The sequence below is a fragment of the Pantherophis guttatus genome, chromosome 4, assembly GCF_059756535.1.
Source record: "Pantherophis guttatus breed Tessera chromosome 4, ASM5975653v1, whole genome shotgun sequence".
In the NCBI taxonomy this organism is placed as follows: Eukaryota; Metazoa; Chordata; class Lepidosauria; order Squamata; family Colubridae; genus Pantherophis; species Pantherophis guttatus.
In genome coordinates, this window is record NC_142066.1 from 12,685,258 (window position 1) to 12,829,436 (window position 144,179).

At 42.6% G+C, this 144,179-nt stretch overlaps 3 protein-coding genes, 2 long non-coding RNA genes and 1 gene segment (V, D, J or C); 1 reads left to right on the plus strand and 5 right to left on the minus strand.

Annotated features, from left to right (window-relative positions):
- Window positions 1-32: 32 nt before the first annotated feature.
- On the minus strand, window positions 33-1,189 carry LOC117658782 (olfactory receptor 6J1-like). The gene has a single exon (XM_034406885.3). It carries the CDS (start codon window positions 1,178-1,180, stop codon window positions 188-190), a length of 993 nt encoding a protein of 330 aa, XP_034262776.2. The 5' UTR covers window positions 1,181-1,189; the 3' UTR covers window positions 33-187.
- A 14,126-nt stretch (window positions 1,190-15,315) lies between these two features.
- On the minus strand, window positions 15,316-18,295 carry LOC148113746 (uncharacterized). The gene is made up of 2 exons (XR_015733660.1): window positions 18,063-18,295; window positions 15,316-15,746 (listed from the first exon to the last, which is right to left on the minus strand). It is a non-coding gene; the product is annotated as an uncharacterized LOC148113746 (long non-coding RNA).
- A 2,398-nt stretch (window positions 18,296-20,693) lies between these two features.
- LOC117658777 (uncharacterized) lies at window positions 20,694-25,587 on the minus strand. Its single transcript, XR_004589338.3, has 2 exons — window positions 25,203-25,587; window positions 20,694-21,011 (listed from the first exon to the last, which is right to left on the minus strand). It is a non-coding gene; the product is annotated as an uncharacterized LOC117658777 (long non-coding RNA).
- Window positions 25,588-33,165: 7,578 nt separating this feature from the next.
- Window positions 33,166-69,376, minus strand: ABHD4 (abhydrolase domain containing 4, N-acyl phospholipase B). Its single transcript, XM_087891747.1, has 7 exons — window positions 69,043-69,376; window positions 51,770-51,858; window positions 48,488-48,863; window positions 42,176-42,330; window positions 39,047-39,158; window positions 37,999-38,185; window positions 33,166-36,023 (listed from the first exon to the last, which is right to left on the minus strand). The coding sequence occupies exons 1-7, from the start codon at window positions 69,063-69,065 to the stop codon at window positions 35,934-35,936; spliced, it is 1,032 nt and encodes a 343-aa protein (XP_087747873.1). The 5' UTR covers window positions 69,066-69,376; the 3' UTR covers window positions 33,166-35,933.
- Window positions 69,377-71,381: 2,005 nt separating this feature from the next.
- DAD1 (defender against cell death 1) lies at window positions 71,382-76,894 on the plus strand. Its single transcript, XM_034406880.3, has 3 exons — window positions 71,382-71,835; window positions 74,296-74,434; window positions 76,746-76,894. The coding sequence occupies exons 1-2, from the start codon at window positions 71,592-71,594 to the stop codon at window positions 74,424-74,426; spliced, it is 375 nt and encodes a 124-aa protein (XP_034262771.1). The 5' UTR covers window positions 71,382-71,591; the 3' UTR covers window positions 74,427-74,434; window positions 76,746-76,894.
- Window positions 76,895-87,557: 10,663 nt separating this feature from the next.
- LOC117658786 (T-cell receptor alpha chain constant-like) lies at window positions 87,558-115,347 on the minus strand. The segment is given in 5 exon segments: window positions 87,558-87,840; window positions 90,081-90,188; window positions 91,005-91,055; window positions 94,298-94,576; window positions 115,251-115,347. Coding segments are annotated over 4 exon segments (444 nt in total).
- Window positions 115,348-144,179: the final 28,832 nt, after the last annotated feature.

Here is a 144,179-nt window from a genome sequence, read left to right on the forward strand (position 1 = left end):
GGGGTGCCTATTAAATAAACGGAAAATCATCATTTTAACCTTGTTTGAATATTTTAATGTCATTTGCATTAAGTTGAATATAATATAGAGGGGTTGTTTAATCTTCCCAGGCTTGTTTCTAGGAATGTTCTGGAACATGGCTTCCATATTCAGTCTGAGGGGAAAAAAAGAGTGGGATGTCACTGTTTTAAATTCTGGCTTTCCCTATAAACCTGACCACAATTATGAAGAATTTCTCCGCCTTCTGAACCGTGAAGGTTTGAGCCCGATCAATGAGCTTTAGCAGGATTGTCTTCACCAGATTGTTCCTCAGAGTGTACACAAAAGGACTCAGGAATGGGTTAATTATGCTGCTGAGGAACGCCGGGATTTTGCGAGACCCCAAAGTCGACGGCTTAGATGGGATCACGTACAGTAAGATGGAGACACTTGAAGCCATCAAGAACAAAGTGAGATGAGACACACACGTGTTGAAGGCCTTCTTCCTCCCAGAGCCAGTGGGTATAACCAAAATAGCAGAGACAATGTAAATATAAGAGACCAGTGTCAGGTTCAAAGAACAAAGAATGACGATGGAGGATAACAGAAACAGGACGATTTGTATCGAGCTGGTATCTGTACAAGATAACTTCAGTAGAGGCTCACTGTCACAGAAGAAGTGATCGATGACATTGGAGCGGCAATAGGAGAACCTGGTGATCATGATGGTCGGATAGAGGACAAAGGCAAACCCAACCAACCAACAAGCCATCACCATTTGAACGCAAAAACGATCGTTCATGACCACCGGGTAATGTAATGGGTTACAGATGGCCACAAAGCGGTCATAGGACATACACGTCAAGAGGAAGTATTCCACTGTTGCCAGGAAGAAGTAGAAATAGGATTGGGCCATGCAGCTAGCAAAGGAGATGGTCTTGATTCCAGAGAGGAGATTCCTCAACAAACTGGGAGCGGTTACAGTTGAAAAAAACAGGTCTAGGACAGAGAGGTTGGCAAGGAAGAAATACATTGGCGTATGGAGACAACGGTCGGTAATGGTAATGAACAGAATAGCCGAGTTACCAAATATCGTTGACGTATACACCACTATCAGCATTGTGGCCAAGAATATCTCTGCTTTTCGCCCAATCAGAAAGCCCAAGAGGATGAATTCTTCATAACTGGTGTGGTTTCCCATTTCTAATCTCACAAAGAAAAAAACAAACAAACAAAAAACACTGTCACAACAAAGACTGTTCTTTCTGTGCCACCTCAGAAAGCTCAAACTGTCCAAGGAGCTGCTGATCCAGTTCTACAGAAGAATGATTGAGTCTGTCAGTTGCACCTCTATAATTGTCTGGTTTGGTTCTGCAACCCAGCAAGACAGACACAGACTTCAGAGGATTATTAGAACTGCAGAAAAAAAACAATGGCTACCAACCTGCCTTCCGTTGAGGACCTGTATACTGCACGAGTCAAAAAGAGGGGTGTGAAAATATTTACAGACCCCCTCACATCCTGGACATAAACTGTTTCAGCTCCTACCCTCAAAACGACGCTATAGAGCACTGCACACCAGAACAACTAGACACAAGAACAGTTTTTTTCCCAAACATCATCACTCTGCTAAACAAATAATTCCCTCAACAGTGTCAAACTATTTACTAAGTCTGTGCTACTATTAATCTTCTCATCGTTCCCACCACCCATCTCCTTCCACTTATGACTGTAACCTTGTTGCTGGTATCCCTAAGATTTATATTGACTGTTTCCTAATATGATCTGATTGCTTATTTGTTCCCTATGACTATCATTAAGTGTTGTACCTTATGATTCTTGACAAATGTATCTTTTCTTTTATGTACACTGAGAGTATATGCACCAAGATAAATTCCTTGTGTGTCCAATCACACTTGGCCAATGAAGAATTCTGTTCTGTTCTGTTCTGTTCTGTTCTGTTCTGTTCTATTCTATTCTATTCTATTCTATTCTATTCTATTCTATTCATATAAGAAGGGGGAAAGAAAATCAAGTCAATCCCATACACTAAGCAACTTGGACCAGTATTAGTTATAGTACAAGTAACACTGCAATGATTAACATGAACACAGGTCTTGTGATGAGAGAGTGTGATTAAAGAAGTAAATAAAAGAATATTTATAGACATGGGGCCTCTCTCACCCAACTTCTCCATACCAAGAAGATATGGTGGATGTGTGAAAGAAGAGGAAGCAATGTTGATATGCATGCACAAATTCTGAAGTGATACTACAGTAGTGGCCAAAATTGTGGAAACCTTTTGGGGAAAGTGTATTTTCTAAAACTAGCTAATAACAGCACTATTTTTTTTGGAGTAGTACCATAAAATTATATATCAATGGAAAGATAATTTAATCAAGAATATAATGCAATAACTTTTATGAAGGATTTGCTATTAGAATAGCAGTTACAGTATAAAGAAGAAAAGTGAAACACGTAGAAAAAACAAGATATACAAAAATGATCACCATATAGTAAAAAATAAATGAGATATACAAAAATTATCACCACAGAGAAAACGAAATATAGAAAAATTATCACCACGTCAGTTAATACTTAGTTGGGTAACCTTTAGCATGAATTATGGCCTTACGGCGTCTTCCCATGGAGTGAACTTTTAGTTGAGCAGCTGTTATAATGTGAAACCAAGATTGCTTCTATTAACTGGGTTTGTTTGTTTGTTTATTTATTTATTTATTTATTTATTTATTTATTTATTTATTTATTTATTTATTTAAATTTTTATACCGCCCTTCTCCTGCTGGACTCAGGGCGGTGAACAGCCAAGAATAAAAAACATCCGATACAAAATTTAAAATTATTAAAAGAATTAAACAAATTTTGGCCCAGATTTAAAACCTCCCAAGTAAAAAGGTTAAGGTCTGTGCTATTCCCAGGCCATTCCAGCAGTGGAATATGATTATCTTGAAACTCCAAAAATAAGGTTGCCAGGTGTCCACTATTTGAGCGGACAGTCCGCTTTTTTCACATTATGTTCACAATTTTTTTTCACAAAATAGTGGACATTTTTTTATTCAAAAGCTTTATGATGAAATTAAAATGTAATTTAATATTTTACATATTATTATAATATATTTGATGTTTTGAATTTTAAGTAGAGTTTTGAAGTGATTATTTTAATACATGTTAAAATGTTTGTAAGAAAATATATAATTTAATTGTAAACTTTTTTTTATTTTTTTACTACTTAACCCCCCCCTCCCCCTGTTTGTCCGCTATTTTTTGGAAGCAGATCTGGCAACCCTATCCAAAAATAAAAGTGGTGTTAAACCTCAAAAATACACTTCTCCCAAAAGGTTTCCATAATTTTGGCCACTACTGTAGACATAGGGCCTCCCTCAACCAAATTCTCCATACCAAGAAGATATGGTGGATGTGTTAAAGAAGAGGAAGGAATGTTGATATCCATACACGCACAAATTCTGAAGACATACTAGATGATATGCTACCTCACACATTCTTCATTCGTTCCATTTCTGAGGGCAAAGACAGCCCTGCCACAATTCTTTGAGGCTTACCAACCTTTAAACAGCTTACAATTCAGACTTTAGATCTTCATGGTGACCTGCTGTATTGTAGAGTCTGTTTGGAAGAAGAAATGGATGCCAAGCAAAATATGGGACACCAACATCATTTGAAGCAATAATAATAATAATAATAATAATAATAATAATAATAACAACAACAACAACAACAACAACAACAATAACAACAACAACAACAGAAAGCTTCATTTTGGCAGCTCAAGAACAAGTCCTAGCCACAAACTGCATGAAGGCAAAAATTTAACATGTTACCACCAACAGCAAATGCCGCCTCTGCAATGAGAAAGATGAGACAGTCGACCACCTGATCAGTGGGTGCAGCAAAATTTCACAAACTGACTACCTACAACGCCATGACCGTGTTGCTAAGATCATTCACTGGAAATTGTGCCAGAAGTTTGGATTTGAGTACAGCAAAAACCACTGGGAACATCAGGTTGAGAAAGTTTTAGAAAATGAGAAACTCAAGATCTTGTGGGACTTTAGGATTCAGACTGACAGGCACTTGGTCCACAACACACCTGACATAACAATAGTTGAAAAGAAAAAAGTATGGTTCATTGACATTGCAATACCTGGTGATGCACGAATTGAAGATAAGCAGCAAGAAAAACTCACAAAGTATCGGGACTTGCAAATTGAAGTTGAGCGACTGTGGAAAAAGAAATCGTGTGTTGTCCCGATTGTAATTGGAGCCCTTGGAGCAATACCCAAAGGGCTACCCCGCTATTTAGAAATTCTAAATTTACCAGACTTGAACATTTTGACTCTACAAAAAACCACCTTACTCGGAACAGCTTACATCCTCCAACGATACCTTAACAGTTCCTAGGTCCTTGGTTAGGACTCGAGCTGCTGAGCTATTAACCAGCCTCAAAGGCTGTGAATCTCACTAAAGATTAACAAATCATCATCATCATCATCATCATCATCATCATCATCCAAGCACATTCACTTTGTCAGCTTCTGACAATCTTCTGTGGTGACAAGCTCTTCTTTGTCCTCTTCATATCATCACTTGGTGTTAACTTTTCTTTATTCCTTCATATATATATTCAAAGGTCACCTCACTGAGTTCAAAAAGATTTCATTCCCCAGGATATGGGAAGTATAAACGATTGGCTTCAAGATTACCTTCTCAAAACATCAGGCAATGGTACTACAGCCCAAATAGTCGAAATGATGTCATCGAAAGCCAGTTCTCTGTGATACATTAATGACACTAGATGTGTTTGGTAGCATAAATACATGCATTGTAGTTTCTGCTTGAAACTACAATGGCTAATTTGCCTGGCTAATCAGTTTTTTTTAAGACTGTGTTTTTAAGAAGCACAGTCTTAATGCATGGTCGGTCCCCATTGAGATAAATAGGGTTGTATGTGTGAAAAAATATCTGAAATAGAGAAAAATAGAGATAAAGAGAAGTGTGAGAGGAGTGTCAAGCTATTAAAATAGTGATAGATGATAGATAGATAGATAGATAGATAGATAGATAGATAGATAGATAGATAGGATAGGTAGATAGATATGATAGATAGATAGATAGAGATAGATAGATATGATAAATAGATAGATAGATAGATAGATAGATAGATAGATAGATAGATAGAGATAGAGAGATATGATTGAGAGAGAGAGAGAGAGATGATAGATAGATATGATAGAGATAGATAGATAGATAGATAGATAGATAGATAGATAGATAGATAGATAGATAGATAGATGGATGGATGGATGGATAGATATGATAGATAGATAGATAGATAGATAGATAGATAGATAGATAGATAGATAGATAGATAGATAGATAGATAGATAGATGATACCTTGGTGGTGCAGGGGACTAAAGTGCTGTTAAAGTAGCACCTAGCTGCCTGCAATTACTGTGAGTTCAAATCTCACCAGGCTCAAGGTTGACTCAGCCTTCCATCCTTCCGAGGTAGGTAAAATGAGGACTCAGATTGTGGGGGCAATAAGCTGACTTTGTATAAAAAGGACACCGTTTGGGGGAGGGGGGCGAAAGCCCTACTAAGCAGGAATATACAAAAGTATGAAGGCTATTGCTTAACTCATTGTAAGCCGCCCTGAGTCTCTGCAGAAGGGCAGCATATAAATTGAACCAATAAAGAAAGAAAGAAAGAAATGATAGATAGATAGATAGATAGATAGATAGATAGATAGATAGATAGATAGATAGATGATAACTTATGGACAGATGGACAGATGAATAGATAGATATGATTCCTATTTAAAATATGAAAGACTCTTTAACAATTTTTCAGCCAGCATTTTAAAAAATTGCCTATATTAACCATACAAGAAAGAAACCTTCCAGTGTCTCTCTGTCCAATTATTACTATGAAAAGTATGTTCTTTTTCAAAATCCATTGGGTCTACTTCCATGAGAGAATATAACTCATCACCCTAGGGATCCAATTAGAAACAATAGTACCTAGAACCCAAGATGTTACTGTATTATGCTTTCCTGAAATGAAACTGTTGTACTTACTCCTTCCTCAAAGTCCCAAGAATAAATCTACTGGTTCTTAAAAGGTTTTGGTTGGATATATGTCTTCCATGAAAAGTTTCCAAATTACTGTACCTTGCTCAATAGTAGTAACTGTGAGAGCGATCTTAGAGTCCTAGTGAACAACCATTTAAATATGAGCCAGCAGTGTGCAGCAGGTGCCAAAAATCAACGGGTGGAAACTAATCAAGGAGAGAAGCAACTTAGAACTAAGGAGAAATATCCTGACAGTTAGAACAATTGATCAATGGAACAACTTGCCTCCAGAAGTTGTGAATGCTCCAACACTGTAAGTTTTTAAGAAGATGCTGGATAACCATTTGTCTGAAGTGGTGTAGGGTCATCACACCAGGTTTGAAAACCAGAGACTGTAAGTTTAACTCTTGTCTTGGTCATGAAAGTTGACTATGACTTTGGACCCGGTCAATACAATGTCCATACCCAGTAATTTTCAGGCCAAGGAACCAAGAAGGACACAAGGAGTTGCTTCAGAGTAGTTTCTTTATTGTTGCTCACCTGTAGACAGGAATCTTGCCAGAATAAAGTGCAAGTCTGCATAACTATTAGATATACCTTGTGAAAGGTTTAGGTGGATCGGCCTGTTCTGTCCCCAACCCCACGCACACACACCAACAGATGTTCAGGAGTTAAAGACCAAACCAGCCGGCAAAATCCTTTTCCTTATGATAACGGAACTTGGCAACAACCTAGTGGCTGCCTGCCAAGAGTTTATTATTTACAAAGAGGAGAGATAACTTCTCCCCACTTCTGATACATCAAAGGAAAGCAGCTCAATAATTACAATCAAGTCCAGAGATAATCCCGTCTTAAAGCAAAAGTCCGGCAATGCAGAATGGCATGGAAGCTTTCAGCTTTGTTCGTCACAAGGTTTGACTGGCCACCACGCTCCCTTTTATATCCTGTGGGATGTGGTCCAGTGACTCAGCCTAATCTCGGGCACGCCCTTTCTTCTGTTGCACGCGCTTATCTCTGCGACGCTGGCGTGGGTCCAGCCAAGACTCATTACCCTCATCACTGTCCATCTGTGGCTGGTGGACGTGCTTGGCCCTGGCCCTATCTCTTGCCCTTTGGCGGACACCGAAGGCATTGCCAGAGAGGAGGGTCCTAGAGAGGGAGGCCTTGCCAACTCCTCCCCTTCCCTCTCGGAGTCCTCTCCGGACGATGACACAGGCTCTGGTAACGGAGCCACAACACCGCCTTTGCTCTCTTCCTCCATACCAAATTTCCCAAGCTGAGTTTTTTCTTTGCTCCTAAGGAAAGACTTCCTGTGGCTCTGGACTACATTCCACCCCACTAATCATGCATGCCCCATGCTAGAGCTCCCATAACTATCACCCCCAGCCCAGGGGCGGTATTCACTTACCTTTGCTACCGGTTCGCAAATGTGAGCCTGCCTACACAGAGCCTTCCACACACATGCAGAGCATAAAAAATGAGACGTTATGACATCCGGGGTGGGTGGGTGGAACCTCCTGCAGCCGCCACTACAAGTTTGCACGAACTGGATAGAACCAGCTGAATATCACTACTGCCCCAGCCCCAATGCCTAGGGAAGAGTGAGATCTTCATGTCCTTCCAAAAAGCCAACAGAGCTACGGCTGGATGTATCTCAGGAAGGTGGCTGTTTCAAACTACAGATGCCATGACTGAGAAGGCCAGTGGTGGGTTCCTCCCGGTTTGGTCCGGTTCGGCCGAGCCGGTAGCGGTGACAATATGACATCACCGAACCGGTTCTCCCCCCCCTCCGCCCTCCTACCCACCCACCCACCCACGTTATTCTTACCTTTTATTTGGCCCCACCCCCAATCTATTGCTGCCTCCTGAGCCCCAGCTGATGACTAGAGGGAAAAAAACTGTTTAAACTCTTGCCGCGGGGCTTCAAAGGGCCGTCCTACAGCTGCTCAGTGTTAAAAGCAAACAAATGAGTTGGGTCGTAAGTGCGAGGATTGGTTGTAAGTGGACCTTCCAGAAATGACTCTGACCAGCTAGCCACGCCCACCTAGTCACATGACCTCCAAGCCACACCCACAAAATAAGCCACGCCCACAGAACCAGTAGTAAAAAAATTTAGAACCCACCCCTGGAGAAGGCATTGCTTCATGAAACGCATTGCTTCACCAAGGGTACCCAGAGCATGCTCTATCAGCCAGACCTGGTGAGATGGGCAGAAACCACCAGGGAGAGACAATCTCACAAATAAAGTGGTCCATGTATTAGGATAAAGGTTATGAAGATGATGTACACACACCTATGCAAACAGACAATAACTTTGCATCTATCTATCTATCTATCTATCTATCTATCTATCTATCTATCTATCATCTACCATCTATGTAATCTACTATAGCGATAGTACTTAGACTTATATACCGCTTCACAATGCTTTACAGCCCTCTCTAAGCAGTTTAAAGAGTCAGCCCTATTGCCCCCAACAATTTGGGTCCTCATTTTACCCACCTCAGAAGGATGGAAGGCTGAGTCAACCTTGAGCCTGGTGGGATTTGAACTGTCAAATTGCAGGCAGCCAACTGTCAGCAGAAGTAGCCTGCAGTACTGCACTCTAACCACTGCGCCACTGAGGCTCATTATCTGTCTGTCTGTCTGTCTGTCTATTTGTCTGTCTGTCTACCTATTATCTCTCTCTCTCTCTCTCTCTCTCTCTCTCTTGTCTGTCTATCTCTATTGTCTGTGTCTGTCTATTATCTCTATCTCTATCTATCTATCTATCTATCTATCTATCTATCTATCAGCTGTCTGTCTATCTTTATTGTCTGTCTGTCTACCTATTATGTCTATCTATCTATCTATCTATCTATCTATCTATCTATCTCTATCTATCTATCTATCTATCTATCTATCTATCTATCTATCTATCTATTGTCTATCTCTATTGTCTGCCTGCCTGTCTGTCTGTCTGTCTGTCTATTATCTCTATCTATCTATCTATCTATCTATCTATCTATCTATCTATCTATCTATCTAATTTTTATTCTCCTGCAGTGCAACAACTCTCTGTCAAACTTTCTATAAGGAAAAAAAAACACACCTGCTAAAATACAGGTAGTTTTCAATTCATGACCACAATTGGGCCCAGAATTTTGGTCATAAATTGGGGTGGTCATTAAGTGAGTCACTCCATGACCTGACTTGATTTTACAATTGTTTTCACAGCAGTCATAAAGTGAGTCACTCTGTTGTTAAACAAACCTCAGGGCTGTTCAGTGAACCTAGCATACCCAATGAATGTTTTTTTTGCCATTTTCAACAAGAAAATGGCAAAAAACCATTGCTACTGGTTGTATCAGTGGTGGGATTCAGCTGGTTCAGGCCGGTTAGGGTGAATTGGTTGTTAAATTTCGGGCTGCCCCTGCCCCTCCCCTCCTCGCCCCTTCCAGTAGTCCCCATGCACCCCATTTTTGCTCCCAGGAGGCTGCAGAGAGGCCTACTAAGCCCAAAACAGCATGCAGGGGGGAGGGGATGGCGCGGCCCCCTGCAGCCTGTTTTTGCTCCCAGGAGGCTTCAGAGAGGCCTACTAGGCCCAAAATGGGGCACAGAGGGGTGCAGACACCCCCCTCCATGGCCTGTTTTTGCTCCCAGGGGGGTGCAGGTGGCCGAGTCCTGCCTGTCACACCCCCTGGCCACACCCACCATGGCCACGCCCAGCCAGCTGGTCATTAGGACAGAGAACCAATTATCAAATTATTTGAATCCCACGACTGGTGTTGTATATGTAAGCTGATTACCAAGAGCACAACATGGGTTTATGTGACTGTGGGAGTTACATGTGTGCTTGCTATATGACCTTCTACGACAGTCACAAATTGTTTACTGCAGGGGTGGGTTCGACTTATCTTTACTACCGGTTCGCAATGGGATCGTTCGCACATGTGCCTTCTTCTGTGCATGCGCAGATCACTGATGACGACTACCGGTTCTTGCGAACCGGTCCGAACCGGGGGCAACCCACCACTGGTTTACTGGCTGTAAAGCATCTTTTTCTCAGGCTCTTGTAACTTCAAATGGTCTTTAAGAGACCAATCATTAAGTGAGGACTACCTGTAGTACTTAGCCTTGTCTATGCAGTACAATAGAAGAAGTGTGTGCAGAAACGTATATGGGGATTTTTACGTCCCTTCCTCCTTTTTAAAGATGAAATTCCAAAATAATGTGGACATAGGAAGGAAGGAACTGAAGATTAGAAAAAATGTGAAGCAAAATGAATCTTGAGCAATGCGTATTTTCTCCAAATACATTACATCAAATCCAACTAGATTTCTTTTCAGAAAGTAATTAATAATGCAGGGAATACGTATCCCCAGCTTCCTTCTTCCCGCAAGAAAACAATCAAGTTGTCCAATTAACTTTTGCAGAAAACTTTATTTATTTATATATTTAATAATGGTATTAAACTACCATTGCAGAGATCTCTGCCTTTATATGCCCTAAATCAATTTAGCCCTTGCACGATGTCAACAGATAGCTGACGAAAGCTTAGTAAAATAAAATTTTAATTCTTTTAAAATTTTAAAATCTTAAGTTCCGGAGTTCGCAGTATGTCTGTTTCTTTTTTTACTAATATACTTGGAACTCGTATTGTTAGAATAGATTCCCACGTGAGGGTTCAATTCCTTTATGAGAAATGTTTATTCATTTTTGATTATTTCTTCTTAATCAAGTTGGAGGAATGGCGAGGGCTGATGTTCTAACCTAGGCCTCCTGAGTCAGTAAAACACACGAGTAGTCCCAAAAATCTGTTTAATTTTAACAGCTGTGAATTCTGTTCATTCATAGATGAGTCCCAAATAGTTGTAAAGAGTCCTTCGGGATAAGGCTGATAATCACCCACCTTTATCTCCCTTGACACGCTGCCAAAGACCTAACTGGCAAAGCTGTACAGAGTCCAGAATCAAACAGAGCTTCAAACATTAAACTGCACAGAATTAACAATGTTGCTTCCTGCAAAGGCCCATGTGCCTTTGCTCCTCTTTTAAGTCTTATGGGAGGGGCCAATCATCTCCAAGCCCTACTCCCGAGTCGCCCCTTTTATTTTAACTGTTCTTGCCTTCTGGCAGCTCTGCGCATGCGCGCACTGGGAACAGGCTCCCCCTGTTCCTCTGCCTTGCTAAGGTCCAACTCTGGAGGCTCTGGAAGCAGCATGTATGTCCCAGATGGCCCTTTCTCTGCCTCAGATGCAGAGCCCTCATCCGAGCCTTCCCCAGACTCCAGGACTGGGCCATGTTCCTCACCAGCCTCCTCACTGTCCGACTCTGCTGCCAGCTCCGCAGGCTGCTGGCGGACCACAACAGCTGGTTGGGAGGGCAGATAAATGCTTTTAACAGTTTTATCATCATCGTTATTATTTTTCTTGTTAATGTTGTGCCTTTACATGATAGCTTAATTCCACTGTTGGAGGTGCCGCCTCAAAAAAACTCCCTGGTTCACTGCAATTAGCAATTTATTTGCTGAATTAAAAGCTGACCTTTCTCCCCCCCCCCGCCCTCTCCCAGCTGTCCTGGCTATTTTTTTTTCAAACAAAATGTAAATAAAAAATACAAATAAAAATGCATGTCTCAAGATCAAACCAACTGTTGCTTGGGTTATATATATAGCCGTAAGAAGGAAGAGAGGAAGGGAGAGATGGAAGGAGGGACGGATGGAGGAGGAAGGAAGGAAGGAGGGAGGGAGGGAAGGAAGGAAGGAAGGAAGGAAGGAAGGAAGGAAGGAAGGAAGGAAATGGGAGGAGTGGGAGGGGAGGAAGGAAGGAGGAGGAGGGAGGGAGAGAGGGAAGGAAGGAAGGAAGGAAGGAAGGAAGGAAGGAAGGAGATGGGAATGAGAAGACGGAAAGGGGGATGAGGGATAGAGGAAGTAAAGAAGGAAGGAAGGAAATGGGAGGGGAGGGAGGGGAGGGAGGAAGGAGGGTGGGAGGGAGGGAAAAAGGAAGGGAAGGAGGAGGTGGGAGGGAGGGAGAGAGGAAAGGAGGGAAGGAAGGAGATGGGAATGAGAAGACGGAAGGGAGGGATGAGGGATGAGGAAGGAAATGGGAGGGGAAGGAGGGAGGGAGGAAGGGGAGGGATGGAGGGAAGAAGTAAGTGAGGGAAGAAAGAAATGGGAGGGAGGGAGGAGGTGGGAGGGAGGAAGGGAGGGAGAGCGGTAAGGAAGAGAGGGAGGGAGAGAGGGAGGGAGGAAGAAAGGGAGGGAGGGAGGGAGGGAAGAAGGAAGGAGATGGGAATGAGAAGACGGGAGGGGTGATGGAGGAATGGAGGAAGGAAATGGGAGGGAGGGAGGAAGGGGAGGGATGGAGGGAAGGAGGAAGGAAGGGAAGGATGGAGGGAGGAAATGGGAGGGAGGGAGGAGGTGGGAGGGAGGAAGAAAAGAGGGGAGGGAGGAGGAAAGGGTGGGAGGGAAGAGGGAGAGAGGGAGAGAGGGTGGGAAGAAGGAAGGGAGGAAGGAGATGGAAATGAGAAGGAAGGGAGGCAAGGGAGAAAGAGATATAAGAGCTGCTTTTTTGGGATTCACTGTGCTTTACACCTAATAGGAAAAATACGTTTTCAAGGATGGTTCCAAAAAATCTAGATCAGGGGTGTCAAACTCGATTTCATTGAGGGCCACATCAGGGTGGTGTTTGACTTTGGGAGGGTGGGGAAATGGCCAGTGGGTGTGGCCGATCAACGTCAATTTTCAGGGGGCGCCTGTGGTGGCCCCAGCACTCTGCAAGCGAAAACGGGCTCCCAAACTCCATTTTTGGCTGCGACAGCCTCCTGCAACTCTCTGCCACTGAAAACAGAGCTCAAAAGGGCCTCCTGCAGCCTTCCCAAGCCCTCCATTTTCACTGGCAGAGGCCCTGCAAGCCAGTCCTTTGCTGTTTCCAGGGCGGCCCTGTGGGCCAGATCTAAGCACCCTGCAGGCAGGATCTGGGCCCCGGGCCTTGAGTTTGACACCCCTGGTCTAGATGGTGGCCACAGTGGCCCATTTTAAGCTCCGCCTCTTTTGATGTGCATTTGATTGCACCAGGCTTAGGGCCTGGTTATTTACGGGACCGCCTGCTGCCGCAAACGGCCTCCCACCGGCCGGTACGCTCTCACAGAGAGGGACTCCTCCGGGTGCCGTCGGCCAAACAATGTCGGCGGCAGCCCCCAGGGGGAGAGCCTTCTCTGTGGGGGCACCTACTATCTGGAACGAGCTCCCCCCGGAGATACGGAGGATCCCGGATCTTCGCACCTTCCGCCGTGCTCTTAAGACCTTTTTATTTCACCAGGCTGGTCTGGCCTAACCTTTCCCATTCTTTTTTTAATGTAAATTTTAATGTAAATTTTAATTTGTTCTTAACCTGGGGTTTTAATTGTTTCTTGGGCTAAATTGATTTAATTCGATTTTATTTCTGCTCTTAATTTTTGTATTTTACATGTTTTATTCTGTGCCTGTTCACCGCCCTGAGTCCTTTGGGAGTAGGGCAGTATACAAATTAAATAAAATGAAAATGAAATGAAATGAATCCTGGTCCTCATCATTACTGGTTTTTTTTTTTGTTTTTTTTTTTTTTACCAGACCCTGTAAACATCTATGCAGGATTCACACTGCAAAGACAACATTTTCATTGTTGGAGTCTCCACATACCGCTGGGAAAGACTTCAAAATTTGAAATGCAAAATCTGAAGAATCTGGAGCGTTCCAGATTTGGCTACTCTATCATTCCCAACATCTGGAATTGGTGGGAGATGTTGTAGAAAGTTAGCACCTACCCTTCTCCTAGAAGAATGAAATATTTTGAGAAATGTTTAAAAGGCAGAATATTATATTTCCCTGGATGAGAAATGGAGAAATGTGGTGTTTTTTTAAGAGGGAAAAAGCAGCTCCCACCTTTTCTTAATAGCCCACAGCAGATGCGAGCACTTAAAGAGATAGATAGCTCTATTCATAAGCAAATACCCTCTCACCCAAGATGCAACCCAGGAAAAAGCCATTGAGCCATAATAGGAATTGCCCAACACTCTTTCAGAGCACAAGCCTCTTCATTGCAGTCCAAACTTCAACCAAACCTGGGAGCTCAGACAACCTATAGAACCAGCTATGACCCCTACATAACCCTTACAACAGCCAATAGAATACATGTTCTTGCACAGGAACAGGAAGCTCAAAAGCAAAGCCCAAAGAAAGTATAAAAACCCACCCACTCTCAACTCTCTCATTTTGGTCAGCTGCACCAGATCCACAAACCCACGTGGTTCTGCTTCATCAATAAACCGTCTTTCCAACGGGCCTCCATGTTTACAGTGTCTTTCTCCCAGCTTGGAACTGAACCAGATGGATATTTCTTCACACAGTGTCATTCAGCAACATCTGAACATATTTCTTTCCATAGTGTCATTCGGCAACATCTGAAGTGAAGTGGTATTCACTTACTTTCCCTATCGGTTCGTAAATGTGAACGCGTCAGGGGTGAAATGCTACCGGTTCGCTCTAGTTTAGGTGAATCGGTAGTGATAAAAACTACCGGTTCGGTCAAACTGATAGTTAGCTACCGGTTCAAGTAAATCGGTATTTAAAAAAAGTTACCGGTTCCTCTGAACCGGTATTTCCGACGATCAGTTGTACTTACCTTCCCAACCCTCCTTTTGGCACGTACTGCACATGCGCACGTGCATAACACATGCTTGGTGCGCACTGCACATGCGCAGGCATTGTGTATTTTGCACGCAGTGCATGTGTGCACAGTACACATACACATGAGGCCAGTGAACCAGTAGCAAACAGGTTCAGATTTTACACTGAGGTGTGTGCATGCCTCCAAAACATGCCTAAATAGGATGGCATAGAGCAGATTTCCGCTACTGGAAACTGGGGAAACTGATCCGAACCGGCTGAATACCATCTCTGATCTGAACCACAGAGACCTTTCGCTGGGAAGAAGATTGGTTGGTGGGATTCAAATAATTTAACAACCAGTTCTCTGCCCTAATGATTTCTTCCAACAACCAGTTCATCAAACTGCTCAGAAAGTTAACAACCGGTTCTCCCAAAATGGTGCGAACTGGCTGAATCCCACCACTGGTTGAGCTGTAACCAATCAATTACATCAAGCAGATTCCTCAATGTCGAAGTAGCCGCTTCTCAGAACAGCAGCTGATCCCCAGTTGCACAATTGAGCCGAATGACAAAAATGTTAGACCACACCAATTGAGATGCGCTTGCCAAGTTGTTTCATTTTATTCTACCTGGTTGAGGCTGAGGTAGGGCAATGTGTTCCCCTGTTCCCTGATCTCGCCATCAGCCATGTATCGGAGAGGAGGAGGAGGAGGAGGAGGAAGACGAGGAGGAGGGGGACCCCTGTGATGGTCCCTTGGAACCACGTACCATGTAGGAGGAGGTAGGTCTTCTTCTGCCACCATGGATGAAACCAGAGTTCCCATCAGGCGATGGTAACGATGATTTTCTTCCCGTTCTCCTCCATCACCAGAAATCCACAATGTCCAAGAAGACAAAGGTGGGCAAGATCTCTGGGCAGCTCGACGTAGCCTTGCCCCTCTCCATGCCCAGGTTGAAGGCGTCTCCTTTGGAATGGGGTCCAAACCTTGGTATAGTATCTCCTTGGAGGTGAGTGGTGTCTCTTTGGACTGGAACACAAAGACAGAAGGGGAGAACCTTTTTTGGAGTCCAACCAGTTGAGCATCCCACTTGTTAATATCATGCTAGGTGAGTTTTTTAAACTTCAGTTTGAATTGGGGAAATTACAGAGGTTGTATTCAGCAGGTTTTGACCAGTTCTGGAGAACCGGTAGCAGAAATTTTGAGTAGTTTGGAGAACCGGTAAATACCACCTCTGACTGGCCCCGCCCCTATCTATTCTCTGCCTCCCGAGTCCCAGTTGATTGGGAAGAAATGGGGATTTTGCAGTATCCTTCCCCTGCCATGCCCACCAAGCCACACCCACCAAGCCATGCCATGCCCACCAAGTCACACCCACAGAATTGATAGTAAAAAATTTTGAATCCCACCACTGGGGGATTAGCTTGGTATTTCAATGGAAGTGGAAGAACATAGCTCTATTTCTTAGGGAAAGGTCAAAAATCTTCCACTCCTTTTCAAAATCTGTAAAAAAAAATCTCCTAGGATCCCATACATTTGTGGGTTTTGTGTCAGTCATTGGTAAAATGTTCCGCTTGTAGTGCAGATTTCTTCTTATTCTAGGACCAGACCTGGAAGATCTTAGAGAGGAGGAGGAGGAGAAGAAGATGGAGGAGGAAGAGGGGTGGAAGAGGAGGAAGGGGAAAGAAGGAGAAGGAAGAGGAGATGGAGGAGATGGGAGAGCAGGACATAGAGGAAGAAGGGGAAGAGGACGAGAAGGTGGAGGAGGAAGAGGAGGAGGAGATGGGGAGGGGAAGCAGTACATGGAGGAGGGGGAGGGGAAGGAAGAGGAGGAGGGGAAAGAAGGAGGAGGAAAAAGAGGAGGAGGAGATGAAGCGTAGAGGGGAGGAAGCGTAGGAGGGGGAAGAAGTAGGAAGAGGAGGAAGAAGAGGAGACGCAGAGGAGGAGGGGACAAAGAGGAGGAGGTGATGGGGAGGAAGAGGAGGAAGAGGAGGAGGAGAGGGGGAGGAGAGGGGGAGGGGGAGTTGGCCATGGAGCAGGAGGAAGAGGGAGAGGAGGGAATGGAGAGGAGGGAATGGAGAGGAGGGAATGGAGGAGAAGGAGGGGAAAGGAGGAGGAGGAGATGAAGGAGATGGGGGAGCAGGACATGGAGGAGAAGGAAGAGATGGGAGGAAGATGAGGAAGAGATGGAGGAGGAAGAGGAATGTGATGGTGACCTGGCCTTCCTTGAAGCTCTCATCTTACTTATCGAAGGAGAAGGAAGTAACCATAATATGATATCCTACTAGAAAGGAACACTTTGAGGAACATGCCACTAAGAACTTAATCTAAGAATTTTATAAACACAGGCACAACAACAGGAAACATTTACATCCATTTACTTTAGTGCCCCTTAGTAATTATTTATTTGGACTGCCTCTATCCCAAAGGACACTGGTTGATGTACAATTGCAAAACGTGATAAGGACATTTCCCTACAATCGGGGTGGACTCTTTCTCGAAGGAGGTTTTTCGGAGGTGGGATGGCTGGTCAGGATTGGATTAGTGGATTCTTGAACTAAGCAAGAGGTTGGATCAGATGAGCTAGCAGATCCCATCCAACCTCCGGATTCTCTGATCCTAGTTAGAGGAGAGAAGGTTTGCATCCAGTTTTGGTCACCACACTATAAAAAAAGATGTTGAGACTCTAGAAAAAGTGCGGAGGAGAGCAACCGGGATGATTAGGGGACTGGAGGCTAAAACATACAATGAACGATTGCAGGAACTGGATATGTCTAGTTTAATGAAGAGAAGGACCAGGGGAGACATGATAGCAGTCTTCCAATACTTGAGGGGCTGCTACAGAGAGGAAGGGGTCAACCTATTTTCCAAAGCACCTGAAGGCCAGACAAGGAATAATGGATGGAAACTGACCAAGGAGAGATTCAACCTAGCAATGAGGACGAACTTTCTGACAGTGAGAACCATCAACCAATGGAACAGAAGTTGCCTTCGGAAGTTGTAGGAGCTTCACCACTTGAGACATACAAGAAAAGATTGGACTGCCATTTGTCAGAAATGGTGTAGGGTCTCCTGCTTGAGCAGGGAGTTGGACTAGATGACCTATAAGGTCCCTTCCAACTCTGTTAAACTGAATCTGAATAAGATTGGAGAAGGCATCTCCTGGCCAGCCTCATCTGAAGCCTAACTGGGCAGATGAATGAACAGGGGAAGTTTTTCAAGTTTTCTGTTTAAAGAAGTCCTACTACCTCTTCAAGATTGGTCTTTCTTCTGGCAAGATCCAGAAATGAATAAACTCTCCCCCCCCCCGCCCCCCAATTCTCAGCACTACCCTTTGATACTCACTGTCCTTTGGCTTCTCCGGAAGAACTTCAGTGGTCCCGGAACTTGAGGTCCCTTCGTCTGTTCTTCCGGTTTGAGTTCTTCATCCTCCATCGCCTCTGCCTTCGTTCCAGAGGTCCAGTTCCCCATTCCAGGGGGCTTATCGCCCCTTGACAAGAGATGCCCTTCTCCCCTCTTTTTCTCCCCTCTTTTAAGCCAGGTTGCTAGTCTCCACTGCAGCTGAGGAGGTGTGGTGGGATGATGGCATTGTGACCTCATGAAACTGGCCACCTGGGAGACCATGAGATCAGTAGCCTCCCCAGCTCAAGCCATTCAGAAGTTCTTCGGCTGCATTGAACCGCTTTCTAGTTCACATCATTCTTGATGGACCAGAATCCGGATTTCGCACCTAGGAGTGTGGTAGCTAAGCCAGTGTGTTTACTGGGATAGGTCTGAAAAGTCAAAATGGTGACAATCACATCACAGATACCCTCTTGTCTTTCTTTCTTTCTTTCTTTCTTTCTTTCTTTCTTTCTTTCTTTCTTTCTCTTTCTTTCTTTCTTTCTTTTTTCTTTCTTTCTTTCTTCCTTCCTTACTTCCTTTCTTTCTTTCTTCCTTCCTTTCTTCCTTCCTTTTTTCTTTTTCTCTTTCTTTTTCTTTCTTTCTTTTCTTTTTCTTCTTTTCCTTCCTTCCTTTTATCTTTCTTTTTCTTTTTTCTGTTTCCCTCCCTCCCCTCTTTCCTTCCTTCCTTCTTTTTCTTTCTTTCTTTCTTCCTCCTTTTCTTTCCTTCTTTTTCTATCTTTTCCTTTCTTCCTTTTATCTTTCTTTTTCTTTTTTCTTTGTTTCCCTTCCTCCCTTCTTTCCTTCCTCCCTTTTTTCTTTCTTTCTTTCTTTTTTCTTTCTTTCTTTCTCTCTTCCTTCATCTTTCTTTCTTTCTCTCTTTCCTTTTCTCTTTCTGTCTTCCTTCCTTCCTTCTTTCTCTTTTCTCTTTTCTCTTTCCTTTTTTCTTTATTCTTCTTTCCTTCAATCTTTCTTTCTCTCTCACTTGCTTTCCCTCCCTTCCTTTCTTCCTCCCTTCTTTCCTTCCTCCCTTTTCTCTTTCTGAACTTCTTTCCTCTTTTCTTCTTTCTCTCTTTCCTTCCTTCCTTCATTTCTTTCTTTCCTTTTCTCCTTCCTTCCTTCCTTCCTTCCTTCATTTCTTTCTTTCCTTCCTTCCTTCCTTCCTCCTTCCTTCCTTCCTTCCTTCCTTCCTTCCTTCCTTCCTTCCTTCCTTCCTTCCTTCCTTCCTTCCTTCGACACCGTTCTATGAAGTTAACCCTGCAGCCAAGGTGCAAACTCTGAAGGTGGCTATTTGAACTTCAAGGACCTTTACAGCTGACAACATGTCATTGTGCCTTTATGTATTCTAAAATTAATATTTTTGGGGAAAAACAGAAACCTTACTTACTTATGTGAAGCAGCAGGAACCAGTGAAAATGTTGTACGTATTTAACACTTAGCTGAGGGGTTCCAACATGAATCCACAATCTGGGTTTCCTTATTTGGAAACTTATTAGGGGTCACCACTAGATGGCAGCAAAGCCCTGGGATTTCTTTATAGGAAGCAGTTATTGGAATCAGAATTTCTGCCCTAAATCATTAGGATCATAAACTGTGTCGGATCCAATTTTATGACCATTTTCATGACTGTTGTTAAACAAATCCATGGTCATTAGCAAACACCAAATTAAAAGTATGACTCCATTCTTCCAAAGGGCAGTTTTACTGGAATTTGGGGGAGAAAGCCACAAATTAAAATCATATGACTGAAGGACATTGCAATTGGTCACGTTGGAAATAAAATCCAGTCTGGTTCCAAGCCTGGAGAAAAACACTGAAAATAAAATGGAGGCTGGCTACAAGGAAAGAAGGACTCTGTTTATTTGGATGCCAGAACCTTCAGTGAGAGCAGCATGTTTCTGGGGTGGCTGACAAAATGGCTGAGTGAGTGGATGGATTTTTATAGAGTTCTGGGGTTCGGTGATTGAGATGTTCCAGGGATGTTGTGCAATGTAGTGAGCCTTGTGACTTTTGCTATTCTAATCATGATGATCATCATTTAATGACCCCATAATCCCTTGCAGGGTGGAGTCTGGGCAACTAGATGGAACTAGCAGAGTTTTTTAATGGCCGGATGCCTTTTCTGTCACCAACGTGGAGTTTTATTCAGCAGATATATTCTCAGTATGCCCAGAAATATCTGCCTCTACCTAGGATCGAACTCACAGCCTCCTGATTGTGAGGCGATAACTCCACCTCTAGGTCACCTCACCACTCCATCTTTTGCTATTCTAATGGTGGTGTGGGATATTCCTATTATGTCCTAAAGGTCCTGTCCTGTCCTTAGAATTTGGGTGGGAGAACGTAAATTCTTAATCCCATCAGCTTCAGCCTTCTGTGGGAGCTGTTGCTGAAGGCATTCTGTTTATTAATAGATTGGCCCAGTCTTTCTAAATAGGTACAAAATATCCATCTCTAAAGACACAACTCAACAGCGACACAACTGAACTATATTTTACAAACTCTTGGGTTCTCCTGTGCCTAAAGACTTCACAACACGTCTTCTTCTGCAAAGAAAAGGAGACCACTAGAATCAAACTCACCTGTTACCACACCTTAGCACTCAGTTCTTTATTGTCCAGCAAAAACGCACAATTTACCACATTACCCCAAATTAGACTTCCCATGCCCCAAGGACAATCAGAACACTGTCAGATTTTTCCATCGACGTTTGATATCTCGAGAGAATTGGTCCAGCCACCATTCTGCAAACATGACTTCCTGGAGCCAGAGTTGAAATTTCTCCCATTCGTAAGGGTTCTGGAAGTCTTGAGGGGTCAACTCTAAGAGGGCAGACTCCAACTTACGGAGCGTTGCTCCCGAAAGACGCAGATTCCGATAACGGAAATTCTCCTTCCAGCTTCTTACTTGCCCCTAGAATGCAATAGTGAGTGGGAGCCTTGATCAAAAAGATTCACAAGCCAGGGGGAAAAAATTGCGCTGCCATGCCACCACGACTCCACCCGTTAAGCGAGATAAAGGAGATAAGGGAGGGCACAGCCCACAACTGCATAAAAGACTTAGAAAGAAACTCAGAATCAAGCTTTCCTAACTTCTCAGAGTGTAAAACAGACAGCGGGAGTTTTGTATGTTCATATGTGACTAGCTCAGCTGGTCATGTTTTTCTGCCTGGTTTACCTTGGAAGACTGAACTTTCACACCTGAAAACTTTCATGTATAAATCTCCCACTGTCTCTTTTACTGCATGATGAGTTAGCAAGATTCTTTATTGAGTTTCTTTCTGTGCAGGTTATACAGCTGTGGAGTATGCCCTCTTTTATCTGATTGTGGCTAGCCTCTCCCCCATCCCATGTCTCCCCGCTGAACCTCCATTTTGGCCAGCAATATGCTGGAAGAGGCCTATGCAGGCCCAAATGGAGCATCGGACGGGCGGCCCCCCTCTGAACCTCCATTTTGCCCTGCAATGTGCCTGGCGAGACCTACACAGGCTAAATGGAGCAGTAGAGGTGTGGCCCCTCTGAACCTCCATTTTGCCCTGCAATGTGCCGTGTGAGGCCTCCGCAGGCCTAAACAGTGCATTAGAGGGGCGGCACCCTTCTGAACTGCCATTTTGGCCTGAAATGTGCCGGGTGAGGCCTACGCAGGCCTAAATGGACCATTGGAGGGTGGCCCCTCTGAACCTTCATTTTGCCCTGCAATGTGCCTGGCAAGACCTACGCAGGCCTAAACTGAGCGTTAGAGGGGCGGCACCCTTCTGAACTGCCATTTTGGCCTGAAATGTGCCGGGTGAGGCCTACACAGGCCTAAATGGAGCATCGGAGTGGTGGCCCCTCTGAACCTCCATTTTGCCCTGCAATGTGCCTGGCGAGACCTACACAGGCTAAATGGAGCAGTAGAGGTGTGGCCCCTCTGAACCTCCATTTTGCCCTGCAATGTGCCGTGTGAGGCCTCCGCAGGCCTAAACAGTGCATTAGAGGGGCGGCACCCTTCTGAACTGCCATTTTGGCCTGAAATGTGCCGGGTGAGGCCTACGCAGGCCTAAATGGACCATTGGAGGGTGGCCCCTCTGAACCTTCATTTTGCCCTGCAATGTGCCTGGCAAGACCTACGCAGGCCTAAACTGAGCGTTAGAGGGGCGGCACCCTTCTGAACTGCCATTTTGGCCTGAAATGTGCCGGGTGAGGCCTACACAGGCCTAAATGGAGCATCGGAGTGGTGGCCCCTCTGAACCTCCATTTTACCCTGCAATGTGCTGGGTGAGGCCTACGCAGGCCTAAATGGAACATTGGAGGGGTGGCTCCCCTGCACCTCCATTTTGACCTGCAATGTGCCAGGCGAGGCCTACGCAGGCTAAATGGAGCATTAGAGGTGTGGCCCCTCTGAACCTCCATTTTGCCCTGCAATGTGCCAGCGAGGCCTACGCAAGGCTAAATGGAGCATCTCCAAACCTCCATTTTGGCCATCAAAGTGCAGGACGAATGTTTTAGAGCCTCTGCGGTTGTTCATAAGGGAGAACAACTGCTGTGGTGTTGCAAGATTCGTAGTTTCGGGACTTGTTCATAAACACTAGGGGCCGCTGATCGTGTAACTTCAAACGTTCTGTAACGGACCCCAGGGATTACGTGTCAGAAAAAAGAGAGGGTCAGACTATTTCCCAAAGCACCAGAAGGCAAGACAAGAAACAACGGATGGAAACTAATCAAGGACAGAAGCAACCTGGAATTAAGGAGAAACTTCCTAACAGTGAGGACAATTATTAACCAGTGGAACAGCTTGTATCCAGAAGTTGAGGGTACTTCATCACTGGAAGAAAAGACTGGACAGCCACTTGTCTGAAATGATATAAGGGTCTCCTGCTTGAGCCCTTAGAAATTTTAGAAGAAAGAATAGAATAGAATAGAATAGAATAGAATAGAATAGAATAGAATAGAATAGAATAGAATAGAATAGCAGAGTTGGAAGGGACCTTGGAGGTCTTCTAGTCCAACCCCCTGCTTAGCCAGGAAACCCTACACCACTTCAGACAAATGGCTAGTTAATCTCTTCTTAAAAACTTCCAGTGTTGCAGCATTTACAACTTCTAGAGGCAAGTTGTCCCACTGATTAATTGTTCTGTCAGGAATTTTCTCCTCAGTTCTAAGTTGCTTCTCTCCTTGATTAATTTCCACCCGTTGCTTCTTGTCCTGCCTTCAGGTGCTTTGGAGAATAGCTTGACTCCCTCTTCTTTGTGGCAGCCCCTGAGATATTGGAACACTGCTATCATGTCTCCCCTAGTCCTTCTTTTCATTAAACTAGCCATGCCCAGTTCCAGCAACCATTCATCGTGTTTTAGCCTCCAGTCCCCTAATCTTCTTTGTCGCTCTTCTCTGCACTCTTTCTAGAGTCTCAACATTTGTTTTACATCGTGGCGACCAAAACTGGACGCAGTATTCCAAGTGTGGCCTTACCAAGGCATTATAAAGTGGTATTAACACTTCACGTGATCTTGATTCTATCCCTCTGTTTATGCAGAGGATGACACAGGGAATATAGCTTGTTGAGGTTGAGCCATCAAAAGTGACTGAGAACTGGAGAGCCAGATTCAAGGGTTCACAGAATTAAAACAGAATCCTTAAGTGATTCTGTTTACTTAGTCCTCCAGTTCACACTCAGGATGTTTCTTAAGTGATAAACATCCTGAGTGTAAACTGGAAGACTAAGTAGGAGACTGAGTGTGAACTGGATGGAAACTAATCAAGGAGATGAGCAACTTAAAACTAAGGAGAGATGTCCTATCAGTGAGAACAATTATTAATTAATTAATTAATTTATTTATTTATTTTTTAAACTTTTATACCGCCCCCTCTCCCGAAGGACTCGGGGCGGTGAACAGCCAAAATTAAAAACACACAATATAAATATTAAAATACATTAAAACAAAATTAAATTTATCTTTGGCTTCCCCAATTTAAAACCCCTTACCCATAAAATTCCCCAATTAAAAGATTTTTAACCCAGTCCGGCTTGCTGAAATAAAAAAGTCTTCAGGGCCCAGCGGAAGGTCCGGACGTCCGGGATCAGTCGTATCCCTGGGGGTAGCTCATTCCAGAGAGCGGGTGCCCCCACAGAGAAGGCTCTTCCCCGGGGGGTCGCCAGCCGACATTGCCTGACAGATGGCACCCTGAGGAGACCCTCTCTGTGGGAGCGTGTTGGCCGGTGGGAGGTTATCGGAGGCAGAAGGTGGTCTCGTAAATAACTGGGCCCTAAGCCATGGAGCGCTTTGAAGATGAGAACCAATACCTTGAATGTGGAATGACTTGTCTTCAGAGGTTGTGGGTTTTTAAGAAGATGTTGGACAACCATTTGTCTGAAATGATATAGGGTTTTCCAGGGGTGAAATGCTCCCGGTTCGGACCAGATCGCCCGATCCGGTAGCGATGGAGGCGGGTGGTTCGGAGAACTGGTAGCAAAAATCCCTGCCCCCATGTCCGCCCCCCCATTGCCCAGCTAAGCCGCACAGTCATCAGAGGCTTTTTAAAATTATTTTTAAAAGCATTTTTTTATTCGGTTGAAGAGGTTATAGAAAAAATGTTTTTAAAAGGAAAAAAAGCTTCTGCCGATCAGGCAAGTCAGCTGGGATCGTCAGAGGCTTTAAAAGCATTTTTTTAACAACTTCTTCGACGAAAGTAAAAAAAACTTATTTTAAAAGTAAAAAAAAACCACCTCTGATGATCACGTGGCTCAGCTGGGCATGGGGTGGGGCAGGGATATTTGCTACCAGTTCTCTGAACCACCTACCGCCATCGCTATCGGATCAGGTGATCTGGTCCGAACCGGGAGCATTTCACTCCTGCACCTCACAGGGTTGTTGTGGTGGTGGAGAAAACAGGAGGAAGAATGTGCGTTGGCTGTGGTCGCCGCCTTGAGTTAATTGTAAAAATAAATAATAAAGAAATACAAAAAAATAAGTAAAGTATCAGAATTCACAAAGATAAAAGGGACCTGTAACTCATCTCTCCCCCTAATCTTGGGGCAGTGAGTTCCGCAGATCAACCTCTTCTGAAAAAAAACTCAATTTTTCCTAGAATTGGAAGACTGGTCTTGTTCACCTTCCCCACCACTTACAACACAACAGATCCTTGGCCAACAGCAATCCAACACTTCGGGATGTTTCTCTTGCCTTCTGGGGGCGCAGGAGGCAGCCTGGCTAAGCCCCACTTGGGAAGGAACACTCCCCATCAGCCCCTAGGGCCGCCTGGGCCAAGGATGCTGGGCTTTTCCTGGAGTAATAGGTGAAACCTTAGCTGGTCCTGCCTTTGAGATGGCCTTCAACCCCCCTCAGTCTGACCTCATAATGAAAAAAAAAAAGGGAAATAAGATGAAGGGGAAACCCATCTTCCCTCCCTTGCTAATGTCTTCATTTGCCGGGACACCCCCTCCCCTTCTCCCCTAACACGGAGTGGGGTGGGGGTGGGGAAAAGTCAAGCTACAAACTAGATTTCGTGTCATTCGAATTTCATTGTGCCTCACAATGAAGCACATTCAGTGACATCGCATGAATCTGGGGGCTCTGGATCCTTTCAACTTCTAACTAACATCCCACAAATTGCGGTTTAGGGATGTGGTGTGCGAAAAGAGCACCTCAGCAATACATTGTGGAAGTTGTGGGGAGATGGAGCATCAGGCGGCCTCACCAGTCTACCTCAAAAGTTTGTAACCTTTGGTAAAGGTAAAGGTTCCCCTTGCGCATATGTGCTAGTCGTTCCCGACTCGAGGGGGCGGTGCTCATCTCTGTTTCTAAGCCAAAGAGCCAGCGCTGTCCGAAGATGTCTCCGTGGTCATGTGGCCGGCATGACTAAATGTCAAAGGCGCACAGAACGCTGTTACCTTCCCACCAAAGGTGGTCCCTATTTTTCTACTTGCATTTTTTAATGTGTTTTCGAACTGTTAGGTTGGCAGAAGCTGGGACAAGTAACGGGAGCTCACCCCGTTATGCAGCACAAGGGATTCGAACTGCTGAACTGCCGACCTTTCGATCGACAAGCTCAGCATCTTAGCCACTGAGCCACCATGTCCCCTTTAATCTTTGGTATACAGTAGTAGATCCCAGCAATTGTGTGGTTAAAGAGCTTGGGTCTCCACATGAAAGAAAGAAAGAAGAAAAAACATCCTTTTCCCCATAAAAGATATTCATGTGTTTGAAGGTATAGGTCTATTATATTTATTATTTACTGTCAATGTTTCCCCACCTTGGTAAATTCTAGAGGTGTCTGGACTTCAGCTCCCAGAGTTCCCCAGACCGCACAGTCATTGCTGAGAATGCTGGGAATTGAAGTCTACTCAGGTTGCTCAAGAGGGGATGAGCTGATTTAAAATTGTAGTTATTTATTATGTGTTTCAATTAGTTCAGCGGTCACCAACTGGTGGTCCGCGAGAAAATTTTGGTGGTCCGCAGAAAAATTATTTGCATTTTTTACATTGCACTAAATCAAGGGTCCTCAAACTACGGCCCCTGGGCCAGATATGATTGTTTGATTGATATGATTGCAATGATTGTTTGTGTTGCTGCAGAGAGTCTCCCCCTTCGGGGTCTTTTTGAGCAGGTCGGAGGGGGGCAGAAATTCTGACTTGGGGTCTGCTTCGCCTCCTGGTGTGGGGCTTTGGGCGAAGGCTGGGGGGAAGCACCGCTGGTGGTGAAGAACCGGAGGGCCTTGTTCCAGTGGGATTGCATCGTGGCCCGGAACTGGTTTACCATCTCAGCCCGCTGAGCCTCCAGGCGCCAGTACCTCGCCTTGCACTCCTGCAGGTCTTCGCAAGTAAAGCCTATGCTCATAGTCCTCAGTGAGGTGCTTCTGCTGAGCCTCCTTCTCGGTCAGATCTAATTTGAACTGAGTCAGCTGTTTTGCCAGCTGAGTCAGCTGTTTCTCGTGGTGGCTGCTTACCTCCAACTACTGCTTTCTGTTGGGGACCTAAAGAGCCCGGGTGGGAAGGCGAGGAGTGGCTGGGAGGGGAGGGGCAAGTAGAGGCTGGCGAGACACCCTTTGACGTGAGTGACATCAAGTTGGCCACACCCACCCAGTCACATGACCACCTAGCCACACCCACCCAGCTGGTCATTAGGCAGATCATATTAGTGGTCCGCAGGATTTAAAATTATGAATTTAATGGTCCCTAAGGTCCGAAAGGCTGGTGACCCCTGAATTAGATGACTTCCATGGGATGTAAACCATAAGTTGAAACTTACTCATTCAGGTCATACTTAGGCCTATCCCTTCCCAGAAAAAAAAAGTTTTCTAAACTAAGCAAATGTTCCTTAATATTAATATTATTATTTTTTTTAATTTTTATTATTAAAAAAAAAATAAAGAGCCAGTTTGGTCTAGTGATTAACACACCGGGATGAAACCAGGAGACTAGGAGTTCTAGTTTCACTTTAGGGTTAGGAAAGCTGGCTAGGTGACTTTGGATCAATCACCAGGCGATCACGAATTCTAGTCCCACTTTAAGTGTGAGAGCTGACTGGATGACTTTGGATCAATCACCAGGAGACGGTGAGTTCTAGTCCCTCCTTAAGTATGAAAGCCGACCGGGTGACTTTGGATCAATCACCAGGAGACAGTGAGTTCTAATCCTTCCTTAACCATGAAAGCCAGCTGGTGATTGAGGACCAGTTACTCTCTCTAACACAACCCACTTCATAGTGTTGTTGTTGTGGGGAAAATAGGAGTGTTGTGACTCCAGCTCCTGAACTTGTCCTCACGGAGGAAGATGACTCTGAAAGTGATGGGGAGGAACTGACAAGGCCTCCCTCTCCAGGACCCTCCTTTTTGGCAACGCCTCAGGTTCCAGCTGAAGGCCAGGAGGAAGGCATATTGGAGCACCCACTAATAGAGAGTGATGAAGATCAATCTTGGATTGATCCCAGGCAGTGTCGGAGGGAGAGGCGTGCACAGCAAAGGAAGAGGTGGGGAAGGGCCAGAGATTGCTGAGTCTCCGAGCCATGCCCCACAGGGTGGGGTTGCTCTGCAGGCTCTGTGACGGACAAAAACTGCATATCGTGAGCTTCGGATGGGATATTTTTCGGAATTAAGGCTTGGACTTTGTGAACGACTTCTGACTACTCTTTGAACTCTTGGTTGCCCCAGCAACGGACTACAGATACGCTGACTCCTGTTTCTAGAGGTGATAAGAAACTTGGCAGGCATTCGGAAAGTAGCTGCCAGAATTTGCATCTGCCAAAGGGATTCAGGTCGGCTTGTAGAAATAAATTACTGTAGACGTCTTTTGCTCGTGTGTCTGCCTATGTGAGGTGGGGGGACAGAACAAGGAGGAAGGACGGACTATTAGGCATCTTGCCACTTTATAAAAATAAAATGCCCATTTTTCATGCAAGCAGCTAGTCCTCACTACTCTTCATACTGCAGCATAAACCTTTCATTTCCCTGAGTAGCCTATTGAGATTATCTATTGCTGTCCCAGCTACTAAATTGAGATTAATAAATCTTAACCCTGGGAGGCCATTTGCAGCTTCGGGGTGTCATGAAACCACAGCCAATATCGCTTTCATTTAATTCATATTTCATTCTTTTCATGTTTTAAACATTTTATTAGATTATAGAATAAAATGCAATACTAGTCGTATTTTATAGCTGGGTGGTGTACCTTGTGAAGCCAGGAGTGGGCTACAAAAATTTTAGCAAGTTCTCTGCCCTGTTGCTGGGTGGGCGTGGCTATGGTGAGCATGGCCTAGTTGGCTTCCTGAACCACAGTGGGGGTGGGGGACGTTTTTGCCCTCCCCAGGCTCCGGAGGCTTTCCTTGAGCTTCCGGGAGGGCGAAAACAGCCTCCTCAGGCTCCAGAGGCCCTCTGAAGGCCGGAAAGAAGTCTGTAGGCCTGTAGGAAACTTCAGGTAGGCCTGTTTTTCACCCTCCCTGAGCCTCCGTGCACGCCCTGCACTTACCTGCATCCAAAATGGGCCGTGTGGGGATTCCTGGGAGGGGCTGGACAGGGCCAGCCAGGAGTGAGATCTTAGCTAGAGGTTCTCTTGAACCCCTGCGAACCCCCAGCAGCCCACCCCTGTGTGAACCAAGACATTGTGTTCATCCTCAACATTTTCCTTTGATGTCCCATATTCCGTGAAGTTTGTTAACCCAAATTTCAAGGCTCCTGAATCGAATTGATAATGAAAACAGGGACCCCGGAATTTTGAATTTGCCCCCCCCCCCATGCCCCATTTTGGGTCTAGTAGGCTTCCCTGAAGCCTCCTGGGAGCGAAAACGGGCAACGGGGGGCACCCCCCATGCACATTTTGGACCTAGGATGCCTCCCTGCACTTACCTGGGAACCAAACTGGGGTGCGTGGGGACTGCTGGAAAGGGTGGGGCAGGAAGGGGCAGGGCCAGCCAGCAATTTATCTATCGGTTCACCTGAACCAGCCTGAACTGGCTGAATCCCACCAACAGTGAGCCACACTGTTGTGGCCCACCAGACTCGGACAATGAAGAGGTTGGGGAAGAACTTGGGCCAGTTCTAGAGACTGAGGAGGAAAAGGGAGTGTTTCAGTTGTCACAGACAACCGTTTGCATTTCTGGAACATTAGCTCCAGAGGTGGTATTCAGCTGGTTCGGACAAATCGGTAGCTCCGACGAACAATTGTTCCCGCCCAGTGGTGGGATTCAAATAATTTAACAACCGGTTCTCTGCCCTAATGATTTCTTCCAACAACCAGTTCACCAAACTGTTCAGAAAGTTAACAACCGGTTCTCCCGAAGTGGTGCGAACTGGCTGAATCCCACCACTGGTCCCGCCCCCTGCTGCCACTCGATCCTGTCCTTTATTTCCTGCTTTGTAGCTCATCTCAATCGCGTGGCACAGCTGATTCCCCCCTGCACTGTTCTACGTACCATTGCTGACTTGGAAGGTAAACAGCTGAGCTTCTAAATGCTCATTTTTCAGTGCTGCGCGCGAGCACCTTAGGTGCACAGGCACGCATAAAGTGCGCATGCACGCGCAAAGCACACAATCACCGAACTAGTTGTTAAACCAGCAGCATCCCACCACTGGTTTGCTCCTTGTGTGTTTTGTGCGACAAAGACTGCCTTGCCAGAACTGAGATTTGTCTATTTCTCTGTTTGAACTGACTTAATTTGCAGCCTCCCGGCTGGGAGCCCAAACCTTGCATTTATCATAACAAGCTGATAAGGACTATTGTTTCAGTTAACTCCTTGCAGGACTGTTGCTTGGAGTTTCTGTTGGTGAATGCAGTAAATTCCCAGTGTGTAAGTAAAGAGGAGTTTTTCTTTGCAGGGAGTCTGTTTCTCAGCCGTTTTAATTTTTATTCCAGCTTTTTACCAAAAGTTCAAGACGGTATACCTAGCGTTCCTTCCTCATTTTGCTCCACAACAACTCTGTGAGGTAGGCAGGACGAAGAATGCTTGGGCTGAAATCATCTCCTGAGCTTCGGAAGCTGAGGGGAAATTTTAACTAGAATCATCCCGATCCAACATCTTAAAACACCTTTGTTGTGCATCATCTCCAAGAATTAAAGATTTGTCGTTTCAGAAGCTGGACACTGGGTGGCAGTCATGAATTAGAAATCTGTAGAAATGCACATGAATTAGAAATGTGTAGAAACATAGAAAATGCAAGTAGAAAAATAGTGACCACCTTTGGTGGAAAGATAACAGCGTTCTGTGTGCCTTTGACGTTTAGTCATGCCGGCCACATGACCACGGAGACGTCTTCGGACAGCGCTGGCTCTTCGGCTTTGAAACAGAGATGAGCACCGCCCCCTAGAGTCGGGAATGACTAGCACATATGTGTGAGGGGAACCTTTACCTAGTTTAATGAAAAGGACTAGGGTGTCAACCCTGAAGTGAACCTGGCTGAGGCCATCTTGGAGGCTTCAGGGTTGCCACAAAGCAGAACAGGGGACAGGGTGGGGGAAAATCCAGGAGCCTGGATAGCTCAGCAGACTAATGCATTGTAATTTAACTCCACTGTCTGCAATTAGTAAGTTCGAATCTTGCCAGGCTCAAGGTTGACTCAGCCTTCCATCCTTTCTAAGGTAGGTAAATTGAGGACCCAGTTTGTGGGGGCAATAAGCTGACTTTGTAAAAGTATACAAAAGTATGAAGGCTATTGCTTAACGCATTGTAAGCCGTCCTGAGTCTCCGGAGAAGGGCAGCATATAAATCAAATTAAAAAAAATAATAATAGCTAAATGGGGTTTTGTAGCCAAAATAATAAAGCTTTCCTGTGGGAACCAAGGACATTCTGACAGGTGGCTGGGCAGAGGAGGAGTGAAGTAACCAAGCAACCGGCCAGCAACTGGATTGGACAATGTGACGGGTGACTTGGGGGAAAAGGGGAAACTTACTTTTTAATTAGGTGAAAGCCGCAGGAACTTTCAGAGTCGGCTTTCACCAGTTGTGCCAATATGATATATCCAATAAATTGTTCTTTTGAGGAATTTGCCTGCCTCAGAGTTCTGCTTTCTATGGGTGCATACGCTGACATTGGGATGATATAATAGCAGTCTTCCAATATTTGAGTGGCTGTCACGAAAAAGACAGCCAAAGCACCAGAAGGCAAGACAAGAAACAACGGATGGAAACTAATCAAGGAGAAAAGCAACCTAGAATGAGGAGAAATTTACTAACAGTGAAAATAATTAACCAGTGGAACATCTTGCCTTCAGAAGTTGTGGGTGCTTCATCACCAGAGGTTTTCAAGAAGAGACTGGACAACTGCTTGTCTGAAATGATATAGGGCTTCCTGCCTGAGCAGGGGGTTGGACTAGAAGACCTCCAAGGTCCCTTCCAACTCTTGTTATTCTGTTCTATTCTGTTGTGAGTCCATTGGTGGGATTCAAATAATTTAACAACTGGTTCTCTGCCCTAATGACTGGCTGGGTAGGTGTGGCCATGGTGGGTGTGGCCAGTGGGGATGACAGACAGGACTTGGCCTCCTGCACCCCACTGGGAGTGAAAACGGGCCACACGGGAGGACATGTTGCCCTCTACCCATCGCACCCTATTTTGGGCCTAGGAGGCCTCCCTGAAGCCTCCTGGGAGCAAAAAGAGCCGAGGTGGCGCAGTGGTTAGAGTGCTGTACTGCAGCTACTTCAGCTGACTGCTAGTTCAACAGATCAGCAGATCAAATCTCACCGGCTCAAGGTTGACTCAGCCTTCCATTCTTCCGAGGTGGGTAAAATGAGGACCCAGATTGTTGGGGGCAATATGCTATTTAGTATACTGTCGATTGTTGTAAGCTGCCCAGAGTCCTCGGAGAGTGGGCGGCATAGAAATACGAAAAATAAATAAATAAATAAATAAATAAATAAATAAATAAATAAAAAAAAAATGGACCGCTAGGGGGACTCCTGGAAGTGGCGGGGAGGGGATGGGCCAGCCAGCAATTTCGCCCAAACTGTCTGAATCCACCCACTGGTTCTCGCTTTCAAATCTGTTCAAACAACATGTTCAGCTCAATCCAGGAGGTTTGATCCTTTTCACTGATGGGAGAAAGATCCAGTCATGGTAAAAGTAACTTGGAATAACCGTGGAAAAATCAGGGAGGGAAATTCAAGGGTGGGCGGGGGAGGAACAAGAAGGAAGAAAATATGGAAATAAAACAGTTCTTTTCTAGAACGAAAGATGGCCAGAAATCGGTAACATAAAGGGAAATGAGAAAAGGTTTTCTTCTTAAAGCTACAGCAGCACCGAAGTTTGAGTTCGATCCCTTCAAACTCTTGTTATTCTGTACATCTTAAAGCTGCTAAAGTGGAGAAACACCAATGGTGGTTCGGACCGGTTTGGACAAATCGGTAGTGACAATTTGCGGGTGGGCCCATAGTGGCGATCTGCGGGTGGGGTGGCACTATGCCCAGGCGCTATGCTGTCCTATTTACCCATAGCCATACATGCAAGCCATACGTGTGAGCAATTTTTCTTTGTGTGCGGCGAGCCGTGGGTAAAATTACATGAAATCCACCTCGGAGAAACACTAAATCCGAAGAATGGGACATCCTACTCGAAGCGGAGAAGGAAGCACACCCAGCTTTACACAGACACAGACTATCCCCCAAGTGTTTTTAAGCAATCATTTTATTGTAATAAACATACAAAATTAGTACAAACAAAGGGTAATTCCATAGATGGCACTGCTGGGAAGTCGGTCAGGTGCAGTTCAGACTGTCCCCTACTCCCGATATTAGAAATTGTGTTAATAGCGCTCCAGAAGCCAATCAATTTGCTTCTTTTGTCCAAATAACCACAGCTCCAAGAACTCCCTGGACTCGAAAACCTTTTTTTTTGCCCCTACCTCCATTAAAACGTCATACAGCAAGGGGACGGGTTTTAACAGACAAATTTAACAGGAGCGCAAAAGAGAAGCGAACCAAGTTAGAAAAGAAGGGTTTCCTTCTCCCTCAACCATAGGGTGACCTTTTTCATCTTGGCCAAGCCTCCATGTTTGGTGTTAAAGAGTCCAACACCCATGCTTCCCAGCCACTAGGGACATCCAGCCCTGTTAGGAAAGACCAGCTAGTTTGAGGAGGTGGGATGGATTTCACGAGAGGTTATGGGCGTCTCGTCTTCTAGGAAGCGTCCAGGGACCACAGCAGCTGACCAGCTTCTCTGCCCTCCCATTTGTCCCCAGCTCATTTTTACTTATGTTGAACTGCAAGATCCACCGTTTCCTAAAACTGAAGTGTCCCACGTGGATGATTTGGGCCAGAATGTTCATGCTTTGGCGGTGGAATTCAAACACAGCAAATAGAATTAGGACAACAGTTTCAGGTGAAGCCTTCAAGTCAAACTTCTCATCGACCAATTGCCATGTTTTTATCTTTAACATTCCCTGGTGGTTCCTCATTTAAGTGCAATTTAGCCTTGACCCCATTCAACTTCCAAACCAGTGGGGATATTCAGCCGGTTCGGGCGAATCGGTAGCGGTGATCGTGGGTGGGCCCCGCCCATTCGCCCTGGAGCTATGCTGTCCCATTTAGGCATGTTTTTGAGGCCGGGCACATGCGCGGAAGGCGCTCGCTCGAGCAAAGAGCATGTGTGGAAGGCCGGGCGCATGGTGTACCCATGTGGCGAACCGGTGGTAAAAATAAATGAAACCTATGTCTGTTCCAAACCCAGAAGAGATCAGCCAGATGTTCCTCACGTTAAGATACTTTTAGAATCACAAATGCGCAAATAAGGTTGAGGGTCAATTGCAGGGCCTAAGTATGGGGCTAACTCTCAAATACCTTCTATTTGGAGCAGGATCCTTAAATAATTTTCCCAGCCAGGTTCTCTCCTGGTTTCGGAAGAGCCTGCAGATCATCTTGAACCCATAGCTGATCCTCTCAAGATGATCCTTTAGTGAGCTGATCCTCACTAAAAGTGAGGATTTTCTTTTATCTCTATCCCCATCTTTCAAACGTGACCAGCCCTTCTGGATTCAATAGGTTTCTGTTCCAGACCCTTGCTCATATTCGCACGACAACACCTGTTTTCCAACGGTATCACACACACCGTCCTGAAAAAGCGTGGATGTGATCCCCACTTCCAAGGAAATAGAACTATGCATCTTGTGGAGAAGAAAAACATCTCATGAACTTAGGGGGTCAAATGGAGCTCAGGTGCTCTCGATTATTTTGGGAACGAGCTGGGCTCAAAATACGTTCTTCACCAAGTACAAAACTTGTCCCGAAGAATTGGAGAAACTCAAGACAAAAATGAGTATTTGGTGGTTCCAACTAAATGCTCAGAGTTCAAAGCCACTTAAATTCTACACAGTTTGCATAATTCCACAGAGAATTTACACGCAGTGCTTGGCTACTTCTTGGATTTAAGTTGGGCCCAAGATTTGGGCTTAAGATTTGGGACTGAGATTTTCAGGTTAGGAAGTATAATGTGGGAAATAGGTATGGCCACATTATGCAGGAGAAAGAGGTCAGGTGTGGACATCATGGTAAAAGGATCTCAGTCTCTCTCTCACCGTCTCTCTGAAATATATCTGGTTTTAGGGCATCTCCTCAAAATTACAGAACATCGTCCTCCATTTCTAGCAATCAGCCAGGGGAGGCTCTGAAGCCCCCAGGTGCTTCTGAGGGCCACCTAAAAAGGTTTTGTGCATTTCTTGAAGCTTCATTGACAGAGACGTCTCAGCCACGTTGAATTAATAGAACCTCTTTTTCAGAAAAAAAAATATAAATTTTAAATTCTGCAACTAACAATTTATCCTCAAAGGCACCAAGTATCCAAGAGAAGGACTCTAGCATCATCTAGCAAGGTAGTCATAGAGATTCAAACTAGCAGAATCCAACCGTAAGTTTGCCTTTAAAATACACAAAGGTAGGGAGCAATCAGGATGCTGGTTGGATGAATTTTCCTGGTAGGATGAAGGAAAATGAGGAGGAGGAGGAGGAGGAGGAGGAGGAGGAGGAGGAGGAGGAGGAGGAGGAGGGGGAACAAAATTGGGAGCGGGGAATGTAGTCGCAGCCAACGACAGGAGGAACCGGCGTTGAAATGTGAGGGTGTGGTGTAACTCAAACCAAGACCAAAACATTAGCAGAAGAAAAAAAATAAATAAATAGAACGGTTAGACTCGGATTAACCCAAAACAGGCGATCTGCAACCTTTAAGTAGAAAGATGATTCGAGGAGATGGGGAGAAAGGGAGGGAGCGCAGGCTGGACGGCAGAGATCCCCGGAGATCCATCTGCATTCAAGATCCACAGGGATTTCCGTTTCGGCTCCCCGCGGGCACGGGAAGTGGCGTGTGCCTTCAGCGTCTCTCCGCAGCTGAGCGATAAGGTGACAGGGTTAAGAGCTAGTTTTTCACTCTGGTTCGGGGGTGGGGGTTCAGTCCACAGAGTCGCAAATTTGTTCCACGGCGGTGTTGAAGGCCCGGGGTTGGTCAGCGTAGACGTGGTGGGAAGCTCCGGGGATGGCCTAGAGAGGAGCAGGACAAAAGAGGAACAGCTAATGATGCTCAGCTGGGGATAGATGTATTTATCGTACATTCCCGTCGCATTTCGACAGAAACGCCAAAGGTGAAAATGTCCCCAAAGTGGTTTTTTCTTTTCTTTTCCAGAAAGCAACTGGACTTTTCTTGTGTTTTTTTTTTTCTCTGAAGATGTTTCGCTGCTCATCCAAGAAGCTTCTTCAGCTCTGACTGGACAGTGGGGATTGGAAGGATTTATATTCCTAGCTAGGAGTATAAATCCTTCCGTTCCCCACCATCCAGTCAGGGCTGACAAAGCTTCTCGGATGAGGAGTGAAACAAGAAAAACAAGAGAAGTCCAGTTGAGAGAGGGAGGGAGAGAGAGGGAGGGAGGGAGAGGGAGAGAGGGAGAGGGAGGGAGGGGACGATGAAAGAGGGAGAGAGGGAGGAAGGGAGAGGGAGGGAGAGAGAAGAAGGGAGGGAGGGGAGAGAGAGGGTGAAAGAGGGAGAGAGGGAAGAAGGGAGAGGGAGGGAGGGAGAGGGAGGGATAGGATAGGATAGGATAGGATAGGATAGGATAATTTTATTTCTATACCACCCCTCTCCCAAAGGACTCGGGGCGGTGTACAGCCAGGTAAAAACACAATACAAATATCACAATTTAAATTTAAAAATTATTAAAAGTATTACATTCAAGGCCAATTAGCTAAAAAACCCCAAAATTTAAGAATTCCGAATTTAAAACTCAATTATGAAGCTAGCCCTGCCTGTCGGAAGAGCAGGGTCTTAAGAGCACAGCGGAAAACTCGGAGGTCAGAGATCTTGCGTATGTCCGGGGGCAGTTCATTCCAAAGGGCAGGTGCCCCCACAGAGAAGCCTCTCCTCCTGGGTGTCGCCAGCTGACATAATTTGGCTGATGGCACCTGAGGAGCCCCTCTCTGTGAGAGCGAACTGGTTGGTGGGAGGCTATCAGTGGCAGAAGGCGGTCTCGTAGGTACCCAGGTCCTGAGCCATGGAGCGCTTTAAAGGTGGTAACCAGCACCTTGAATTGCACCCGGAAGACCACTGGGAGCCAGTGCAACTCGCGCAGGAGGGGTGTCACGTGGGCACAACGAGTTGCACCCATAATTACCTGCGCGGCCGCATTCTGGACCAGTTGGAGCCTCCGAGTGCTCTTCAAGGGGAGCCCCGTGTAGAGAGCATTACAGTAGTCCAGCCGGGAGGTGACAAGGGCGTGAGTGACTGTGCGCAAGGCACAGAGAGAGAGGGAGGAAGAGAGAAGGAGGGAGAGAGAAAGGGAGAGAGGAAGGGAGGGAGAGAGAAAGGGAGGGAGAGAGGGAGAGAGAGAGAGAAAGGAAGGGAGGGAGGGAGAGAGAGAGGAAGGGAGAGAGAAGAAGGGAGGGAGAGAGAAAGGGAGGGAGAGAGGGAGAGAGAGGATGGGAGAGAGAGGGAGGGAGAGATGAAGGGAGAGGGAGGGAGGGGACAATGAAAGAGGGAGAGAGGGAGGAAGGGGGAGGGAGAGAGAGAGGGAGGGAGGGGGAGAGAGAGAGAAAGGGTGAAAGAGGTAGAGAGGGAAGAAGGGAGAGGGAGGGAGAGAGAGGGAGGAAGAGAGAAGGAGGGAGAGAGGAAGGGAGAAAGGGAGAGAGAGAGGAAGGGAGAGAGAGAGGAAGGGAGAGGGGAAGGGAGGGAGAGGGAGGGAGGGAGAGAGAAAGGGAGGGAGAGAGGGAGAGAGAGAGAAAGGAAGGGAGAGAGGGAGAGGAAGGGAGAGAGAGGAAGGGAGGGGGAGAGAGAGGAAGGGAGAGAGAAGAAGGGAGGGAGAGAGAAAGGGAGGGAGAGAGGGAGAGAGAGGAAGGGAGGGAGAGAGGAAGGGAGAGAGAGGGAGGGGGAGGGAGGGAGGGAGGGAGAGAAGGAGAGAGGGAGGGAGCCAATGAATTGTATGCCTGATGTCCATGTTTGTATTCTCTGGGCCAAGGTCTTACTTACCATGTCATTGACGTAGCATCCCGGCCGTAGGTACCTGACCTTCTCCCCAGTGCTGGTATCGATCCAGGAGTTGGCTCCGTAGATGAGGGTGATGGGCAAGTCACGCCGGATCATGTGGATGCGTTGCAACATGGGACGGCGGGCCCATCCTAGGGATTCGGTCATGGCCTTGAACGCTGCCTCTCCACTGATGCGGGGGGAGAAAAAGAAGAGAGGACACACGTCTGTGGAGATTCCCAGTCACCTAAAGGTGTTTTTTTTCTTTTCAAGAGGCAACTGGACTTTCTGGGTTTTTCTTTGAAGGCGTTTCACTTCTCCTCCAAGAAGCCTCTTCAACTCTTCGAAAAAAAGACCTCCAAGGTCCCTTCTAGCCCAATGATTCTATGATAATTAATACTAACTGCCTGACCTCCACTTCGTATCACTGAGAAGTCTGGAATATTTTCCGATTGCATCCCAAACTCCACTAAGTGAAAGTTTGAAGAATGCCACTTTCCTTGCATTTCTTACATATACAGTAATGGGGATTTTGCAGTATCCTTCCCCTGGAGTGGGGTGGAATGGATATTTTGCAGTATCCTTCTCCCAGGAGTGGGGAGGGAATGGGGATTTTGAAGTATCCTTCTCCTGGAGTGGGGTAGAATGGATATTTTGCAGTATCCTTCCCCCAGGAGTGAGGAGGGAGTGGGGATTTTGCAGTATCCTTCCCCCAGGAGTGAGGAGGGAGTGGGGATTTTGCAGTATCCTTCTCCCAGGAGTGGGGAGGGAATGGGGATTTTGAAGTATCCTTCCCCTGGAGTGGGGTAGAATGAATATTTTGCAGTATCCTTCCCCCAGGAGTGAGGAGGGAGTGGAGATTTTGCGGTATCCTTCCCCCTGGAGTGGGGTGGGAATGGAGATTTTGCAGTATCCTTCCCCTGCCACGCCCACTAAGCCACACCATGCTCACCAAGCCACGCTCACAGAACCAGTAGTAAAAAAAATTGGATTTCACCACTGGACCACAGCTAACCAGAAGGCCATACGGATGGACCGGGGGTTCCCTCACCTCGGCGTCTGGGCATTGCAGTGGTAGATGTATTCAGAGATGGTATCGTCGTCAAAAAAATTGGCAAACTTCTGCTTAAAATCTGGACGGAACCGCTGGACTAGCCCAGGACCTAGAGAAAAAAGTTGGATACTCTTAAACACATCTGCCACAAAGAAGTCATTCTTTGGATAAGTTTAGATAACTTTGGAAGAAAAGTACAGCGAAGAGCAGCTAAGATGATCAAAGGCCTGGAGACTTAAAACGCATGAAGAAGGATTTGGGTTTGGCTAGCCTAAAGAAAAGAAGAATTGGGGGCGACATAATAGCAGTATTCCAGTATGAGGAGCTGCCACAAAGAAGAGGAGGTCGAATTATTCCCCAAAGCACCAGAGGGCAGGACAAGAAACAATGGATGGAAACGAACCAAAGAGAGAAGCAACTTGGAATTAAGGAGAAACTTCCTAACAGTGAGGACAATTAACCAGTGGAACAACTTGCCTCCAGAAATCGTGGGCACTCCATCACTGGATATTTTTAAAAAGAGACTAGAAAGTCACTTATCTGAAATAGTATAGGTGTCAGCACTTCAAGCTGCATTTACTCTAGTGCTGAAATAAGAAGGAGAGGCGGAGGCGTCTGGAAAGGGACGTTTGACTTTTCACCTACTTATTTTCCCTGGAGATAATATCCCCTAGGAGATGGGATGGGAGGGGGGAAATTCCTTTGAGCTGGAGCAGTAGATTAGGGGTAGAATGGTTTGGAAGATGGCCAATGAGTGCAGGGGAGTGGGGAACGGAAAGGGAGGGTTTTGGGTCTGGAAGTCAGTGTTGGCTTCGATGGAGTCGGATTTAGAATGTCGTGCTTAATAAATAGGAGTTTTTCTTCAAAGACTTTGTTTGAAATGCAATTTATTTGAGACGACCTCGAAACCTGACAATAGGTCCGTGATGGTGAATCTATGGCACTCATGCCCGAGGTGGCACGCAGAGTCATCTTTCTGGGCATGTGAGCTGTCGGCCAACTCACCTGCAGCTACACATGCGCGCACGCCCCAGCTGGTGTTCGGGCCTCCGGGGCTCATGCGCGCAATTCAGGGTGACCCTGCTGGTCTTTGGGACTCTCCTGCGCATGCATGCGTGTTTGCGCATGCACGAGAGTAATTGCGTGCCAGCTCCGTGGCATTCATGCAGGTGCATTACGTGCGCAAAAACCGTGCACATGCGCACGGGGGAGCCACACAAAACCTGCACGCATGCGCAGATGGTGCAATTGTGCGCATAGCGCACTGGGGGGAAGCCGCATGAAAACCGTGCGGGTTTGCAAATGGTGTGGTGGCGCGTTTGGCGCACACGAAAGCCATGCACATGCACAGATGGTGCGGTTGCACATGCAGCGCACGGAGGAGGAGCCGCACATTAGCGTGGATAGCACAGGCTTGTACGAAGCGCGAGAAGCATGTACCTATTCAGCACTCGACGAGTAAAAGTTTCGCCACCGCTGATATAGGTTTTCCTGCTTGAGCAGGGGGCTGGTCTACAGTAGAAGATATTTCTTTTTTCTATTCTATTATTCTTTTTATTTCTATTATTCTATTCTATTCTATTCCCTTTCTTATTCTATTCTATTCTTCCTATTTCCTATTCCATTCCATTCCATTCCATTCCATTCCATTCCATATTTCTTTTCTTTTCTATTATTCTTTTTATTTCTACTCTATTCTATTTCTATTATTTTATTCCCTTTCTTATTCTATTCTATTCTATTCTATTCTATTCTATTCTATTCTATTCCATTCCATTCCATTCCATTCCATATTTTCTTTTCTATTATTCTTTTTATTTCTATTCTATTCTATTCTATTCTATTCTATTCTATTCTATTCTATTCTATTCTATTCTATTCTATTCTATTCCATTCCATTCCATTCCATATTTTCTTTTCTATTATTCTTTTTATTTCTATTCTATTCTATTCCATTCCATTCCATATTTCTTTTCTTTTCTATTCTATTATTCTTTTTATTTCTATTATTTCTATTATTCTATTCTATTCCCTTTCTTATTCTATTCTATTCTTCCTATTTCCTATTCTATTCCATTCCATTCCATTCCATATTTCTTTTCTTTTCTATTATTCTTTTTATTTCTACTCTATTCTATTTCTATTATTTTATTCCCTTTCTTATTCTATTCTATTCTATTCTATTCTATTCTATTCTATTCTATTCTATTCTATTCCATTCCATTCCATTCCATTCCATATTTTCTTTTCTATTATTCTTTTTATTTCTATTCTATTCTATTCCATTCCATTCCATTCCATTCCATATTTCTTTTCTTTTCTATTCTATTATTCTTTTTATTTCTATTATTTCTATTATTCTATTCTATTCCCTTTCTTATTCTATTCTATTCTTCCTATTTCCTATTCTATTCTATTCCATTCCATTCCATTCCATTCCATATTTCTTTTCTATTATTCTTTTTATTTCTTTTCTATTCTATTCTATTCTATTCTATTCTATTCCATTCCATATTTCTTTTTTTTTCTATTTTATTATTCTTTTTATATCTATTCCATTCCATTCCATTCCATTCCATATTTCTTTTCTTTTCTATTTTATTATTCTATTCTATTCTATTCTATTCTATTCTATTCTATTCTATTCTATTCTATTCTATTCCATTCCATTCCATTCCCTTCCATTCCATATTTCTTTTCTTTTCTATTATTCTTTTTATTTCTATTCCATTCCATTCCATTCCATTCCATATTTCTTTTCTTTTCTATTCTATTATTTTTAATTCTATTCTATTCTATTCTATTCTATTCTATTCTATTCTATTCTATTCTATTCTATTCCATTCCATTCCATTCCATTCCATTCCATTCCATTCCATTCCATTCCATATTTTCTATTCTATTCTATACTGTTCTATTATTTTTTCTGTTCTATTCTATTCCTTCTCTATGCTATGCTATGCTATGCTATTCTATTCCATTCCATTCCGTTCTGTTCTATTCCTTCGCTATGCTATGCTATGCTATGCTATGCTATGCTACAGTATGCTATGCTATGCTATTCTGAAAGACCGCTCCAAACTCTTGCCAAGTTTGATTCAAAATCTTCCGCCCAACTTCACTCACCCCAAGGTCCTGCAACTCGAAGGACGGCCAGAGGGTTGGACCGTCCCAACACAGTAGCTACAGCCTTGATCCAAGTTGGAGCAGTACGGACCTGAGCTGGATCGGATGGTCGTGTGGGGAAGCCCCAAGGATCCACCAGGATTAGATGTTTCACCCTGGGACAAGAGGGGACAAAATACAAATGACACATGCTCCAGTGGAATACGACCAACGTCAATACAGTAAGTAACCAATATAGGAGGAAAAACTGTTACCTCAACCATATTAATATAAAATAGAATAAGAAAGGGAATAGAATGGAATGGAGTGGAATAAAATAGAATAGAATAGAATAGAATAGAATAGAATAGAATAAGAAAGGGAATAGAATAGAATAAGAAAGGGAATAGAATGGAATGGAATGGAATGGAATGGAATAGAATAGAATAGAATAGAATAGAATAGAATAGAATAAGAAAGGGAATGGAATAAAATAGAATAGAATAGGAAAGGGAATAATATAGAATAAGAAAGGGAATAGAATAGAATAAGGGAATGGAATGGAATGGAATGGAATGGAATGGAATGGAATGGAATGGAACAGAATAGAATAAGAAAGGGAATGGAATAAAATAGAATAGAATAGGAAAGGGAATAAAATAGAATAAGAAAAGGAATAGAATAGAATAAGAAAGGGAATAGAATAGAATAGAATAGAATAGAATAGAATAGAATAGAATAGAATAGAATAGAATAGAATAAGAAAGGGAATAGAATGGAATGACGGAGTTGGAAGGGACCTTGGAGGTCTTCTAGTCCAACCCCCTGCTTAAGCAAGAAACCCTACCACCACTTCAGACAAATGGTTATCCAACATCTTCTTAAAAACTATAAATATAGAACTAAGCTCTTCTGTTGCCTGAAATATCACCAGGTGATCATCGTAAGAATGACTTCTTTCACTTTGAAAAACTACCACTGAAACTTGCTGCTGCTTTCATCTTCCCTCCCCGCATTTTTTTTTTCTTTTGTGTTGCTCCTTTTAGAAATTTAAATCAGCAGGCAGAGACTGTCTTGTTAGCATCGAGTCTATGGCAACCCATGAGTCATTCCAGGAGCGATGGAGGCCAAAGAACGGGAGAAAATATTGGAATGAACAAACACCTTTCAATGGCTCCCTCCCTCCCTCTCCCTCTCCCTCTCTCTCTCTCTCTCTCTCTCTCTTTTTATTTTTATGAAATCTTGGTATTTGGGGGACCAAATTTTGTAAATTTGCATGGCTTTCAGATTTAGTTATCTAACAGGAGCAACAAATGTTCTACATTAAGATTGCTTTAAAAAAAGGAAGTTTGGAGAAGGTTTCTGAATTGTTTAAAAGGGACTGTGGCCCTTTTACAACCTGTGGACTTCAACTCCCAGAATTCCTGAGACAGCCAAGCTGGCTCAGGAATTCTGGGAGTTGAAGTCCACAGCTCATAAAGGGGCCATATTTGCCCACCCCTGGCTTAGCATCATCTTCCATTCAGTCCTGATAGGTGAACCACACAAAATGTACAGCTAAATGTCTACGGAGATTCTTAGGTCATCCAAGTTGTGGTTGTCCCAAAGATGCTTTTTTCAAGAGGCAACTGGACTTTTAGAGTTTTCTTTGAAGACGTTTCGCTTCTCATCCAAGTAGCTTCTTCGGCTCCAAGCCTCTTGAGCTGAAGAAGCTTCTTGGATGAGAAGCGAAACATCTTCAAAGAAAAACAAGAAAGAGCAGTTGCCTCTTGAAAAAGCACCTTTGGGACACACTGTTGTGGCCCGCCAGTGGCCAGCAGAGCTGGCGGAAGATTCGGACAGTGAGGAGGTTGGGGAGGAACGTGGGCCAGTCCTGGAGTCTGGGGAAGGCTCGGATGAGGGCTCCGAGTCGGAGGCAGAGAGGGAACCAGGGCCATCTGGTAGTTCTTTGCTGCCTCCGGAGTCTGACATCAGCGAGGCAGAAGAACAGCGTGAACCTGTTCCCAGTGTGCGCATGCGCAGAGCTGCCAGAAGACAGGAACAATTAAGAAAACAGGGTCGACTTGGGAGTAAGGCTTGGAGATGATTGGCCCCTCCCAGAAGACATAAAAGAGAAGCGAACGGGATGTGAGCTTTTGCAGGAAGCAATTAGTTCATCCGGTCGGTAAAAGCTCGTGGGAAAGCTCCGTTTGACTCTGTGCTAAGTTTGGCCTTGCCCTGCGTTTGGCAATTCGTTCTCTGGCATCATTCCAAGGGAGATAAGGTGAGTGTTTGTAAACACTCCCCTGATAGACTGTTTGAGAAGCCTTTCGGACTGGGAATGACAATAATTCACAGTCGTTTCAATTAAAGTGGTTTGCCGGGACTAAGTTTGTGCTGTTTACTTTCTAAGGAAGTCTAAGTCGACTTCGAGACCGTCTTCTGCCACCAGTAGCCTCCCACCGGCCAGTCCGCTCCCACAGAGAGGGTCTCCTCAGGGTGCCATCGGCCAAATTATGTCGGCTGGTGACACCCAGGGGGAGGGCCTTCTCTGTGGGAGCCCCTGCCCTTTGGAATGAACTCCCCCCAGAAATTCGTAAAATCTCTGATCTCCGTGTATTTCGCTGTGCCCTCAAAACCATGTTGTTCCGCCAGGCTGGGCTATCAATATAAAGATTTTAATTGGTTTTAAATGGGATTTTAAATTTGGGGTTTTATAAATGGGGCCTATTATTTAATAATTTTAATTATTTTTAAATATTGTCTGTCTTTGGGTTTTTAATTAGGCTGTACACCGCCCTGAGTCCTTCGGGAGAAGGGCGGTATAGAAATAAAATTAATAAATAAATAAATAATAAATAAATAAATAAGTCAGAACACACACAAAATGTAATTTCCTTCCTTCTTCCTTCCTACGTTCCTCCCTCCCTTCCTTCCTCCTTCCTTCCTTCCTTCCTCCTTCCTTCCTTCCTTCCTCCCTTCCTTCTTCCTCCCTCCCTCCTTCCTTCCTCCTTCCTTACCTTCCTTCCTTCCTCCCTCCCTCCCTCCTTCCCTCCCTCCCTCCCTCCTTTCTTTCTTTCTCTTTCTTTCTTTCTTCTTTCTTTCTTTCTCTCTCTCTTTTCTTTCTTTGAATCAGTCTTAACTCCTGACAATTGCCTCATAAAACCACAAATTTCCTACATGTGACACATCTCATGAAGGAAATACAACTGCCATCAGCCTAAAGTTGACCACAGGGCCACACATTCAAAACTGGGGAGGACCAGAGTCCTGGCAGGCAAGAAATCTAAAGGATGAAATAGACGCCATCAGAAATTGCAAGGATTGTAGCATCCTATTTATTTCATTTATTTGTATCCTGCCTTTATTATTTTTAAATATAATTCAAGTTGGCAAACATATCCAACAGACCTCCCTCCTCCTATTTTCCCACAACAACATCCCTGTGAGGTGGGCTGGGCTGGGCTGAGAGAGACTGACTGGCCCAAAGTCACCCAGCTGGCTTTCACGCCTCAGGCAGGACAAGCATTCACAGTCTCCTGGTGATTTCTCTAAAGTCACCCAGTTGGCTTTCATGGTTAAGGCGGGTCTAGAATAGAGAGTCTCCAGATGATTAGCCCAAAATGATTACCCCTGGAGGCCGTGCGGATCTGGATGGGGAGAAACAAGCTCAGACTCAACCCCTCCAAGACCGAGTGGCTGTGGCTTCCGGCGTCCCGGTATAGTCAGCTGGTACAATCACTGACAATAGGGGATGAGATCTTGCTCCCCACAGAGAGGGCCCGCAACTTGGGTGTCCTCCTGGATTCACGGTTATCTTTAGAAGATCATTTGACGGCCGTGGCCAGGGGTGCCTTTTATCAGGTTCGCCTGATCCGCCAGTTGCGTTCCTTTCTGGATCGGGACGCCTTGTGCACGGTCACTCATGCCCTAGTTACCTCCCGTATGGACTACTGTAATGCTCTCTACATGGGGCTCCTCTTGAAAAGCACCCGGAAGCTCCAACTGGTCCAGAACGTAGCCGCGCGGGTGATTATGGGCGCAACTCGTTACACCCATGTAACACCTCTCCTACGCAAGCTGCACTGGCTCCCGGTGGTCTTCCGGGTGCAATTCAAGGTGTTAGTTATCACCTTTAAAGCGCTCCATGGCTTAGGACCTGGGTACCTACAAGACCGTCTTTTGCCACCAATAGCCTCCCACCGACCAGTTCGTTCTCACAGGGAGGGACTACTCAGGGTACCGTCAGTCAAATTATGTCGACTGGCGACTCTCAGGGGGAGGGCCTTCTCTGTGGGGGCTCCAACCCTTTGGAATGAACTGCCCCCGGAGATACGGAATATCCCTGATCTCCGTGCTTTCCGCCGTGCCCTCAAGACCCTGATGTTCCAACAGGCGGGGCTAAACATACGAACATGTGAATGATTTTTTAAATGTTATCTAATTCTGGGTTTTATTTAATTGACCAAACTAAGTAATAATTTTAATTAGCAATTTTATGATGTTTGTGTGTCTATATTTTTCTTGACTGTACACCGCCTTGAGTCCTACGGGAGAAAGGCGGTATAGAAATATAATAAATAAATAAATAAATAAATAAATAAATAAATAAATAAATAAATAAATAAATAAATAAATAAAATCACTCAGCTAGCTTTCATGCCTAAGGTGGGGCTAGAATTCACTGTTTCCTGGAGATTGGCTCAAAGTCCCTCAGGTAGCTTTCATGCCTAAAGCGGGATTAGAACTCACTGGGGATTGGCCGAAAGTCACTCAACTGGCTTTCATGCCTAAGGCGGGATTAGAATTCACTGCCTCCTGTGGATTGGCTCAAAATCACTCAGTTGGCTTTCATGCCTAAAGCGGGATTAGAATTTACTTTCTCCTGGCGATTAGCTCAAAGTTATTCAGCTGGCTTTCATGCCTAAGGTGGGGCTAGAATTCACTGTTTCCTGGAGATTGGCTCAAAGTCACTCAGGTAGCTTTCATGCCTAAGGCGGGATTAGAACTCACTATGTCCTGGGTATTGGCCGAAAGTCACTCAACTGGCTTTCATACCTAAGGCAGGACTAGAACTCACTGCCTCTTGGAGATTGGCTCAAAGTTATTTCATGGGTGGCAGGATTAGAACTCACCATTCCCTAGGGATTGGCTCAAAGTCACCCAGCTGGCTTTCATGGCTAAGACAGGACTTGAACTCACAGTCCCCTGCTTTCTAAGCGGGTGCCTTGACCCCCTAGACCAAACTGGCTCTTTAAGAAGCAAAAACAGGCCCAGGTTTTGGATCCACTCAACCTGAGAGGCAAAAAAGATCATAGCAAGCAATTTGCACTTCTGCGTAAACACACACACACACACAAACCACACGTCACACTGTGTTCCCCTTGACTGTTCTGACCTAGGCCTCCTGAGTCAGTAAAACACACGAGTAGTCCCCAAAACCTGTTTTATTTTACCAGTTGTGAATTCTGTTCATTCACAGATGAGTCCCAAATAGTTGTGAAGAGTCCTTCGGGATAAGGCTGATAAACACCCACCTTTATCTCATTTGACATGCTGCCAAAGACCTAATTGGCAAAGCCACGCGGAGTCCAGAATCAAACAGACTTTAAACTGCACAGAATTAACAACGTTGCTTCCTGCAAAGGCCCATGTGCCTTTGCTCCTCTTTTAAATCTTATGTGAGGGGCCAATCATCTCCAAGCCTTACTCCTGAGTCGTCCCTTTTATTTTAACTGTTCTTGCCTCCTGGCAGCTCTGAGCATGCACGCGCTGGGCACAGGCTCCCCATTCCTCTGCCTCCCTGAGGTCCGACTCTGGAGGCTCCAGAAGCAGCACGTATCTCTCAGATGGCCCTTTCTCTGCCTCTGACGAAGAGCCCTCATCCGAGCCTTCCCCAGACTCCAGGACTGGCCCATGTTCCTCCCCAGCCTCCTCACTGTCCGACTCTGCTGCCAGCTCCGCAGGCTGCTGGCGGATCACAACATTGACTTAAAAACAGCTCTTGGAGTCCCAGATAGGAAGTCCAAGAGGGAAATGCAGGAGTTGAATTCTACTGGTTCGGACCGGTTCGGGTGAACCGGTAACTCTGACGAGCTGGGAGCGAACCGGTTCGCTTCGACGATCAGGTAGGCCCACCCGCCGGCCCCCGCGCTTTACTGACCTATATCTTCTCAACTGATTCGCGCGGTAGAGCGGATTGCCGCGCCTCAGCTGTGTTACTCTCCAACAGTAACGCGGAAGGTAAGTTTTCATAAAACCGAACCAGTTGTTAAACCGGCAGGATCCCACCATCAGGGAAGTGAATGAACCTATAGGAATGTGACTACCTGGGAACAAGGTAGATGAGCTTACCTCTCTGGGTACTGCAAGCTGTACGAGGCTGCCAGGAACCCGCCCAAGCTGTGGCCCAGCAAGATCATGTTGGGGATGCCCATCTCCTCGCGCCAGGCCTCGATGGAACTCACAAAGGCTTCCTCGGCCCCTTGGGCGTCATGGGGGAACGGCGGCCGAGAGCTGCGCCCAAAGCCCAGGAGGTCAAAGGCATGGAGGGGACGGCGGTGGCTTAGCGAGTCCAGGTTGAGAATCCAGAGCCCGATGCCGCCCCCAAAGCCGTGCACCATCACCAAAGGGGTTCGTCCCTTGCCCCATTGTGGAGATAGCGAGATGGTCCAGATCTTGGCCTGGTTCGGGAGAGGCACGTAGCGGGCCACAAATCGGTTCTGGAGGCCTGAGGGAAACGAAGGAGAAGCAAGGCTTTAATCACATAGGGCCAAACCATCTTGAAATCCAGCAGTTCCAGCTGCTGGGAAGTCCAGAAGAACAGGAGCTATCTGGTGGAGAATAAGATTCAGGGGTAACATCAGGGGTGAAATGCTCCCGGTTCAGACCGGATCGCCCGATCCGGTAGCGATGGAGGCGGGTGGTTCAGAGAACCGGTAGCAAAAATCCCTGTCCCCCCCGCCCATGCCCAGCTGAGCCGCACAATCATCAGAGGCTTTTTTTTTTTACTTTTAAAAGCATTTTTTCTACAACCTCTTCGGCCGAAAAAATGCTTTTAAAAGTAAAAAAAAAAAAGCTTCTAATGATCGAGCGGCTCAGCTGGGATCGTCAAAGGCTTTTAAAAGAAAATAACCCTTTTTTTTCTTTTAAATGCCTCTGATGATCCCAGCTGAGTTGCCCGATCAGGCAACTCAGCTGGGATCGTCAGAGCCTTTTGAAAGCATTTTTTACAACCTCTTTGCCGAAGAGGTTGTAGAAAAAATGGTTTTAAAAGTAAAAAAAAAAAAAAATTGGCCACACCCACCCACTCACATTACCCCCACCCCCACCAAGCCACGCCCACAGAACCAGTAGTAACAAATTTTAGATTTCACCACTGGGTAACATGGATAGCAATGTTCAAATATACAGTCCTTATTTTAGTATTACATTTTATTAATTTTCTATTCATTACAGTTCTTAGTGCTTAACAGATATCGTGTTGTCTGGATATTTAATTTTCTTAACAGTACAAATGCCATTCTTACTCTCCACCCCTTTTCTCCAACCACTGGTAGAATAAATTCCAAGTTTGATAATATTCTGTGTCTTCTTTCCGTTTAATTTGCAATATAAGTCTGTCGAGTACCGTGATGGCGAACCTATGGCACGCGTGTCACAGGTGGTACACGGAGCCCTCATCGCCCCACTCAGCTCCACTGTGTATGGGAGCGTGCCTCCTGCTGGCCAGCTGATTTTCGGGTTTCTGGCACGGGGGCGGGATGCATGCGGGAGACATGTGTGCATGCATGGGGGATCGTGCACAAATGTGTAGGGGAGGGGGGTCGTGCGTGCGCAAGGGCGGAGGGAGTGGTGCACCCACCCTGCCAAAACGGGCCATGTGGGGGTGTTGTGGACCCCCTCTCCGCGGCCTGTTTTTGGTCCCAGGAAGTCTGCCAGGCCCAAAACGGGCTGCGGGGGGTCACGCACACCTGCGTGTGTGTGTGGGGGAACGCGAGGGAGCCACATGTGCATGCACAAGAGGACGGGAGCATGGGGGGAGCGCGCACATGCATGGGGGCGGGGGCGGGGCACACAGGGGGGCATTGCATTATAGGTGTGGGCACACACGGATGAACCCCTCCATGCTCCCCCCACTGTTGGCATGTGATGGCAAAATGGTTAGCCATCACTCGTGTCAGGGGCACCTGTGGTGGCCAAATGCTAAGGCAGGACTTCCCTCAGACCCTTCCTCATCCTCATTATAATCTCTTTCCTTTCCTTTCCTTTCCTTTCCTTTCCTTTCCTTTCCTTTCCTTTCCTTTCCTTTCCTTTCCTTTCCTTTCCTTTCCTTTCCTTTCCTTTCCTTCCTTTTTTCCTTCCCTCTTCCTTCTCCTTTCTTCTTCCTTCCCCTCTTTCCTTATTTTTCCTTCCTTCCTCTCTTCCCATCTTTTTCTTTTTCCTCTTTCCCTTTCTCCTTTCCTGTCCCTTCTTCCATGCTCAAATGCAAAAGGGGAAACGTTTCTCCTTTTGTTTTGTTTTTAGTTTTCGTTTTGCTAGCCCACTGCCAGTGAAAACGGAGCTCGATTGGGTGTTTGCACGCCCCCGCCCCCCCGGGGCCATTTTTGGCTATGACGGCTTCCTGCAACCCTCTACAAGCGAAAATGGAGCTCGGGGGTGTGTGCTCTGTTTTTGCTGGCAGAGGCACCACAGGCCGGTCATTTGCTGTTTACAGGGCGGCCCTGTGGGCCAGATCTAAGCACCCTGCGGGCCTTGAGTTTGACACCCCTGACTTAGACTTATATACTGCTTCATAGTGCTTTACAGCCCTCTCTAACTGGTTTACAGAATCAGCATATGCCCCCCAACAATCTGGGGCCTCATTTTACCAATCTCGGAAGGATGGAAGGCTGAGTCCCTCAGAATTGAACTCCTGGAGGGAAGAGTGAGTTAGTACTGCATTCTAACTACTGCACCACCACAGCTCTTATAAGGTGTTGGGGCCCGCTAGCGGCCAGCGGATCTGGCAGCAGATTCAGACAGTGAGGAGGTTGTGGAGAAACATTTGGCCAGTCCTGGAGTCTGGGGAAGGCTCTGATGAGTGCTCTGCGTCGGAGGCAGAGAGGGAGACAGGGCCGAATGCCAGTTATCATCTGCCTTCAGAATCAGACATCAGTGAGGCACACAAACAGCTGCAGCGTGTTCTCAGTGTGCGCATGCACAGAGTTGCCAGCCGAAGGGAACAGCTAAAGAACAAGGGTCGACTTGGGAGTAAGGCCACAGGTGGACGATGAATGGCCCCTCCCAGAGGGAATAAAAGAGGAACGAAAGGGGAGTGGAGTTTGCGGAAGACAATTAGTTCGCCTCATTGGTTTGTGACTCTCCGAGGCTCCTTGCCAAGTTTTGAAGATATCGGCCTGGCAGCTCTCCAAGCCAGATAAGGTCTGTGACTATAAATTCCTCCCTTGAAAGACTTTGCTGAAGGTGAATGAGAGGAATTTACTGTTTGCTTAATAAAAGGGATTTTGACGGAACCAGGATTCTGCTTCGTGCTTTTTGGGGAAGCCTAGGTCAGAACATAAGGGACCTCCTTGGTGACTCTTGACAAGGAGATGGGACCCACCCACTCAAAATGAGCAGACAAATCGTTCTTACACTGCAGGATCCGAGCTTCCACATTCTTGAGGTGAGACATAGATGTGGGCCGCCAGGCTGGCAGCCAACCACCTAGCCAGCCTTGGGACCTGTAGGAAGGAGACCACGAGGAGAGCATGGTTAGAACTATCTAGCCAAGATGGAAAAAGGACATGAGACAGTCAAATGGTCATTGGTCCAATCAGCAAAAAGAGGACTCTTTTCAACAACCTGCTTCTCACAACATTGTGGTACCCAAAAGTTCAAGTTTCCCCACAGGCTAGGAGGAAAAGAATGAGAATAACTGCAACTAAATGAAGAGACTAAAATAATCTTCCCAACTTGAGGTATCCTTCAAATACTTGCAATTCCAAACTTCATCATTAAATGATTACACACACACACGTGTTACATTTTGGTGATTTACATCAAATTTACTATGTTACCATCAAGGTTAATTTTGGTTGGTTTATTTTATTCGGTTCATTTTCTTTGGGCTATATAATCTTTCTATTGGGCGTATGTTATTGCTCGTCTTCTCTTCCTGTATATTGTTTCTGTATTTTCTCAGATAGATAGATAGATGGATGGATGGATGGATGGATGGATGTAGATGTAGATGTAGATGTAGATGTAGATGTAGATGTAGATGTAGATAGATAGATAGATAGATAGATAGATAGATAGATAGATAGACAGACAGACAGACAGACAGACAGACAGACAGACAGACAGACAGACAGACAGACAGACAAACGGGTGGATTAAAATCAATGATTTTTTTAAAAAAATAAAAAAAATGGATTTTTTTTATTTAAATCGGATTTTTTTGATTTTTATCGAATTTATTTTAATAAAAAACTTTTGGGGTAAAAATCTATCATAAGATAGTTTTCTATTTAAGATACATAAATAATTTAGTTTATTCAGCATGAAATGGAGCTTAGTTATGTAGCAGGAGGCTGTATATTCTGCAACCCTGGGACTATCGGTGAGTCAACAGCGGGTCAAAGGAGTAGCAGAGATGACAGTTGCTCTTTAAAAATTATGATTTAAATCGAGTTGATTTAAATCAAGCCTTTTTACTAGTGATTTAAATCATGATTTAAATTGTGATTTAAATCAACTCGATTTAAATCAAATCCACCCTGATAGACAGACAGACAGACAGACAGACACACACACACACACACACACATATCAGGGGTGAAATTCAGCCAGTTCTAACCAGATTGCACGATACGGTAGGGCCAACTGTGTGACGCCCCACCCACCCACGCGGACATCACGTGCGAACCAGTAGGGAAGGTAAGTGAATTTCACCTGACACACACACATATACACACACATACACACATATACACATAGATACACACACACACACACACACACACATGTGTGTGTGTGTGTGTGTGTATACAGACCAGAGTACACAAACACGAACTGGCTGTCCGACGCAAGGAACAGCGCTCCCAGATCTGAACGCATATGAAGGAGCCCAACCACACATTTGATTTTCAAGAAGCTGAGGATATTGCCCATGATAGGACTAAAGGAGGACGCCTACTAAAACAAGACTGGTTCTCCAATAACAATTTCATCAACAGGCATATCGAAGTGCCACTGGCCTACCAGGCTTTGAGACACCAGGAAAGACCCTGCAGGATGAGCAGAGACGGCTTTCCGTCAGGGAGCAGAGACCAATGGCACCCACCCACCCCCGCCTCTGAGCATACAGACTCAGCCTGTGAAAGCATAGTCAGTCCTATATACATACATACATACATACGTATAATATATATTCTTACTTTTCGTAAGTTTTATGTGTGTTTTTCTTTTAGCCAGGTTTTTCCTACGTAACCAAGATTTTTCTACAGCCCTAGCTCAGTGGAGTCACATCTACTCGATTCTGGGCTTTTTTCTTCTGGCAGCCAGCAGGCCCTATGCTGCCTAGTGAGAGATTTATATAGATCTATTTCTGGCTCGTTAGCCATCATCAGTAAGCCACACCCACATCTCATGTATCCTCCCTGTAAAGGTACAATATCTATTTTCTTACTTTTCGTAGGTTTTACGTGTGTTTTTCTTTTAGCCAGGTTTTTCCTACGTAACCAAGATTTTTCTACAGCCCTAGCTCAGTGGAGTCACATTCATTCGATTCTGGGCTTTTTTCTTCTGGCAGCCAGCAGGCCCTATGCTGCCTAGTGAGAGACTTATATAGATCTATTTCTGGCTCATTAGCCATCATCAGTAAGCCACACCCACATCTCATGTATCCTCCCTGTAAAGATACAATATCTATTTTCTTACTTTTCGTAGGTTTTATGTGTGTTTTTCTTTTAGCCAGGTTTTTCCAACGTAACCAAGATTTTTCTACAGCCCTCTCACTAGGCAGCATAGGGCAGCATAGGGCCTGCTGGCTGCCAGAAGAAAAAAGCCCAGAATCAGGTTATATACTATAGAGTATATAACACTATATATATATATATAGTGTTTTTCTATCGAAGCACCTGGTCTACCCCAATATGGGAGGGAGCATACTGCTTCCCTTTCGCCTTTCAGCTCCAATCCAGGAGCCCTCAGGCAGTCGCTTTCACGACAAACTATTTTATACTTCATTTCTATAACCTGAATGTTTTTGACTTTCACCATTTCGGGGAAAGGAGGTTGAACTCCAGTCCTCCCTTAACGACCCGTCACTTAATAGTGACTGTTCAAAGCTTTAATGGTCCCTCCTCAGAGTTGTTTTATTTATTTATTTAGAAAATGTATATAAATTGATTTTAAATCTCCTCAGAGTGATTCATTCATTTATTCATTCATTTATAATATTTATATAAGTTTAAATTGATATTTAAAGTTGTAAATTTAAATGACTCCTCAGAGTGATTTAATCCTTTAGAATATTTCTATAAATTTAAATTTATTTTGCTGCTTACTCGCACATGGCGACTCAAGGCGGCTTACCATAAGACATAAGAGCACGGTATAAAAGAAATAAAAATAATAAAAAATATTTTAAAAAATAATAAAATAATAACCCCAACCCCATCCTGGCAACAACACACATTCATACCAGCCATTTTATAGGCTCCATCCTGCTCTGGATAATTAAAACCTGGTTCCAGAGTTCTGACAGTGACAAACACACATACACACACTCGTTGTCATGTAATCATATTTTGGGCACTTAGCACGTGACCCACATGTATGGTCATCTGCGTGTTGTGTGGTCATGTGACCACAATTTTTGGCATTTTTTAAAAAAACCAGTTTCCGGCATTAATTTCTGGCAAAAAAACCCTCCCATTGAAGAAAATGGGTTTGCTTAACAACTGCAAGCATTGTTTGTGTAACGACTACAGAGCTCACTTAATGACTGCAGTGCTTTTAACAACCGGGGGGAGGGGGGCAGTTGCAAAACCACATGGTGATCCGCTTAATGACTGACATGACTGAAATTCCTGGCTCAATATCAGTCGTAAGTCGAGGACGACTTGCAGTGAGCTTCAAGGCAGAGATATGAATCCAAGTCTCTCAGCTTGATGCTTTATTTTGAAGAGGACACCACAATCCATTATATGAGCGGCCGCAGGTGGCCTAGAGGTAAAGACGCTCGCTTTGCACTCAGAAGGTTGAGAGTTCAATCCCAGGCAGCAATATAGGTTTCTCTATCAGGGCGTAAAGAGAAAATATCTGCTGCAAACTCCGCATAGGCGTCAGGAAGGGCATCCGGCCAGTAAATGCTCAACTCTATTCAGTCACCCCAATCCCATCCCAAAGCAAGGTATTAAGGTAAAGTTTCCCCTCGCACATATGTGCTAGTTGTTCCTGACTCTAGGGGGCGGTGCTCATCTCCATTTCAAAACTAAAGAGCCAGCGCTGTCCGAAGACGTCTCCGTGGTCATGTGGCCGGCATGACTAAATGCCAAAGGTGCACGGAACGCTGTTACCTTCCCACCAAAGGTGGTCCCTATTTTTCTACTTGCATTTTTTTTTACGTGCTTTCGAACTGCTAGGTTGGCAGAAGCTGGGACAAGGAACGGGAGCTCACCCCGTCACGCGGCACTAAGGATTCGAACCGCTGAACTGCCAACCTTTCGATCGACAAGCTCAGCGTCTTAGCCACTTACACGGTGGTAAATAGGGGGGAAAAGCTACAATCCATTATATGAGTCCCAAAGTGGCACCATTGCTCAGAGCAGAGCTGTGGCCTCCTTCCTTCCCCAGCTGTGTCTAGCAACTGTACAAGTGTGTGGACAATGCATGCACATCTGCACACGAATGCAAACCTCTGCAAAGGTCAGCTGATCAGCCAGAAAGGGGGTCCTTCCACGCACGGACACAAATAGTGGCAAGATGTGTGCAACAGAGTCTTCCTTCTTTATCTCTGGCCCGTTCTTTCTCTATCTGATTTTCGGTGGGAAAGAGGAAAACAATGAAGGACTTATGCTTCACGACTTGCGGTTTCACACAATAAAGCACAAGTTGTCCCTACGGCTTTCAGGCATGGCAGGCATACAAATGAATTCCATTCTCAGTTTGTACATGCAAATGCTGAGCTCAAGACTGGGAGGGAAGGAGGGAGAGAGGGAAGAGGAGGGAGAGAAAGGAAGAAAGGAAGGAAGGAAGGAAGGAAGGAAGGAAGGAAGGAAGGAGGGAGGGAGGGAAGGATCAGAGAGAATGAAGGGAGAGAGGATCAGAGAGAAGGATGGATGGAAGAATGGATGGATGGATGGATGGATAGATGAGTGGGTAGATGGAGGGGAGGGAGGGGGAAAGGATTGGAGAATGAAGAGAGAGGATCAGAGAGAAGGATGAATGGATGGATGATGGAGGGAGGGAGGGAGGAAAGGGAGGGGGAAAGGAAGGATGGATGAGAGAATGAAGGGAGGGAGGATAAGAGAGAAGGATGGAGGGAGGGAAGGGAGGGAGAGGGAGAGAGGGAGAAAGGAAGGAAGGGTGGATGAGAGAATGAAGGGAGAGAGGATTAGAGAGAAGGAGGGAGGGAGGGGAGGGGGAAAGAAAGGAAGGAAGGAAGGATGGATGAGATAATGAAGGGAGAGAGAATCAGAGAGAAGGATCGAGGGAGGGAGGGAAGAGAATGGGATTGAGGGGGGAAGGAAGGAAGGAAGGAAGGAAGGAAGGAAGGAAGGAAGGAAGGAAGGAAGGAAGGAAGGAAGGATCAGAGAGAATGAAGGGAGGGAGGATCCGAGAGATGGATGGATGGAAGGAAGTTAAGATTCACTATTTTTAAAAAGAAGCAATTAACCAGTGCAGCTGAACATACAGGTAGTCCCCAGCCTACATCCACAAATGAGACCAGCATTCTTGTTGCTAAGAAAGGCAGCTGTTAAGTGAGCTCTACTCAGTTTTATGTTATTTTTTGAAACAACTGTTCAGAAAATCATTGCGGTTGTTAAGTGAGTCACCCTGTCGTTAAGCAAATCTGGCTTCCCCCCATTGACTGTTTGTCAGGAGCTGGCTGGGAAGGCCCCAAAATGACAATCACATATCCCAAATGTTGCAATTTTTGTAAAGACAGGTCGCCCTCGACTTGCGACCACGACTGAGCCCAAAAATGAGGTGGCCAAGACATTTGGCTAAGTGAGTTTTGTCCCATTTGATGACCTTCCTTGCCACAGTTGTTAAGTGAATCACTGCAGTCACATGGTTGTTAAGTGAATCCGGCTTCCCACATCGACTTTCTTGTCAGAAGTTCCCAAAAGGGGATTGCAAAACTCCGAGACACTGTGACGATCATAAATACGAGTCAGTTGCCAAGGAACGTCTGACAGAGGTGGTATTCAGCCGGTTCGTGCCGGTTCGTGTGAACCGGTAGTGGAAATTGTGGGTGCTGGCTCTATGCTGTAACTATTTTGAGGCTGGGCGCGTGTGCAGAAGGCACGCAAGCGAGCAAAGCACATGCGCAGAAGTCCGGGCGCATGTGCGGAAACCCCACTGCTGATGTCTGAATTTTGGTCACGTGACTATAGGGATGCCACAAGGGTCTCAAGATTGAAAAACCGTCACTTTTTTCAGTGTCGTAACTTCAAACGGTCACTAAAATAAACTGTTGTAAGTCAAGGACTTTCCTGTACACGCCAGTTGCCAAGCACCCAAATTTGGATCTCCTGACTGGGGAGTTGCTACAACGGTCTTAAAGTGGGCATCCGTTACTTTTTTCAGGGCTGTTGTAACTCTGAACGAGAAGTAAACACATGGTTGTAACTTGCAGTGGTGGGATTCAAATAATTTAACAACCGGTTCTCTGCCCTAATGACTGGCTGGGTGGGCGGGGCCATGGTGGGCGTGGCCAGGGGGTGCGACAGGCAGCACTCGGCCTCCTGTACCCCCCTGGGAGCAAAAACGGGCCACATAGAGGGAACACGCCACCCCCACCCCCCCACCCACCCCGCGGCCTGTTTTGGGCCTAGTAGGTGTCTCTGCAGTCTCCTGGGAGTGAAAATGAGCCACGGAGGGGTGGGGGGGAGTGCCGCACCCTCCCGCGGCTCATTTTGGACACAGTAGGCCTCTCTGCAGCCTCCTGGGAGTGAAAACAGGCCATGGGGGGGTGCCGCACCTCACCGTGCTCCATTTTGGGCCTAGTAGGCCTCCCTGAACTTATCTGGGAGCCAAAATGGGGCGCGTGGAGACTCCTGAAAGGGGCGGGGAAGGGAGGGCCGGTGGCAGCCAGCAATTTAACTACTGGTTCGCCCGAACTGGCCCAAATCGACTGAATCTCACCACTGGTTGTAAGTAGAGGATAACTTCTATTGCAAATGACATGTATCTACCTCCTGTGCCTATCATGGACTAGATAAAAGATTACATTAAAACTAAGTTTCTCCCCTTCTAAAATCAATCCAAGCATGCACCAAAGAGAGAACCACCCGGCCAGCTAGCCAGGAGTAAAAACAAGGCTACACTGTTACAAACTCCGAGCAAGGGCCAAACTGAAAAGTTGAACGACCGATTCTCTAATTTCTGACGAATCATTTCTGAGTCCTTTGTCCTTGGAGTTAAAGAGTCAATGTGAACACACAGGAGATTGTTTTACACTGTAAGGGAGCCATTTGCCGCAAGTCAACCCTTAATCCCTCCCTTCTAATTCCCTAACCATTTCTAGATCTTGACTATTTATTAACATGCCTGAATATAAAAGTTTCCTTTTTATTCAGTATGAAATTATCTCACATATCTTGACATCTGATCCGAAGCAGCTCAAAAACGTTTTGGACCTAACTAGCATCTATCATCATCATCATCATCATCATCATCATCATCATCATCATCATCATCATTAAATCTTTAGTGAGATTCACAGCCTTTGAGGCTGGTTAATAGCTCAGCAGCTCGAGTCCTAACCAAGGACCTAGGAACTGTTAAGGTATCGTCGGAGGATGTAAGCTCTTCCGAGTAAGGTGGTTTTTTGTAGAGTCAAAATGTTCAAGTCCGGCAAATTTAGAATTTCTAAATAGCGGAGTAGCCCTTTGGGTATTGCTCCAAGGGCTCCAATTACAATCGGGACAACACACAATTTCTTTTTCCACAGTCGCTCAACTTCAATTTCCAAGTCCCGGTACTTTGTGATTTTTTTCTTGCTGCTTATCTTCAATCCGTGCATCACCAGGTATTGCAATGTCAATGAACCATACTTTTTTCTTTTCAACTATTGTTATGTCAGGTGTGTTGTGGACCAAGTGCCTGTCAGTCTGAATGGCCCTTTGGGTATTGCTCCAAGGGCTCCAATTATTGTTGTTGTTGTTGTTGTTGTTGTTGTTGTTGTTATTATTGTTTTTGTTTACTTTATTCATTAAACATGAACTGAACTGAACATTCAAAAATGCATTACAAATACCATTGACTCAGGGGTGAAATCTACATTTTTTCGCTGCCGTTCAATGGGTGTGGCTTGGTGGGCGTGGAAGGGGAAGGATACTGCAAAATCTCCATTCCCTCCCCACTCTGGGGCCAGCCAGAGGTGGTATTTGCCGTTTCTCTGAACTACTCAAAATTTCCGCTATCGGTTCTTCAGAACCTGTCAGAACCTGCTGGATTTCACCCCTGCATTGACTGGTGCTAATAGTTGATACGGGTTGCTGCCAGCGTCCTAGGTATCAACCGAGTATCTTCTTAAGATGTACGATGTTCCAAGTAGCGCAGTTTTTTGCAGTTCCACTGGTGTTATTGCAGGAAGCTGCAATTTGTTGGTGTATCTTATAAAATTCTTGGACATGGTACCAAGTGCCCCGATGACAATGGGTATCACCGTTACATGTTTCATCCATAGCCGTGTAGTTTCGATGGCCAGGTCGCGATATTTCATGATTTTTTCCAGTTCTTTTTCTTTGACTCTGGCACCTCCTGGTACCGCGATGTCAATAAATTGTGCATTTCGGTTTTCAACAACTGTGATATCTGGCGTGTTGTGTTCCAAGTGACAATCCGTCTGTATTCAAAAGTCCCACAAGATCTTCAGCTTCTCATTTTCTATAACTTTTTCCACGTTATGTTCCCATGACTTTTTGGATACAAGAAAGTCATATTTTTTACATAATGACCAGTGGATTAATTTAGCAACTTGCTCATGTCTAGCTTTGTAATCAGTTAGTGCAATTTTGCTGCATTCACATATTAAATGTGAAACTGTTTCGACTTTGTTGTTGCAAAGTCGGCAGTTTGGATTGTTGGTGGATTTTTTTATCTTTGCTTTCATGGCATTAGTTTGTACTGCTTGTTCTTGAGCAGCCAGTATTAAACCTTCCGTTTCTTTCTTGATGGTTCCCATCTTAAGCCATGCCCATGTAAAGTTGTCATCACATTTTCCTTCAATGTTGCTGTTATTATTATTATCTCTTTTATTCATTAAACATGAAACTCAGTCAACTGAACATTTAAAAATGTGTCACAAATACGAGTGACTGGTGCTAATGGTTGATACGGGTTGCTGCCAACGTCCTACGTAATTATTACTATTATTATTGTTGTTGTTGTTGTTGTTGTTGTTATCATTATTATTGTTATTATTATACTTTTATTCATTAAACATGAAACTCAGTCAACTGAACATTTAAAGATGTATCACAAATATTCACTGGCACTGATGATTGACACGAGTTGCTGCCAGCATCCTAGGTAATTATTACTATAATTATAATAATAATTATTATAATCATCACACAGTCAGCCAGATGTCCAGACTGGGTTTGGCATTTTTGTCTGCCTATCAAGTCCTTACCAAGGACTTGGCATAGGCAAATCTGGATGTTTGATGGTGGTTACAGATTATCATCGCAGGACCGAAGCTGTTCCAAGTAAAGCGCCTTCTGCAATTGACTGATGGCAAATTTGTCAATGCCTATTATTGTTGTTGTTGTTGTTGTTGTTATGTAGAAAAACAGAATTAAAGAGTTGGAAGGGACCTTGGAGGTCTTCTAGTCTAACTCCTGACCAAGCAGGAAACCCTATGGCAGTGTTGGCAAACCTTTGAGGCACCGAGTGCCAAAACAGGAGCACACGTGCAAACATGCGGTAGAGCACCGAAAACCGGAAGAGAAGCTCCCTGGCGGGCATGCGCGGGGGCGCCAGAAAATGGAAGAAAAGCTGAGCTTCCAGTTTCCAGCGTGCGCATGTGCGCCAGTCACCTGGTCTTCCAGTTTCTGGCACATATGCGCACGTGAAGATTAGTTGGCCAGTGCACATTCGCCTGCCAGGAACCAGAAGCTCAGTTTTCCGGCACGCGCATGCGCGCCAGGAAGCTGCTCTTCCAGTTTTCGGCACTCCCACACATGCGAAGACCAGCTGGCCAGCACGCATCTGCTCCAGAAACCGGAAGACCGGGAACCGAGGAAGAGCAACGGGAGGAGGCTGGCATGCCCGAAGAAATGGCTCTGTGTGCCATTTCAGGTACTTGTGCCATAGGTTCACCATCTCGGCAAATGCCTGTCCAATCTCTTATTAAAAACCTCCACCTGCAACTTCTGAAGGCAAGCTATTATTATAATAATATAATATTATTATAATCTATAGGAATAATAGAATAACAGAGTTGGAAGGGACCTTGGAGATCTTCTAGTCCTGTGATGGCGAACCTATGGCACGTTTGCCACAGGTGGCACACGGAGCCATATCTGTGGGCACACAAGCGTTACCCTAGCTCAGCTACAGCGTGCCCGCCCGTGCCAGCCAATTGATTTTCAGGCCTTCCGGGCCCAACAGAAGTCAGGAAATGGGCCATTTCCAGCCTCCAGAGGGCCTCCGGGGGAGGAGGCCATTTTTGCCCTCCCCAGGCTCCAAGAATGCCTCTGGAGCCTGGGGAGGGCGAAAAACAGGTCTAGTGGGCCCACCAGTAACCTTTTTGCCATCGCGTGCCAAAAGCGGGGGGAGCGCAGGGGGGCATTGAATTATGGGTGTGGGCACGCACACATGCAATCCTCCCCCCACATCCCCCCACTTTTGGCACGCGACGGCAAAAAGGTTAGCCATCACTGTTCTAGTCTAACCCCTAGCTCAGGCAGGAAACCCTATACAAGTGATGGCTAACCTTTTTGCCATCGCGTGCCAGGAGGGGGGGGCGGGGGAGGGTCGCACGCTCACGTGCCCACACGCATGCGTGCGCAACCCTCTCCCCCCCGCTCCTGGAACATGATGGCCTGGTAGGCCCATTTTTCTTTCTTACCTGGTTCCAGATCCTCTCTGTGTATCTGGGAAGGGCGAAAACAGCCTTTCCCACTCCCTTGGAGGCCCTACGGAGGCTGAAAGGGCCCATTTCCCAACTCTCGGTGGGACAGGAAGTTACATTTTTTGCTGTCCCCAGCCTCCAGAACCTCTCTAGGAGTCTGTAGGAGCCTCTCTAGGAGTCTGTAGGAGCCTCTCTAGGGGTCTCTGGCCCTATCACGGCCCTATACCATTTCAGACAAACGGTTGCCCAATCTTTTCTTTAAAACCTCCAGCGTTGTAGCACCCATAACTTCTGGAGGTAAGCAGTTCCACAGATTAATTGTTCTGTCAAGAAATTTCTCCTTAATTCTAGGTTGGTGCTCTCCTTGATCAGTTCCCATCTGTTATTTCTTGTCCTAAAGTCTGGCGTTTTGGAAAACAGCTTGACTGTCTCTTCTTTGTGGCAGCCCCTCAAATATTGGAACACGCGGCTATCCTATCACCCGCAGTCCTTCTTTTCATTATACTAGACATATATACCCAATTCCTGCAATTCCTAATTATTGATTTGTATCCCACTTTTATTATTTTTTACAAAGAACTCAAGGGGCCCAACATTATCGAACCCACCTTCCTCCTCCTATTTTCCCCATCACAACAACCCTGTGAGATTTTAAAACCATGTTGTTGTTGTTGTTGTTAGTTGCGAAGTCGTGTCTGGCCCATCGCGACCCCATGGACAACTTTCCTCCAATCCTTCCTGTCCTCTACCATCCTCTGGAGTCCATTTAAGCTCACACCGACTGCTTCAGTGACTCCATCCAGCCTCATTCTCTGTCATCCCCTTCTTCTTTTGCCCTCAATCGTTCCCAGCATTAGGCTCTTCTCCAGTGAGTCCTTCCTTCCCATTAGGTGGCCAAAGTATTTGAGTTTCATCTTCAGGATTTGGCCTTCTAAAGAGCAGTCAGGGTTGATCTCCTCTAGGACTGACCAGTTTGCTTGTCTTGCAGTCCAAGGGACTCGCAGGAGTCTTCTCCAGCACCAGAGTTCAAAGGCCTCAATTCTTTGGTGTTCAGCCTTCCTTATGGTCCAACTTTCACAGCCATACATTGCAACTGGGAAAACTATAGCCTTGACTATACACACTTTTGTTGGCTGGGTGGTCTCTGCTTTTTAGTAAGCTATCTAGATTTGCCATGGCTTTCCTCCCCAGGAGCGTCTTTTAATCTCTTGGCTGCAGTCCCCATCTGCGGTGATCTTGGAGCCCAGGAAAATAAAATCACTACCTTGATTGATTTATTGTTTCCTGGTTGCTTATTTGTTCCCTATGACTATCATTAAGCGTTGTACCTTATGATTCTTGATGAACGTAATTTTTCTTTTATGTACACTGAGAGCATATGCACCAAGACAAATTCCTTGGGTGTCCAATCACTTGGCCAATAAAAATTCTATTCTATTTTATTCTACCTCCATTTCTTCCCCATCTATTTGCCAGGAATTGAGAGGGCGGGATGGCCACGATCTTAGTTTTAAAACCATACCTCAGTTTAACCTTAGTTAAAAGGCGCGCAACTTGGGCGTCCTCCTGGATTCACGGCTGTCTTTAGAAGAGCACTTGACGGCCATGACCGGGAGGATTTTTCATCAGGTTCGCCTGATTCACCAATTGCGTCCCTTTCTGGATCGGGACTCGTTACGCACGGTCACTCATGCCCTTGTTACCTCCCGCCTGGACTATTGCAATGCTCTCTACATGGGGCTCCCCTTGAGGAGCACCCGGAGGCTCCAACTGGCGCAGAGTGCAGCCGCACGGGTGGTAATGGGAGCGACATGGCGTTCCCATGTAACACCTCTCCTGCGCGAGCTGCACTGGCTCCCGGTGGTCTTCTGGGTGCACTTCAAGGTTTTGGTTACCACCTTTAAAGCGCTCCATGGCTTAGGGTACTTGCGGGACTGCCTACTACCACCAATAGCCTCCCACCGGCCGGTACGCTCCCATAGAGAGGGGCTCCTCCGGGTGCCGTCAGCCAAACAATGCCGACTGGCGGCCTCCAGGGGGAGAGGCTTCTCTGTGGGGGCACCTACTATCTGGAACGAGCTCCCCCCAGAGATACGGAGGATCCCGGATCTGCGCACCTTCCGCCGCGCTTTAAAGACCTTATTATTTCACCAGGCGGGCCTGGCCTAATTTTCTCCCTCTTTCATAAAAGATTTTTAATTTTTAAATATCTTTTAGTATTTTATACATTCAATTTTAAAATTGGTTTTAAATAGTTTGGGGTTTTAAATTTGTCGGAGCCAAAATTATTTAATTTGATTTTATTCTACTTTTAAATTTTGTTTGTATGTGTTTTATTGTTTGGCTGTGCACCGCCCTGAGTCCTTCGGGAGTAGGGGGGTATAGAAATTAAATCAAATAAATAAATAAATAAATAAAAACCATACGCAACATTATACAGGCCTCTGAGAATACTTGGAGCATTTCCTCCCTTTCACTGAGTACTGTATGGCAACTCCCCAGCCGTAAAACTGGCTTTAAAAGAGCTGCAATCATCACTTCTCAGTTTGGGTTTGACTTTTTCCCTTAGAAATGAATCCGGCCTGGTTTTCAGAAATGCCAGCCGGTTTCGCCTAAGGCTTGGGCGGAGGGACCAGCAGATCCTAAAATATTTTTCCTCCATTTTATTTTTGTATTTAGCAAGGCAGAAAAGTCCCTGTCTCCATGGGAAGGAGAATCACAGCACATCCTAGCAACAAAAAATAATTTGTTAAGCAGTGCTTCAACTCATTTATTCAAATCCAGGGACCCAGATCCAAGCTAGCTGCCCTCCTTTCTTTGCCTTTTTAAAACTGTTTGGGCCTAGCTTTTGTTTCCGTTTTATTTCGTCCATGCCAGTCCCCAGCGCAGGCCTCTTCTTGGCACTTCCTAGAAGCTGGCATGGCAGAGGATAAAGCCGACTGCATTTCAATCTGCCTTCTTACCAACCTGCTTTTCACTGACAAAGGCAAGTCTTAATCCTCAACGCCCAGCATTACGGCTGAGAAATCAAATATGGGAGATTAGGAAAATTCTTCGAAGAAAGCATATTCGACTCCTTTTTTTTTTATAAAGTCTCAAAGCCTCCCGGGCAAATCTCCCCCAATTTTCACAAAAAGCCTGGGAGTTTGACACCCATCATAATAAATAACAATTATTATCGAGTCCTTCCGAAGCATCTGGCTTTTTCTTTTTTTTTTTTTTGTTTAATTTGATTTATATGCCACCCTTCTCCGGAGACTCAGGGCAGCTTACAGTGCGTTAAGCAATAGCCTTCATACTTTTGTATATTTTTATACAAAGTCAGCTTATTGCCCCCACAAACTGGGTCCTCAATTTACCTACCTTAGAAAGGATGGAAGGCTGAGTCAACCTTGAGCCTGGCAAGATTCGAACTTACTTTAATTGCAGACAGCTGGTGTTAAATTACAGTGCTTTTAGTCTGCAGAGCTATCCAGGCTCCAGGCTTTAGGCTAATGTTGTTTGATAATATTAAAGGTATTCATAGTTAGAACAATTAACCAGTGGAACGACTTGCCTCCAGAAGCTGTGGATGCTCCAACATTGGAGGCTTTTTTAAGAAGAGACTGGGCAACCATTTGTCTGAAGCGGTATAGTGTTTCCTGCCCGAGCGGGGAGCTAGACTAGAAGATCTCCAAGGCCCCTTCCAAATCTGTTATTCTGTATTGTCAGAGACTGTAAACTGTTCCAAGTAAAGCTGCCTTTTGCAATTGGCTGATGATTTTTGTCAATGCCCATAGTATTGAACATCTGATGTTCCAGATGTTTTAGGATCATCTCTCGCTTATTACAATTGGCATTTTTAAAACAGTAATTTTGTTCTCCCCATTTTTATAAATTGCTCAAGGCAGTGGGCACACCCCATACTCCTTCCTCCTTCTATTTTCCCCAACTGCAACAACAACAACAACCCTGTGAGGTGGAACTGGCTGAGAAGGAGTGGCCCAAAGTTACTCAGCTGGCTTTCATACCTAAGGCAGGACTAGAACTCACGATTCCCTGGTTTTCTTTTCTGGTGCCTTAGCCACTAAATTAAACTAGCTCTCTTTCATAAGAATATTTTATAAAGAATAAAATAAAGAATAAAAAAATATTTTTATATATATATTATTATTTTTCTATCGAGGCACCTGGTCTACCCAGCATGTGGGAGGGAGCATACTGCTTCCCTTTAGTCTTTCAGCTCCAATCCAGGAGCCCTCAAGCAGTCGCATTCACGACAAACCATTTTATACCAAATTTATATTTCGCTGATAAAGAAATAAAGGGAGGCTAGTATAGATCTATTTCAAGCTATTTAGCTCTCATCAGCTAGCCATACCCTTACTTGGATTCGAACTTGGGCTGCTGGCAAGTTAGGCAATTGTTTTAACCTGTGAGTCACATATATATATATCATGTATTATGTGTGTTATGCACATGTTTGGGTAGATATATACACTTTCTCCTGAAAGCAGGCAATAGAATTTCATTTTTAATGTGGACCGGTGTGCTCGCAGAAAAAAAAAAAATGACAATAAAGTTATCTTCATTCTTTTAGCTTGCTTTCTTTTGCCACCAATCTTACTAGGGTACTTCTATTAGCAGGTTTTTATATTGTGTTATTTCTACAACCACGATCCAGGCCTTTTTGTCCGATCAACAATTTTTAAGCTGGGCTGTGTTATGCAACAAGCGTGTTTATCTGTTTGAATTTTAAGAGTCCCAGAGCACTTTCCCTTCTTCATTTTTTATCACTTTATCCCCATCATCAGTCCTGTTTTAATACCCCGCATCATGCTTCCCCCGCTCCATCATGATTATTATCATCCCTTATATCTTGTAATAAAATCACTACCTTGATTGATTGATTGATTGAATTTGTACACCGCCCTACTTCCAAAGGACTTAGGGCGGTGAAGGCCAGATAAAATACATATTGATTGATTGTTCCTGGTTGCTTATTTGTTCCCTATGACTATCATTAAGCGTTGTACCTTATGGTTCTTGATGAACATATCTTTTCTTTTTATGCACACTGAGAGCATATGCACCAAGACAAATTCCTTGTGTGTCCAATCATGCTTGGCCAATAAAATTCTATTCTATTCTATTCTATTCTATTCTATTCTATTCTATTCTATTCTATTCTATTCTATTCTATTCTATTCTATTCTAGTTATGTATTCTCCACTCTACTCTACTCTACTCTACTCTACTCTACTCTACACTTTACGTACACAGAGAGCTCATGCACCGAAGACAAATTCCTCGTGCATCCAAATCACACTTGACCAATCAAGAATTCTATTCTATTTTATTCTGTTATATTCAAATATTCAGATAGCGTTTATACTTATATATGTTATCTAACAGCGCTTGACAAAATCAATACAAAATCAATAAATAATAAAATATTAGAATTCACCCTCATTATTAGTAGTATGAATTTTTAAAATGCAGTAGTATCAAAGTCGTATGACTTTTTAAAATGGGTGTATGTGTGTTTTAATTCGCGGGGCAAATTTTTATATTCAATAAAATATAAAAAATATTTATAGCCAATGTCACCTTGCTGTGCCCAGGGGTAGGTGTGGGTGCTCCCACCCTCTGGAATGAATTACCTACTGAGCTCCGGACGGCTCCTGATCTCCGCTCCTTCCGTCGGGACTTGAAGACTTTTGGCTTTTCAAACAAATAGGTTGAGACTGATTCCGGGCTTTATTATTTACTACCAATTAATTATTTGGATTAAATTATGATTTTATTGTACTTGTTTCTTAACTTGTGTTCACCGCCCTGAGTCCTTCGGGAGAATGGCGGCATATAAATACATGTAATAAATAAATAAATAAATATTCGATTTTAATTGGTTTTAAATTTTATAAGTCTATGTGTTTTAATGTGGCTGTACACCGCCTTGAGTCCTTCGGGAGAAGGGCGGTAGAGAAATCTAATAAACTTAAACTTGAACTTGACCTCATTGCTGTGTACGTAGCTCTTTTGTTTGTTTCCCTTCCTGCACACTGGACAGTTTTTTTTTTTTTTTTTTGGACAGCTATTCCAGAGAGTTTTGTAACCATGACTCAGGATTGAACACCGGGGCCAACCACGCGGAAGCGCACACAACCACACCACACCACACCACACCACACTAATCGAAGAGGCCAGAACAAGCTGTGCCACTAAGGAAAGGCGGATGGAAAAATGCCAAAAAAAAAAAAAAAGTACTTTTGCTGAGCCAAAGGAGGGGGTGGCAAAGACTCAAAAGACAGGCTTTTAAGTAGAAATAAATCCATGCTCCACAAATAAACACAAGTTACACAACCAGCATTTGCTCCTGTTTTCTCCTGCCATCCTCAAGCCTTTGCTTGTCTGATGGGACCAAAGGACCCTCCAGATGTTGCAAAGGGAATCTGGGGCTTCCTTAAAATCCCCCCCCCCAAAATCCCCAATTTTGGGGAAGAACCCCCCCCCTTCTCCCCAGGGAATCCCAGAAAGGTGGGGAAGCCCCCCCCCCTCCGCTCCCCACGTCAGATCCCCCCCCTCCCCACCCCCCTCCCCCCCCCAAGAAAGCAGTCCCCGGACTTACGACGGCTCAAGATCTTCTTCCATGGCTCCTCAAGAAGGAACGCATCGCAACAGCTGGGCGGGGAAGGCGGGGGGGGGGTGTCGTTCAGAGCGGGGGCGTGCCCAGCTTTCTGGCAAGGGGCGGGGCGGGGCGGGGCTTACATTTTATGAATGGGGTTGGGCGGTTGTGAAAAAAAAGATTGGTTGGGGGGTGGGGGGGGGGCGGTTGTGGAACGTTCCTGCTGGGCTTGGAATTTGGAAGGGGAGGGCGGCGGCGGGAGGGAAGCCTCCAAAAGAGAGCGCGGCAGCCCTCCCTGGTGCTCCCTCCTGCCTGGGGGTGGGTCGGTGGGCGGTCTGTGGGCGGAAAGCTGAGGGAGTGTGGGGGGGGGGAAGGAAAGGAGAGAGGCGTCACAAAGAGGGGAGGAGCCTGGGGGGAGGCTTGATTGACAGGGGGGGCGTCGTGTGGGGGGGGGGCTGGCCCCAATGGCAGGTGCTGTTACAAACCAGAAGAGGGATTCCTGTGTTGTCTTGCCGTTTGGCCAGAAGGGGCGCTAGAATAATCATTAGGGGGGAGGTCTCCAAACTCTTGGCCCCCTTTCAAGACTGACGGACTTCAACTCCCAGAATCCCTCAGGCAGCTTTGTTTCCCCCCCCCTCCAGGCCCAGAGGAATGGAATTGCCTGGCTGAGGGATTCTGGGAGTTGAAGTCCGCCAGTCTTGAAAGGGGCCGAGTTTGGAGGTTCCCCCCGGATCTTGACGTTGTATGCAAGAAGGCAGGTTTTCCCCAGCGGATTGGGGGTCTCTATTTCCTGCGCCCCACTTTGGAATGGAATGGAATGGAATGGAATGGAATGGAATGGAATGGAATAGAATAGAATAGAATAGAAAATATATAGAAGAGAATAGGAAAGAGACTAGAATAGAATAGAAAATAGAGAATGGAATGGAATGGAATAGAATAGAATAGACTAGAAAATATATAGAATAGGAAAGAGACTAGAATAGAAAATAGAGAATGGAATGGAATGGAATGGAATGGAATAGAATAGAATAGAATAGAATAGAATAGAATAGAAAATATATAGAAGAGAATAGGAAAGAGACTAGAATAGAATAGAAAATAGAGAATGGAATGGAATGGAATAGAATAGAATAGAAAATATATAGAATAGGAAAGAGACTAGAATAGAATAGAAAATAGAGAATGGAATGGACTAGAATAGAATAGAATAGAATGGAATGGAATGGAATGGACTAGAATAGAATAGAATAGAATAGAATAGAATAGAATAGAATAGAATAGAATAGAATAGAATTATTTATTGGCCAAGTGTGATTGGACACACAAGAAATTTGTCTTTGGTGCATACGCTCCCAGCGTACATAAAAGAAAAGATACATTCATCAAGAATCATAAGGTACAACACTTAATGATAGCCATAGGGCAATCATTAAGCAATCAGGAAATTATATCAATATAAATCATAAGCAACAAAGTTACAGTCATAAGTGGAAGGAGATGGGTGGTGGGAACGATGAGAAGATTAATAGTAGTGCAGACTTAGTAAATAGTTTTGACAGTGTTGAGGGAATTATTTGTTTAGCAGAGTGATGGCGTTCGGGGGAAAAACTGCTCTTGTGTCTAGTTGTTCTGGTGTGCAAATAATTACTATTATTCCTTTCTTCCTTCCTAGTATCTATCTCTTCCCACTTATTACTATAACCATGTTGTTTGTCTCTTTCAATTTATAGCTTTTGTTTGTTTCCTAGTATGATTTGATAGCTTATTAGTAACCTTGACTACCACTAAGTGTTGTATCTTTTTATTCTTGATGAATGTATTTTATTCTCTTTATGTACACTGAGAGCATATACACCTAAGACAAATTCCTTGTGTGTCCAATCACACTTGGCTAACAAAGAATTATATTCTATTCTATTTAGTTATTTATGGATGGATGGATCAGAGAAAAGGATGAATGGATGGATGGGAGGAAGATCAGAGAGAATGAAGGGTGGGAGGGTCAGAGAAAGATGGATGGGTCAGAGGAAAAACTGAATGATTTGAGAATCTACATAAGTATATAATTAATGATACTTAATGCTTTTATAAAGTATATTGTAAATTTTTATTTTTTTATACTTATATTTCTGCATTGTAACTCCTGGAGGAATTTATCCCCTAAATTCGTTTATTTAGAGGCCTAAAACCCAAAGGAATGAAAGATTTGCTTTTTAAGTTTCTTTAAGCAGACACCCACTATTAATAAGTTCATTCATTTTCACCCCAGGGATAGAACCAAAAAGCGCACGCGCAATGATGACTGTACCACGCGTGCGTAGAAAGCGATTCCCAGCCAACAAACCGTTTCTCGGCTCATCGGACTATCCCACGCATGCGTCACCGGTCAAAGATTGACCCACTACGCATGCGTACCAGTCTGCCCACACCGACTTGACGTTGGCTTCTGCGCTACGCATGCGCGTGTCTCAAAGCGACCCCGGAAGCTTTTTGCGCTCGCTTCCGGCCACTCAAGCAAACGAAGCCTGGGCAGTGTGTCCGCCGTCGTTATGTCGGGTTCGGCGTCTGGGTCGTCCGGCTCCGGAGCGAGCTCGGTGACCTCCGTGGTGCGGCGCTTCCTGTCCGAATACAGCAGCGGGACGCCGAGCCGCCTGAAAGTGCTGGACGCCTATCTGCTCTACGTCATGCTGACGGGGGCCTTGCAGTTCGGCTACTGCCTCGGCGTCGGCACCTTCCCCTTCAACTCTTTCCTCTCGGGCTTCATCTCGGCTGTGGGCAGTTTCATCCTGGGCGGTGAGGCGCTTTCTGACTGGGTCGGGGTAGGGCCCAGTGGGTTTGCGCATGCGCGGCGGTCCCCGTGGTAACCCGTTGCCTTTGCGCGGCAGGTGGAGGTTCTGGCGTTGCCATGGTAACCGCCACCCACCCCCATTGGCGAGTTTTCAACTGGGGGGGCGGGTGTTTCTATGTCGCTATGGCAACGTTCCTTGAGGGGGGACTTTGCGGGTGCCATGGCAACATAGGTAATCCTCGATTTACAACAGTTCAGTTTTCAAAGTTACTACAGCGCTGAAAAAAAAATGACTTTATGACCGTTTTTCACACTTAACAACCGTTTTTCACACTTGTAGCGTCCCCTGGGTCACTGGATCAAAATCATATTGATTGCAGTGTCCCGGGATCCGTGATCCCCTTTTTGCGACCGTCTGACAAGCAAAGTCAAGGGGGGGGGGAAGCCAGATTCACTTAACAACCGGGTGACGTAACTTTGACAATTGTAGTGATTCACTTAACATAATATGGGGCAAAACTCACTTAACCGGTGTTTTCACTTTGCAACATAAAGGCTGGGCACAATTGTGGTCGTAAGTCAAAGACTTGCCTGTAGCCTGAGCTATATTTGAGAATATCACTAGAGACATTTTAATTTGAACTATGAGAATATGGGGAAAAAAGACTTTAATTAAAAGGTAGTCCTCAATTTATTGAGCCTCTAAATTTCTGTTGCAAAATCAACACAGTTAAGTGAGCTCTGACCCATTTTGCAACCTTTCGTGCCATAGTTCATTGAATCACTACAGTTATTAAGTGAATCATTTGATCATTAAATGAATCTGGCTTTCCCCATTGACTTTGCTTGTCAGGAACTTGCTGGAAAGGTTACAAAAGGTGATCGCTTCACCCTGGAACTGTACAACTCTCATAAATACGTGCCAGTTGGGATGTGTTTGAGTATTAGTAGCTCGGGTTGGTAGTTGGGCTGTTGGTTTGAGCTCCGAGCTTGGCATTTTTTTTATAATATATATATATATATATATTTTTAAGACAGGCAAACATATAATAATACATCAATCCTCCCTTCCCTGTGACGCCTCGGTGTTATCTTCTAGGCTTCTTTTCCATCTTCCATGAGTTTCTTCTATCTACACATTCATCCGAACTATTCTAACATTTCATTTTGAAATCAATATTATAGTCATCATTTGTACTCAATTATAGTATCAATCATTTATATCTCTTTTCCAACCAACTATAAAAATAATTCTATGTTTTAAAATATTCTGATTCCTCCTTATCTTTAATCATCAAAGTTAATCTATTCATTTCTGCACAGTCTAATTTTTTTTTAATTACTTCTTCTTCCAAGGGTATTTTCTCTGATTTCCAATTTTGAACATACAGAATTCTTGCAGCTATTATTACTTGTATAATCAAATTTCCTTACTAATTTTGTATTTTGATTGCAAACATTTCATCACCCTTCGAGGAGACATCGTCAGTACGCTTTGAATTGTGCTCGTCTGTCAGATCACTGGTCTTTAAATACCTATTTATAAAGTATTTTAAGTATGGAGTTAAATACTGATTTAAAGACTGATGTTCTGACAGAGGAGCACAATTCAAAGCACACTTGACGATGTCTCCTCGAATGGGGACAAAACGTTTTGCAACCAGATTGCCAAGCTTGGAGCTCAAATCAACAGCCCAACTACCAGCCCAAGCTACCCAAATTGCCAAGCTCAAACCAACAGCCCAATATGCCAGTTGCCAAACCTCCCGATTTGGATCATGTGACCATGGTTGTGATATTGCAAGTGTGAAAACTGATGAGTCACTTTTTCAGTGCCATTGTAACTTCGAAATATCTAAATGATTGCTTGTGAGTAGAGGATGACCTGTACAGTGTAATTTAACTTGTATCATGATATAAGATTAGTGTACTAGATTAGCTACTGTATCTTGCAATGCTAAAGCCAATTTTAAGGTTATTGTATTTTGAAAGCACGTAAAAAGTGCGAGTAGAAAAATAGGGACCATCTTTGGTGGGGAGGTAAACAGTGTTCCGTGCGCCTTTGGTGTTTAGTCATGCCGGCCACATGACCACAGAGACGTCTTTGGACAGCGCTGCCTCTTCGGCTTTGAAACAGAGATGAGCACCGCCCCCTAGAGTTGGGAACGACTAGCACATATGTGTGAGGGGAACCTTTACCTTTTACCTTATTTAACTGGATGATTTCTCATTCAGCCCTCTTCTGCTATTTTTCCTCTAGTGTTCCATTAAAACGGGTGTCAAACTGGTGACCCGCGGCCTGGATATGTCATGCGCAGGTCACGCCCACCCCAGCTCCACAAATGGGGAAAAAAAAATGGGAAATGGGAAAAAACAAAATGTCATGTGACCGCAAGATGACACAGCGAGTTTGACACCATTAAAAACTGTGTTTTTCCTTCCTTTTTTTTTTCTCTTTTCTATAGTTTGCTTGAGGATTCAAATCAACCCACAGAACAAGGGAGAATTTCAAGGAATCTCACCAGAACGGGCCTTTGCAGACTTCCTTTTTGCTAGTACAATCTTACATCTCGTCGTCATCAATTTTGTAGGCTGATGAAAGAGGTATGTACACCTTTTAAGCACGGGGGGATATTTTTCAGAAGAGAAGATTTGTTTGTAGAAAATAAGAGGTTACCAAAAAAAAATTTCAGGAAGCAATTTTGTGAAATGTCCCCTTTTGGGGGTAGCAAATCGTTGCTCTCTGAAAAGTGGGAAACCTGCCACCCAGAGTAACCTGGGAATGTTTCAAGGGCAGAGCAGCTGCCACCAATTCTCAAACAACCCATCTCGTCTTTGAAATGACCATTTTATGCTGAAGGAGGGGACATTTTGCAAAAAAACCAGTGTTATGCTTAGATCAGTTCCAGCTGAAAATTTTGTAGGAGGCATAGTTATAGCCTCTCATACCCTCTCTAATTATCAGTAGCTTTTTAAAATGAGATTTCAGATGCTGGGTTGGGTGATGTAGGAGCAGTGGTGAGATTCAAATAATTTAACAACCAGTTCTCTGCCCTAATGACTGGCTGGGTGGGCATGGCCATGGTGGGTGTGGCCAGGGGGTGCGACAGGCAGTACTCATCCTCCTCCACACACCCCCGGGAGCAAAAACGGGTTGGGGGGGCTGAACCGCACCCCGTTTGGGGCCTAGGAGGCCTCCCTGCATTTACCTGGGACCGAAAATGGGGCGTGTGGGGACTGCTGGAAGGGGCAGGGCCAGCCAGCAGTTTAATTACTGGTTCGCCGAACCGGCTGAATCCCACCACTGTATAGGAGTCAAGACCACCCAATACATGTTTTTCTATTTTTATGTTATTTTTAAATGGTGCTTTTTAATTGAAATATTCACTGTACCACAGACCCCTTGCAGAATAATATTCTTTGAATCCTTTCTATGTAGTGGTCTTTTTATCACGTTTTCTGGGAGCCTATTAGTCTTCCCCCAAATTTAGATCTGAGTGCTGGTACTAGAAGTTCTAAAATCATCCAGACTGAAGCTACCCTCCACAACAGGCAACACGCCATGAAACTTTGACCTCGGCTTCATTGCAGAGGATGTAGAGCAGTGCTTCTCGACCTTAGCAAATTTAATTTGGGTGGATTTCAACATTTCCCCATGACTGGCTGTGGAATTCTGGGACTTGAAGTTCATACAACTTGTCTGGGTTGAGAAACAATGTTGGCGTATTTCAAATAACCTTGTACCTATGTACCAGTTGGGGCCCCAGTGGGGGATCGGCGCAATGGAGGTGGTTGATTGAATAATAACACCTACTCTGCCCTGCCCTCCCCATGTGTCCTTAGGTTTTAATGTTTGATTTTAACATTTTATTTTTTAACTGAGATGTAACTGTAAACTGCTCAAAGTTACCTTACGGTAAGATGGGTGGCTAATAAATTATATACATACAAACATACATACATATATACATACATACATACATACATACATACATACATACACCAATGAAAGATTCTGTATGTTCAGCTAATTCATTGAGTCATTTAGACGTAACGGTAGTATCTTACAGAAGGAGACATCTATATCCTTTCCTGGAATGTTACAGGTTCTAAAGCAGGGATGTCACTCGCGATGTATCGTGACTTTTTCCCCCTTCGCTAAACCAGGGGTGGGTGTGGCCAGCGCATGGCATCCTACGATCTGTATGATACATTGCACCCTTACATAGGTGTGAAATCTCTTATAATGATATTTTATTTTTATTTCTTTTAGTATCTCTGTTCTTAAATCATTTTTAGATCCAGTTATACTTCTGTCACGTGTTTGGATCTGCAGTTACTGTTTTTCTGAGATACATAGAAAGATGGACAGGCATTTTTATTTATTTACCAAGGTTGTATGCTGCCCATCTCAGCGAAGCGGTGATAGATAGATAGATAGATAGATAGATAGATAGATAGATAGATAGATAGATAATAAAATTGAATGATTGATTGATGCTGGGTATAATATTAGTACATGTAATTAGCACACTGAGATGTGATTAAGTTTGTTTCTCTTAATCTGTCTTTACTCTGTTATTTATCCATAAACAAATAATGCATCTGGCCTTATGTGAGACATACTATGAGTTCTTGCCTTGTGTGGCATTTTCAAACTAAAATTCAGCACATTGAATTGGTGGTATCAGTCACTACTTTCCTACAAAGCATGGAATTTGAGGTGAATAGTTATGAGTGGGAAGCTCCAAAACATTTTCCATAGGCAATCTAGAGAAAAGAGGAATGAATACAGTGCACGATCATGAACCTAGTAAGATTAATATGTGGTTGAATTTTCAACAAAAGTAGTGATGTGACAACAAACAAGATACTCACTCCTGAAAAGCAATTGTACCTTCATTTTCTTTTGTAGACTTTCCTGGACTTCTCTTTTTTTGCTGAAGACTGGTTGGACAACATTCCAGATTCCAGTTTGTTTCCTAACAAGAAATAGACTAAGGATCAAAATCATTGAAGGAATTGGCCGCTCCCTGTTATGTCTCAATAAATTCACTTTTGTTACTTTTTCTGTCACGTGTTTGGATCTTGACAACAGTTAGAAAACCACAACAGTGTTGGCAGGGTTTGAGTAGACGACTCTTCTGTATCCTCGGATTTATTAAGGATATTTCAGATAGTTGCCGTGGCACCTTATTTCTGCAGCCAGCTGAATGTGCATTTATTTCTTCCCAATCTATCATACGCTTTGTTCTTGTTGCCTAGATGTTGGAGATGGTTCTAAAAGCGTCGACAATGCTAGCATTTCATCACTTTCCCCTTTATTTTGCTGCCATCTGATGTTTGTTTAGAATAACTGCATTGTCAAACGTCTGTCTTCGTGACTACCTCACACGGGGATAAAGGATTACGAAGTTAGTTGTATAAAAAGCAGAGGAGTTTCTCTGTACGTTTGCAAGAAGACAATATGGTTCTACTTCTGCTCGTAGGTTTTCAGCTTCCTATGCGAAAACGCACTAGCCTTGACATCTTTCCGCAAAGCTAAATAAAGTGGCAAAAAAAAAGTAATTTAAAAATGCATCCAAATCTCACATCTAGGGATTTGCAAGCTACCGTGTTTTCCTGAAAATAAAACCGGGTCTTATATTAATGTTTGCTCAAAAAAGACGCATTAGGGCTAATTTTGAGAGAAATACAGGCACTAAATGCGTCCGTCTGGCTGACTATCTTAACTCAGGCTTATTTTCGGGGTAGAGCTTATATTACGAGCACCCTGTGAAATCATGCTAGGGTTTATTTTCCAGTTGGGTCTTATTTTCGGTGAAACGTGAAAGTTCAAATTCCTAGCAGGTAAAATAGTCTTCGCATGAACGTACAATTGTGTGTGAGGTCCAGGGGTGGGCTGCTGGGGGTTCATAGGGGTTTGGGAGAATCTCTAGCTAAGATTCTGTGCAGTTCAGAGAACCCTCAAATCCCACTCCTAGCTGGCCCCGCCCCTCCCAGGATTCCCCACGTGGCCCGTTTTGGATGCAGGTAAGTGCAGGGTGCGCGTGGAGGCTCGGGGAGGGTGAAAAACGGGCCTAGCGAAAGTTTGGGGAGGCCGTAAATGGGCCTTTTTCCAGCCTCCGGAGGCTGTTTTTGCCCTCCCGGAGGCTCAAAAAAAGCCTCTGGAGCCCGGGGAGGGCAAAAATGTCCCCACCCCACCCCCGTGGTGCAGGAGGCTGACTAAGCCACGCCCACCCAGCAACCAGATAGAGAACCCCTTGCTAACATTTTTGAAGACAATCTGCTGAGCTCCCAAGTCACATTAAAATAACTTATCAAACATATTGTAAGCTTTCGATTTGAGCTTTATCCGATTTTGAGAAAAACTTTTCTTTCTTTTTGACATGTTAGATTTTCAGACCCACAATATCTAAGATGTCCCTGTATTTGCACCACATCATATTCACATCAGTCGTTGGGCTGCAAAATAATGTGATTTGGCTGTGGTTTCTACTCGGATATTGCTTCTGTATGAAACCAGAGGCCAAATTATACAGAATGCAGAAAGAGAAACTGGTCCCATTTACTATTAAGTTACCCAGTGTAGTTAGTGTTTAGCAATGGTAGGAGTTGGATTTTGCTGCAAGCGGTCTCAACTATTGCAACATCTACTTTGAAAGCAAAAATAATAATTGTATGTTAAATGTTTGTTCCTGCCTAACATGCTGGCTAGGGAATTCAACTTGAAACATGCCTAGATGTGCCAATTTGCCATTTTAGGTGCCTTAAGAGAAAAATAAAGGCAAATTAGGAGAGGATTTTAATTTTTTTCTAGGCTGAATGACAACTTTGTTGGATTGCTGTCGCTTGGCGGTCAGAAACTTGAAGAAACCATGGTCAGAGTTTAATTTATATTCCACCAATTGAGGGCAAATGGATGGAAATCTCAGTATCCTACATGTAAACTGAGGTTGCTTTAATTCCAGGTCAAACCTTAACCTGATTCTTGGAGGCTTTCCAGAACTTGCAGAAGAGACATTTATGTATTAAATTTATATGCCCCTCGGCAGGCATGTGCTATGGCTTATTTGACCTCATTTGCACAGTTAATGGATTTTTTTTCCCCCCAGTCTATGCTATGTGATAAACCCTGTTCCCAAGCTGTAATTACAGGATTCACATAGTGTGTTTTAACAGTAACAGCAACAGTAACAGGGACCTTGGAGGTTATCTAATCCAACCCCCTGCTCACGCAAATGACCTGTACTAGGGATTCGAACCGCCGAACTGGCGACCTTTCTGATCGACAAGCTCAGTGTCTTAGCCACTGAGCCATCTAATCAGGCACATAAGAAAGCGGGAATGGAAGTGTTTAAGCACCAGTGTGTTTATAACTGTGTCAAAGAGTTTCGCGCAATGTGCGCGAAACGGCTGTCCAGGAATCTGGACTGGTCATGTTGCATTGACCATTACAATCTAGATCTCACCTTCCAGAAAGTCGTCCAGATCTTTTTCCTTAAGTACTTCCTTAAAAGTCGTCCAGAAAGTCGTCCAGATCTTTTTCCTTAAGTACTTCCTTAAAAGTCGTCCAGAAAGTCGTCCAGATCTTTTTCCTTAAGTACGCCATCAAATGCTTTTCTCTCAAATGACATGTTTTGGGATCTTAACCCCCCCCCTCCCCAGAGAGCATTGGATCCTTGCTACCTGAGCAGGCAAAAAAATAACATATTCCACTCCAGAAATAAAATTATTTTGCTGGCTTTCATAGACTAGATCTTCCTCAAAGAGGTGCACAAGGGCTCTCTTTGTTCCAGTTTTGTTCTTTTTTTTGTTGTTTTTTTTTTTGTTGTTGTTGTTCTAAGTTGCCCCCAAATGAAGCAACCACAAAGTTATTCTTAGTCTTCGCAGGCCTTTTACTGGTGATATACTTAGCTACACCTCTCCGCCTCCTGCACCTGTGCATCTGGCCACGTTGTGGGTTTTCACCTTGACTCAACTTGAGGTGTAACGTTCTCCCCTCTCCGGTTTTCCGCCGGAACTCTGGCACGTGCCGGCTCTTTGTTCGATTTTGCAAAAAAAGAAAAACAACAACTTTTTCTAGAGGAAGCGGTCTCTGCGGGAAGAGCTTCAAACACCGGCCCGGATCGACTTGGCCGCTCTTGACGTCATGGAAGTCCTCAGGTGGGTTGGTGTTTTGACCCATTTTTAAAACCTGCCCCTTTTTCCGTTTCCTGCTTTTGTTTATTTCCTCTTGCTTTTAGCAAGGGTGAACTCCGCTGAGAAGATATTTTTAAAACTTAAAAAGGTAAATTGCGGCAGAGATGAAGGTTGACATAACACCTGGAGGATGTTAAAAATAGGCCCTCCAGTTTAAAATATCAGAAAAAAAAATGCTTTTGTTTTCCGTCATGGAGGGCTGAACAGTCAAACCTTAAACCTAATTACCCCCAGTTTATTTAATAAAAGTTCTTCTCTAATTCCTGTTGCTAAGAGAAAATCCAGTCGTCTTCAGAGACAAGTTTTAACACATACTTATGCATGCTTCAATTAAGTAATTGCAGAAGATTGCTTTAAGGCATGCTTTAATTAGGTAATTAGATAATGGCACGTTAGCGGGGATTGGCAGCCGCTTTTCCGTTGCTGTAATCTTTTTATTTATTTATTTATTTAAATTTATAGACCGCCCTTCTCCCGAAGGACTCAGGGCGGTGAACAGCCGAAATTAAGATACATATAATATAAAAGTTAAAAATAACTAAAATAAATCAAATCGATCGGCCTCCCAATTTAAAACCCCACATCTATACAATTTTTTTAAAAAACTAACCCATAAGACCTTTTAGGCTAGGCCGGCTTGGTGGAATAAAAAAGTCTTCAGGGCCTTACGGAAAGTACAGAGGTCCGGGATCAGTCGTATTCCGGGAGGGAGCTCATTCCAGAGGGCGGGTGCCCCCACAGAGAAGGCCCTCCCCTGGGGGCCGCCAGCTGACATTGCTTGACCGACGGCACCCTGAGGAGGCCCTCTCTGTGAGAGCGTATTGGCCGGAGGGAGGTTATTGATTGCAGAAGGCGGTCTCGTAAATACCCTGGCCCTAAGCCATGGAGCGCTTTAAAGGTGAGAACCAACACCTTGAAGCGCACCCGGAAGACCACTGGGAGCCAGTGCAGCTCGCGCAGGAGAGATGTTACATGGGAGCGCCAAGTCACTCCCATATTCACCCGCGTGGCCGCGTTCTGGACCAGTTGGAGCTTCCGGGTGCTCCTCAAGGGGAGCTCCATGTAGAGAGCGTTACAGTAGTCCAGGCGAGAAGTGACTAAGGCTGTGATGACTAACCTTTTTGCCATTGTGTGCCAAAAGTGGGGGGGGAGCGCGGAGGGGTCACACACACGCATGCCCACATCCATAATTCTATGCGCTTCGCCCCCCGTACTCCCTCCGTTTTTGACACGTGATGGCATGGTGGGCCCGGTAGGCCCGTTATTCGCTCTCCCCAGGCACCAGAGCCTTTCTAGGAGTCTGGGGAGGGCAAAAATGGCATTCCCCCCCCCCAGAGGCCCTCCGGAGGGTGGAAACAGTGTGTTTCCTGACTTCTGGTGGGCCCAGAAGGCCCGAAAATCAGCTGGCTGGCACACGCATGTGTGCCGGAGCTGAGCTCACGTGCCCACTGATATGGCTCCGCGTGACACCTGTGGCACCCGTGCCATAGGTTCGCCATCATGGGACTAGGGCATGCATGACTGTGCATAAGGAGTCCCAGTTATGTTTTAACTGGTTGGATTTTATAGTTTTTTAAATGATTGTACGTTTTTTTTTAAAAAAAATATGGATTGGGAACCACCCGGAGTTGGAAAAAATGGGCAGCTAACTCATCGTTTCAAATAAATAATGATTTGAATTTAAATGTATCCATTGGGCTACCTGGAGAAAATGCAGAATTATTTTGTAATGGAAGTCATGTCATCGTTGAAAAAAAAAACTGCCATAAGATGATTTCTGTTTTTTTAGCACCCAGAAACGAGAACAGGTCAAAACGAGAACCTTTTCGCCCTTGAAATGTTGCTGGTTCCAGCTCCTCTTTTTTTTTTTAGCACACCTTAATAAAAACACCACAAAAATTTTATGTCTGCTCCCTTATTTACATTCATCGCAGCAGTGGGTTTCACATATTTAGGGAAGAAAAACAAAATGCACAGGTACTGTATATGTGGCACCTTGCTCAATAGTAGTAACTGTGAGAGGGATCTTGGAGTCCTAGTGGACAACCATTTAGATATGAACCAGCAGTGTGCAGCAGCTGCCAAAAAAGCCAACACAGTTCTGGGCTGCACAAACAGAAGGATAGAATCAAGATCACGTAAAGTGTTAATACCACTTTATAATGCCTTGGTAAGGCCACACTTGGAATATTACATTCAGTTTTGGTCGCCACAATGTAAAAAAGATGTGGAGACTCTAGAAAGAGTGCAGAGAAGAGCAACAAAGATGATTAGGGGACCAGAGGCTAAAACATATGAAGAACGGTTGCAGGAACTGGGCATGTCTAGTTTAATGAACAGAAGGACAAGGGGAGACATGTTAGCAGTGTTCCAATATCTCAGGGGTTGCCACAAAGAAGAGGGAGTCAAATTATTCTCCAAAGCACCTGAGGGTAGAACAAGAAGCAATGGGTGGAAACTAATCAAGGAGAGAAGCAATTTAGAACTAAGGAGAAATTTCCTGACAGAACAATAAGTGGAACAACTTGCTTGCAGAAGTTATGAATGCTCCAACACAGGAAATTTTTAAGAAGATGTTGGATAACCATTTGTCTGAAGTGGTGTAGGGTTTCCTGCCTGGGCAGGGGGTTGGACTAGAAGACCTCCAAGGTCCCTTCCAATTCTGTTATTCTATTCTATTATAATATTCTTACCACCGGTTCAGTGCATGCGCCTTCCGCGAATGCGCCCAGCCCCAAATATATGGCTAAATAGAATGGCATTATGTCCAGGCAGGTGGGCACCCGCTGTCACCGCTACCAGTTCGCCTGAACTGGTTCGAACCGGCTGAATACCACCTCTGATCCATCAACTTAAATGTGTATTTCTGAGAAATTGCTTGCATGCTCTGTGATCCAAAGTGAAGGAAAACCTACACCCCCACCCCAAAAAAATGTCACACTCTTGGAGAAGGCAAAGTCCACATTCTGGACAGAGAAGACTGCTGGTTTGAAAGAGGATTCAAAGAGGCCATCTAGGTTAAAATTGAACAGCCCTCGCTCAACAGAGGGGGAGGGATACAACATCACCTATCTCCTGTTTACAACACAGTCCTTTCAGCAGTTCCAAGAAGGTTCCACACTCATCTGCACTCTTCAGGTGACCCTGAGGGCACGGATCAACTACCAAGTGGCCTCAGTGACTCTCAGAGAGAGTGCTAATGACCAGATGACTGCAAAGAATATAAATCCTTCCTTTCTCCACCATTCAGTCAGAATTGAAGAAGCTTTGTGGATGAGAAGTGAAATGCCTTCAAGGAAAAACAAAGCCTTTTGAAAAATCACCTTTGGGACTATGCCCCCTAAGTCATCTGGGGTGGTAATATCCAGGAATTTATATGTGCCTATTATTAAAGGCTGCTGGAAATGTACAAGTATCCAAATAGATACTGAATGAATGAATGGATGGTTGAATGAATGAATGAATGAATGAATGAATGAATGAATGAATGAATGGTAGGTACACCTTTTTATTGCACTGTTATGAGAGTAACTAATGACATATATTTATTTATTATTTTATTTATTTATTTATTTATTAGTCATATTTCTATGCCGCCCACTCTCCGAGGACTCTGGGCGGCTTACACCAAAGACAGTATACTAAATAGCATATTGCCCCCAACAATCTGGGTCCTCATTTTACCCACCTTGGAAGGATGGAAGGCTGAGTCAACTTTGAGCTGGTGAGATTTGATCCGCTGATGTGCTGAACTAGCAGTCAGCTGAAGTAGCTGCAGTACTGTACTCTAACCACTGCTCCACCTCGGCTCTTAATTATCATAGCATTATTGGCCCTGCACAGTTCTTAAAATCCAGACCTTGGCCCAATATCAAATAATAGATTATCTTTCACAAATGGCTGTCCGACATTTGATTAAGGACATCCCAGTTAAGTGAATTCCACCATTCTTGCTGTTCCATTTCTTCTATTCTTAAACTGGCTGAAACCCAGTGATGGGTTTCAACCAGTGTTACCACCGGTTCGATTCATGCACGCGCTTCGTTCACCATCACCACTCACCATCGCCGCTACCGGCTCGCCTGAACCAGGCTGAACCAGTAGAAAAATGAATTCCGATGAATTCCACCCAGATTTACCTTGTAGCATATGATTTTTATTTTGATGCTCTGAAATTTAAATGTACCTCCTTCATTTCATGTTTTTCATAACACTGGCCATTTTCAATGTCTATAGCTTCATAAAAAGAGGCAGCTAGGATCCTTTCCAGTACCTCAGGGGCTGTCACAAAGAAGAGGGAGTCAAGCTTTTCTCCAAAGCATCTGAGGGTAGGACAAGAAGCAATGGATGGAAACTAATCAAGGAGAGAAGCAACCTAGAACTAAGGAGACATTTCCTGACAATTAATCAGTGGAACAGCTTGCCTCCAGAAGTTATGAATGCTCCAACACTGGCAGTTTTTAAGAAGATATAGGATAACCATTGTCTGAAGTGATGTAGGGTTTCCTGCCTGGACTAGAAGGCCTCCAAAGTCCCTTCCAACTCTGTTATTCTATTCTAAAGCCAACAGATTTAAAGACGTAAATTGAAGAAGCTTCTTTGGGTGTAAAAAACAGCAAAACAAGTTCTTCCTCACTTACTGGTATGCTCAGTTTGAATACAGTGGTTTGTTCTGGGAAAACAAAACTACAATTACATTTGTCTTGTGCTTTTACTGAAAACCTCTTTGTGTAGGCGTCGATGGAATTTTATATGATTCAGCCCTGAGCAAACTTTCTAGAATCGCGCCCACCTATTTAATCTGGTTTAAATACCAAGATTGCAAAACTTAACACAAGAAGTCAAGTCACAAAGAGTTTCTAGAAATGAATATGAAAAAAAAAACCCAGATCACAACTGCTGTGATAGTTGTTTCGGTATCAAATAATACAACTTTTAAACCTTTGGAGTCGGATGCTGTAGGGAAGCTTCATTGTTGACTAAATCCAGTTGAGTAAGCGTTGACAGTTGGGGATTACTATTTTTTTTTTTTAAGGAACTTCTGGCTCAGATATTTCTAGCACTTTTTGTTCAAATATATAATACTCTTGACATCAGCACCGTGAACAACTGAAACTGAGTTTGCTCATTGGTTCAGCTGATAAAACAGGATTGGCATTAAGTCTTCAAATCTGATTTTTTTTTTATTTATTTATTTAGATTTCTCTCAGACTCTGTGGTCCTGTTCTGGGCCTTCTCTGTTCTTTTAACCTCAGATTGCAATACTTTTAGGTGTTGGTACAATATTACAAAAATTGCCTGTGTAACTTCAGTCTCTTTTCAGATGTTCAAAAATATGTGAACTTTATTTTTTTTTAAACAAAAAAGATGGTTAACTCAATAAGAGAGTTGTGAAAATATTTACAGACCCCTCGCATCCTGGACATAAATTGTTTCAACCCCTACCCTCAAAACGATGCTGTAGAGCACTGCACATCAGAACAACTAGACATAAGGACAGTTTTTTTCCCATCACTCTCTAAACTCTGCTAATGGATGTTTTAGTTTTTAATGTAAGGGCCAAATTATTTAATATGTTTTAAACTGTTTTTAAATTTTATGGATATATGTATTTTATTGTGGCTGTGCACCGCCCTGAGTCCCTTGGGAGAAGGGCGGTATAAAAATTTAAATAATAAATAATAAACAAATAAACAAATAATTCCATCAACACTGTCAAACTACTCACTAAGTGCATGACTCTTAATCTTCTCCTCATTCCTATCACCCATCGCTTCCCACTTATGACTGCATAACTATAACTTTGTTGCTTGTATCCTTATACCCTTACCCTAGATTGTTTCCTAGTATGATTCGATTGCTTATTTGTACCCTATGACTATCATTAAGTGTTGTACCTTATGTTTCTTAACGAATGTATCTTTTCTTTTTATGTACACTGAGAGCATATGCACCAAAGACAAATTCCTTGTGTGTCCAATCACATTTGGACAATGAAGAATTCTATCTATCTGTCAGTCTGTCCGTCCGTCCATCCATCCATCCATCCATCCATCCAATCCATCCATCCAATCTATCTAATCTATCCATCTATCCATCTATATCCATCTATATCCATTTATCCACCTACCCACTTACCCACCTATAGCTGGCTCTATAGGCAGAAAGGGAAATGCAAATCCTAGATGCTTGTCGGAGCTAATTTGGTTGAAGTTTGGACTGCTTTGGGCTGATGCAGTGAAGGGGCTTACGTTGGGCAATTCCTATTGTGGCTTAATGGCTTTAATCCTGGTTTGGATCTTGAGTGAGGGGGCTAATCCTACCATTCTGCCTTTGTTCAGACTTCGCTGCAAGGAGTTTCAAAATAGCCTGTCTTGAATGGATAACCAAATCTGCACCTTCTAAAAGGTGCCTCCTCAGTTTTTGTTTGGGGGCAAGGAGATTGAGGCTGCTTCCTGCCTCTAAAAAAACACCTTTTTCCATTTCTCATTTAGGGAAATATAATATTCTGCCTTTTAAAAATATTCCTCAAAATATTTAATTCTTCTACGAGGGTGTGGGAGCTCTTCCACATAAGGAAGAACATTGAGACAAATAAAAAAATGTAAGTGGGTTGGCACACAAGGACATAAAATCTGGGCTTCCTCATTTAAATAAGATAAACCACATTATGGAATATTATAGACCTATAATATATTACTACTAATTAATCAGTGACTTCCCTCCCGCAATTCTAGGTGTTCAAATACTGGAAGATTTTAAGAAGAGTTTGGACAGCCATTTGTCTGAAATGGTATAGGTCAGTGGTGGCTAACCTTTTTGCCGTTGTGTGCCAAAAGCAGGGGAAGTGTGTGGGGGGGGGTCGTGCACATGCGTGCCCACACCCATAATTCAATGCACCCCGCTCATGCGTGTACGATCTCCCCCGCTCCCCCCGCTTTTGGCACGCAATGGCATGGTGGGCCTGGTAGGCCCATTTTTCGCCCTCCCCAGGCTCCAGAGGCTTTCTAGGAACCTGGGGAGGGCAAAAACGGCCTTCCCCATCCCTCTGGAGACCTGAAACAGCCCATTTGCCGACTTCTGATGGGACTGCAAGGCCCGTTTTTCACTCTCCCCAGGCTCCAGAGCCTTTCTAGGAGCCTGGGGAGGGCAAAAAATGGCCTCCCACACCCCTGGAGGTGCTCAGGCGGCCGGAAATGGCTCATTTCCCAACTTCTGGTGGGCCCGGAAGGCCCAAAAATCAGCTGGCTGGTACGCGCATGTGTGCCAGAGCTGAGCTAGGGCAACACTCGCATGCCCACCGCTATGCCTCCGTGTGCCACCTGTGGCACGCGTGCCATAGGTTCGCCATCATGGGTATAGGTCCTCCTGCTTGACCAGGGGGTTGGAGTAGAAGATCTTCAAGATCCCTTCCAAGTCTGTTATTCTGTTATCTTTGTAAACCATAATGAGTTTATTTGTTCTTGATTGAGAGGGAAGACGTAACAACGATCCTGAATAGTAAACCATGAGTCACACACATACACACATTCCAATATGCATTTTTATTACACTGTAAATGTTTTAATACACAATATTCAGAAGACGGTATAGTACATTAGAACAATGCAAGAAGTTGGGTTGATAAGCTGCGTAGATGTTTTTAAAAGCTGATCCACGAAAGATTTAAAAAGTGAAGCTGTTTTGTTTAAAAAATCCAAGAAGGCAATCGGGAAAGCTGGTAGTATGTTTCTATCCAGTCAAATATTGAAGTCCTAGATGATTCTTCCACAACATTCCAGTTACGTTCCCCCATTTTTCTTTCATTCCTAATAAAAAAAAAAAAAGAAGAGATATTTTTGGTTAACTGATAGAATTAGCATAACATCCCTTGTCCCAAAGACAGACCATTTTTAAACATTTGCAAAGGTAAAGGTTTCCCTGCCACTTGTGTCCGAAGATAATTTCTGTGGTCATGTGCCAGCATGGATATAACGTCAAAGGCGCATGGGACGTGTCCCTAGAAATTTAGACTTTTTTTATATTAACACGAAATTTAATTTAATTTAAGGGTTCCAATAGAAACCTTGTGAGGTAATTCGATCATTCAAATGTAATGAATTTCAACTTCCATTAAAAATATTACAGATCCGAACCAGACTGTGGTGTTTCTCTGTGTATTATATTCATACATATAATATATGTGGGTATATACACAATTTTGTAAAAGGGGCATGGTGGCTCAGTGGCTAAGACGCTGAGCTTGTCGATCGAAAGGTGGCAGTTCAGCGGTTCGAATCCCTACTGCCGTGTAACGGGGTGAGCTCCCGTTACTTGTCCCAGCTTCTGCCAACCTAGCAGTTCGAAAGCACGTAAAAAAATGCAAGTAGAAAAAGAGGGACCACCTTTGGTGGGAAGGTAACAGCGTTCCTTGCGCCTTTGACGTTGAGTCATGCTGGCCACATGACCACGGAGACGTCTTCGGGCAATGCTGGCTCTTCGGCTTTGAAACGGAGATGAGCACCGCCCCCTAGAGTCCGGAATGACTAGCACATATGTGCGAGGGGAATCTTTACCTTTTATTACACAATTTTGTATGTATTTGTTTAGTCATGTTTATGTAGTGCAGGGGTCTGCAACCTTAAATATTCAAAGAGCCATTTGGACCCGTTTCCCACAGAAAAGAAAATGCCGGGAGCCACAAAACCTGGGTGGGCGTGGCTAACTCGATGTCACTCACTTCCACCAGTCACATGACCCCCTAGCCACGCCTACCCAGCTGGTCATTAGGCAGTGAACAAGTGGTTAAAAATCACCGGGAACCTCAAAATCCTTTTGACATATCTCTATCTCCCCTCCCTCCCTCTTTTACCCCCTCTCCCTCTCTCCCTGTATCTCTCTATGTCTCTCTCTCTCCCCCTCTCTCTGTACCTCTCTGTTTCTGCCCTGGATACTTCTCCAATCCCCCGCCGTCGCCCTTACCTTCTCAAGCCAGGCGAGAAGTGACTGGGAGGGGAGGGAGAGGGGTGGGATCACCTGACAGGGAGACACAGCATAAGGCCCAAAGATCCACATGCAGCTCCTGAGCTGCAGGTTGCTGACCCCTGATGTAGTGTATATTGGAGGTGGTGACCCTTTGAGAGCTGTTTGCAGGAAATTTCATTTTAATTGTATGCCGATTAGTGTACATTCAAAGTGTTCAAAAGATTATTCTAAGTCTAAGCAGTGTTGTGGCCCGTACGCAGCCTGCATGGCTGGTGGCTGATTCGGACAGCGAGGAGGCTGGTGTGGTGCTGCGCCAGCAGCCTGTGCAGCTAGCGCTCAAGTCAGACAATGAGGCTGGAGAAGATGTGATGCCAGAGGCAGGGATTCAGCCAGGGCCTCCAGAACCTCCAGAAGCTCCCTTAAGTGAAGAGGATGAAGAGGAGGAGCCTCTTCTCGATGCACGGGTGCGCAGAGCTGCCAAAAGGCAGGAGTGGCTCTTCAGGAGGAGGTCTCCTCGAGAGTAAGGCTTGGGGCTAATCGGCCACTCCCTTAGCCTATTTAAGGAGGAACGCCAACTGAAGCAATTTGCAGGGAACAACTTCGTTCACTCTCCTTCGTGCCTTGATCTTAGTTCTTTGCAAATTGCTTCTGGGCTTTCTGACAATCATAGTAAGATTAAGATTATTCATTCTTTGGATTTTTGTAGGCTGTTAAGAAAATTAATTAACAGCCTTTGTTTGGAAAAAAAACTTATTTAATTTAGTAAACTAAGGTTTGTACAGACTTTGTGTGTGCTGTGTTCTTTGGGGTCCGTAGCTGGGGCAGAACAAGCAGCCACAAAGTCCATATTGAGAGAAGGCCACGCTACCTGTGGCTGTATAGCGATCGGGATCAATGGGAGCCCTAATTGGTTGAATTATTTTTAAGCCCATAACTCTAAGGACTGGAAACACACATACATGCCCATGTTCAGATGCCTATAGTCTAGAAATGGTTTAATCCAAGCTTCCAGGCTTGAGTTGCCCCAAAGTGAAACCATGGACATTAAGTGGATCTGTCCCCCTGCCCTAAAAGATCTGCTTACCTCATCTTGACCATGCCCAGAAGGTGAGTATTAGGTTGAGAGCAACGCTCTTGAAAAATATCAATCTCAGCCCCAATACAGTGAGAGAGAGAAGATTCAAATTTTCGTCTGAAGAAAAAGAAGAAGAAAAAAAAAAAGATAAATATCAAGATGTTCTATTTGGCTGTTGACATTGGTTGCTTATGATGTTTGATTACAGCCCTTTTACGATCTCTGAACTTCAACTCCCAGAATTCCTGAGCCAGCCATGCATGGCTAGCTCAGGAATTCTGGGACTTGAAGTTCCCAAATCATTAAAGGGCCATAAATTCCCCATATTCAATTGTGCCTTTTAAGAGTTCATGGCTGACTCGATGCTCCATGCTGAATCAAAAGTTACAGGTAGTCCTCGATTTACGACCACAATGGAGCCCAATATGTCTGCTGCTAAGTGAAACGTTTGTTAAGTCAGCTTGCCCCATTCTACGACCACTTTTGCCACCGTTGTTAAACGAGTCACCACAGTTGTTAAACTAGTAAAACTGTTGTGAAGTGAATCTATCTTCCCCATTGACTTTTTCAGGCAGCTGAATTTTGATCACGTGACCATGGGGATGCTACAACGATCCTGGGCTCCTGACTAACTTGACAGCTGTAAATTTGAGTGTCAAATAAACTTATTTATATAAAAGTTCACAGTTCTTGTCAGTGTCTCTGACTTCGTGTGGAAAACTGCCGCAAAATTCCCTCACATCTTCCAACTCTATTATTTTGATATCAGTTTTTACCAATGGTGGGTTGCTACCGGTTCGCCCCAGTTCGGGCGAACCGGTAGCAGCGGGAGGCTCCGCCCACCCACCCGGACATCTCTGCATGTGCACATGAGCGAACCAGTAGTGACTGAAATTGAAACCCACTACTGGTTTTTACCCACAATGAACATACCTGTTTCGAAAACTGGTTTATCGGACAGAGTTTCTGAACACGTAGCATCCCCTATAGCAACAATAACAACAACAACAACAATCATTAATGATTTTGCTTATGATAAAAGAAAAAAAAAACAAGAACGATTTCTGGAATGTTTTTGTCAGACGCCACCTGGATGATTGATGCTACGCTATGCTACTAGGCCTCAAGAAGCTATTTTGGTGACAATCTGCCATAAACTCAGGGGCCTGGTAGGCCGAGGGATGAAAGTTTATCATTCCACTCTGAATACCTTCTCAAGGTCAACGGCTTGGGAACAGAGCACAGTTACATTCCTCAGAAAACCCTTTCTAAAAAAAAACAATTTATTTTGCATTTTTTGGACTTAGAGGGACCAGCTATGGGAGGCGCCTTCAGAAAGGAAAAGTCACCCTGGGATTTTGCCGCATGAACTTTCAGTTCTGGCTTTGCATTATTGTATAGCCCTTGACTTCTAATAAACCATGCCTTTCTCATCCTCGATGGTGTTAAGTGTCGTTTTTGTTTTTTACTTAGAAGCTCACGCTGAGGCAGGGCTGACAGCTTTCCACATTTCGTGGTTTGCTCTCTTCTTTCTCCAACACACATAAAAATAAAACAGATGTCTTACAGCCGTGCTACAAGCAGGAGCAGCCGTTATATTTATGTGCCTTGAATTATGATGTCCACCTGAGATCCTTATCCTTATCCCCCTACTACTACTACTAGTAGTAGTAGTAGTAGAAGTACTTAGTGATAGTACTACTATTATTATTATTATTTAGTAGTAGTACTTAATACTAGTAGTACTAGTAGTACTTAGTAGTAGTAGTATTACTTAGTAGTAGTATGTAGTAGTAGTAGTAGTATGTAGTAGTAGTAGTACATAGTAGTTGTACTAAGTAGTAGTAGTAGTACTAAGTAGTAGTAGAGGGATAAGGACCTCCTGAGGCTGAGCTTGGGAAAAAAAAAATATTTTAGTGGTGGCACCTAATTTCTAGAATATCTTCAGCAGATAGGCTCACTTTATGCCTTCATAATGGTCTTCTGAAGATTAGGTGAAGATTTATCATTTCCCAAGCACTTCCAAAACCATTTGAAACTTTACTTATCTATTATTGTTTGTTATTAAATGTATTTGTCACCCACTTTAAAATTCGAGACGACTCTGAACATTATTGAATATTATTTCACTGCATTTATCTTTGCTATTTACTGTTTTTAAAACTAAACTTAAATTCTCCTTTTAACTAAAGAGGATAAATGATATTATTTTAGAAAATATGTGTGTCTGTATATCACACTTTGCATGGTAAAAACTTGTTGCATCACTCAGGGAAGTAAGAATTTAGGGCAGTTTAAACAATATAAGAAATACACATCTCAATAAACTCTGAGAAATCCTATTTGTTCCCACCTCTTTGTGCAAAACAGTTGCAGATTCCCACATCAAACTATAGATCACATCCTGGCCAGAGGTTGAGGGCATATACTAGTCTGGTTATCTGTCTGTCTGTCTGTCTGTCTGTCTGTCTGTCTGTCTGTATATATGTCTATCTCTCTCTCTCTCTCTCTCTCTCTCTCTCTCTCTCTCTCTCTCTCTCTATCTCTATCTATCTATCTATCTATCTATCTATCTATCTCTATCTCTAACTATCTCTATCATCTCTATATCTATCTATCTATCTATCTATCTCAATCTATCTCTATCTCTATCTACTGTATCTATCTATCTCTATCTCTAACTATCTCTATATCTATATCATCTCTATCTATCTATCTCTATCTCTATCATCTCTATATCTATCTATCTATCTCTATCTATCTCTATCATCTCTATAATCTATCTATCTATCTATCTATCTATCTATCTATCTATCTATCACTATCTCTAATTATCTATCTATCTATCTATCTATCTATCTATCTATCTATCTATCTATCTATCTATCTATCTCTATCTCTAACATCTCTATATCTATCTATCTATCTATCTATCTATCTATCTATCTATCTATCCACCCATGATGCTGTACTTCAATAGTTAGATCAGGGGTGAAATGCTCCCGGTTCGGACCAATTCGGCCGAACCGGTAGCAATGGCGGCCGGTGGTTTGGAGAACCGGTAGCGATGGTGGCCGGTGGTTTGGAGAACTGGTAGTGATGGCGGCCGGTGGTTCGGAGAACCGGTAGCGATGGTGGTGCGAGGCTCCGTCCACCCACCCAATCACTGTTTCTTACCCTCTGCGCATGCGCAGAAGGGTTTGCACATGCGCAGAGGATCCAAGTGCACATGCGCGGCACGTGCATTTCTTAACCGGTTGGGAAGGTAAGTAGATTTCACCCCTGGGTTAGATGGTCTAGACATTGCTATTTCAACACGGATCTTTTTGACATTTATATTTTATTGTGTTTTACTAATCTAACTCAAGTGTTAATATACATATTGCTAGTCCATGGATGGTATGCCATACGCTAAATGTATCTGCAAAACAGTTTGGAAATCTGCTGCTCTATTCTCAACTTTTCTGCAGCATGTCCAACAGATATATTCAACCAACCAGTGGTGAAATCTAAAATTTGTTACTACCAGTTCTGTGGGCGTGGCTTGGGGGGGTAATGTGACTGGGTGGGTGTGGCCAATTTTTTTTTTTAAAAAAAACCATTTTTTTGTAAAAAAAATGCTTTCAAAAGGCTCTGACGATCAGGCAACTCAGCTGGGATCGTCAGAGGCATTTAAAAGAAAAAAAAGGTTTTTTTTTTCTTTTAAATGCCTCTGACGATCCAAGCTGACTTGTCTGATTGGCGGAGGCATTTAAAAGAAAAAAAAGCCTCTGCCAATCAGGCAACTCAGCTGGGATCGTCAGAGGCATTTAAAAGAAAAAAAGAAGGTTTTTTTCTTTTAAAAGCCTTTGACGATCCCAGCTGAACCACGCAATCATCAGAGGCTTTTTTTTTTTTTTACTTTTAAAAGCATTTTTTCGGCCGAAGAGGTTGTAGAAAAAATGCTTTTAAAAGTAAAAAAAAAAAAAGCCTCTGATGATTGTGCGGCTCAGCTGGGCATGGGGGAGGGGGGGCAGGGATTTTTGCTACCAGTTCTCCGAACCACCCGCCTCCATCGCTACCGGATCGGGCGATCTGTTCCGAATCGGGAATATTTCACCCCTGCAACCAGCCCTCAGGAACCATAACAAAGGCAGCTATTATTGGTCTCCAAATTGGACTGGAGGAAGAAAGCTTTATTTTCGATATGGGTTCAGTGTGAATGCCAATATTTACATCGATTTTACCTTCTTTTTCAGCTTTGTAGGTGTCGCCTCGGTGAATAGCAGAGCATTGAAACTGATTCTTATTTTTGCTCCAAATGACAACTCCAAGACTGGCCGATTCTTTATTGCCGTCTTCTTTCACAACCACGGCAGAGTCATTGACTGCTTCAGGTGCCAAACTACTATTAAACTTCACGTCGATGGGACCTGGTGAATAGTCAGTAATGAGGCAAGCGGCTAAGTTGCTTTCTTTTTCTTTGGGCTTCAGCTGGTAGACAGAAGGATTTGAATTCGCGAGATCTACAATAAAAAACAAAAACATACATTGCTCAATTCTGAGACCTGAATAGCTTGGAAAACACATACAGGTAGTCCTAGACCAGTGATGGCTAACCTTTTTGCCATCACATGCCAGGAGGGGGGGCGAGGTGGGGTCGCACATGCGTGCATGTGCCCACACCCATTATTTTATATGCTCTGCCCCCACGCATGCGTGTGCGACCACCCCCCCTGCTCCCCCTCTCCTGGCACACGATGGCCCAGTAGGTCCATTTTTCTTTCTCACCTGGCTCCAGGGCCTCTCTAGGAGTCTGGGGAGGGCGAAAACAGCTTTCCCCAACCCCCCCGGAGGTCTCCGGAGGCCGAAAACAGCCCATTTAACAATTTCTGGAAGTTGTCATACGGGCTGTTTTTGGCCTCCGGAGGATCTCCAGGGAGGTGAGGAAGGCTGTTTTCGCCCTCTCCAGACTCCTAGAAAGGCCCTGGAGGCTGGGGACAGCAAAAAACGGGCCTTCCAATCCCACTGGAAGTTGTTAAACTGGCCGTTTTCGGCTTCCGGAGGACCTCCAGGGGGGGGGCATTTTCACCCTCCCCAGACTCCTAGAGAGGCCCTGGAATCAGGTGAGAAATAAAAATGGGCCTCCCCCCACCTCAGGCCCTCCGGAGGCAGGAAACAGCCTGTTTCCCTACTTCTGGTGGGCCCAGAAGACCCAAAAATCAGCTGGCCAGCACGCGCATGCACGCCAGAGCTGAGCTTGAGTGCCCACTGATATGGCTACACATGCCACCTGTGGCACGCGTGCCATAGGTTCGCCATCACAATCCTAGACTGTTCATTTAGCGACCATTTGAAGTGACAACGGCACTGGAAAAAGTAACCTACAACCAGTCCTCCCACTTACAACGGTTACAACATCTCCACAGTCAGCAAAACTTTGGGCACTGAGGAACTGGCACGTATTTTACAACAGTTGCACGTGGGCGTCGCATAACTGCCATTTGCTTCTATTTAAATGGGTGTCCACTAGGCAGTTACTACCAGTTACTACTATTGAGCGAGGTACTGCATATACTGTACCTGTGCATTTTGTTTTTCTTGCCTATAGAGTAAGATATTTTGGCAAGCCTAGTAACAGGCAGGTAGGTCTGGATTTAAAGAACCAGCAGGTAAATTCCAGGGGTTCAAGGTTGATATGGACTTGTTCTCTTTGAAATGCAACCTGCCCATGTAGCCTTGTCAATATTCTCTGGAATTTAAGGAGTTTCTTAACTAATTTAGCAGGGGATTCATCTCTCAAGACATGAATAGATTGACTTTAAGGATTAAAGATAGGGAAGAGATAGAGTATTATAGAATATTGAACTGTTTCTATTATTGGTTGGAAAAGAGATATAAAAGATAAAAGCGTTATGATTATATTTAAAAATTTGATAAGCAGAATTTTGTTTCAGTAAGGAAATATTAAAATGGTTTGTATAAAGATCAAGATAGAAGAAAGTTCCTTTTTTGGAAGAAGAAGAAGGACTGAAGATAACACCGAGATGTCACAGGGAGGGGTCGACAGATGTACTAAATGTTTGTTCATTTTTATAAAAAATAATAAAAAGTTATATACAAAAAAAAAAGAGACATGTCTATACCTGAAATCCGAAGAAATTTTTTATTTTGTCTTCTTTAGCTTTTTAACGATAGGTGCCATTTATATCAGCCTCCTGAGGCATCAGCCGTTATGAAACTCAGTGGTATAAATTCTGTCTTTTACTCCGCTTCTCTCTTTTGCTAAAACTGTTCCAATTCTGACCCTTTTGTCATTATTTATTTATTTATTTATTTATTTATTAGTTCGATTTTATATGCCGCCCTTCTCCGGAGACTCAAGGCGCCTTACAATGCATTAAGCCTTCATAATTTTGTATATACCTGCTTAGTAAGGCTTTTGGGCCCCCCCAAGCATTGTTCTTTTTTTATACAAAGTCAGCTTATTGCCCCCACAAACCGGGTCTTTCATTCTCCTGGGCAAAAAGGGGGCCCTCAGGAAAACCTATTTATTTATTTTGTTTATATTTCTTATTTCTTAACCTTCTTATCTTCCCTCAGAGAAGGGTTGTGTACAATGGCGTTCGATCAGAATAGAGATTCGTTCATTCAAAATAGAATTAATAAAAGTAACATTAAAAACAGAATGAATGTCAGATTCAAAGTTTTCAAAAATGTAAAAATAACATGATAAAATGTCAAAAGGTGAACAATGGCAAGATGGAGGAGGTTTGGTAGTTGTTAATACAGGTAGGGGGGAGGTTGTCATGGGGCCTCCATTTCCCCACCACCATCCCCCCCCCGGTCTGGGGACCTCACGCAGGCCCGTGCCATTAGATTTTGACCACTTGCATTGAGTATCCATTGCACAAATCTACAGTTCAAATACAACCACAAGCCCAAAAACTCAACGTATATCTATTTTGACTTGCACACTTTTTTTTTTGTTTTCCAACACAAGCTAATAACTTCTGCAAACGCTTGCAAAACTTTCCAAAACTAATTTCAGAGAAAAAAAACCCGCAAAGCTTACGCCTCCCTGCTTGTGGGCTTTCATCTGATGCTATCGTTTTATGACTAAGAGCTCACAATCTGAGCAGTAGTAGCTTGTCTTCCTGCCTTTCCTGCTGTTGTATTCATTTAGTGACTGAGCTGAAGAATAATGACCTTAAAGAAATCTGCATTAAGTTTGGACCCAAATCTCCATTCGCTCTGCAGAAGGATCAACAACCTAAAAACCAGAGTTACAGAATACAAAATAACAAGAGTTGGAAGGGTCCTTGGAAGTCTTCTGGTCCAAGCAGGAGAACCTATACCAGTGATGGCTAACCTTTTTGCCATCGTGTGCCAGGAAGGGGGGGGCGGGGGAGGTTCATGTGCATGCGTACCCACACCCATAATTCTATGCGCCCTGCCCCGCGCATGCGACCCTCCTCCTCCCCACTCCTAGCACGTAATGGCCCGGTAGGCCTGTTTTTCTTTCTCATCTGGCTCCAGATCCTCTCTATGCATCTGGGGAGGGCAAAAACAGCCTTCCCCACCCCCTCAGAGGCCCCCCGGAGGCCCAAAACAGCCCGTTTCCCAACTTCTGGTTGGACAGGAAGTGACTTTTTTGCTGTCCCCAGCCTCCAGAGACTCTGGCGCATGCGCGCCGGAGCTGAGCTGGTGTGCCAGGTGACACGGCTCTACATGCCGCCTGTGCCACACGTGCCATAGGTTCACCATCATGGACCTATACCATACTGGACAGATAGCTGTCCAATCTCTTCTTATAAACTTCCAGCATTGGAGCACTGTTCGATTAGCTGTGCAATCTCTTCTTAAAAACCTCCAGTGTTGGAGCAACCACAACTTCTGGAGGCAAGTTGTTCTACTGATTAAAAGTTCTCACAGACAGCAAATTTCTCCTTAATTCCAGGTTGGACTTCTCTTTATTAATCTTCCATCCTTTACTGCTTGTCTTGCCCTCAGGTGCTTTGGAGAATAGGTTGAACTCCTCCTCTCTGTGACAGCCCCTCATATATAGCAGTTTTCCAATATTTGAAGTATTGTCACAGAGAGGAGGGAGGTCAACCTACAGTAGCGGCCAAAATTGTGAAAACCTTTTGGGAAAAGTGTATTTTTGAAGTTTGATGGCTAATAACACCACTTTTTTTTTTTTTGAGTTTCAAGATAATCATATTCCATTGCTGGAATGGCCTGGGAGTAGCCCAGACCTTAACCCAATTGAAAATCTATGGAGCCGATTAAAGAAGCAACCGAGCAATAAAACCCAGTTAATAGAAGCAATCATTCAATCTTGGTTTCACATTCTAAAAGCTGCAGAACTAAAAGACTTGGCTCACTCCATGGGAAAACGTTGTAAGGCCGTAATCCATGCTAAAAGTTACCCAACTAAGTATTAACTGACATGGTGATAATTTTTGTCTATCTCGTTTTTTTCTATGGTGATAATTTTTATATATCTTTTTTTTCTATGTGTTTCACTTTTCTTCTTATACTGTAACTGCTATTCTAATAGCAAATCCCTCATAAAAGTTACTGAATTACATTCTTGATTAAATTATCTTTCCATTGATATATAATTTTATGGTAGTACTCCAAAAAAAGTGGTGTTATTAGCTAGTTTTAGAAAATACACTTTTCCCAAAAGATTTCCACATTTTTGGCCACTACTTATTCTTCAAAGACCTGAGGGGAAGACAAGAAGGAAGAAATTCCAGTAAGATCCTGAATTATACAGTCTTATTTGTAACTGGGTAACTGGATGTGACTTAACAGTATAACTTACTAAGTGCAAAATTCTTAGGGTTATGGTATCTGAACTCTGGAAATCTTTAAAGAAACCTACCAGGAATACCAGTAAAATTACTGAATTGGTGGGATCTGGAGGAAGAACAACATGGTCCCAGTGTTAATTTAAATAAAAACTGTATTGAGATGAACCCAGATCTTGGATACCTATCGTAATATCATAAAATTCTTCTCCATCCAATTATCCGCCTGATCCGCCAGTTGCGTCCCTTTCTGGATCAGGACTCCTTACACATGGTCACTCATGCCCTCGTCACCTCCCGCCTGGACTACTGTAATGCTCTCTACATGGGGCTCCCCTTGAGGAGCACCCGGAGGCTCCAACTGGTCCAGAATGCGGCCGCACGGGTGGTTAGGGGAGCGACGTGGCGTTCCCATGTAACACCTCTCCTGCGCGAGGTGCACTGGCTTCTGGTGGTCTTCCGGGTGCGCTTCAAGGTCTTGGTTACCACCTTTAGAGTGCTCCATGGCTTAGGACCTGGGTACTTACGAGACCACCAGTAGCCTCTCACCGGCCAGTACGCTCCCATAGAGAGGGGCTCCTCAGGGTGCTGTTGGCCAAACAGTGTCGACTGGCAGCCCCCAGGGGGAGAGCCTTCTCTGTGGGGGCACCTGCCATTTGGAACGAGCTCCCCCCGGAGATACGGAGGATCCCGGATTTACGCACTTTCCACCGTGCCCTCAAGACCTTTTTATTTCAACAGGCTGGCCCGGCCTAACTTCCTTTTAATTGTTAATTTTAAATTTCTTTTAAAATAATAGGGGTATTTTAATTGTTTGGGCCAAATTATTTAATGTGTTTTTACATTGTTTTTTAAATTTTGTATTATGTGTGTTTTATCTTTTGGCTGTTCACTGCCCTGAGTCCTTCGGGAGTAGGGCGGTATATAAATAAAATAAAATCTAAGTTACCACAGGCTTTGTTTACACTGTCTGAAAATTCTAGAGTTGAGGCCCAACAAATATGGTGATATCTTACTACATGAAACCCCAAGGTTTGAAGGTTTGAAATCAATCACATGACCAACATGTAAAAGTAGTCAAATTATCCCCCTGCCAATAATGCATTTAACTTATACAATAGGAAAAGTACAGAATGGCTCAAAGTGTAATTCTTGAAAATGCACTTGACAAAGTGTCAGTGAAATTGGACAGCTGAGGAAGGGAGTGAGTGAGTGAGTGAGTGAGTGAAAGAGAGAAAGAGAGAAAAGAAAGAAAAGAAAGAAAGAGAAGAAAGAGAGAGAGAGAGAGAAAGGAGAAAAAAGAAAAGAAGAAAGAAAGAAAGAAAAGAAAAAGAGAGAGACAGAAAGAAAGAGAGAAAGAGAAAGAAAAGAAAAGAAAGAAAGAAACAGAGAAGAAAGAGAGAAGAAAGAGAGGGAGAAAAGAAAGAAACATAGAGAGAGAGAGAGAGAAAGAAAAGAAAGAAAGAAAGAGAAAGGGAGAAAAAGAAAGAAACAGAGAGAAAGAAAGAAAAGAAAGAAAGAGAAAGGGAGAAAAAGAAAGAAAGAAGCAGAGAGAGAGAGAAAGAAAGGAAAAAAAAGAAAGGAGAAAGAAAGAAAGAAAGAAAGATCTTACCAGGAAGAACTATAAGTTTAGTTCCACCACCAAACTGAAAATTCCAAGTATCCTATTGAACACTATGAGAAATGTCTTTACAGCAGGGCAGCCTTTTACACCCCTGCTTATCTTGGTGGTGATTGTCTTCACCATGGAAAGTCCTTCACGCTCCCAGCAACACCGACAGGGCAAGCCACAAGTATATACAAAATTCAGAGAAAACTCCACTCTCTAGTACTGATGAGGTTACCTAGTTGGGTGGTGAAATGTCTGCAAGAAAACCACCAAGCTCAGAGGGCACCAAGAACCCCACAAAAGTCCCCATTGTCCCCTAAAGTGCCTTGGTAGTACAGTGGTCTAAGGCACCCTGTTATTAAGCTGGTTATTAAGACCAGCTGCCTGCAATTACTGCAGGTTCGAATCTCGCCAAGGCTCAAGGTTGACTCAGCCTTCCATCCTTTCTAAGGTAGGTAAATTGAGGACCCAGTTTGTGGGGGCAATAAGCTGACTTTGTATAAATATACAAAAGAATGAAGGCTATTGCTGAGCGCATTGTAAGCCGCCCTGAGTCTCCGGAGAAGGGCGGCATATAAATCAAATTAAAAAAATAATAATAATAAAGAAGCACGTTCAAACATTTTCATCTTACCAGGGATGACAACAACTGTGGTCCCACTTCCAAAGTGAGTTTTGACCGAGTACTGTAGCACTACAAGGAACGCCTTTACAAAATGGCCTTCTTTGCTAGTTTCCAAACCCTGATAACTGATCTGTTTATGAATTCGGACCAGTAAGTCCTACATCTAATCTTCGTTACAATACTAAATTACCTCCACCTCCCATAGATATTGCTTCCCCTAAAACAGGGGTGAAATGCTCCTGGTTCGGACCGGATCGCCCGATCCGGTAGCGATGGAGGCGGGTGGTTTGGAGAACCGGTAGCAAAAATCCCTGCTCCCCCCCATGCCCAGATGAGCCGCACAATCATCAGAGGCTTTTTTTTTTTTTAACTTTTAAAATCATTTCTTCTACAACCTCTTTGGGCAAAAAAATGCTTTTAAAAGTAAAAATAAAAAGCCTCTGATGATCGTGCGCCTCAGCTTGGATTGTCAGAGGCATTTAAAAGAACCCCCCCCCCTTTTTTTTCTTTTAAATGCCTCTGACGATCCCAGCTGAGTTGCCTGATCGGCAGAGGCTTTAAAAAGCCTTTTGAAAGCATTTTTTACAACCTCTTCGCCGAAGAGGTTGTAGAAAAAATGGTTCTAAAAGTAAAAAAAAAAAATTGGCCACGCCTACCCAGTCACAATTCCCCCCCCCACCAAGCCACGCCCACAGAACCGGTGGTAACAAATTTTAGATTTCACCACTGCCCTAAAATGTCAATTATTTTTTATGTTGTAAGCTGTCCAGAGTTTTTTTGGTACAAGATGGACAACAAATAAATTTTTATCAACAAACAAATAAATGAACAAACAAACAAATAAATTCCCTCTTTCTTTTTTTTAAAAAAGAAAAGAGACTTAAACAGACTCTTGTGAAAAAAAAGAAAAAAAGTGTGGGACAAGCTAAACGAAGGCCTTTAAAAAAAAAAAAAAAGAGGACATGCTTTGCTGCAGAACCGTCTTCTTTTCTTTTTTCTACATTTTCTGTACCTTCCTAAACATTCCCAAGCATTAAATAAATGTTCCTGTGTTGATTATGTGCAGCACCTGAATTCAGGGTGAGAAACAATCCCACCCAATTCTCATTAAATGTGAGAAAAAAACCACCCTTTCCCCCCTCCTGTTTCACACCATTTTTTTTTATTTTTTTGCACATTTTACACTTGAATTAAATGTGTCACCCGTTTAATTCAACTGTAAAATGTGCAAAAAAAAAAAAAAAAAAAGGAGTTAACAATCTTGGACGGTGTACCCCAATTCAGAAAATACATAGAATCATAGAATTCTAAAAGTTTTGTTCCTTTCCCACCACACCCCAGATTGGACTTTACATATATTTTTTTTTAATTTGATTTATATGCCGTCCTTCTCCGGAGACTCAGGGCGGCTTACAATGCGTTAAGCAATAGCCTTCATACTTTTGTATATTTATACAAAGTCATCTTATTGCCCCCACAAACTGGGTCCTCAATTTACCTACCTTAGAAAGGATGGAAGGCTGAGTCAATCTTGAGCCTGGTGAGACTCGAACTTACTTTAATTGCAGACAGCTGGTGTTAAATTACAGTGCCTTGTCCGCAGAGCTATCTAGGCTCCTGATTATATTGCACTATAATTTATTTATTTTTTTAAATTTGATTTATATGCTGCCCTTCTCCGGAGACTCAGGGCGGCTTACAATGCGCTAAGCAATAGCCTTCATTCTTTTGTATATTTATACAAAGTCAGCTTATTGCCCCCACAACTGGGTCCTCAATTTGCCTACCTTAGAAAGGATGGAAGGCTGAGTCAACCTTGAGCCTTGGCGAGATTCGAACCTGCAGTAATTGCAGGCAGCTGGTCTTAATAACAGGGTGCCTTAGACCACTGTACTACCAAGGGTCCTATACTCCTAATATTCCCCTTATCTGCTTTTTTGAAAACATATGAATGCAATTTAAAGATTTATTCCCCCAAATTACTGGTTTTTGGGGATGCATCTTGAATAAACTGTCCCTGATCACAACTTTCATTTTGTCAGTATCATAGCTCTTTTTTTTTTTGGATAAAATGGCAGGATATGTTATTTTAAATTGCACAATACCAAGCTGGAGGTTATTTTATCAGCATAGATCTGTTGAACTCTGGTGCTGGAGAAGACTCCTGCGAGTCCCTTGGACTGCAAGGCGATCCAACCAGTCAGTCCTAGAGGAGATCAACCCTGATTGCTCTTTAGAAGGCCAGATCCTGAAGATGAAACTCAAATACCTTTGGCCACCTAATGAGAAGGAAGGACTCACTGGAGAAGAGCCTAATGCTGGGAAAGATTGAGGGCAAAAGAAGAAGAGGACGACGGAGAACGAAGTGGCTGGATGGAGTCACTGAAGCAGTCGGCGTGAGCTTAAATGGACTCCAGAGGATGGAGGAGGACAGAAAGGCCTGGAGAATCGTTGTCCATGTGGTTGCAATGGGTCGGACACGACTTTGCAACTAACAACAACATGTTTCAATGGAGCTAATTGGGAATCAACATAGTCCTAAAGCGAAATTACCAGTTTGTATGCTACAGAGTAAAAATAATTATAATGATGTTCTCAAGTAAAAGATAGGATTAATGGAAGTAGGATTTCCTTAGAGAGTTTCTTAGGTTTATTCCTTCAATATGGTATGTATAAAAATGTCAACTTACCCGGATGAATTACTAATCTGGTGCCACTTCCAAATTGAATACTCCATCCACTACCTGTGTAACACTATGACACTTTCCTTTACAAAATGCCAACCTATAGAAAGAGCTCCAGAACATTTTTTGGTCTTCCCTTCAAGATATTATATAGTTTTACATTAAAGGTTTGCCATTTTTGGCGTTAGAATGTCGCTCTTCAAACTTTTAACTATTGCATCCCTTATTTTTACTCCATAAATATGTTTGCTGCAATAACATGTTTCAAGGACTCTAACCTATGGCCTTCTCTCTTCTTTTCAACAGTTTCGCATCGGTAATCCATACTTATACATTTTCTCTCTCTTATCTTAGTATATCTTAGAAATAATAGAAATAGCAATAATAGAAATTTCTATTACTATTCTAATAGAAATAGAAATAATAGAAATAGGAATAATAGAAATAGAAAAGATTCGACTAGACCTTGGAGGACTTCTAATCCAACCCCCTTTTTAGGCAGGATACCCTACACCACTTCAGACAAATGGTTATCCAATCTCTTCTTAAAAACTTCCAGCATTTACAACTTCTGGAGGCAAATTCTTCCACTGATTAATTGTTCTGTCAGGAAATTCCTCCTTAGTTCTATGTTGCTTCTCTCTTTGCTTAGTTTCCACCCATTGCTTCTTGTCCTGCCCTCAGGTGCTTTGGAGAACAGCTTGACCTGCTCCTCTAATTTTCTCTGGATAATTAGTCGTGCCATGTACTGGAGTCTTATGGGAAATGGTGGCAGATAAATGCAAGAAACAAATAGGGAAAGGCTATTGAATGATGGTTGCTATGATGGCTGATGACTACAGACTGTTGAATCTATCACTCTTATTCTGGGATCCATTAAAATGGGAAAATGGGAAGGGAAGAGGAGGGAAGGGAAAAAAGAGGGAAGGAAGGAAAGAGACGGGAATGAGAAGAACGAAGGGAATGATGCATCAAACACCATGGTTGCTCTTAAACATGCTTGGGTGTGAGAACAATACTTAAGCAACTGAAATTCATAAAGGGTAAAAGCTAAAACTAATGAAACTACAACTTCCTTAGGATATTTCTGAAATGTATTCCTTAAATATGGCATGTATACAAATATGGACTTACCAGGGTAAACCACTAGCTTGGTGCCACTTCCAAATGTAATTTTACCCCATGCACTACTGTCACACTGTGATACCATCCTTTACAAAATGGCAACCTTTAGGAAAAGGTTTGTAGGTTTACAAGCCTCTTCCTAAAGGTTTAGGAGAGGAATAGGACAGAGCAGAGGAGAGCAGAGAATAACAAAGTTGGAAGGGACCTTGGAGGTTTTCTAGTCCAACCCTCTGCTCAGGCAGGAAACCCTATACCCGTGATGGCGAACCTATGGCACGGGTGCCACAGGTGGCACGGGGACTCATATCTGTGGGCACACAAGTGTTGCCCTAGCTCACCTCCAGTTCATTTGTGTGCGCCGGCCAGCTGATTTCCAGGTCTTCTGGGCCCACTGGAAGTCGGGATATGGGCGTTTCCGGCCTCCAGAAGACTCCAGGGGTTGGGGAAGGCCGTTTTCACCTTCCCCAGGCTCCTAGAAAGCCTCTGGAGCTTGGAGAGGGTGAAAAACGGGCCTACCAGGCCCACCGAGCCATCGCGTGCCAAAAGTGGGGGGACCGCAGGAGGGGTCACACGGGCATGCGTCGGGGGTGGCGCATTGAAGTATGGGTGTGGGCACACACACACGCGCGATCCCCCCGCTTTTGGCACATGACGGCAAAAAGGTTAGCCATCACTGCCCTATACCATTTCAGACAAATGGCTGTCCAATCTCTTCTTAAAGCTTCCAGCATTTACAACTTCTGGAGGCAAGTCGTTCCACTGATTAATTGTTCTAACTGTCAGGAAATTTCTCCTTAGTTCTAAGTTGTTTCTCTCCTTGATAAGTTTCCACCCATTGCTTCTTGTCCTGCCCTCAGATGCTTTGGAGAACAGCTTGACCTGGTCCCCTAATTTCCTCTAGATAATTAGTCGTGCCATGAGCTTGGCGTCCACTAATATCACTAGAAAAATACGAAGCCACGATACTTACATGGTTTCACCATTAAAAAAGTTCCTTTACCAAAGATGACTTTATAGTCAGGGGCACAGTGATCCCAAAGCTTACAAAACCCCCAGAGCTCATTCATCCTTCACTCCTGATGTTTTAATAGGATCAGTGAAGAATAAGAAGGGTTCGAACGAATCCCATATGATTTTTGAATTCTACAAATCTTTACATAATAACTACAAGGCGACTAGTATCCATATTAAAAAGAAAACTCTTAAGAGGTACTCAGTATATCAGTAACCGTCTGTAGCAAAAGTGAATGTCATTTTGGAGTAGTGGTTAAGGCATCAGGCTAGAAACTGGGAGAAGGCTGTGAGTTGTAGACCCGCTGGGGCCAGTCACTTTCTATCAGCCCTAGGAAGGAAACAATGGCAAGCTACTTCTGAAAAACTAAAGGGAATTGTCCAGGCAGTCTCTGAGATTCAGACACAATTGAGTGAAAGGGGGAATAAAAAATACACAATGTTGATTGAGCTCCATGCATAGAAGGCAGGTAAAATTAGTACTGGAGTCTAATGGGAAGTGGTGGCAGATAAATGCAACAAACAAATAAGGAAAGGCTATTGCATGATGGCTGCTATAATGGTTGATGACTACAGACTGTTGAATCTATCACTCTTATTCTGGGGTCCATTAAAATGGGAAGGGGAGGGTAGGAAAGGGAAAAAAGGGAAGGAAGGAAGAAGGAAAGAAGGCAGGAGATGGGAATGAGAAGAACGAAAGGAAGGGGAGGGAAGAAGGGAAGGAACGAAGAAGGAAGGAGATGGGAATGAGAAGAGGGGAGTGGAGGAAAGGGAGGTGAGGGAAGGGAAGCAAGAGGGAAGGAAGAAAGAAGGAAGGAAGGAGATGAGAGTGAGAAGAAGGAAGGGAAGGGAAGGGAACGGAAGGGAAAAAAGAGGAGAAAGGTAGGTAGAGGAAGGAAGGAGATGGATATGAGAAGAACGAAGGGGAGGGAAGGGAAGGAAGAAGGAAAGAGATGGGAATGAGAAGAGGGGAGGGGAGGGAAAAAGAGGGAAGGAAGAAGGAAGGAAGGAAGGAGATGAGAAAGAAAAATGAAGGGCAGGAATGGGAAGGGAAGGGAAAAGAAAAAAGGGAGGGAAGGAAGGAAGGGAGGAAGGAAGGAAGGAAGGAAGGAAGGAAGGAACAGAAATTGAAACATAGGGAAGGGGGGAAGGGAAGGGAAGGGAAAAACATTAGCCTATTCTCAAGAATTTACTGATCAACTGAAGAAACCAATGTCTTATAAATTAACATCTTGGCTATTTCCTCTCATCTCAGTGTATTTGCACAGGACAGAGCAAAACTACATTTGGCACAGAATGCTGGTGTGTGTGTGTGCAGAAAATGGAAACTATCTTACTACATTTGCAAAATAAATAAATAAATAAGGATGTTAAGAAGAGAGAGAGAGAGAGACAGAGAGAGACAGAGAGAGAGAGAGAGAGAGAGAGAGAGAGAGAGAGAGAGAGAGAGAGAGACAGAGACAGAGAGACAGAGAGAGAGAGAGAGAGACTTACTTGGGGTCACGACTAGTCTAGTCCCACTTCCAAATACTGGCTTCCAGCCACTGCCCTCCCCACAGTGTTTTCAGCCTTGGCAAAAACTTCCCAGACCCAAGAAAGGCAGTGAATGCAGATGGTATGCAACAGTTGGATGGATGGACGATCAATTCAGAGGGAAAACTTTAAGGCCTGTGGACATCCCAATCTAACAGCTAATTGTAAGCTAATAAAGTTGTCCTGGATGAAAAGTATGAAGTTATCTACCAATGAGTGCTAACAGGCCTTCATCATGTTGGAATAAAAGAATAGATTTGTTGATAAATACATAGGGTAGGAAATCCTCACTTCTATCCCAACCTTCAAAGGGGAGAGAGGGCGGGGTAGGGAGGGAAGGAGAGAGACACAGAGAGAGACAGAGACAGAGACAGAGAGACAGAGAAAGACAGAGGGAGACAGATACACAGAGAGAGAGACAGGGAGAGAGAGAGAGACAGAGACAGAGACAGAGACAGAGAGACAGAGAAAGACAGAGGAGACAAACACAGAGAGAGACAGGGAGAGAGAGAGAGAGAGAGAGACAGAGACAGAGACAGAGACAGAGAGACAGAGAAAGACAGAGGGAGACAGACACACAGAGAGACAGGGAGAGAGAGACAGAGACAGAGACAGAGAGACAGAGAAAGACAGAGGGAGACAGACACACAGAGAGAGAGACGGAGAGAGAGAGAGAGAGAGACAGACAGAGACAGAAACAGAGAGAGAGAGAAAGACAGAGGGAGACAGACACACAGAGAGAGACAGGGAGAGAGAGACAGAGACAGAGACAGAGAGACAGAGAAAGACAGAGGGAGACAGACACACAGAGAGAGACAGGGAGAGAGAGACAGAGAGACAGAGAAAGACAGAGGGAGACAGACACACAGAGAGTGAGACAGGGGGAGAGAGAGAGAGAGGGGGAGGGAGGGAGGGAGGGAGGGAGGGAAAGAGAGAGACAGAGACAGAGAGAGACAGAGACAGAGACAGAGACAGAGAGATAGAGAAAGACAGAGGGAGACAGACACACAGAGAGAGAGACAGGGAGAGGGAGAGAGAGAGAGAGGGAGGGAGGGAGGGAGGGAGGGAGGGAGGGCGAGAGAGAGAGAGAGAGAGAGAGAGAGAGAGAGAGAGAGAGAGAGAGAGAGAGAGAGAGAGAGTCATTGCCCAGAGGATCGTTGGTTGCCCTCTTGACTCTTTGGAAGAGCTTTATAGCTCCCGCTACCTTAAGAAAGTTCAAAACATTCTTAAAGATCCATCTCATCCTGGGCACCCCTTTTTTTTTGAACTATTACCATCTGGCAGACGGTACAGGACAATAAGAACAAGGACAAATAGGCTGAAAAATAGCTTCTATCCCAGAACAATAACCATATTGAATTTTATGGTATAGTGCAATATTGGCTTTTCAGTTTCAATTATATAGAATGTAAAGGATGTATGTTTGTGTTTTTATTTTTATAGTTATAAAGTACACCGAAGACGGCATTTAATTTCGTTGTACCATGTGCAATGACAATAAAGTAAACTAAACTAAACTAAACTAAACTAAAATTAATATTAGGGAAGGACTGTTTTGAGCTGACCACAGGGACAAAAATAAAGAAATAAAACTTACTTGGCATTACGGCCAGCCTAGTCCCACTTCCAAAGATTACCTTGTCACCAAAACTAGACACAGTGTTTTCCGCCTTGACAAAAATACCACCCTTCCTTTTTGCATCAGAATTATGCCTTCCTTTTAAAAAGCTAAGTCTTTAGACCTTCGGAATAAAATGTGAAGGATTGTGGATATTGGAAATATGAATCGTTTTGACGTCTACACCTATATATTTTTTTTTCTTTTGGACTCTGGTTTTTTCCCTGGAGGTGTGAATCCATCCTTTCCATCCCATAATTTCCAGACTTTTTTCAAACGTTTCCAGACTCTTCCTTCCTCTGCCTTCCAATTTATCAGTTCACCAAAAGCCTCTATAAATATATTAAATCACAGTGTCTTTAAAGAGCTAAGGCTTCATTGTATCCTGCAATTCTATATACACTGATCATTTAGTAAGCCCTATTGCATTCAGAACTCCTTATTTCTGTGTCTACAGAGAATGAGCAGGTTGATTTGTTACTGCCTTTTTTTCAAAGAATTTTGAAAATGGAGGAAAAAGCCCTTGATTCTAAGATTAGTACAGTAGATGAGTATTTTTTTTTTTTGCTTACGTTTTTAAAATTTTATTTCCAAAGTTAAAATACAAAAATATAGGGGGAGGGGGGAATCAAGAAACAAACTTAACATGTGGGCATTTTTAATTTCTTACTATTTTCCATTTGGTCAGCCCAATGACTTTCTTTTTTTCTTCTTTCTTTCTTTCTTTCTCTCCCTCCCTTTTCCATCTTTCCTTTCTTCCTTTCTCTCTCTCTTTCTTTCCCTCTCCCCTCCCTTTTACCTTCCTTCCTTTCTCTCCCTCCCTTTTCCTTTCTTCTTTCTTTCTTTCTTTCTTTCTTTCTTTCCCTCTCCCCTTCCTTTCCCTTCCTTCCTTCCTTTCTCTCTCTTTCTTTCTCTCTCCCCTCCCTTTTACCTTCCTTCCTTTCTTTCTCCCCCTCCCTCCCTCCCCCTCCCTTCTTTCTTTCTCTCCCTCCCTTTTTCTTTCTTCTTTCTTCTTTCTTTCTTTCTTCCTTCCTTTATCTCTTCCTTCCTTCCTTTCCCTCTCCCCTCCCTTTTCTTTCTTTCTTTCCTTCCTTCTTTCTCTCTTTCTTTCCCTCTCCCCTCCCTTTTCCTTTCTTTCTTCCTTCCTTCCTTTCTCTCTCTCTCTTTCTTTCTCCCTCCCCTCCCTTTTACCTTCCTTCCTTTTTTTTCTTTCTTTCTTTCTCTCCCTCCTCTTTCTTTCTTTTTTCCTTTCTTTCTTTCTTTCTTTCTTTCTTTTCCTTTCTTTTTCCTTCCTTCCTTCCTTTCTTTGAATTGATGGAGAGCTTCTGCCCTTTAGGATCAACCCTCCATAGTAAAGGAACCAAAATAGATAAAGATAATTATGGTGGAGGGAAAATCATAAACAAATAAATAAATACTAGCAAAATAGACACATCGATTAAGAAAAATTAAAAGGGGGAAAGCTATTTTTATAGAAACAGAGCAAACTTACGTGGTTGGACAACTAATTTTGTCCCTGAACCAAATACCAGTGTCCGAAGTTCACACAGTGATTTCTCCTTTACCATAAACATATGCAAGGCTACAGCTATGGCTGTAGGTAGATTACACATGCACACTTTAAGTGCACATTTTAAGGAAGGCTGGTCCTTAATTTGATGAAAAGAAGAGGAAAGGAGAGGAAAGTTCAGAAAACTTCAAATGCTAAGGTTGAGAAACACTGGATAGATTTTTCTCGACGCTGCTCTAGACTTTAGGATTTAAGATGTCAAGGATGGCAGCTACTAGAAATCTGAAGGAGACTCTAGAAAGAGTGCAGAGATCTGCAACAAAGATGATTAGGAGACTGGAGGCTAAAACATATGAAGAACGATTGCAGGAACTGGGTATGTCTAGTTTAATGAAAAGGACTAGGGAAGACATGATAGTAGTGTTCCAATATCTCAGGGGCTGCCACAAAGAAGAGGGAGTCAAACTATTCTTCAAAGCACCTGAGGATAGGACAAGAAGCAATGGGTGGAAACTAATCAAGGAGAGAAGCAACTTAGAACTAAGGAGAAATTTCCTGACAGTTAGAACAATTAATCAGTGGAACAACTTGCCTCCAGAAGTTGTGAATGCTCCAACACTGGAAGTTTTTAAAATGAGATTGGATAACTATTTGTCTGAAGTGGTGTAGGGTTTCCTGCCTAAGCAGGGGGTTGGACTAGAAGACCTCCAAGGTCCCTTCCAGCACTGTTATTCTAATATTCTGTAGAGTGGATAACTTATTTGCAATGCTGTGTCCGAAGTTGATAATGTCTAGACCACTGACCACTGCATTAAATTCTCCTCCTTGGTTATTAACCCACATTGGCTTGGCTACACAGGAAGAATCAACTGTACTAATTATCCAGCAACTAAGACACACTGTCCCCATGATCAGAAAAACAACATTATGTGGATGAGGGAACACTGAGTAGAAATATCAATTCGAAAAAGAGTGTCTCATCAATAGAAGAGAATATTTGTAGCTCAGAGTTGAACTGTGAGGTTCTTGGTGCTCAGTGAACTGACGGTATTACCTAATTTGGTAATGAAATGTCTGCAAGGAAACCACCAAGCTCAGAGAGCACAAAAAATCCCACATAGTCTTTCATTGTTGATCATCTTCAAAGATCTCTAGAACTTCAGGCCCCTTCTCACTTTTTTCCCTCTCTTTCTCTCTCACCAGTGAAACCAGATCGTAAAATTTAATTTAATGTATATCATGATATCATTATTTCATCATTCATGAATGGTTCAATTTCTTCTATGTCTTGAAGCTAAAAATCTGAGAAGCAGAGTAATAGAGTTGGAAGGGAGCTTGGAGGTCTTCTAGTCCAATCCCCTGTTCAAGCAGGAGACCCTATACAATTTCAGACAAATGGTTGTCCAACCTCTTAGAAACCTCCAGTGATGGAGCACCCACAACTTCTGAAGGCAAGTCATTCCACTGATTTATTGTTCTCACTGTCAGAAAATTTCTCCTTAGTTCTAGGTTGCTTCTCTCCTTGATTAGTTTCCATCTATCGCTTCGTGTCCTGCCTTCAGGTTCTTTGGAGAATAGGTTGACTCCCTCTTCTTTGTGGCAGTCGCTTTCGATATTGGAACAGTGCTATCATGTCACCCCTAGTCCTTCTTTTTATTAAAAGCATCCCTTCTAATTCTCCAATGGAAGAACAACTATACATTCCTATTAAAAGTTATATCACTGTCACACCCTAAGAACTTATAAAGCGATAGTATAATTTATCTATGGGGAATCTAGCATAGTAGGGAACAGAACAATTGCTTGTTTATTTACCAGGTTATATATAGAATAGAATAGAATAGAATAGAATAGAATAGAATAGAATAGAATAGAATAGAATAGAATAGAATAGAATAGAATAGAACAGAACAGAACAGAACAGAATAGAATAGAATAGAATAACAGAGTTGGAAGGGACCTTGGAGGTCTTCCAGCCCAACCCCCTGCTTAGGCAGGAAACCCTACACCACTTCAGACAAATGGTTGTCCAACCTCTTCTTAAAAACTTCCAGTGTTGGAGCATTCACAACCTCTGGAGGCAAGTTGTTCCACTGATTAATTGTTCTGTCAGGAAATTTCTCCTTAGTTCTAAATTGGTTCTCTCCTTGGTTAGTTTCCACCCGTTGCTTCTTGTCCTGCCCTCAGGTGCTTTGGAGAATAGGTTGAGTCCCTCTTCTTTGTGGCAGCCCCTGAGATATTGGAAGACTGCTATCATGTCTCCCCTAGTCCTTCTCTTCATCAAACTAGACTACCCAGTTCCTGCAACCGTTCTTCGTATGTTTTAGTCTCCAGTCCCCTAATCCTCTTTGTTATAATTCAAGGGTTGAACATAATTCAACGGTTGTGTAAACCCACACGTGGACGAACCGTTTTGGTTGCTTAATACTTCTTGACATAGCGCTGACCATCTTTCAAGTCATAGTCATTTTTCCTCAACTGAAAATAGTGAGACCAGAATTGAATCTGGATTATTTTTTTTTTCAAAGCACGCTCCTCCACATGTCACTACATGGTGGGATGGGATAAACAAAGAAAGGACCCTCTTGAACTGACTTTGTTGTTGTTAGTTGCGAAGTCGTGTCCGACCTATCACGACCTCATCAACAACATTCCTCCTGGCCTTCCTGTCCTCTACTATCCTCTGGAGTCCATTTAAGCTCACACCTACTGCTTCAGTGACTCCATCCAGCCACCTCGTTCTCTGTCATCCCCTTCTTCTTTTGCCCTCAATCTTTCCCAACATTAGGCTCTTCTCCAGTGAGTCCTTCCTTCTCATTAGGTGGCCAAAGTCTTGAACTGACTACAAAGCATAAATAAAAGGATGAAGCTTACCTGGCCTTACAACCAGCCTAGTCCCACTTCCAAAGATCACCTTACTGTATCCAGTATTAGACACAGTGCTTCCTGCCTTGACAAAAACAGGTTCTTCTCCCAAAGATGCTTTTCCAAAAAGGCAGCTGGACTTTCTAGGGTTTTTTTCCCCTCCTTGAAAACATGTTGCTTTTCATCCCAGAAAAAGCTTCTTATCCTGCCTTCAGGTTCTTGGATGCTTTTTTTGGATGAGAATTGAAATGTTTTCAAGGGGAAAAAAAACCCCAAGGAAATCCAGTTTTTCTTTTGAAAAGCACTATTGGGACAACCATGAATCGGGTGATTGAGAATCTCCATAGATAACACATCCTCCTATTTGTATCAGCAAGTATAGCTTCCTTTTGAAAAGCTAAATCTCTGGGATAAAAAATATTGAGCACTGTCACTTGTAATTATCTCCCAAAAGGAATTGGGAGGGGGGAAGAGAGAGGAGATTAAAATATGGCAACAGATTAAAAAAAATGGTAACAGAAATTAAACAATATTATAGCAATAACACTTAGACTTATATACCGCTTCACAGTGCTTTACAGCCCTCTCTAAGCGGTTTACAGAGTCAGCCTATGGCCCTCAACAATCTGGATCCTCATTTTACCCACCTCGGAAGGATGGGAGACTGAGTCAACCTTGAGCCTGGTGAGAATCGAACTGCCAAATTGCTGTCAGCTGGCAGTCAGCAGAAGTAGCCTGCAGTCCTGCACTTTAACTACTGTGCCACCTCGACTCTTTATAGATGGATTCAACCCTTTATTTATTTATTTATTTTATTTTATTTATTGGTTCGATTTATATGCCACCCTTTTCCAGAGACTCAGGGCGGCTTACAATGCGTTAAGCAATAGCCTTCATACTTTTGTATATACCTGCTTAGTAGGGCTTTCGTCCCCCACCTCCAAGTGATGTTCTTTTTTTAAATTTTTTATATAAAGTCAGTTTATTGCCCCCACAAACCGGGTCCTCATTTTACCTACCTCGAAAGGATGGAAGGCTGAGTCAACCTTGAGCCTGGTGAGATTTGAACTTGCAATAATTGCAGGCAGCTGGTGTTACTTAACAGTGCTTTAGTCTGCTGTGCCACCAAGGCTCTTGAAAGTAGACGTATAATATTTCCACAGGTCCATTTTCATATCAGTTATCTAATATTCTTAATTTCTTACTATTTTCCATTTGTTCAGCTCAATGACCTACCTTCCTTCCTTCCTTCCTTCCTTCCTTCCTTCCTTCCTTCCTTCCTTCCTTCCTTCCTTCCTTCCTTCCTTCCTTCCTGGATAAAAATATTGAGCACTATCGCTTGTAATTATCTCCCAATTTGGGGTGGGGGAGGAGGAGATTAAAATATGGCAATGACTGGATAGAAATGTCAAGATTCCCAAATCTTATCATGATACTGTATTTTCCTGCTGATAACAGAAATTAAACAATATTATAGATGGATGCAACTCTTGAAAGAAGACATATAATATTTCCACTGGTCCATTTTTGTATCAGTTATCTAATGGCATTCACTCTCAATTTTTACGAGATCAATCATTTTCTGCACATTTAAGCTTAGTGCAATTGCCACCCTTCAGGTAGCGTGGCTGCACTTTACATATTACTTTCTAGTTTATTTATCACATGTATGTATTTTTATGTCAAATGTATGTAATTACATGAATGCCTGAATACATGCACACAAAAAAAGGAAAATTAATGTTAGGAAAGGACTGTTTTGAGTTGACCACAGTGTCAAGAATGAAGAGAGAAAACTTACTTGGCATTACAACCAGCCTAGTCCCACTTCCAAAGATCACCTTGTCGGCAAAGTTAGACACAGTGCTTTCCGCCTTGACAAAAACATCCTTTCCTTTTTGCATCAGAATTATGCCTTCCTTTTAAAAAGCTAAGTCTCTAGACCTTTGGAATAAAATGTGAAGGATTGTGGCTATTGGAAATATGAATCGTTTTGACATCTATACCTATAAAATATATATTTTTTCTTTTAGATTCTAGTTTCTTCCCTGGAGGAGTGAATCCACTCTGCCCTTTCCATCCCATAATTTCCAGGCTTTTTTCAAATGTTTCCAGACTCTTCCTTCCTCCAATTTATCAGTTCACCAAAAGCCTCTATAATTATATTAAATATATTAAATCACAGTGCCTTTAAAGAGCAGTGTGCAGTGGCAGCCAAAAAAGCCAATGCAATCCTAAATTGCATTAACAGAGGGATACAATCAAGACCAGGTGAGGTACTAATACCACTCTATAAAACCCTAGTAAGACCACACCTAGAGTACTGCATCCAGTTTTGGTCACTAAACTATAAAAAAGATGTTGAGACTCTAGAAAAAAGTGCAGAGGAGAGCAACCAGGATGATTAGGGGACTGGAGACTAAAACATATGAAGAACGGTTACAGGAACTGGGCATGGCTAATCTAGTGAAGAGAAGGACCAGGGGAGACATGATAGCAGTCTTCCAATATTTAAGGGGCTGCCACAGAGATGAGGGTGGTCAAGCTATTTTCCAAAGCACCTGAAGGCCAGACAAGGAATAATGGATGGAAACTGACCAAGGAGAGATTCAACCTAGAAATGAGGAGGAACTTTCTGACAGTGAGAACAATCAACCAATGGAACAGAAGTTGCCTTCGGAAGTTGTGGGAGCTTCATCGCTTGAGACTTTCAAGAAAAGATTGGATTGCCATTTGTCAGAAATGGTGTAGGGTCTCCTGCTTGAGTGGGGGGTTGCACTAGATGACCTATAAGGTCCCTTCCAACTCTGTTAATCTGTTAAACATCAGCTAAGGCTTCATCGCATCCTGCAATTCTATATACACTGATCATCCAGTAAACCCTATTGCATTCAGAACTCTTTATTTCTGTGGTAAACAGAAAATGACCAGGTTAATTTGTTACGGTCTGTTTTTCAAAGAATTTTGAAAATGGAAGAAAAAATCCTAGATTCTAAGTCCCTCTCTTTTTCTTTCTTTCTCTCTTTCCCTTTTCCCCTCTTTCCCTTTTCCCCTCTTCCTCTTTTGCTTTCATACTATATGCCAAACGGTACATACATTTTAAAAGAAAAGAATAGAAAAGACATTTCAGGGTACTACTATCTGAAGATTTCTATCTTTTTACTTCTGAAACTGTCCTGATATTCTTAGCTTTAAATCTTCTGAAGCTGAGGAATAACTAGAAAATAGAAGCATTTCCACGAGACTTTGTCTTTGGAAAGAAATATATTAAGCATAAAAAAGTGGAGAGGGAAATGCACAGAACACAATACTCAGTAAGATCTGAAGTTTGTTCCAGACCCAAAAGTAACTTTGGTTCTGTAATTTGAACAATGATCTCTCCTTCAGCCTAAGATTTTAGAGGGATACAGCTGGGACTGTCCCCATCTAAAGAAAGTCATTTGCGAAAGGACAATTCTAGAATGAGGCAAAGACCCAAATAATGAGACTAAAACATATGAAGAATGATTGCAGGAACTGGGCATGGCTAGTCTAGTGAAGAGAAGGACCAGGGGAGACCTGATAGCAGTCTTCCAATATTTGAGGGGCTGCCACAGACAGGAGGGGGGGTCAAGTTATTTTCCAAGGCACCTGAAGGCCAGACAAGGAACAATGGATGGAAACTGATCAAGGAGCGATTCAACCTAGAAATAAGGAGAAATTTCCTGACAGTGAGAAACAATCAACCAATGGAACAGAAGTTGCCTTCGGAAGTTGTGGCAGCTTCATCCCTGGAGGCTTTCAAGAAGCAACTGGACTGTCATCTGTCAGAAATGGTGTAGGGTCTCCTGCTTGGCTTAGTGGGTGGGGGGACTGGACTAGATGACCTACCAGATCCCTTCCAACTCTGTTACTCTGTTAATCTGCTTTCCCAGTTTATATAGTTGGGTTTGCAAGTTACTCAGACATGACTATTTGCCTGAGTTCAGGGATGCTAAAAAAGAAATATTAAGGTGGCAGCCACCTTCTTTATACATTACTTGTTCAAAATGTGATAAAAACTAACCAAAACCATGATAAAGAAATGTAAAAAAGAAAAGAAAGGGGAAAAAAACACACCGAAAAAAGGCAAAAAGAAAGAATGGAAAGAAACAGAAAGGAATTTCAGATTTTTGTTTACAGGAAATGGGAAAAATAACTTACTTGGCATTACGACTAGCTTAGTACCACTTCCAAAGATGACCTTACTGTAGGTATTATTCACAGTGATTTCTGCCTTGACAATTACCTGATTTCCTATTTCTGTCAGCAATTATAACTTCTTTTTCGAAAGCTAAATCCCTAGATTCAAGGGAAATGTCAAGGAAAATAACTACTGGAAATCCAAAATGTTATTTGGACATCTGTGCCTGCAAAATACTTTACTTTGGACTCTAGTTTCGTTCTCCAAAGGTGTGAACACTTTGCCTTTTCTATCCCATAATTTAGAGTATTTCCTAACTCTTACTAGGTTATCCAACTTGTTCAGGAAAAAGCCCCGATAAATATACTAGGATTTAAACATTTTACAAAGGAGACAAAAACTAATAAGAGCGAAGATGGAGGAAAGGCAAGGAAAGAAAAACAAAAAAAACAAATGAAAGCCAACATTGGAAAAAATAATAATGAAAAAAATAACAGAAAGGAGCTTCGGATTTTCTTTTCAACAATTATAAGTGCAAAATAACTTTTCGTGCTGACCACCGTGGGAAAAATAACTTACTTGGCATTACGACCAGCCTAGTCCCACTTCCAAAGAAAAATCTGTAGCCATTGTTAGACACAGTGCTTTTTGCCTTAACAAGAACATGTCTATTTGTGTCAGGAATTAGAACTTTGTTCACAAAGATACGAAATAAAATACTGTGTACCAAATAAAATTAGGAAAATTTACTCAGGGTTGGACTAGAAGATTTCCAAGGTTCCTTCCAAGTATTCTATTCTATTCTATTCTATTCTATTCTATTCTATTCTATTCTATTCTACTCTACTCTACTCTACTCTACTCTACTCTACTCTACTCTACTCTACTCTACTCTACTCCATTCCATTCCATTCCATTCCATATTTTCTATTCTATTCTATTCTATTCTATTCTATTCTATTCTATTCTATTCTATTCTATTCTATTCTATTCTATTCTATTCTATTCCATTCCATTCCATTCCATTCCATTCCATTCCAATTTTCTATTCTATTCTATTCTATTCTATTCTATTCTATTCTATTCCATTCCATTCCATTCCATTCCATTCCATTCCATTCCATATTTTCTATTCTATTCTATTCTATTCTATTCTATTCTATTCTATTCTATTCTATTCTATTCTATTCTATTCTATTCTTTCTATTCCATTCCATTCCATTCCATTCCATTCCATTCCATTCCATTCCATATTTTCTATTCTATTCTATTCTATTCTATTCTATTCTATTCTATTCTATTCTATTCTATTCTATTCTATTCTATTCTATTCTTTCTATTCTATTCCATTCCATTCCATTTCCAATCCATTCAATTCCATTCCATTCTCCAAAAAGAAATGGAAAGAAAATTAAAAGATTGAAATATGGCAAGGAACAGATAGAAATACAACATTCCCAAATCCTGTCCTGATATTTTCCTGCCGATAGGAGAAATCACCTTTTGGGAAATTTAATTTGGGTCTTGGAACAAAATATTTGGATTTTTTTAAAAAAAAGTTTTATTGGATTTTTATTTTTAAATATACATCAATATCAATACATGATCAGTGTGGCCTCTGGGTATAATTCATTTTGATACAAGTAGCGATAATATTAATATTATTAATAATATTTAATTAATAATATTTGTTACATTAACATTTGTTACTTTATCAAATGTAACATTAACAAAATGCATTTGCTACATTATCAGCAATAGAGACCTTCAAATTTCTAGGTTCTACCATATCTCAATATGTAAAATGGACAGCTAACATCAAAAACGTCATCAAAAAAGCACAACAAAGAATGTTCTTTCTGCGCCAACTCAGAAAGCTCAAACTGCCCAAGGAGCTGCTGATACACTTCTACAGAGGAATGATTGAGTCTGTCATCTGCACCTCTATAACTGTCTGGTTTGGTTCTGCAACCCAACAAGACAGACACAGACTTCAGAGGATAATTAGAACTGCAGAAAAAACAATTGCTACCAACCTGCCTTCCATGGAGAACCTGTGTACTGCACAAGTCAAAAAGAGGGCTGTGGAAATATTTACAGACCTCTCACATCCTGGACATAAACTGTTTCAACTCCCACCCTCAATGACGCTATAGAGCACTGCACACCAGAACAACTAGACACAAGAACAGTTTTTTCCCGAACGCCATCACTCTGCTTAACAATTAATTCCCTCAACACTGTCAAACTAGTTACTAAGTCTGCATTGCTATTAATCTTCTCATCGTTCCCATCACCCATCTCCTTCCACTTATGACTGTATGACTGTAACTTTGTTGCTTGTATCTTTACAATTTATATTGATATTGTTTCCTGATTGCTTATTTGTACCCTATGACTATCAATAAGTGTTGTACCTTATGATTCTTGATGAATATATCTTTTCTTTTATGTACACTGAGAGCTTATGCACCAAGGCAAATTCCTTGTGTGTCCAATCACACTTGGCCAAAAAAAAAACACCAACAACCCACTATTCTATTCCATTCTAATCAAATTTATGTAATCCTAGTATTAATATACGTTTGTTTTAAAGTAATCATTCAATATTTCAATGTTCCATTTTAATGCCAATGATACTATTTAAATATACACAGTAATACCATCTTTTCAGCCTCTAATCTTTCCATCTAGTTATTGCTTATATTCTAATATATAAAAATTATATATGCTAATATTCCCCCTGTTTCTTATTTCTACCTCTATTCTTGCTATTAGTCAGGCCACCATTAATAATGGTTGTTCCAGTGATGCTTTTCCAAATGGCATGTAGACTTTCCTGGTTTTTTTCCCTCTTGAAAACATTTCCCTTTTCATCCAAAGAAGCTTCATCAATTCTGAGTCAGAACTGAAGAAGCTTCTTGGATGAGAAGTGAAACATCTTCAGGGAATAACAAACTCCAGTTGTCTCTTGAAAAAGCACCTTTGGGACAACCATGTCTTGGATGACTGAGAATCTCCATAGACGCTCAGGGATTTTGTTAAACTCTGTAGACTGCATATAAATTGTGGGTAGGGATGAGCAAAAAAAGGACCCCCTTGTGCTAATGACAGTGGCAAGAATAAAGAGCTAAAAACTTACTTGGCATTACAACCAGCCTAGTCCCACTTCCAAAGGTGACCTTATAGTTGTTAACATTAGACACAGTGCTTTCTGCCTTGACAAAAACATGGCTTCCTATTTCTATCAGCAGTTATAACTTCCTATTGGCAAGCTAAATCTATGGACTTTAGGATTAAAATGTAAAGGAATATGGCTGCTGAATATCGGAAGCCTCCGATCTGAGGCCTGAGAACAATAAAGTTCTCAAACTTCAGGCCCAGAGGTGAGTCTCAGCAGGTTCTGACCAGTTCTGGAGAACTGGTAGTGAAAATTTTGAGTAGTTCGGAGAACCAGTAGTAAAAATTCTGACTGGCCCTGTCCCCATCTATTCTCTGCCTCCCAAGTCCCAGCTGATTGGAAGGAAATGGGGATTTTGCAGTAACATTCCCCTGGATTGGGGAGGGAATGGAGATTTTACAGTATCCTTCCCTTGCCACACCCACCAAGCCACGCCCACAGAACCGGTAGTAAATTTTTTTGAAATCGATCACTGTTCAGGCCCTCTTGTTGTCTCCCTCATAATTAAAATGTAGATACCCAGAGACCTTCATCTTATTTCTGTTCCCTCAAACCTCTACCTCTATAAGAAAGCGCTTAAAAAAGAGTCAGAATTGGCCTGAAACTTTAGAAAAACAGGTCTTTTTGTCAAGAATGGTTGATGGAACTATGTCTAGTTTAATGAAAAGAATGTTTAATGAAAGGATGCAGAGAAGAGTAACAAAGATGATTAGGGGACTGGAGGCTAAAACATATAAAGAACGGTTGCAGGAACTGGGTATGTCTAATTTAATGAAAAGAAGGACTAGGGGAGATCTGACAGCGGTGTTCCAATATCTGAGGGGCTGCCACAAAGAAGAGGGAGTCAAGCTATTCTCCAAAGCAACTGAGGGTAGGACAAGAAGCAATGCGTGGAAACTAATCAAGGAGAGAAGCAACTTAGAATTAAGGAGAAATTTCCTGACAGTTAGAACAATTAATCAGTGGAACAACTTGCCTCCAGAAGTTGTGAATGCTCCAACAATGGAAGTTTTTAAGGAGATGTTGGATAACCATTTGTCTGAAGTGGTGTAGGATTTCCTGCCTAAACAGGGGGTTGGATTAGAAGACCTCTGAGGTCCCTTCCACTCTGTTATTCTATTCTATTCTATTCTATTCTATTCTATTCTATTCTATTCTATTCTATTCTATTCTATGCTATGCTATTCTATTCTATTCTATTCTATTCTATTCTATTCTATTCCCAAGGTTCTCAAACCTTGTCATGATATTCTCCTGCTGATAACAAAAAATTGCATATATTAATTCAGTCCTTGAAAGTAGAATTTATAATGTTTCCATAGGCCCATTTCTATGTACTGAATGAGATTCACTCTTAGTGTTGCGAGATAAAAGAGTAAATTAAGCACGTGTGAGCTTAATGCAATTGTCACCTATTGGTATCTTGACTGCTTATTCCTTACCGATTACGTTTTCTCAGTTTATATATCACACGCATGTGTTTTTACGTCATAAGTGCATAATTATAGGCAGATACACACAAATCAAGAAAATTAATGGATAATAATTGTGGTGGGGATGAGCAAGGAAAGGGCCCACTTGGGTTGACCACACGGGCAAGAATAAACAAATAAAACTTACTTGGCACTACAACCAGCTTAGTCCCTCTTCCAAAGATGACATTTCTGACACTACCAGTATACACAGTGCTTTCTGCCTTGACAAAAACACGTCTTCCTATTTCTATCAGCAACTATAACTTCCTTGGGAAACGCTAAATCTTTAACATTTAACGTTAAAATATCAAGGAATACACACCTGCTCGGAATCTAAAGAATCATTTGGATATGTGTTCCTGTAAAATACTTTCCTTTAAGATGTTGGTTCTCTGGAAGCGTGAACCCACACTCTGCAGTTTACATTTCCATAATTTAGACAGCTTCAAGAATCTTACTTATCCTGCAGTCAGTATTGTCCAAAGGATGACTCTCAAAAAGACGAAGCAAGCATGGAAAAATCCAAGATTTGATTGAAAGAGCCCATTGAAACTTTTAGGAATGGAGGTGGCTTTGTGGTCTAAGCAATCATCAGCTTCATCTGCTCCATGTGGAAAAGCCAAAGAACAAATATTTGGAAGGTGGACAACTGAATTGGGCAGGACATGAGAGGGATAAAGGGAATAAGAAACGGAATTTACTTGGAGTCACATCCAATTTAGTTCCACCTCCAAAGATGAGTTTATTGAAACTACCGTAGATTCACAATGCTTTCTTTCTTGACCAAAAAGTGCCCAAAGCAGGACAACATTGAAAGCAAAGGTAGAGGAGATGCCCTCAGAAATGTTTGACTTGGCAAAGAAAGCTTTTCTCCAGTTCACATTCAGCCAATTTTCTTGGTGAACTCTAGCTATGAGGACTTCAAATCAGGAGTGAAATCCAGCAGGTTCTGACAGGTTCTGGAGAATCGGTAGCAGAAATTTTGAGTAGTTCGGAGAACCGGCAAATACCACCTCTGCCTGGCCCCAGAGTGGGGTGGGAATGGGGATTTTGCAGTATCTTTCCCCTGGAGTGGGATGGGAATGGGGATTTTGCAGTATCCTTCCCTTGCCATGCCCACCAAGCCACACCATGCCCACCAAGCCACGCCCACAGAACCGGTAGTAAAAGAAATTGGATTTCACCACTGCTTCAAATCCCAGATTTCTCAGCAGTTCAGAGCCATTAAGATAAATTTAGATGGATTGTTGTACATTAAAAGCAAGAGGACTTCCTCTTAGCTATGTCCTTAATATTTCAGAACTACTGAGAAATCAAGGATTGTAAATTATTTTGCACAGAGGTTGACCATGGTGAAGCAGTATAGGAAGTTGTGGGGGAAAACATATAGATTTCTTGATTTCTGTGCTTCCTTTCTCCCAAAGAAGGAAAATGGTCACCTGTAATTTATACTATTATGCTATTATACTATTATTTATACATCCTATTAAACAAAGCTTTTGGGAAGCAGGGAGGAAACATCAAATTTCTAAAGCGGTGTTGAATATATAAAGCAAAATTCCATTCATTCTCACAAGGAATGAAAAAAAAACCCTACTCTCCTTCATTTCAGAACAATGAAGGTGAGACCTTACTCATCTGTAACACCCAAAAGAAGCCAATGAAGTGAGAATGTTCTGACGTACCTGGTATTATGGTTAACCTGGTGCCTTGCCCAAATATCACTGCCCTGTAGCCATCTTGACTACACAATAAGAAATGACTTTACAAAAAAGGAAGCCAAAACACTGTTTTTTTCCCTTTGCTCCATTTGGTGTGTTCTTAAATGAACATGAGTTAAGCGCTTCATGAAGATACTTGGAATAATGTGGAGCCACTGATCTTGTATGCAAACATCCAGATAGACACACATTTGCTATACACACTTTGTTCCCACCTAATAATCATTCAGATTTTTGCAATCCTGGTCTGCTAGCTCTAGAAATGTGATCTCTCCTGTCAGGGTTCCAAGTAACACCCCCAACGAAATCATACTCTGAGGCTTGAGGTTCCTCAAAGCTCATTTTTATTAGAGATGTCATATTGGCACATCTGGGAATACTCAAATCTGAGAGCTTCCGGGTTTTCCTCACCCAAAAGAAAGTTCAAGACCTTGCCCTTCACCCATGAACCAATCAAGTACCCTCCAGAACAGAAGACACCTCCTCATTTTTCTCAGCACAGCTGCAGGGCACAACGGCCTTGACTTTCTGGAAAGAATGTTATTTTGACTACATATCATCTTCACTCCATACACCTCCCATTTTCCCACAGTAGAATTTGTGGCAGGCCTGAAGGCTCGAAGGTAAAAGATGGCTTCCAGGTCTGACATTTTCCTTCTCAAGGGAAAACACATGAAGTTGCCCTATTCCCACATGAAAGGACATCTAAACAAATTTAAATGTTTATATTCACATCCCACTGTAACAATGATGTTCTTAGTCCTAAAGTCCTTTTGTGGTCTCCCTCATAGTTAAGAAGGACCTTCTTCTTACTTCTGTTGCCCTCAAAACTCCATCTCTATAAGAAATGCTTAGAGGTCAGAGTCAGAATCAGCCTGCAACTCTACAAAAACAGATTGTTTTAAAAAAATCCCAAATGCACCACTGGTAGAATTACAGAGAGTTTATCTTTGTTGAGAAACTCACGTGGATGAACCTTCAGCTCTGTTCCAGTCCCAAAGACAACTCTAGAAGAGATGTAATTTATCACAGTGTTCTGAATCTTTACATAAAGTCATCACTTAAGCCAACTTGGATGAGAAGTCCTGAGGAGACTTCAAATCCTCTTTTTTTTTGTCATGGGTATGGATGGTTTAATTTTGGCAGTTCTAAGAAGTTCTTAGTTGGACCATAAAAAAGGCTGAGAGCCAAAGAATTGAGGCCTTTGAACTCTGGTGCTTGAGAAGACTCCTGGGAGTCCCTTGGACTGCAAGGCGATCCAACTGGTCAGTCCTAGAGGAGATCAACCCTGACTGCTCTTTAGAAGGCCAGATCCTGAAGATGAAACTCAAATATTTTGGCCACCTAATGAGAAGGAAGGACTCGCTGGAGAAGTGCTTAATTCTGGGAAAGATTGAGGGCAAAGGAAGAACGGGACGACAGACAATGAGGTGGCTGGATGGAGTCACTGAAGCAGTCGGTGTGAGCTTAAATGGATTCCAGAGGATGGTAGAGGACAGGAAGCTGGAGGAACATTGTCCGTGGGGTCACAATGGGTCGGACACAACTTCGCAACTACCAACAACAACAAGAAGAAGTTCTACTCCCAAACATCATAAGCATTAAATATTGAATATAAATATGAAATGAAATATTGAAGACCAAGTCACGATTAGGAAAATGTGCATAACAATTTTTTGAGAATTGTTTATAATCACTGAAGACTGCGTATAAATTGGGGGTGGTTTTTCTCATCACTGAAAACTGCATATAATGGGGGATGAGCAAGGAAAGGACCCCCTCTTGCGTGGACCATGAGACCAAAACAAAAATGCTAAAACTTACTTGGAATTACGACCAGTCTAGTCCCACTTCCAAAGATGACTTTAAAGCTGCTCTGGTATACACAGTGCTTTTTGTCTTGACAAAAATATGCCTTCCTGTTTTTTTGTTTTTTTTTAAATTTGATTTATATGCCACCCTTCTCCAGAGACTCAGGTCGGCTTACAATGTGCTCAGCAATAGCCTTCATCCTTTTGTATATTTATATAAAGTCAGCTTATTGCCCCCACAACTGGGTCCTCAATTTACCTTCCTTAGAAAGGATGGAAGGCTGAGTCAACCTTGAGCCTTGGCGAGATTCGAACCTGCAGTAATTGCAGGCAGCTGGTCTTAATAACCAGCTTAATAACAGGGTGCCTTAGACACTGTACTACCAAGGTTTCAGCATTGATAACTTCCTTTCGAAAAGCTAAAGCTCTAGACTTGAAGATTAAAACATCAAGGACAGTAGCTGGTGGAAATCTGAAGCATTACTTGGGAATGGAATGATTGCATATCCAAAATTCAATCTGAAGGCCACCCAGATACTTTTAGGAATGGAGGTTGCTTTATAGAACTAAGTGTTGTGACCCGCCAGCAGCCAGCAGAGCTGGCAGCAGAGTCAGACTGTGAGGAGGTTGGGGAGGAACTTGGGCCAGTCCTGGGGGCTGGGGAGAGCTCGGACGAGGGCCCTGCGTCGGAGGCAGAGAGGGAGATAGACAGCAGCAAGGCAGAGGAACAGCTGGAGCCCATTCCCAGTGTGCGCACGCGCAGAGCTGCCAGAAGACAAGAACAATTAAGAAAGTAGGGTTGACTGGGGAGATAATTGGCCCCTCCCATAGGACATAAAAGAGGAGCGAACGGGACGTGGGCTTTTGCAAGAAGCAATTAGTTCACTTGGTCGATTCAAGATTGGAAAGTTCTGTTCATGACTCTAATAGAATGTGTGCCAAGTTTGGCCTTGCCTTGCGTTTGGACATTGGTTCTCTGGCAGCGTTCCAAGTGAGATACGGTGGGTGTTGATAAACATTCCTCTGAAAGACTGTTTGCCAAAGCCCTTTTGACTGTGAATGACAGTAATTCACTGTCGTTTAAATAAAAGAGGTTTGGCCAGACTTTGCTTCATGCTTTCTAAGGAAGCCTAGGTCCGAACACTAAGCAGTCATTAGGTTCCTTCCTCTGCTCCATGTGGAACAGACCCAAAGACTAAATATGGGGAAGGTGGAGACATGAATGAGGCAGGACATGAGAAGGTTAAAGGAAATAGAAGAAAGGAAACCAAGGCATAGAACTAAAATCATGTGAAGCATTAGTGCCGCTTTACAAAACCCAGCTGGAACCATGCAACTAATTTTGGTCACCATGCTATAAAAAAAGATGTTGAGACTTTGGAAAAAGTTCAGAGAAGAGCAACTAAGATGATCAAAGGCCTGGAAACTAAACCAGACTTTTGGCCCTGAGAAAAACATGCCTTCCTATTTGCATCAAAATTATAACATCTTTTTGAAAAACTAGATCTCTAGAGTTTAGACTTAAATCTCAAGGACGATGCACCTGGAAATCTTGAAGCATCGTTTGGAAATCCTTCCTTATTAACATATTTTAATTTGGACTGTAGGGGTTCTTTGGAAGTTTGAACCTAATCTTCCTTTTCAGTTCCCATAATTTAGAGTTTCAAGAATCTTTCTCATCATGCACTCAATACTGGACAACAGGTAACTCCCTATAAAAGGCAACAGAAACAAAATTTGACCTGAGGGACAAAAGATATTTTTTTAGGAATGGAGGTTGCTTTGTGGGTTAAGCAGACATTGGCTTCATCTGCTCCTTGTGCAAAAGCCAAAGATCTAATTTTGAGAAGGTGGACATTGACAAGGGGAGGATAAAGGGAATGAAAAGCTGAAGTTTATTTGAACAGAACAGAACAGAACAGAACAGAACAGAACAGAACAGAATAACAGAGTTGGAAGGGATCTTGGAGGTCTTCTATTCCAATCCCCTGCTTAGGAAGGAAACCCTACACCACTTCAGATAAATGGTTATCCAACATCTTCTTAAAAGCGTCCATTGTTGGCGCATTCACAACTTCTGGAGGGAAGTTGTTCCACTGATCAATTGTTCTAACTGTCAGGAAATTTCTCCTTAGTTCTAAGTTGCTTCTCTCCTTGATTAGTTTTCACCCATTGCTTCTTCTCCTGTCCTCAGGTGCTTTGGAGAATAGGTTGACTCCCTCTTCTTTGTGGCAGCCCCTGAGATATTGGAACCCTGCTATCATGTCTCCCCTAGTCCTTCTTTTCATTAAATTAGACATACCCAGTTCCTGCAACCGTTCTTTATATGTTTTAGCCTCCAGTCCCCTAATCATCTTTGTTGCTCTTCTCTGCATTCTTTCTAGAGTCTCAACACTACATCGTGGCGACCAAAACTGGATGCAGTATTCCAAGTGTGGCCTTATCAAGGCATTACAAAGTGGTATTAACACTTCACGTGATCTTGATTCTATTCCTCTGTTTATGCAGCCTAGTTCACAACAGTAGTTGATTCACTTAACAAAGATGACAAGAAAGGTTGCAGAATGAGGCAAAACTCACATAGCAACTCTTTTACTTAGCAAAAGAAATTTGGGGCTCACTTGTGGTCATAAGTGAGAGTGAAGGGAGAGGGGCTGGATGTCAATGTCCCAGCACTGACATATATAAAGAGAGGAGAAGCTTGAACTTTTGCCTACTAAATCCCTTTGAAGATTCTGTCTCCTCGGAGATGGGGGGGGGAACATTCCTGTGATCTGACGAAGAAGAGATGAGGAAAGTGGCTTGGAAGATAGCCAATGAGAAGCAGAGAATTGGGGATCGGAAAGGGAGGGATTGGGGGGTAAAGGTCAGTACTGACCGTGAAAGAGCCAGGATCAGATCGCTGTGCTCAATAAAGAGAAAATTTCCTCAAAGATCGGCAGTTTGGAAATTCATTTATTTTGAGATAGCATCGAAACCTGACATCGGAGATACCTGTATTTTTTTTTCTTTTTGTGGTTTAGTTTGTTTAAATCAATGAAACACCTTTTTTTTCCCCCCTGATATGGCCAATAACTAATTCTTAGTTACAGAACTACTTATGGAAACTATCCAGATCTAACAGACTAATTACAATAGGATACGGGCATATACAGTATGTTAGAAATAGATGGGAAAGGAAAATAGATTTTTATAATAACTGAAGACTGCATATAAAATGGGGAGTGTACTACAGGAAAGATCCTCCTGTATGAACCACAATGGCAAGAATCAAGGGCTAGCACTTACTTGGCATGACAACCAGCCTTGTCCCACTTCCAAAGATGGGCTTGTAGTTGCCACTTTGTACACAGTGCTTTCAGCCTTGACAAAAACTGCTTTGGGAGGTTTTCATCAAAAAAGGAAAGCAACTGTGGAGCTAGCTGTATCTTGAATAAGCTTAGCTTCAGAACTGGAACTAAATTCGATGTTGACTACAAGGAAGCTTCAAATTTCCATTCAACTTCATTCTTTTCCTGTCCTGCCCACTCAGGTGTCCACCTTCCCAGTTCTAAGTTGTTTCTCTCCTTGATTAGTTTCCACCCATTGCTTCTTGTCCTGCCCTCAGGTGCTTTGGAGAATAGCTTGACTCCCACTTCTTTGTGGCAGCCCCTGAGATACTGAAACGCTGATATCATGTCACCCCTAGTTTGACTTTTCATCAAACTCGGCATACCCAATTCCAGCAACGGTTCATCGTAAGTTTTAGCCTCCAGTCCCCTCATCATCTTTGTTGCTCTTCTCTGCACTCTTTCTAGAGTCTCAACATCTCTTTTACATCGTTTAATATTAATTAGGCTTAATTAAAAGATACAAAGATTTCTCTCATTCGGCAAAATAAGTGATGAATTCAGGAAAAATAACTACTTCAAACATGGGCAGCACCCTTGAAAAAGTCTCAGGCGCAAATATGATAGAATTATGATCGAAACTTCCTCAAGCAGAATGGAAGTACATTAATGTTCAATATTAGTGAATCAACTTACTTGGCTTAATGATGAGTCTTGTGCCAGATCCCCAAGTGACCTTGAAAGAGTTACTACTCACAATATTACAGTCCCTTACAAAAACCCCATTCGTTTGAGGGAGAGCTTACTATTCATAACAATTATTTTTAGTTTGGTCGAAGAACCTCAAATCCATCAATGGTTCAATCTGACATAAATTATCTTCACAACATTCCCAATATTTTTATCGGTCCAATCTATAGTTTCCCTCCTATTGTAAGATCCCAGTTTTAGGCTATTTCTTCTAAATACTTGAGTGTCTAGGCTAGCTTTTCTAAATAATTGAGTGCCTATTAACAAACCAAATTTGTTAATAGGCACTCATACAAAAATCCTTAACAACAGCAGGAGCAAATTACTACTCCAGTTTCCTAGAGCAGTGGTTCTCAATCTGGGGAGGCCATGATGTCATTACATGGAGTCCACAAAGGCTTGAAGAAATGTTATGATTTAAATGTAAGGTTTTCCCTACGTAACCAAGGTTTTTCTGCAGCACCAGCTCAGTAGAGTGGATGTGATCGAGTGGATGTGATTCTACTGAGCTGGTGCTGCAGAAAAAGCTTGGTTACGTAGGGAAAACCTGGCTAGAGGAAATATATATATATATATATATAATACTTTTCTAGTCAGGGTTTTTTCTTATGTAGCTCAAGATGTTTGTATAGCCATAGTGGGGTGATATCTCAAATCACCACTTACAGGCTTTATCAGACATTTTGTGTTGTCTGTTGTGAGACCTAAGGGAGACTGGGATAGTGCTATTTCTGTCTTATGAGACTGCATCGGCCAGCCACACCCTTATTTTATGACTCCTCCCTGTAAAGGTCAAATATTTATTTTTATTTTGTTCTTTTAATTCGAAAGTTCATATGTATAATACTTTTCTAGTCAGGGTTTTTTCTTGAGCTACGTAAAAAAAAAAAACCCTGACTAGAAAAGTATTATACATATGAACTTACGAATTAAAAGAACAAAATAAAAATAAATATTTGACCTTTACAGGGAGGAGTCATAAAATAAGGGTGTGGCTAGCCAATATATATACATATACATATACATATACATATACATATACATATACATATACATATACATATACATATATGTAGGTCTTTGGTTATTTGGGTTTTCTCCCGCGTAAAATTGGAGGTATCTTGACAACATTTCGACGAAGTCTCATTCGTCATCTTCAGGCGGGTGTTTTCGGCTTGGTGCTTCTAGGAGCAATGTGTGTGATCGCAACTGTTTCTTCCTTTTGGAAGCCGTCTTTTGGAAGCCGAAAACACCAGCCTGAAGATGATGAATGGGACTTCATTGAAATGTTTCCAAGACACCTCCAATTTTATGTGGGAGAAAACCCGAATACCAAAGGCTTACATACAAACACCCGCGAAAACCTCAGAATATATATACCTAAATATATTACGTAAATATATTTACATAAATATGTAAATATGTAAATATATGTAAACATGTAAATATATATGTAAATATGTAAATATATTTACATAAATATGTAAAATAGAATAAAATGAGATAAAATTATATTTTTTTTATCACCCCTGTGATCTACCCCAATCAGGCCCACAATTGTTTATTTAGAATTATATTGGTAATATGTGTTTGAACCTGTACATTTCATATGGCCTATAAGCTAATCGATCTCTCTCTCTTTCTCTCCCTATCTATCTATCTATCGATCGATCTATCTATAATCCAGGAGCCCTCAAGCAGTCACATTCACGACAAACCATTTTATACCAAATTTATATTTCGCTGATAAAAAAATAAAGGGAGATATATATATATAGTGTTTTTCTATTGAAGCACCTGGTCTACTCCAATATGGGAGAGAGCATACTGCTTCCCTTTTGCCTTTCAGCTCCAATCCAGGAGCCCTCAAGCAGATATGTGTGTATGTGTGTGTGTGTGATATTTAAATGTTGAGTCTTGGGGGGTCCGTGGCCATGGTCTGTGGCCACAAAAGGTATTTAAAGGAGGTCTGTAATGAAAAAAAGGTTGAGAGCCAATGTCCCACCTAGAATGTCCCACTTCAGAAAACAGCTGTAATCCAGTAGTGGCCAAAATTGTGGAAACCTTTTGGGGAAAAATGTATTTTCTAAAACTAGCTAATAACACCACTTTTTTTTTTTTAGTAGTACCATAAAATTATATATCAATGGAAAGATAATTTAATCAAGAATGAAATGCAATAACTTTTATGAAGGGTTTGCTATTAGAACACCAGTTACAGTTTAAAGAAGAAAAGTGAAACACATAGAAAAAATGAGATGTACAAAAACGATCAACATAGAAAAAAATGAGATATGCAAAAATGACCACCACATCAGTTAATACTTAGTTGGGTAACCTTTAGCATGAATTAGGGCCTTACAACGTCTTCCCATGGAGTGAACCAAGTCTTTTAATTCTGCAGCTGTTATAATGTGAAACCAAGATTGAATGTTTGCTTCTATTAACTGGGTTTTATTTCTGGGTTGCTTCTTTAGTCAGCTCCATAGATTTTGGGTTAAGGTCTGGGCTATTCCCAGGCCATTCCAGCAGTGGAATATGATTATCTTGAAACGCCAAAAAAAAAAAAAAAAGTGGTGTTATTAGCCATCAAACCTCAAAAATACAACTTTTCCCAAAAGGTTTCTACAATTTTGGCCACTACTCTAGTTCCCACCTAACTTGGAGAAGTCCGAGCTACAGTTTCCTTTCTTTTCCTCTGCTTTCAGGTAGGACTTGATTCCATACATAAAGGTTGAAGTTTAGGAACCATGAGAAAATGGCACCTCTATCCTTGGGAGAACTGGCAAAGCCTCTCCTAATAAAATAACTGCTTTAATATAATTTAAGTTAAATTTAAAGGCATGATATTCTCTGTATTAGGCTACCATGTAAATATGTATATTTTTAATATCAAAGTAATCACTGGAATAAGCATTGATTTTGCATGATTGCTGAAGACTGCATATAAATGTGGAGAGAAAGAGAGAATGAGTGATGGAGAAAATATCTTAGCTGATCATAATGGCAAGAATAAAGATCTAAAACTTACTTGGCTTGATAACTAGTCTGGTCCCACTTCCAAAGATGATCTTACCGAAACTACTGGTATACACAGTGCTTTCTGCCTTGACAAAAACATGTCTACCTATTTGTATAGGCCATACAGCCACATGTTTTCTACACACTTTGTTGCCATCTAATCTTCATTTGTTTATTGCAGCCCCAATCTGAAAGCCCTCAAGATGTAGACTTTCCCTTCTCAAGGGACAGGAACATTAGGTTGTCCTCCTTCCCAGACGAACTGACATCTAACACACCAGAACAACTAGACACAAAAACATTTTTTCCCCGAAGGCCATCACTCTGCTAAAAAAAATAATTCCCTCAACAGTGTCAAACTAGTCACTAAATCTGCACTACTGTTAATCTTCTCATCGTTCCTATCTCTCATCTCCTCCCACTTATGACTGTATGACTGTAACCTTGTTGCTTCTATCCTTACAATTATATTGACTGTTTCCTAATATGATTTGATTGCTTATTTGTACCCTATGACTATCATTAAGTGTTGTGCCTTATGATTCTTGATGAATGCATCTTCTCTTTTATGTACACTGAGAGCATATGCACCAAAGACAAATTCCTTTTGTGTTCCAATCACACTTGGCCAATAAAGAATTCTATTCTATTCTACAGACATTTAAGGGATTATACTAGCAACCCATTGGAACAATGATGTGCTCCTGTTGTCTTCTTCATATTTAACAGAGTTGAAGGGACCTTGAGGTCTTCTAGTCCAACCCCCTCCTCATGTACGAAACTCTATTCTACTTCAGACAAATTGTTGTCCAATCTCTTCTTTAAAACCTCCAGTGTTGGAGCATGCAGAATTTCTGGAGGCAAGTTGTTCCTTTGATTAATTGTTCTGTCAGGAATTTTCTCCTCAACTCTAGGTTGGTTCTCTCCTTGATTAGTTTCTATCTATTGCATCCTGTCCTGACTTCAGGTGTGTTTTTTTTTTAATTAGATTTATATGCCGTCCTTCTCCGGAGACTCAGGGCGGCTTACAATGCGTTAAGCAATAGCCTTCATACTTTTGTATATTTTATACAAAGTCAGCTTATTGCCCCCACAACTGGGTCCTCAATTTACCTACCTTAGAAAGGATGGAAGGCTGAGTCAACCTTGAGTCAAACCCTGAGTCAAGCTTTGGAGAATACGTTGACTCCCTCTTCTTTGTGGCAGCCCCTTAGATATTGGAACACTGCTATCATGTCACCCCTAGTCCTTCTTTTCATTAGAAGGACCCCTTCTAATTCCCCAATGGGAAAACAATTATAAATTTATATTAAAAAGTTATAGCATCTACGCACCCCAAAAACTTATAAAGCTACTGTATAATATAATTTATCTATGGGGAATTTAGCCTATTAGGAAACAGAACACTGATTTGATAATTTTCCAGATTACAATTCAAAGAGTTGTGTAAACCCATAGAGTCCTTTTTTTCATTAAACTAAACATATCCAATTCCTGCAACCTCTTTTCAAATGTTTTAGCCTTCAATCCCCTATATTTAAAATGTAGATACATGGGAACTGTCTTCTGACTCCTATCACCCTCAAAACTCCATCTCTATAACAAATGTTTAGGAGTCAGAATCAGTTTGCAACTCTATATAAACAGATCCCTGTCATAAATACACTAACAGTTTATGTTAGGATTACACAAATTTTATGTTCAGAAACTTACGTGGATGAACTTTCAGCTCTGTTCCAGTTCCAAATACAAGTCTAGATGAGTCATAATTACCACAGTGTTCTGGGTCCTTACATAAAGTCAAAACGTAAGCCAACTTTGATAACAGGCACTGAAGAGACTTCAAATCATGTTTATGTTGGGGGTATGTCAAGTGAGGTACTAATACCACTCTATAAAGCCTTAGTAAGACCACACCTGGAATATTGCATCCAGTTTTGGTCATCGCATTATTTTAAAATGTTGAAACTCTAGAAAGAGTGCAGAGAAGAGCAACCAGGATGATTAGGGGACTGGAGGCTAAAACATGTGAAGAACGGTTGCACGAACTGGGCATGGCTAGTCTAGTGAAGAGAAGAACCAGGGGAGATGTGATAGCAGTGTTCCAATATTTGAGGGGCTGCCACAGAGAGGAAGGGATCAAGCTATTTTCCAAGACACCTGAAGGCCAAACAAGGAATAATGGATGGAAACTGAACAAGGAGAGATTCAACTTGGAAATCAAGAGAAATTTTCTGACAGTGAGAACAATCTACCAGTGGAACAGAAGTTGCCTTCAGAAGTTGTGAGAGCTTCATCACTGGAGGCTTTCAAGAAGAGATTGGACTGCCATTTGTCAGAAATGGTGTAGGATCTCCTGCCTGGGTGGGGTGTGGGGTGGGGGGGTTGGATTAGATGGCCTACCAGGTCCCTTCCAACTCTGTTAATCTGTAACCATCTATATGGATAGTTTAATTTTAAACATCCAAGATAAGTCTATCTCCAAACATCACAGGCATTAAAGGCTGAAAATAAAGTTTTATTGAAAATAAAATAAAGAAAATAATACACGAAATACTGCAAGCCACCTCAAACTCATGAAAATTGGCTCAATCAACTTTTGAGAAATTTGATTTGGCTATTGGAACAGAATATTTAGACAATTGAATTTGAATACATTCAAAAAGAGAATTCAAGATTACACCCTATGGTTTCCTTAGATAGACCCCCAAATTCCCTTTGTCCTGAAATATAACAAGGACTGGGTAGAAATGCCAATATTCCCAAGCCTTGACATGATATTAATCCTTCTGATACCAGAAAATAAAGATATTATAAATGATCTCAATCCTTGAAAGCCGAATTTATAATTTTCCATAGTTCTATTTCTGTATCACTTACTTACTGGGATTCACTCTCAGTGTTTTAAGACAAATCTGTTGTTGTTTTTGCACATTTCAGCTTAATAGACATTTCACCTTTCGGTATCTTGGCTGCTCATTCCTTACTGATTACCTTTTTCTGGGTTTATTTATCATTTTTATTTGTTTTTAGGTCATATGTGCACGACTATATGAAGACATGGACGTGCGCACAGAAATCAGGAACATTAATGTGATATGACCGGTGAATTTCTTCAATGTCAAAATAATTTCTGAAACCACAGAAATAATCAGTAAATGTGTTAATCACTGAAGACTACATATCAAATGTGCGAGTGGGAAAACAAAGACACTCTTGCTCTTACAATGACAAAGAAATAACTTACTTGGAATTACAACCAGCCTAGTCCCACTTCCAAAGATGACTTTAGAAGTGTCCTGGTATACACAGTGCTTTTTGTCTTGACAAAAATATGCCTTCCTGTTTGTTTCAGCATTGATAACTTCCTTTCGAAAAGCTAAAGCTCTAGACTTGAGGATTAAAACGTCAAGGACGATGGCTGGTGGAAATCTGAAGCATTACTTGGAAATGGAATGGTTGCATATCCAAAATTTGATCTGAAGGCCACCCAGATACTTTTAGGAATGGAGGTTGCTTTGTGGAACTAAGCAGTCATTGGGTTCCTCTGCTCCATGTGGAACAGCCAACGACTTAATATTGGGAAGGTGGACACCTGAATGAGGCAGGACATGAGAAGGTTAAAGGAAATAGAAGAAAGGAAACCGAGGCATAGAACCAAGATCATGTGAAGTATTAGTGCCACTTTACAAAAACTCTAGTAAGACCACTTACTAGAATATTGCAACCAATTTTGATCATCGTATTACAAAAAAGATGTTGAGAGAAGTTCAGAGAAGAGCAACTAAGATGATCCAAGGCCTGGAGACTAAACCATATGAAAAAGGGCTGCAGATTTTTTTTTAGGTCTGGCTAGTCTAAAGAAAAGAAGAATTAGGGGTGACATGATAGCAGTATTTCAGTATTTGAGGGGCTGCCACCAAGAAGAGGGGGTCAAATTATTCTCCAAAGCACCAGAGGGCAGGACAAGAAACAATGGTTGGAAACTGATCAAAGAGAGAGAAGCAATTAAGGAATTGAGGAGAATTAAAGAGAAACTTCCTAACAATAGGGAAAATTAACCAGTGGGAACAGCTTGCCTTCAGAAATCGTGGGTGCTCCATCAATGGAAGTTTTTAAGATGAAAGTGGACAGTCCCTTGTCTGAGATTGTATAGGTTCTCCTGATTAAGTGGGGGGGCTGGACTAGAAGACCTCCAAGGTCCCATCCAGCTCCTATCCTATCCTATCCTATCCTATCCTATCCTATCCTATCCTACCCTACCCTACCCTACCCTACCCTACCCTACCCTACCCTACTCTACTCCTATTCCTATTCCTATTCCTATCCCTATTCCTATTTTTATTCTTTTATTTTTTATTTTTTTTATTTTTTATTTTTTTTAATTTGATTTATATGCCGCCCTTCTCCGGAGACTCAGGGCGGCTTACAGTGCGTTAAGCAATAGCCTTCATACTTTTGTATATTTATACAAAGTCAGCTTATTGCCCCCACAAACTGGGTTATTCTAATTCTAAATGAAAATCCAAAGCTTCCTTAGAGTCACATCCAATTTAGCTCCTCTTCCAAAATTAACATTATTGAAGCTTCTACTTCAATAGTGCTTCCTTTTCATGGCAGGAGAACCTTGAAAAGGGAAGGTAGTGGAGATACCCTCAAAAAATGCTTGTCCTGACAGAGAAAGACCTTTTTCTTCCCAACTTTATAATCAAGCTTGTATCTAATCCAATGCTGAAACTAGACTCTCACTCAAAGAAAAACAGCCTCTTACAAACTGCTCAAGACATTACCGCATCCAATGCTTATTAATGTACAGATCTCAAAATAGAAACCCCTTAAGCCATAGTTTACGGTTTAGCATTTCTGCGCTACTAAACTGTGATTAATGCAATGAGTATGGTTAAAGAAGCCATACCTCTTTTAAAAAGTTGGACAGAAGGAAGACTCTCTTGATAGATAAGTCTATTCAGAATTATTTGTTGAAATATTTTAAGGCATCCTTCGCCTCGTTGAGTCCTCCAAGGTGTGAGATGACAAAGTTCATAATTGTCCCAACGGTGCTTTTCAAAAGGCAACTGGATTTTCTTGGGTTTTTTTCTTGAAAATATTTCACTTCTCATCCAAGAAGAAGCTTCTTATTCTGCCTTCAGGTTCTTGGGTGTTTCTTGGATGAGAAGTGAAACATTTTCAAGGGGAGAAAACCCAAGAAAGTCCAGTTCCCTTTTGGAAAAGCATCTATGGCACAACCATGATCTGGATGTCGGTAGAGATTCTCAGTCATCCAAATCATGGTTGTCCCAAAGGTGCTTTTTCTGGAGGCAACTGGACTTTCTTGCTCCATTCCCCACTATCCTGTCAGAGCTGAAGAAGCTTCTTGGATGAGAAGCAAAACATCTAGAAAGAAAAAAACAAGGAAGTCCAGTTGCCTTCAGAAAAAGCACCTTTGGGAAATGATCTGGAAGACTGAGAATCTCCATAGACATCAAACCTTCACAATTCTAATCACAATCCAACTTTCCAGAGAGCTGCACATTTATAACCATTGACATCAGTGGTGGGTTTCAAAAATTTTTACTACCGGTTCTGTGGGCGTGGCTTGGAGGGCATGGCAGGGGAAGGTTACTGCAAAATCCCCATTTCCTCCCGATCAGCTGGGACTTGGGAGGCAGAGAATAGATGGGGGTGGGGCCAGTCAGAACTTTTACTACCGGTTCTCCGAACTACTCAAAATTTCTGCTACCGGTTCTCCAGAACTGGTCAGAACCTGCTGCAACCCACCTCTGATTGACATCCACTCAGTTTCTCCTCCAGAATTTTTAGGAAGACAATTTCTAGAATGCCCACTTATACTAACCACAATCTGCCTGACCACATTAGATGGACATTCATAAAATTCTTATCCTAACATTTTTGGAAACCCCTCTTGTCAGATGTAGTAGAACCGTTATTTCCATTTCCTATTCTCCCCTTGTAACATACCTTGAGAAAGCCAAGACTTTTTCCTTAATTTTTTCCAATAAGTCTGTGAAAAGAGAAAAGATCTCCAATGCATAAGCAGAGAGAAGCTTTTTCAAGCACCACACATGTGTAATATCAGTGGTTCAACTTACCTGGCATAACAATCAGCCTGGTGCCAGATCCCCAAGTGATCTTGCCATAGTTATTATTCACAGTGATACAATCCCTTACACAAACCCATTAGTTAAGTGTTTCAAACACAGCTAGTAAACATATAGGATGGGTTGGGGAAGAAGTTTAAGAATAAACCCCAAAAAGTTAATAACAGTTGAAATCCTAAAAAGGGCAAGAGATGATGGATAGATATAGAAAGTATTTTTTAACATGGTGATTATTTTATGAAGTGTTAGAAAAAAGAAGTAGAAAGTAGAAATTGGGAAAATAGTATTATGTATACTGAAATATCATAGAACATATATTATATTATACTATATTATATGTTATGTTATGTTTTGTTATATATTATATTGTATTATATTATATTTATTATATTATATTATATTATATTATATTAACATATTATAACATATTATATTATAACATTATATTATAACATATTATATTATATTATATCATATTAAATTATATTATATCATATTATAACATATTATATTATATTATAACATATTATATTATATATTTATAATATAATATAACATATTATAATTTCTATCTATAGACAAATATTGGAAGTATTAGAAATAGAAAATACATTTGTGCAAAAATTGTGGAAGATGTTGTTTAAGGAGATTGAAGAAATTGTAGGAATAAAGGTAGAAGAGGCACCAAAGGTAGCATTACTCTCACTATTGGAAGATATTTATTTATTTATTTTATTTTATTTTATTTTATTTTATTTTATTTTATTTTATTTTATTTTATTTTATTTTTTATTTTATTTTATTTTATTTTATTTTATTTTATTTTATTTTATTAAATTTTATTAAATTTTATTAAATTTTATTAAATTTGTATACCGCCCTACTCCCGAAGGACTCAGGGCAGTGAACAGCCATAGAATAAAACATATAGATACAAAATTTAAAATAAACTAAAACGAATTAAATAATTTGGCTGAACAAATTTAGGACGAGTAACAACAGTTAAGTCGTATATTCTACCAAAATTTAACTTTCTATTTCAAACTGCTCCAGCGAATTTATCCAAAAAATTTTTTAGGGAACTAAACCAAATAATAACTAAATTTATCTGGCAGGGGAAAAAACCAAGGATTAAGAAAAAGATGATGCAGGAGACAAGAGAAAGAGGAGGCCTAGGATTACCATATTGGGAGAATTATTATTCAGCAGCGTTATTAACGTGGGTGAAAGAATGGATTACCTTGGGTAATAATCGTCTTCTTAAATTAGAAGTTTACGACCTACAACAGGGATGGCACATGGCACTCTGGCGAAATGGCTCCCCACAAAGTAAATGGTTTACTAGACATTACATAAGAAATATTCTAATTCGAAATTGGGAAAAGATTAGTAAAAAATATTATATTAAAACACCATGCTGGATATCTCCTGTGGAAGCATTGACATATCCTAAACTTTATAACCCAACAAAGAAATTAACATACAAGGATTTATTGAATGTACAGGGTAAACTAAAATCCAAACAGGAATTGAACTCATTAGGAATACAAATAGACTGGTGGACCTATTTGCAGATCCAATCCAAATTCAAAAAAGACAGTTCATGTTTCGAACTCATAGCTTCCAAATGAAACATGAGCCTGAAGATGACAGGGTTGTGAGCCTGTCGAAACGTTGCTATAAGAGAGATTTTTAAAGTCACTGGTAGGATTTTAGCTGAGTTTTTAAAGGACCTTGCAGAGTGCTCTATAGGGATTTTTAGAAGATTTTAAGCTGGGGTTTTAACCAGAGTTTTAAACATTTTAACCAACTTATTTATAATGACGCGTATATATATATATATATATATATATGTATGTATGTATGTAGGTCTTTGGTTATTCGGGTCTTCTCCCACCGAATAACCAAAGACCTACATACAAACACCCGCGAAAACCTGAGAAAACATATATATATATATATATATATATATATATATATATATATATATATATATATATATATGTCTTTTTCTTTTTCGTAGGCTTTTATGTGCATATTCTTTCTAGCCAGGTTTTATCCACGTAAACTAAGTTGTTCTGCAGCCTAGGAATGAGATTTCACAGAACCTAGGCTGCAGAACAACTTAGTTTACGTGGGTAAAACCTGGCTAGAAAGAATATGCATATATATATATATATATATATATATATATATATATATATATATATATATATATATATATATAGTCAACTCTTAGCGACCACCTATGAGTCAACTTTTAGCAACTACCTAGATCTCTCTTATGGTAAGAAAAATTATCAGTTAATGGTTTTTTTAAAAAAGAATGTCTTTTTTCAGAGCCCAAAATGTTTCATAATAAAGTATGTAGTATGCTTTTTCTTTTGGGGAATTAGCATATTTAGTAGGGTAACAGTGGTTGTATGAAACCAAATATGGATCGAAAGTAGTAATTGCTTGATAGGGTTGACTTGGTTTTTCTAAGCAAAGTTATTATTCCTCAACTGGAAATGGGGAGATCAGAATTGAATCTGGAATTTTCTGCAAAGCAGGCAGCTCAAGATGCCGCTATGTTTTATAATATGGGGAGAGGGGAGGAGGGTATAAGGCAAGAAATCAACCTCTTGAACTGACCACAATAGCAGAAACAAAGAACAAAAACTTACTTGGCATTACGACCAGCCTAGTCCCACTTCCAAAGTAAACCTTGTAGCCAGTATTATACACAGTGCTTTCTGCCTTGACAAAAACATGTTTTCCTACTTGTATCAGCCATTAAAAACATTCCTTGTCAAAGGTATGAAATGAAATATTAGAAGATTAGGAAAATTTCTAGATTAGGAAAATCTGCTCAATCTCCTTTTTAGAAATTTAATTTGGCTCTTGGAAAAGAATGTTTATATTATTGAGTTTGAATGGATTCAAAAAAGGAATGGGAGATTAAAGCCTATTATTTTCCTCAGATACTCCAAAATTTCTGGTTTCCTGAAGATTTTCAGCAGATTAAAATATGACAAGGAGTGGAAAGAAATGCCGAGATTTTCAAACCCCGTCATAATATTTTCTTGCTGATAATAATAAAAAAATATAAGGTACTATAGATGGAGTCAGTCCTTTAAAATAGAATTTATAATTTTTCCATCATTCCATTCCAAGATGCCTTTTCAAGGGGCAATTGGATTTTGTTTCTCCTTGAAGACATTTTGCTTCTCATCCAAGAAGCTTCTTCTGAAGAACTGAACTGAAGAAGCTTCTTGAATGAGAAGCAAAATGTCTTCAAGGAAAAGAAAATCCAGTTGCTTCTTGAAAAAGCAACTTTGGGACAACTATAATCTGCATGGAGAATCTCCAAAAACATCATTCCATTCCTACATCACTTATTACTAAGATTCACTATCAGTGTTGTGAGATTAATGTGTACATTTTCTTAACATTTAAGTAAAAAAGATGTGGAGACTCTAGAAAGAGTGCAGAGAAGAGCAACAAAGATGATTAGGGGACTGGAGGCTAAAACATATGATGAACGGTTGCTGGAATTGGATATATCTAGTTTGATAAAAAGAAGGACTAGGGGAGACATGATAGCAGTCTTCCGATATCTCAGGGGATGCCACAAAGAAGAGCGAGTCAAGCTATTTTCCAAAGCATCTGAGGGTAGGACAAGAAGCAATGGGTGGAAACTAATCAAGGACAGAAGTAAGCTAGAACTAAGGAGAAATTTCCCAACAGTTAGAACAATTAATCAGTGGAAGAACTTGCCTCCAGAAGTTGTGAATGCTCCAACACTGGAAGTTTTTAAGACGATGTTGGATAACCATTTGTCTGAAGTGGTGTAGGGTTTCCTGCCTAAGCAGGAGGTTGGACTAGAAAACCTCCAAGGTCCCTTCCAACTCTGTTATTACATTCTATTCTTAATACAATTGTCACCTATTGGTATCTTGGCTGCTTATTCCATATCAATTACCTTTTCCCCCCAGTTCATTTATCAGACAAATGTGTTTTTATGTCATTTCAGCATGATTATGTGAATACATAAACTGCACACAATTCAGGAAAATTAATGTTATATGACTGATACATTTCTTAAATGGTAAAATAAGCTCTGAAATCTCTAAAAAAATCACTGATTTTGATAATCACCAAAGACTTCATATAAATAAGGGGTGGGAAAAGCAAGGAAAAGACCCTCTTATGCTGACCACAATGATAAGAATAACTTACTTGGCATTACAATCAATCTAGTCCCACTTCCAAAATGAAACTTATCGTAGGTGTTATACACAATGCTTTCTGCCTTGACAAAAACATGGCTTCCTGTTTGTATCAGCAAGTACAACTCCCTGTTATGAAGCTAAGTCTATAAAAAAAAAGTCCAGTTGCCTCTTGGAAAAGCACCTTTGGGACAACCTTCCGTTAACATTCTATTGTATTTCAAATGAAGGAAGTCCACAACAGCTTCTGGTCTACCATAAGTCACCATAATCATTGTCTCTAGTCCATCCAGGATCAAATATCCTTGCTTGTTTTCCTTAAGATCTTTCCTAACAGTTGGATTTCATTTCCTATCCATTTGTGTGTTTTTAAGTGAACATTAATTAAGCACTTAATGAAGCTTCGTGGAGTAATCTGGAGTCTCTAGTATGCAAAAATCCAAACAACTACAAGATTGCTACAGATGTTGCTGTCATCTAACAATCATTCAGATTCTTGCAGTCCCAATCGAAAGGCCTTGAGATGTAGTCTTTCCCTTCTCAAGAGAGAGGCACATGAGGTTGTTTGGCTTCCCACTTGAAATAAATTTATTGATTGATTGATTGATTGATTGATTGTATTTATATGCCACCCTACTCCCGAAGGACTCAGGGAGTAGGCTTACATAAATTAAAACAATGAAAACAGTAAAAATGACTACACAAGACAATCAATTTAAAAATCCACCCAATTAAAATCATCCATCAGATCAGCCAATTTGTTGGAAAAGCCATGTCTTCAGCTCTCGGCGGAAGGAGCGGAGGTCGGGGGCCGTCCGGAGCTCCGTGGGTAAACCATTCCAGAGGGTCGACACACCCACAGAGAACGCTCTCATCCTGGGTGCCGCCAGCCGACATTGTCTGGCCGATGGCACCCGGAGGAGGGCAGTCCTATGTGAGTGCACAGGTCA

What these genes read in the sequence shown, in the direction of transcription:
- ABHD4 (XM_087891747.1), bottom strand. Translation starts at nt 69,065, where the DNA reads ATGGAAGAAGATCTTGAGCCGTC. An exon ending in GGAAGCTCGGATCCTGCAGT is followed by an intron (nt 48,864 to 51,769) that starts GTAAGAACGATT and finishes CGTTTCCCTCAG; the next exon opens with GCCTCCAGAACCGATTTGTG. An exon ending in TGCAATGCCCAGACGCCGAG is followed by an intron (nt 38,186 to 39,046) that starts GTGAGGGAACCC and finishes CCCCCGCATCAG; the next exon opens with TGGAGAGGCAGCGTTCAAGG.
- DAD1 (XM_034406880.3), top strand. Translation starts at nt 71,592, where the DNA reads ATGTCGGGTTCGGCGTCTGGGTCGTCCGGCTCCGGAGCGAGCTCGGTG. An exon ending in GGGCAGTTTCATCCTGGGCG is followed by an intron (nt 71,836 to 74,295) that starts GTGAGGCGCTTT and finishes TCTTTTCTATAG; the next exon opens with TTTGCTTGAGGATTCAAATC.
- LOC117658782 (XM_034406885.3), bottom strand. Translation starts at nt 1,180, where the DNA reads ATGGGAAACCACACCAGTTATGAAGAATTCATCCTCTTGGGCTTTCTG.